The 113,088-nt window shown below is 46.7% G+C and overlaps 9 protein-coding genes and 1 long non-coding RNA gene across 20 annotated transcripts; 4 read left to right on the top strand and 6 right to left on the bottom strand.

Annotated features, from left to right (window-relative positions):
• Positions 1-9,409: 9,409 nt before the first annotated feature.
• LOC113426513 (mucosal pentraxin-like) lies at positions 9,410-24,989 on the top strand. The gene is made up of 2 exons (XM_026688880.2): positions 9,410-9,626; positions 22,553-24,989. The coding sequence occupies exons 1-2, from the start codon at positions 9,563-9,565 to the stop codon at positions 23,131-23,133; spliced, it is 645 nt and encodes a 214-aa protein (XP_026544665.1). The 5' UTR covers positions 9,410-9,562; the 3' UTR covers positions 23,134-24,989.
• Positions 15,647-18,267, bottom strand: LOC148129509 (C-reactive protein-like). Its single transcript, XM_087943577.1, has 2 exons — positions 17,956-18,267; positions 15,647-16,526 (listed from the first exon to the last, which is right to left on the bottom strand). Exons 1-2 carry the CDS (start codon positions 18,020-18,022, stop codon positions 15,871-15,873), a joined length of 723 nt encoding a protein of 240 aa, XP_087799703.1. The 5' UTR covers positions 18,023-18,267; the 3' UTR covers positions 15,647-15,870.
• Positions 24,990-29,218: 4,229 nt separating the features above from the next.
• On the bottom strand, positions 29,219-31,629 carry LOC113426511 (C-reactive protein-like). Of its 2 annotated transcripts, none has more exons than XM_026688879.2 (2): positions 31,434-31,629; positions 29,219-30,018 (listed from the first exon to the last, which is right to left on the bottom strand). In XM_026688879.2, the coding sequence occupies exons 1-2, from the start codon at positions 31,495-31,497 to the stop codon at positions 29,399-29,401; spliced, it is 684 nt and encodes a 227-aa protein (XP_026544664.2). In that variant the 5' UTR covers positions 31,498-31,629; the 3' UTR covers positions 29,219-29,398. The 2 variants fall into 2 exon arrangements, with proteins under 2 accessions (XP_026544664.2, XP_026544663.2); XM_026688878.2 differs by lacking the exon at positions 31,434-31,629 and adding an exon at positions 31,301-31,369.
• A 1,401-nt stretch (positions 31,630-33,030) lies between these two features.
• LOC113426515 (serum amyloid P-component-like) lies at positions 33,031-35,187 on the bottom strand. Its single transcript, XM_087943576.1, has 2 exons — positions 34,979-35,187; positions 33,031-33,707 (listed from the first exon to the last, which is right to left on the bottom strand). Exons 1-2 carry the CDS (start codon positions 35,166-35,168, stop codon positions 33,082-33,084), a joined length of 816 nt encoding a protein of 271 aa, XP_087799702.1. The 5' UTR covers positions 35,169-35,187; the 3' UTR covers positions 33,031-33,081.
• A 1,439-nt stretch (positions 35,188-36,626) lies between these two features.
• On the bottom strand, positions 36,627-39,727 carry LOC113427260 (serum amyloid P-component-like). The gene is made up of 2 exons (XM_026689730.2): positions 39,409-39,727; positions 36,627-37,351 (listed from the first exon to the last, which is right to left on the bottom strand). The coding sequence occupies exons 1-2, from the start codon at positions 39,569-39,571 to the stop codon at positions 36,738-36,740; spliced, it is 777 nt and encodes a 258-aa protein (XP_026545515.2). The 5' UTR covers positions 39,572-39,727; the 3' UTR covers positions 36,627-36,737.
• A 1,936-nt stretch (positions 39,728-41,663) lies between these two features.
• On the bottom strand, positions 41,664-45,126 carry LOC113427266 (C-reactive protein-like). Of its 3 annotated transcripts, none has more exons than XM_087943579.1 (2): positions 43,870-44,109; positions 41,664-42,306 (listed from the first exon to the last, which is right to left on the bottom strand). In XM_087943579.1, exons 1-2 carry the CDS (start codon positions 43,934-43,936, stop codon positions 41,699-41,701), a joined length of 675 nt encoding a protein of 224 aa, XP_087799705.1. In that variant the 5' UTR covers positions 43,937-44,109; the 3' UTR covers positions 41,664-41,698. The 3 variants fall into 3 exon arrangements, 2 of the variants coding, with proteins under 2 accessions (XP_087799705.1, XP_026545521.2); XM_026689736.2 differs by having other exon boundaries at positions 41,664-42,303; positions 43,870-44,094; XR_015745354.1 differs by lacking the exon at positions 43,870-44,109 and adding an exon at positions 45,056-45,126 and having other exon boundaries at positions 42,204-42,306.
• LOC148129508 (uncharacterized) lies at positions 42,303-43,947 on the top strand. The gene is made up of 2 exons (XR_015745357.1): positions 42,303-42,432; positions 43,506-43,947. It is a non-coding gene; the product is annotated as an uncharacterized LOC148129508 (long non-coding RNA).
• Positions 45,127-47,990: 2,864 nt separating the features above from the next.
• LOC113427262 (C-reactive protein-like) lies at positions 47,991-58,453 on the bottom strand. 2 transcript variants are annotated; one of them, XM_087943575.1, is made up of 3 exons: positions 58,276-58,453; positions 50,910-54,345; positions 47,991-48,816 (listed from the first exon to the last, which is right to left on the bottom strand). In XM_087943575.1, the coding sequence occupies exons 2-3, from the start codon at positions 50,971-50,973 to the stop codon at positions 48,209-48,211; spliced, it is 672 nt and encodes a 223-aa protein (XP_087799701.1). In that variant the 5' UTR covers positions 50,974-54,345; positions 58,276-58,453; the 3' UTR covers positions 47,991-48,208. The 2 variants fall into 2 exon arrangements, with proteins under 2 accessions (XP_087799701.1, XP_026545517.2); XM_026689732.2 differs by lacking the exon at positions 47,991-48,816 and having other exon boundaries at positions 52,593-54,345.
• Positions 58,454-58,568: 115 nt separating this feature from the next.
• DUSP23 (dual specificity phosphatase 23) lies at positions 58,569-65,325 on the top strand. 5 transcript variants are annotated; one of them, XM_087943583.1, is made up of 4 exons: positions 58,569-58,643; positions 59,044-59,258; positions 62,816-63,090; positions 63,793-65,325. In XM_087943583.1, exons 3-4 carry the CDS (start codon positions 62,821-62,823, stop codon positions 63,976-63,978), a joined length of 456 nt encoding a protein of 151 aa, XP_087799709.1. In that variant the 5' UTR covers positions 58,569-58,643; positions 59,044-59,258; positions 62,816-62,820; the 3' UTR covers positions 63,979-65,325. The 5 variants fall into 5 exon arrangements, with proteins under 5 accessions (XP_087799709.1, XP_087799711.1, XP_087799708.1 ...); XM_087943585.1 differs by lacking the exon at positions 59,044-59,258 and having other exon boundaries at positions 58,576-58,643; XM_087943582.1 differs by lacking the exons at positions 58,569-58,643; positions 59,044-59,258 and adding an exon at positions 60,365-60,528.
• A 2,319-nt stretch (positions 65,326-67,644) lies between these two features.
• On the top strand, positions 67,645-106,860 carry IGSF9 (immunoglobulin superfamily member 9). 3 transcript variants are annotated; one of them, XM_087943564.1, is made up of 22 exons: positions 67,645-68,199; positions 68,313-68,378; positions 71,916-72,240; positions 73,540-73,734; positions 80,221-80,373; positions 81,968-82,119; positions 82,644-82,761; positions 83,087-83,228; positions 83,859-84,004; positions 86,240-86,382; positions 86,488-86,628; positions 87,910-88,026; positions 89,149-89,299; positions 90,903-91,026; positions 92,220-92,395; positions 94,471-94,721; positions 95,134-95,218; positions 97,903-98,073; positions 100,293-100,338; positions 101,532-102,899; positions 105,694-105,839; positions 106,374-106,860. In XM_087943564.1, the coding sequence occupies exons 3-22, from the start codon at positions 72,183-72,185 to the stop codon at positions 106,604-106,606; spliced, it is 4,116 nt and encodes a 1,371-aa protein (XP_087799690.1). In that variant the 5' UTR covers positions 67,645-68,199; positions 68,313-68,378; positions 71,916-72,182; the 3' UTR covers positions 106,607-106,860. The 3 variants fall into 3 exon arrangements, with proteins under 3 accessions (XP_087799690.1, XP_087799691.1, XP_087799689.1); XM_087943565.1 differs by lacking the exon at positions 68,313-68,378 and having other exon boundaries at positions 73,543-73,734; XM_087943563.1 differs by lacking the exon at positions 68,313-68,378.
• The last annotated feature ends 6,228 nt before the right edge of the window (positions 106,861-113,088 follow it).

The raw sequence follows: 113,088 nt of genomic DNA, 5'->3' as shown, positions 1-113,088 counted from the left end.
CATGAACACATCAACTTCACACACACACACTGCAAAATTGCCTTCCTTCCTAAGTGAGCAGCTCCTTCGAAGGCGTCTGACAAGCGCAATTATTAATCTCATTCTATTAAAACACACACACACACGCACACACACACACACGAGATGCTTTAACCAGGATGGAACCAGAAAGCGGCCTCTCTCCCCGTTCATTCATTCATTCTCCGCAGGCGTTTATTGACTGCCGCTCGATCAACTTAAATGTGCATCAAATTAACGTGCCCTTATAAAAATTGGGGAGGGGGTTGGGGGCGGCAGAGCCTTTCATGAGTCGGCACTGTCCCCTGCCGTCTGGCATGAGCACTGCTGGGGCATTATCCCCCATAAAGACTGGCCCAAAATGATGAAGAGAAGAGGAGAGAAGAGGAGAGGAGAGGAGAGGAGAGGAGAGGAGAGGAGAGGAGGAGAAGAGAAGAGAGAGGAGAGGAGAAGAGAAGAGAAGAGAAGAGAAGAGAAGAGAAGAGAAGAGAAGAGAAGAGAAGAGAAGAGAAGAGAAGAGAAGAGAGAATGGAATGGAATGGAATGGAATGGAATTGAATTGAATTGAATTGAATTGAATTTCTCTTTTGGCCAAGTGTGTTTGAACACACAAGGAATTTGTCTGCGGTGCATAAGCTCTCAGTGTACATAAAAGCTATAAGTGATAAATCGTGATCATAGTCATCATAAAAATACATCCATCATAAGTCCTAAGATACAACCCTTAGTGATCGCCATAGGATATACTAAGTAAGCAATCAACATAAATCATACTAGAAAACTATACACAATACAGAAGTTACATCTATTGTGGCAATGCTAATATAGTGTGTGTGTGTGTGTTGTGTGTGTGTGTGTGCATATATATATATACATACATATACATACATCATACACACACACATATATGTATATGTATGTATATATATATATATATGTGTGTGTATGTATGTATCACGCCTGTGTCTTTCCACCAGCAAAATTCCACTTTCATCCCTCCAAATATTCCTTGTTCTTTTGCAACAGGAAATCCTCGACTTACAACCACAGTCGAGCCCAAACTTTCTGTGGCTAAGCGAGGCCCTTGTTAAGTGAGTTTTGCCCCCATTTTACAGCCTTTCTTGCCGCTGTTGTTAAGTGAAGCACTTGCACTTGTCCAATTAGTAAACCGGGTTGTTAAGTGAACCTGGCTTCCCCGTGGACATTTGGCTTGTCCGAAGGTCGCAAGAGGAGAAAGCTCGTGACCCGACACCACCACCCTGGGGAACGACACTGCAACCATCATAAGTCCATGCCAGTTGCCAAGCGTTGGTCTTTTGATCACGTGACCATGGGGGGGGTGCTGCAACGGTCATAAGCGTGGAAAACGGTCCTAGGTTACTTGTTCAGTGCCATTTGTGCAAATAGTCACTGAATGAACTGTTGTAAGTGGAGGTTTCGTTTCTGCCTCTTTTCCAGGCCAGGTTGAAAAAAAATCCCAGTTCCCTAACCCAGAATAAACAGGGATCTGTCCTCAGATGTCTGATTTAAGCCGCACCATTTTCCCACTAATAGCTCCAAGGTCTCCTCCGATGTTATTAACTTTCTTCTCTAATTTGGAATCCGGAGAAAGCTCCCACTTCCCAGCAATTACTCCCCAGGGGATCTTAATCATTTTAGTGAGAGAACTCGTAAGGCGGATTCTTGGCTTGGCAGCCTAGGGTAGTTGTAGGAAATGCTCGCTGATGGAGTCCCGGCGCCCCAGGGCAAGGAGGAAAAACCCTTGGCGTTGTAGCTTGCACAATAACAATACCCTTTGCATCGTGGACAGACCGTCTCCGGATTACGAATTGCCGAGGACAACGGCTCACGAAATTTCATTGCGATGCGTCTCGGGGGAACGAAAATTGTAGCTCAGGCGGAAAGCAAGAAGGAAAAGGAAACTCTTTGGCCTGAGCGCCAAAACTTGTGGAGAGTAAGGGAGATGGACCTCCAAGGCCCATTGAGGCAAGTTGGGTAGCAAACAGTACAACGGAATAAAGGGTTGGGGAGGAACCTTGGAGGCCATCCAGTCCAACCCACTGCCTAGGCAGAAAACCCTGCCCCACTTCAGACAAAATGGTTATCTAATCTCTTCTTAAAAACTTCCAGCGTTGGAGCATTCACAACTTCTGGAGGCAAATGGTTGCACTGATTAATTGTTCTCACTGCCTGTTCTGACCCAAACCTGGTTCCGAGAGAGCAAAGACAAGACAAAGGCAGCAATACAATCTCTGTTTATGTTTCAGCTAAGAAGTCTGTTTCTTCGCAGATTAAAAGGCTGCTTCCAACTAATTAGCTCCGACAAGAAACAACCTTGCCAAGTTTTTGCAAGTCTGCCAAAACACAACAGATAAGAAATAGTTTACATTACAAGAGTCTTCAAATACCAACTGGAATATCCACGAGGCTGAGTTCAAAACGTCTTTGCCTTCTGCAAAGAAGGTTAGTTTCACAGCTGGCTTTTATCTTCTTGAAGGAGGGGCCATTACCTTGCAGACATACTCCCGAGTCACCCGTGCTGCTGTAACAGCTCTTTCCTACGAGCAGCCCTGCGCGCACTTGGCACAGGCTCCTCAGGAACCTCCTCATCGCTGCTGCCAGCCCCCACAATCTCTGAAGGCAGCAGTCCACTCTCTAATGGTCCTGGCCCCTCATCTGAGTCCTCGTTCTCCTCAGCCGTCCACATCTCCTGTCCTGCCTTCAAAGTGCTTTGGAGAATAGATGAGTCCCCTCTTCTTTGGGGCAACCCCTGAGATGTTGGAAGATACTATCATTGTTTACCTTCAGCTCCTGAAGAACTCAGGAAGCTTCTTGGATGAGAAGTGAAACGTTTTTCAAAGGAGGAAAAGAAGAAACACCCCCCAAGAAAGTCCAGTTGCCTTACGGACAACCGTGACCTGGATGGTTGAGAATCTCCACAGATGTATGATGAATTCTTGAGGGAGCTGGGTAGGTCTAACCTATGGAAGAGAAGAGTTGGCGGCAGGGGTGGGCCTCAAAAATTTTAGCAATGGGTTCTCTGCCCAATTGCTGGGTGGGTGTGGCCTAGTCGGCCTCCTGCACCACGGCAGGGCGGGCAGGGGTGGGATTCTACCAGTTCGCACCTATTTGCTAGAACCGGTTGTTAATATTCTAAGCAGTTGGGAGAACCGGTTGTTAGAAGAAATTACAGGGCTAATCCTATAAGGAAGGCAGGAAGGAAACATTCTGGTGTTGCTTACAGAAACTGCTTCTCCATTAACCCTTATTACATTCTTGGCAGGACTAGACTTCCTGTCTCTGGAACTTCTCTGGAGTTTTTTTCCCCTCCTTTGCTGGTACTTTGCTTGTGTGGAGTGACCATTTAAAGTTACAATGGCACTGAAAAAAGTGACTTATGACCCTTTTTCACACTTATGACTGTTGCAGCATCCCCACAGTCACGAGAGGCCAGGAGAGGAGATGCGTGCCTCGATGTGAGTGATGTTGAGTTGGCCACGCCCAGCCAATAACATGACCACCAAGCCATGTCCACCCAGTCACATGTCCACCCAGTCACATGACCACCTAAGCCACGCCCACAGAACCAGTTGTTAAAAAATTTGCATCCCACCCCTGAGGGCGAGGCGGCATTTTTGCCCTCCCCGGGCTCTGGAGGCTTTCCTTGAGCCTCCGGGTGGGGGGCATGAAAACAGCTTCCCTGGGCTCCGGAGGCTCTCTGGAAGCCAGAAATGGGCCCATTTCCGGCCTTCTCGAACTTCCAGGAGGCCTGTTTTTCACCCTCCTGTGCCCAAAATTGTGTGTGTGCTTGTGCACTTCCGTGCCAGCTCCCAGAAGGCAATGTGCATGGGGGGCATGCCCCCTGCACATGCGCGTGTGATTTCCCTCCCCCCACCCCCTAACCTGCACTGCACCTCCCAGCTTATTTTCGGCCCATTTGAGGCCTTTTCCGGCCTGCCAGAGGCTTGAGGGAAGCCTCCGCAGGCTTTGCAGGCTGAAAAATGGGCCTGTTTCGTCTCTTCCGGTATTTCCAGAAATACAGGAAGTGGTGAAATGGGCCTATTTTTCAGCCTGCAGAGGCTTCCCTCAAGTCTCTGGCAGGCCGGAAAAGGCCCGAAAATCAGGTGGGAGGCGCGCACAGTGAGGTAAGTTGGGCTCGCGTGCGTGCACAAATGGCTCACAGGTGGCACGCGTGCCATAGGTCCTCCATCATGGGTATAAGGTCTCCTGCCGTGGGCTAGAAGTTGGACTAGAAGACCTCTAGGGTCCCTTTCTAGTGCCAAGACTCCACGTTCTATGTGTCCAGAGGGATCAAACTGCTGGACTTGCTGTTTTCTGCCCATGAGAAGATGGCGAAAGGATTAGAGACTCAGCCAAAATGGATCTCCACGTCTGCTTTCAATTCAGGGGAGGAAAATATATCACTTTGACGAGCCGATTTGATTTGCATTACCTTCGACTCTCACCGCCCCTCATCAAAGCTTGCACATCTCTAAGTGATTATTGTCAAACTATATTAAAAGCAGGCCACGGGAACATGACAAATTAGGGAGGCAGTCGAGGCGAAGAGGCGGACAGAAATCCCCGCTGCTAAATGGGGGGTGTCACTTCCACGAGGTAAGAAAAAATCAGGAAATCAACTCTGCGGGAAGGTTAAAATAACGTTTAGGGAGATCGGCTGTATTGTAATGTAGGCAGTCCCTGAGTTACAACCACAATGGAGCCACAAGATATCTGTTGCTAAGCAAGACAAATGAGTTTTGATCACCTGACCATGGGGAAAAATACAACAGTTGCTTGCTTGCCTATCTATCTGTCTGTCTATCAATCCATCTATCCATATCTATCATCTGTCTGTCTGTCTGTCTGTCCATCCATCTATCTTATCTATCTATCTATCTATCTATCTATCTATCTATCTATCTATCTATCTATCTATCTATCTATCATCTATCATCTCTGTCTATCAAACCATCCATCCATATCTATCTATCATCATCTCTCTGTTCGTCTATCTATCTATCTATCTATCTATCTATCATCTATCATTCTTCTATGTATACTGAGAGTATTTACACTAAGACAAATTCCTTGTGTGTCCAATCACACTTGGCCAATAAAGAATTCTATTCTATTCTATTCTATTCTATTCTATTCTATTCTATTCTATTCTATTCTATTCTATTCTATTCTATTCTATTCTATTCTATTCTATTCTAGCCTATCCATCCATCCATCTATCCATCTATCTATCTATCATCTATCATCTCTATCTAATTATCAATCCATCCATCCATATCTATCTATTGATCTATCTATCATCTCTCTCTCTCTCTCTGTCCATATCTATCTATCTATCTGTCCGTCCATCCATCCATCCATCCATCCATCCATCCATCCATCCATCCATCCATCCATCATCTGATTTGTTTGTCCAAAGCACCTGAAGGCAGGACAAGAAACAATGGATGGAAACTGATCAAGGAGAGAAGCAACCTGGAATTAAGGAGAAATTTCCTAACAGGGAGGACAATAAACCAGTGGAACTACCTGCCTCCAGAAGTTGTGGGTGCTCCATCACTGGAGGTTTTTAAGAAGAGTCTAGACAGTCACTTATCTGAAAGGGGTACTATAGGGTCTCCTGCATGAGCAAGGGGTTGGACTAGAAGACCTCCTAGGTCCCTTCCAACTCTGTTATCCTGTATTCCATATTCCATAAATATTGTTTGTTTACTTACTTTACTAGATTTGTGTACAGCCCATCTCTTGTCGAGGCGACTCTAACACAAGTTCAGTCTTCTGCCAACCACACAGCTGTCCTTTGTCTCCTGATGTGATTTCCTTCCATCATCATCATCATCATCATTTTAAAACAGGAATGTCTCACCACCATTTGCTATTTCACAGCTGACAGGGCAATTGACAAGTTATTAAACGAGGTAGTGTGTCAGTCTGTGCTCCATTCAAAATCCAAGAAAGAAATACTCAGACTCCATAGGTTAGAGCAAAGTTTTTTCTTTTACTGAAAATCCGAAGTGGAAGCTACAGGTTGAATTCTGAATCTAAAGAATTTGGCGCGCAGATCACATATACAAAGGGATGGAGTTGTTCCCACCCCCCAAAGTCCAAAAGACTCTTCCAATTAAAAGTTCTGAATATGGTCATGTGGCCATCTTCAGGTGGTGATGAGGCCTCTGTCCGTTGACCTTGGCATATTTTGATAAAACTTCGCAGCTGCTGCGCAAAGGATAGAAAAAGCTAGGCAAGGAAATAGAAACTTAAGAACAGGAATTTATACTCCCCCTCCTCCTTCCCATTTACAGCATAGGAATGTAACACCTCCAGTTTTCTTCCCCTCCAATTCCCCCCCCCCTTACTAATGACAGCCGAAAGATGGAGCAGTAAGAGAGATGCAAAGCAGCACAAAAGATGTAGAAGAGATCATCTTGAAGGCTGATATAGCGCTTCGTCTCCTGCCTTTGGCCCCAGGACTGCCCACACTTGGCACTTCCCTGTCATCCAAGATGGGTTCAACCTGGGAGAAGGAGGGACACCCTCGTCTGTGCTCCGTAATGGTCCCCTGGCAGGGTCGGGGGGATGTGGCATGGACCTCGGCTTGTCAAGAAAGGCCAGGAAAGTGAATCCCCTGTTCTGTTTAAAAAAAAAAAACAACCCTCATTTCTTACTTTAAAAACTACAAAAGGGGAGGGGAGGGGAAGAGGAGAAAGGAGGGAAGGGAAATGGTGTGAAAAAGGAGGGAAGGAAGCAAGGAAGGAAAGAGGAGGAGGGGGAGAAGGAGGAGAAGGAGGGAAGGAAAAGGGAGGGAGGGAAGGAAGGAAGATCAGGAGGAGGAGAGAGGAGGGAGGAAGGAGAACAGCAGGAGGAGGAAGAGAGGGAGGAAGAAGGAAAAAGGACGGAGGGAAAGAAGGAAGAACAGGAGGAGGAGAGAGGAGGAAGGAAGGAGAACAGCAGGAGGAGGAGGAGGAAGGAAGGAAGGAGAACAGGAGAAGGGGAGAAGGAAGGAAAAGGGAGGGAGGGAGGGAAGCAAGAACAGGAGGAGGAGGAAGGAAGAAGAACAGCAGGAGGAGGAAGAGAGGGAGGGAAGGAAGAAGGAAGAACAGGAGGAGGAGGGAGAGGAGGAAGGAAGGAGAACGGCAGGAGGAGGAGGAGAGGGAAGGAAGGAAAAAGGACGGAGGGAAAGAAGGAAGAACAGGAGGAGGAGAGAGGAGGAAGGAAGGAGAACAGCAGGAGGAGGAGGAGGAAGGAAGGAGAACAGGAGAAGGGGAGAAGGAAGGAAAAGGGAGGGAGGGAAGGAAGCAAGAACAGGAGGAGGAGAAGGAAGGAAGGAGGGAAAGGGGAGAAGGGAGGGAGGGAAGGGAGGAAAAGGGAGGGAAGGAAGAAAGGGGGAAGAAATGAGAAGGAGGAGGGAGAAGGAGGGGAAGGAAGGAAAAGGAGGATGGAGGGAGAGGGGAGGGAGGGAGGGAGGGGTGGAAGGAAGGAAGGAAGGAAGGAAGGAAGGAAGGAAGGAAGGAAGGAAGGAAGGAAGGAAGGAAGGGAGGATGGAGGGAGAGATGGAGGGAGGGAGGGGTGGAAGGAAGGAAGGAAGGAAGAAAAGAAGACTTGTCAAACTTTTCAAGTTAAGGCTGATCTCCATGACAATTTTGGAAGATAATAAATGAGTTCCAATGTTGCCTTGAAAAGAGGCCACCAGGTTAAGAAAGAATACGGTTTTCTGCATCGCTCATCGCATGAACACAAGCAGTGTTTGTGTTATTCCAGATGGACTGGTCAGCCAGTTTGGAGAACAAAGCCACCCTGTTAAGGGTAAGGTCAACCCAGCTGAGATGTATTTTTATCCATTGACCATCCAAAACTAGGATCAACATTCATTCTGCTCAAAGCAAAATCCAAATAGCTGACTTTTCGGGAACAACATGTTGTTGAGTCATCCAATTTCACAAAAAGATGTTTCTCCTGGAGCATCTGACAGGCAGCTCCAGCTGTGAATCGCCTGACTCTTCACACTTTGCCAGAATCAACACACAAAGCACTGGTTTTGTTCCTCCAGAAGAAAACAAATCCATCAAAGGCAATTTAAGGGCCTGTCAATCCGGCCCAAACCAGCCGTCCATGGTCCTGGAGAAGATTTCCAGATCCGGGTTTGCAAAGGTCTAAAGAGCCACTAGAGGGCAGGAACAAAAGCTGGGAAGAAAAAATAAATAAACTCTTTGTCTCCACCTAGTGTTAAGTTGTATATTAGCACTCTTTTTTCTTTCTTTTTTTGGCAGAGCTGTTGGTTTGCAAAGCCAGTTTGCAGCCACCCGCCGAGCTCCGCTTCTCACGGACCAAACTCTTGGAAAACTCAAGAGTTATGGAGGTCAGTTCTAGAGATTAACTGAGCCATCTGTGGGGGGGAAAATGGCCTGGAAATGCAGTATGACCCTGAACCCCCTCCCATATAAAGGGAAATGAAACAGAAAATTAGTCCACATGGTTGAGAAACAATTATTTCTGTGTTAAATTCTAGGTGGTCCTCAAGTTATGACAGTAACAGAGCCTGCCCATTATAGTCATAAGTCATAACCATCATAAAATGAATTTGTTCATATGACCGACCTAATTTCATGACCTTTTTTGCAAATATTGAGAGCCCATTGTTCAGCCTGGTGCAATTTTGCCTCAAACCAGAAATAAGTGCCAGTTTTTTTGGCAAAATCATCCTAAAATGCAATCAAGTGACCACCAGACACTGTCAAGTGGCTCTAAAATGTGATTGTGTCACTGAGTGCCCGAAGAGAGTCATGTGATTGGAGTACAATTGTCAGAACGTCAGATCTGGGTTGTAATTCACCTCCTTCAAGTTGGTTATAAGTCAAGGACTAGCCATCTCTTCCACTTCAGGAAGAGTTTTCTGACTGGAAATTGGAAGAATTAAACCAGTGGCCATTTTGTGATGATTTTTTCACATCCTTGAACTCGGCTCCCTAACTCACAGAGGAAGGAGTTTTAAAAAAAAATGTTCTTGAGAAATTAAAAACACAATCCTTTCAGCCGTTCCAAGAAAGTTTCACACCAATTTGCACTACTCAAGTGACCCTGGGGGCATAGACAAACCTCCAAGTGGCCTTAGCGATTCTCAGAGAGAGTACTAATGACCAGAGGATTGCAAAAAAAAACCTTCCATTCTCCTGAAGAAGCTTCTTGAATCAGAAGCAAAACATCTTCAAGGAAAAGCAAAGAAAGTCCAGTTTAATTTTGAAAACAAAAAAAAGCGGGGGGGATCTCTATAGACATTGAGTTAAGGAAGAATCTCTTTGGATGACTTCTACACACCCTGAAGCCCACCCCAAATATTTGTGGTTTGGATTCCACCCCAATCACGCTGCAGGATCCATTTAGACCCAGCCCTGGAGGCTACATATTTGCAGAGCGGCTGGTTTGCAAAGCCAGTTTGCAGCCACCCGCCGAACTCTGTTTCTCGCAGACCAAATTCCCTCTCCAACCTCTTGTCTGTTTCTTTTCCCCCCCGCAAGCACGGTGAAAAATGGCCCCGTGGTGGCTCTGCTTGCTCCTCTTTGCCGGTCTCTCAAAAACGTCTCTCCAGGAAGGTGAGTATCTATCGATTCACCAAAGATAGTCGAGCAGCCCAATTCGACATGCAAGATTTAAAACCAACCATGGAAAAGATCCAGGCCCAGAAGGTTGAGCTGCTTGACTTGACTTTCTATTTGGCTTTTGACTTTACTTCTTACTTTATTTTATTTTTTTACTCTTTGCTTTGTGTTTTACTTTACTTTGTGTCTTCCTTTCCTTTCCTTCTGTTCTAGATCCATTTCCTTCCTTTCCTTCCCTCTCTCTGTTGGTCCTTCCTCCCTCCCTCCCTCCCTCTCATTTTATCTTCCCTTCCCTCTCCTAGTCCTTCCTTCCCCTGTTCTATCTTTCTTTTCCCTTCCTTCCTTCTCTCTGTTCGTCCTGCCTCCCTCCCTCCTCCCATTCTATCTTTCCTTTCTACCTTTCCTGCCCTCCCCTCTCCTTAGTCCTTCCTTCCTCCCAATCTCCCGTTCTTTTCCTTTCTTTTCCTTCCCTTCCCTTCCCTCTCTCCTAATCTTTCCTCCCTCCCTTCCATTCCTTTTCCTTTCCTTCCCTTTCTCTCAGTCTTTCCTCCCTCTCTCCCTCCCATTCTCCCTTTCTTTTCCTTTCTTTTCTTTTTTTCTTCCCTCCCCTCTCCTTAGTCCTTCCTTCCTCCCATTCTCCCATTCTTTTCCTTTCTTTCCTTTCCTTTCTTTTCCTTTCCTTTCTTTTCCTTCCCTTCCCTCTCTCCTAATCTTTCTTCCCTTCCTTCCATTCCCTTTTCCTTTCCTTCCCTTTCTTTCAGTCTTTCCTCCCTCCCTCCCATTCTCCCTTTCTTTTCCTTTCCTTTCTTTTCCTTCCCTTCCCTTCCCTCTTTCCTAATCTTTCCCCCTCCCTTCCATTCTCTTTTCCTTTTCTTCCCTTTCTCTCAGTCTTTCCTCCCTCCCATTCTCCCTTTCTTTTCCTTTCTTTCCTTCCCTTCCCCTCTCTCTCAGTCCTTCCTCTCTCGCCTTCTCCTTCTCCCTTTCTTTTCCTTTCTTTCGTTCCCTTTCCTCTCCTTCCACCCATTCTCCCTTTCTTTTCCTTTCTTTCCCTTTCCTTTCCCTTTCTCTCAGTCCTTCCTCTCTCTCTCTCCCATTCTCCCTTTCTTTCCTTTCCTTTCCTTTCCTTTCTTTTCTTTTCTTTTCTTTTCCTTCCCTTCCCTTCTCTCTCTCTTACTCTTTCATCCCTCCCTTCCATTCTCACTTTTCCTTTCCTTCCCTCCCCTTTCTCTCAGTCCTTCCTCTCTCTCCCTCCCATTCTCCCTTTCTTTTCCGTTCTTTTCCTTCCCTTCCCTTCTCTTTTCTCTCTCTCTTAATCTTTCCTCTTTCCATTCCACTCTCTTTTCCTTCCCTTCCCTTCTCTTTTCTCTCTCTTAATCTTTCCTCTTTCCATTCCTCTCTTTTCCTTCCCTTCCCTTCTCTTTTCTCTCTCTCTTAATCTTTCCTCTTTCCATTCCACTCTCTTTTCCTTCCCTTCCCTTCTCTTTTCTCTCTCTCTTAATCTTTCCTCTTTCCATTCCACTCTCTTTTCCTTCCCTTCCCTTCTCTTTTCTCTCTCTCTTAATCTTTCCTCTTTCCATTCCACTCTCTTTTCCTTCCCTTCCCTTCTCTTTTCTCTCTCTCTTAATCTTTCCTCTTTCCATTCCACTCTCTTTTCCTTCCCTTCCCTTTCCTTCCTCCCTCCCAGTCTCCTTTCTTTTCCTTCCCTTCCCTTCCCTCTTTCTCTTAATCTTTCCTCCCTTTCCTTCCCTTTCCCTCTCTCTCTCTCTCTGACTCTCTCCCATTCTCCCTTTTCTTTTCCTTTCTTTTCCTCTCAAGCCAGCAGAAGCTCAAGTGACTTCAAAAGGGAGTTATTTGGGGAGGGAAAATGGGCCTTCGGTGCAACGACATCGCTAATCAAACGCATATATTGCTGGAATTATGAGCGCTGTCGTGTTTTTTAAGAAACTACGTCAACGCGGGGTATTATATATGCTTGGAATTTGGAGGTGGCTAACGACGGTAGGTAGCTGAAAGGCAGTGGGACATTGCAAATAAGGGATGAAAATGGCATTTCCTCTTAATAGGAGGTTAATGGGAAAGGAAATGATTTATGTGATACAAATTATTTAATTAGTTGGTAGCCATAAAGGAAGCAGGGAAGAGTCAGCTGGTTCGGGCAGATGCTGATAAGGAAATATTTCATTTTTCCACTTGCAACCGGAGGCAGCAGCGACATCCTAACATTAATATTTTAAAAAAACGGTATGTCAAAAATCATTTGTTTTTTCCGACTTCCTTGCTTGTAAGACTTGCGAAGAGCAGGGGGCCAAAACTTGTTGTTTTATCACGTAGGGCGTCCGTAGAAAAGGGAACGGCTCTCTTGTTTGCTGCCTACCTGAATTTTTTTTCATTATTTCTCAGAAATAATCTATTCCAGCACATCAGATATTCACACACGGGGCTGTGTCTCAATGGTGGTATTGAATGTTTTTTTTACTACCCGTTCTGCGGGCGTGGCTTGGCTTGGTGGGCGTGGCAGGAGAAGGATATACTGCAAAATCCCCCTTCCCTCCCCACCCCACTAACCTGCTTTCCAGCTCCATTCTCCTGTGCAGGGCAGTCAAAGAAGAGCCAGCCGATCAGCTGTGGGTGTGGCTTGGTGGGCGTGGTGTTCTGTGGGCGTGGCTTGGCTTGGTGGGCGTGGCAGGGAAGGATATTCTGCAAAATCCCCTTCCTCCCCACCCCACTAACCTGCTTTCCAGCTCCATTCTCCTGTGCAGGGCAGTCAAAGAAGACCCAGCCGATCAGCTGTGGGTGTGGCTTGGTGGGCGTGGTGTTCTGTGGGCGTGGCTTGGCTTGGTGGGTGTGGCAGGGGAAGGATACTGTAAAATCTCCATTCCCTCCCCACCCCACTAACCTGCTTTCCAGCTCCATTCTCCTGTGCAGGGCAGTCAAAGAAGACCCAGCCAATCAGCTGTGGGTGTGGCTTGGTGGGTGTGGTGTTCTGTGGGCGTGGCTTGGCTTGGTGGGTGTGGCAGGGGAAGGATACTGTAAAATCTCCATTCCTTCTTCACCCCACTAACCTGCTTTCCAGCTCCGTTCTCCTGTGCAGGGCAGTCAAAGAAGACCCAGCCGATCAGCTGTGGGTGTGGCTTGGTGGGCGTGGTGTTCTGTGGGCGTGGCTTGGCTTGGTGGGTGTGGCAGGGAAGGATACTGTAAATCTCCATTCCCTCCCCACCTCACTAACCTGCTTTCCAGCTCCATTCTCCTGTGCAGGGCAGTCAAAGAAGAGCCAGCCGATCAGCTGTGGGTGTGGCTTGGTGGGCGTGGTGTTCTGTGGGCGTGGCTTGGCTTGGTGGGTGTGGCAGGGGAAGGATATTCTGCAAAATCCACCCTCCCTCCCCACCCCACTAACCTGCTTTCCAGCTCCATTCTCCTGTGCAGGGCAGTCAAAGAAGCCCCAGCCGATCAGCTGTGGGTGTGGCTTGGTGGGCGTGGTGTTCTGTGGGCGTGGCTTGGCTTGGTGGGCGTGGCAGGGGAAGGATATACTGCAAAATCCCCCTTCCCTCCCCACCCCACTAACCTGCTTTCCAGCTCCATTCTCCTGTGCAGGGCAACCAAAGGAGACCCTGCCAATCATCTGGGACTCGACGGGAGGCAGAGAATAGGTGGGGTTGGTGGGGCCAGTCAGAGGTCGGATTGGCCGGTTCTCCAAACTACTCAATATTTCCTCTATCGGTTCTCCAGAACTGGTCAGAACCGGCTGAATAACCACCTCTGCTGTATCTGCTTCTCCAGCCCCACAGTTCCTTCTTCCCTCCTTCTCCCTCCCTTCTTCCTTTCCATTCTCTCTTCCACTCCCTTCCACTTTTCCTCCTTTCCTCCCTCCCTCCCTCCTTCTCCCTTCCTTCCTTCCCTGCCTCCCTCCCTCCCTGTGGCTTTTTCGGATCATAATCCGATGCTACCACTGAGTTAAAGGGTTGACATAATCAATCAATTAATCAATCAGAATAGACATGGAAGGGACCTGGGAGGTCTTCTAGTCCAACCCCTACTCAACCAGGAGACCCTATATATCATTGCAGACAAACAGCCGTCCAGTATCTTCTTTAAAAAAAAACACGCAGTGATGGAGCACCCACAACTTCTGGTGGCAAGCAGTTCCACTGGTTTATTGTTCTCCCTGTGAGGATTTTTTTTCCTTAGTTCCAGGTTGCTTCTTGTCCTGTCAGTGGTGGGATTCAAAAAAATTTACTACCATTTCTGTGGGCGTGGCTTGGTGGGCGTGGCAGGGGACAGATACTGCAAACTCCCCCTTCCCTCCCCCGCCCCCACTAACCTGCTTTCCAGCTCCGTTCTCCTGTGCAGGGCAACCAAAGAAGACCCAGCCAATCAGCTGGGACTCGGGAGGCGGAGAATAGATATGGGGGCGGGGCCAACCAAAGGTGATATTTACCAGTTCTCCAAACTACTCAAAATTTCCACTACCGGTTCTCAAGAACCGGTCAGAACCGGCGGAATACCACCTCTTCTTCCGGTGCTTTGGAGAATAATTTGGCTCCCTCTTTTTTGGGGCAGCCCCTCAAATATTGGAAGATGCTCTCCTGTCTCCCCTGGTCCTTCTCTTCCCTAGACTAGCCAGGCCCAGTTCCTGCAACGGTTCTTCATATGTTTTAATCTCCAGGCCTTTGATCATCTTGGATAGATCCAGATTAACAGTTGGAAGGGACCTTGTAGGTCATCTAGTCTAACCCCCACCCAAGCACGACACCCTGATTCTTCTCTTCCCTAGACTAGCCAGGCCCAGTTCCTGCAACGGTTCTTCATATGTTTTAATCTCCAGGCCTTTGATCATCTTGGATAGATCCAGATTAACAGTTGGAAGGGACCTTGTAGGTCATCTAGTCTAACCCCCCACCCAAGCACGACACCCTGATTCTTCTCTTCCCTAGACTAGCCAGGCCCAGTTCCTGTAACGGTTCTTCGTATGTTTTAGCCTCCAGTCCCCTAATCCTCCTGGTTGCTCTTCTCTGCACTTTTTCTAGAGTCTCGGTGCCTTTTTTGTAACGTGGAGAGCAGCCTTCCAGGTGTGGCCTTACTAAAGGCTTTACAAAGCGGGGACTAATCCTTCACGTGATGTTGATTCTATGGCCTCTGTTGACACAACCCGTCAGTTGTGTTTGCGGCTTTTCACCGCAGGTCTGAAAGCTCTCCTGCGAGTGGGGCGGGCAAAGGGCTCCCAGCCTGCCAATGGGATCAGATCAGGGAGAAGAAAGAAAGAAAGAGATTCGCACTCGCTGCTCTTCGCTGGGGGGGGCGGGGGTGGAATTGCATCAGGAATTGGAGAGAGCAGCATGCAGGCCGATAATTAGCCTGATCTGGAAGCTTCTCTAGGTAGATAAATCCCACACCTGCTAACGCATGCACAACATGGTGGTGAGATGTTATTCCAACGTATAATTTATGGAGCTGTGAGACTTGGCAAGGGCAGAAAAAGCGAAGGGGAGGAAGGGAAACCGGGGAGGGAAGGCAGAATATCCACAGGGGTGACTGGCTAACATCTGTGGCAGAACTCTGAACATTCCCATAATTCTATTATCCTGCATATTAATACAAAATATTATATCGTTATCCTAGTATATTGCAACGCTATTATTCTATGTTCTATGTTCTGTTCTTCCCATTAGCCAAAAAGGTAACTTCTGATTATTTTCCTTCCTTCTTTCTTTCTTTCTTTCTTTCTTTCTTTCTTTCTTTCTTTCTTTCTTTCTTTCTTTCTTTCTTTCTTTCTTTCTTTCTTTTCTCTCTCTCCCTGTTTTTTCCTCTTTCTTTTTTCTGTGTCTTCCTTCTTTCCCTTCCTCTCTCCCTCCCATCTTCCTTTCTTCTTTCCTCCCTCCCTCCCTCCCATCTTCCTCCCTCCTCCTTCTCTCTCCTCCAGCTTCCTTCCTTTCATCTTCCTCCCTCCCTTCTTCCCTCCTCCCTCCTGTCTTCCTTCCTTCCTTCCCTCCTCTTCCTTCTCTCTCTCTCTCTCTCTCCCTCACACACACACACACACACACCACCTGCACTTCCAAAACGCAACCCAAACATTCTCTAGACCAATTAAGCAAATTGGCAGCCTTTATGTACAGGGGAGAGACTTTTCGTGGGAGAAAGTTGGTCTCTTTCATAACCCAAAGATGGCCGCTCGCTGTCCCCACTCTTGACTGAGTCACTCGGGTGGGATCCAAACTTTTGGCCGTTGGCTATTTTTTTTTTTTCACGCCCGTTGGGGAGCCCAAGCCTTCTCACTTCGGCAGGCGCAGATGTTGGAAGGTGCCACAATCACATCTCCGTGGGTTTCGTAATACAGCTCTCGCCAGTCGATGAGCGGATGGGGCACCACCCGGTTGTGCCAAACCCGGCAGATTTCATCCGGTTGCAGGACCCGGTCCCAGAAATAGACATCTTCGATCTCGCCCACAAAGCACTGGTTGGCATCAAACTGTCCACCGAAGGAGTCCTGTTCTTGGCCCAGGATGATGGAAGCGTTGCCTTGGACAACAAGGTCTTTCATGATGATTTTTCGAGGTAAGGGTTGCCCGTTCCACCACAAACCTGCCAATCCGGTCTTGGACTCCCAGGTGAAACAGAGGTGGTCCTTGCAGGTGGACGACGGGCGTGTGTTGGAGATGTCAAAGTTGACGATGCCTTGTTTCATGAAGACGCTCAAGAGGTTTGGCTTGTTGGTGTGGAGCAAGAATTCGTTGTCGTCCCCCTTGGTAGCGTAAGAGAAGAGGGCAAACGGACGCACCACCTCCGTCTGGAACCTTTCGCACACCGTGAAGCTGGTCAGGGGCTTCTGGAGGTCCATCTTCAACCTCACGAAGACTAAGTTTGTAACCAACGGGAACACAAAGGCTTTTCCTTCAAGATCTGGGATGAAACCAACAGAGGAACCATGAATGGTCCTGTCTCCCTCTAAGGAACATGTCCTAAGCATGCCTTCTGCTTCAATCATTGACAATTTGACGCTCCCCAACCTACATTGAGGTGCTACAGAAAGCTTTCTGACCCGAAGCGTCACTCTGGTCTTCTCATTTTCTGACATCTCAACGTCAAGACCGCTGAGCCTTTTCCTTAAATAGACATTGATCTTTCCCAGAGTGCCATGGGGGAGGAAGGAAACCCCATTTTTTTGTGAAATGTTCTGATGCAGAACAGAAAGTTTTTTTTTTTTAAAAAAAAGATGAAAATTAAAAGTCTGGATGTCCCCATCGCTGTTCTCCAAGAACAGATATGGTCTTTGAAGGGGTTTCTATGATAGGGGATGCTCGCGTTTCATATCAGGCATCAGATCAAAGAATGGAATAGTAACAATTGTGATGATTACAACAATAAAACCTTAACAGCGGGAGGAGGAGGAGGAGGAGGAGGAGGAGGAGGAGGAGGAGGAGGAGGAGGAGGAGGAGGAGGAGGAGGAGGAGGAGGAGGAGGAGGAGGAGAGGGGTCTGTGGGGTCCTTGGTGCTCTCTGAGCTTCCTTGTTTTCTTGCAAATGTTTTATAACCCAAGTAACATCATCAGTGCTGGAAGTGAATGGAGGTTGTGGAGGGGAGGAGGAGATGGAGAAGGAGACAGAGAAGGAGAAGGAGACAGAGAAGGAGACAGAGAAGGAGAAGGAGACAGAGATGGAGAAGGAGACAGAGAAGGAGAAGGAGACAGAGAAGGAGAAGGAGACAGAGAAGGAGAAGGAGGAGACAAGGAGACAGAGAAGGAGACAGAGATGGAGAAGGAGACAGAGAAGGAGAAGGAGACAGAGAAGGAGAAGGAGACAGAGAAGGAGAAGGAGACAGAGAAAGAGAAGGAGACAGAGAAGGAGAAGGAGGAGACAAGGAGAAGAAGGAGAAGGAGATTCTTGGACCTGCTGAAAGGACTGTATTCACACCCATTTGCACTATTCAGGTGAGGGCACAGATAAACCCCCAAATGGCCTCAACAACTTGTAAAGGACGTGCATAAGCGCACAAACATGCCTACCGTCCCTGTCCTTTTGTCCCCAATTGTTAGTTCCAATATCTTATATTTAAACTTATGTTTATTCTTATTTCTATTGTATTATAAGCTTTTGACAATATAAATAAATAAATAATAACTCTCAGAGAGAGTTCTAACGACCAGAGGACCGCAAGGAACATCCATCCTTTCATTCTCCACTATTTACTCAGAACAGAAGAAGCTTCACTGAGGAGGAGAAGGGAAACGTCTTCGAGGAAAAAACCAAGAAAGTCCCATTGCCTTTTGAAAAAAGCTCCTTTGGGACAACCCTGGCTGAGAACCTCCATAAACTTTCGTGCCAATACTCACTTTCCTGGGAGAGCGTCGTGCCCAGCAGGTCCGACAGAAGGAGAAGGAAAGAGAAGGAGGTCTTCATGCTGAAGGCCCCTACCAGAAGGACTAAGAAGAGGAGATCAAATCCAGCTGGAGCCGAGCCTGCTTTGCAGATTTCAGCCTCCAAAGTCCTAGACTTTTATCCTGGGCTTAAAGGGGTGTGTCTAAATTCCCTGCCAGTCCAGATAAAGGAGATCATTTGTATTTTCAGATATGCAGCCCAGGTGTCTTTTCCTGTCCCCTTTCTGCCTTTCCAGCTGATTTTTAACTCCAATTCTCTCTTTCTCTCTCTCTCCCTCCCTCTCTCTGTTTCTCTGTCTCTCACTCTGTCCCTGTCTCTGTCTCTCTCTGTCTCTCTCTCTGCGTGTCTGTCTCTCTCTCTCTCTGTCCCTCCGACTCTGTCTCTGTTCTCTCTCTGTCTCTCTCTCTGCGTGTCTGTCTCTCTCTCTCTGTCCCTCCGACTCTGTCTCTGTTTCTCTCTCTTCTGTCTCTGTCTCTCTCTCTCTCTTCGTCTCTCTCTCTGTCTCTCTCTCTGTCTCTCTGACTCTGTCTCTCTGTCTCTCAGACTCTGTCTCTGTCTCTCTCTCTGTCTCTCTCTCTCTCTTTCTGTCTCTCAGTCTCTCTGTCTGTCTTTCTCTCTCTTTCTGTCTCTCTGTCTCTGTCTCTCTCTGTCCTTCCAACTCTGTCTCTGTCTGTCTCCGTGTGTGTGTGTGTGTCTCTGTCTCTCTCTCTGTCCTTCCAACTCTGTCTCTGTCTGTCTCTGTGTGTGTGTGTCTCTGTCTCTCAGTCTCTCTCTCTGTCTCTCTCTCTCTTTCTGTCTCTCAATCTCTCTGTCTGTCTTTCTCTCTCTTTCTGTCTCTCTGTCTCTGTCTCTCTCTGTCCCTCCAACTCTGTCTCTGTCTGTCTCTCTCTCTGTGTGTGTGTCTCTGTCTCTCAGTCTGTCTCTCTGTCTCTCTGTCTCTCTCTCTCTCTCTCTCACTGTCTCTCCATCTCTCTTTCTCTCTCTGCAAAGCCCAAAGTTTGCTTAGCAGAACAAGGTCAGAAGTCTCTCTTTTACAGGTGTTTATCTACTTATGTCCTGGCTTGGCTGCTTCTAAACCACAATTGTTCCCAAATCCACAATCCAGGATGTTAGGGGGAGGGGGGAGACCTTATTCCCCCCACCCCCCATGCTTTCACAATCTTTCTCCAGGAGATTCGATTCCTGCTGGCCCATATCGAGAAGTGCTGGGAGCGGGGCGGAAATAGAATTTCAGAAGCCCTTCAAAGCTACATTTTTCAGAAGTTCTCTTGGGCTCCCTTCTACACGTACCATGTATTCTTCATGAAACCTGTACAGGTAACTGGCTGGGGAATTCTGGGAGTTGAAGTCCACAAGTCTTAAAATCACCACATTTGGAGACCCTCCCTGGCCTTGGCTCAAATCTGCAAAATAGCACCGTGGGGCCAGGATTTAAGCCTCCTTCCTTTTGTTCAGGTGTAACCATCAGTGGGTGGGGCCTCTGTCTCAAAGCCACGCCCGCAGATTTTGACCCACACCACAAACCTCCCTGCAGAACTCCCCAAATTAATGTAATTGGTGGACCGTGTCCAGTTATGGTCACCACGATACACGCAAAAAAAGACACTGAAACTCAAGAACGAGTGCAGAGAAGAGCAACAACGATGATTAGGGGGCTGGAGGCTAAATTGTATGAAGAACGATTGAAGGAACTAGGTATGTCCAGTCTAAAGAAGAGGAGGATTAGGGGTGAAATGATGTCCCTCTTCCAATATTTGAGGGGCTGCCCCAAAGAAGAGGGAGTCAGTCTATTCTCGAAAGCCCCAGAAGGCAGGACAAGAAGCAACGGATGGAAACTAATCAAGGAGAGAAGCGACCTAGAACTCAGGAGGAATTTCCTAACAGGGAGGACAATTAACCAGTGGAACAGCTTGCCACTAGAAGCTGTAGCTGCTCCATCACTGGAGGTTTTTAAGAGGAGATTGTACGACCCTTTGTCTCAAATGGTATAGGGCCTCCTGCTTGAGCAGGGGTTCGACTAGAAGACCTCTTAAGGTCTCTTCCAAGTTCCAACTCTCAACTCTTACTAAGTGATCCCCACCTGGTGCCACCTTCACCATGTTTTAACCTAAGTCCTAATTACCACCTATGTGTGCCCCAACCCCCTTTAACAATATCATCGCATCAATAAAGAGCCAGTTCCAGCAGCCCCGCTGTTGTTGCAGAATCCATCCTCCTTCCCCGTAGTTGTTGCAGAATCCATCCTCCTTCCCCGTAGTTGTTGCAGAATCCATCCTCCTTCCCCGTAGTTGTTGCAGAATCCATCCTCCTTCCCCGTAGTTGTTGCAGAATCCATCCTCCTTCCCCGTAGTTGTTGCAGAATCCATCCTCAGCTCTGCTGAGTCATTCCAAAGCCATCGGCCAGCGCACAAGCAGAAATACAGATCCGGCTGCAGCAGAGTTAAGGTGACATGGCCAGCTGACTTGCTGCGAGGCATATTCCGAGCTGACGGGCTCTGGGTGAACTCAGACACCAACCCTGTTATTCTGTATTCTCTCCTCTCTCTTGTGGATCACCACGTTGCCTGGTATCCAACAAACATAAAGAAAAGGGATGGACAAAGTAGTAGGAAAATGCCCTGAACGATTGGTCTAATGCCAGGGCTGAGGTTGGCACACAGAGATCCAGCCAGCTGGCAATCTTAGCTGGCCGAGGACAGGATGACCAGTGAAAAGGGAAGGTCACCACTGTTGGTTTGCTGGGTGTGTTGCAAGAACCCATGAATGAACGCTGCAAGAGGGCAGCTCTTCAGAGGTGGGGTTTGGTCAAGAAAGATGGCCGCCATGGCAACGTAATGGAAGCGCCATACTCTCATGGCGTCCATCTTGATTTTTTTAGGCCACACCCCACAGACACTCCTCTGCAGTCCTCAACTTACAACCATAGGTCTTTTAATGATAAATCCCTTGCATCAGGGTAGAGTTGGGGCAACTGAATGAAACTGAGTGTTTAGTGGCCGGATAGCCTTCCTGTCACCGATGCGGAGTTTTGTTCAGCAGATATATTCTCATCGTGCCCAGAGAGAAAAATATCTGCTTCTACCTGGGATCGAACTCTCACAGCCTCCTGATTGTGAGGTGAGAGCTCCACCTTTAGGCCACCGCACCACTCACCGCATCTCCATGGTTAAAATTCAGGCACTTGACAACTGGTATGTATTTATGACAGTTGCAGGACCCTGAAGTCAGGTGATTGTCATTTGTGACCTTCTGACAAACAAAGTCAATGGGTGTGTGTGTGTGTGTGTGTGTGTGGTTCACTTAACAACCTTGTGACTCATTTAACAACTGCAGTGATCCACTTAACAACGGTGGCAAATCAAGGCGGTAAAATGGGACAACACTCCCTGATTGGTGGGAAAACTGCCTCGCTTGTGGTTGGTTGTAGGTCAAGAACTACCAGTAGCAAAACTCCAAATTAATTTATTATTATTAATTTAGTTAGCGCACGGCACTGCAAAGAGATTTGCCAACATGGGGATAAAATAAAAAAGAATGTCACTCTCTCAACCATAAGCACGTACACGCCTACACACTACCCTGGTTTTAGGGGTGGGATTCAACCAGGGTAACAACCGATTCGGTGAGCGCCAAACGCGTGCAGCGTTTGCAAGTCACCTTCCGCTGCAAGCCCTGTGTGTAAAACAGCTGATGCCGCGCAAATCAGATGAGCTGGAAAACCCGGAAATAAAGCACAGACTAGAGCCGGGGTGAATGGGTCGGCTCAGAGCAACCGGTTCTCCCGAACCGTCCCGAACCAGTACAATCCCTCCCGTTTGGTTTGAGTTTTCCAAGGAAATGTGTATGATGGAAATGTACTAAGACCAGAGGTGGGATTCAAATTTCTTAACAACCGGTTCTGTGTCCGTGGCCTAATTTGTGGGTGTGGCTTGCTGGTCATGTGACTGGGTGGGCATGGCTTGCTGACCGGGTGTTGCTTCGTGGGTCACGTGACTGGCTGAGCGTGGCTTGTATGTAAATATTTATGTAATTATTGCATTTTTTTATTTAAAAAAGAGCAACTTTTACCCAAAACCAGGCAAAGCAGGCAGGCAGATTGAGTTGCTCCCAGAAGCACAGATTCACTCAGAGATCCACCTTTCTGCCATCTGCTGCCTGAGTCTACACTGAAAAATAGAAGCTTCAGTCCTAAGGAAGGTTCAGCTCTGCTTTGAGATTAGCTAGACAGCAAGAAATCGAACGATTTCCTGCTTTCTAGCTAATCTAAAAATCTCCCGACACAGCTGATAGTTGGAACAGCTGATGGTCGGGAGGGAAAAGGAAAAATAGCACCTACCAAAAATTGGGCAAAGGCACAACGCAGGCCAGTTGGATGGCACGCATGCCAGATAAGGAATGAGTGGGCGGGGAGGGGTAGAGCCAGCCAGTGGCATGATTTGCCGGTTCTCCAATAACGACTGGTTCTATAGAACCAGTCTGACCAGGTAGAATCCGACCCCTGATTAAGACACAACCCAAATCAACTTGGCTTCTCTCTTTCCATTCCCCCAGATCTGGAGGGCTATTCCTTCGTCTTCTCCCACAAAGGCTACGTCACCTTGGAGATGGAGCAGCCTCATGACCTTCTCCAGAACATCACCATCTGCCTCTGTTCTTTCTCCGACTCGCCGTCCAAACAGGCCCTGTTCTCCTACGCCACCAAAGACCAAGACAAGGAAATCTTGATTTATAAGGTTCATGGCCTGGATGGCTTTTGGTGGTACACCGTCTACATCGGTGGCGTTCCTCAGCGCTTCCGAGTCCCGGATGCCTACCAAGACTGGCAGCGGATCTGCATCAAATGGGCATCGGAGTCAGGTGTCCTCACCTTTGAGTTCAATGGAAGGAAGTTGGCCAGGAAGGTGGTACGTCAAGGTTACTTCATCAGACCCCACGCTTTGGTCCAGCTTGGGCGAGCCCATCATGAGGACATCTTCTTCCAGGGAGAGATCCAGCAAGTATACATGTGGAACTATACTGTGAATGACTTCTCTAGTTACAATCCATCCATGATCGGATGGAACCACCTGAGCTATGAAACTCAAGGCAACGTGGTTCTGGATTCCTTTTACTGGCCATCAGGCACCTGTTAGATGTAAATCTGCACCTCGTCTCTTACTCCGGTCGTCTTTGGTCCTTCAAATCCATCCAGATCACCAGTCAAAACCCAGGAGGTTCATATCACATTTGATTACACCCAGAACTTGGCTCTCTGTACCATTTCCATTGGATCAGTTGTATCATCAGTTCAGACCTTTGAGACGGGGTGGTTTTCCAAAATCGTTGGTGGAGGGAGAAGGAAAGTAGCTTGGCTTGAAGGCCTCCAACTCAACCGTTCAACTGGACCAGTGGTGGGATTCAAATTTTTTTTACTACCGGTTCTCCATTCCCTCCCCACTCGGAGCTATTCAAACTTTCCACCACCGGTTCTTCAGAACTGGTCAGAACCTGCTGAATGCCACCTCTGAACCGGACCTCCTGAATTTCATTTTTCAGAAATTCAGTGGCTGGAGCTTTGAATCAAATGGGCAAATGGAAGAAGCCATAAGGTTCCCCAGTTTTGGGGGGTGGGGTCCGTTGCCCCTCACATTTAGGGTTCAGCCATTTTGTCACTCTTGGTGCTCTTTCAGCTTGCTGGTTTTCTTGTAGACGTTTCATGACCTAACTAGGTAACATCATCAGTGCTAGAAGGAGTGGGATTTGCAGAGAAGGAGGAGGAGGAGAAAGAGGACTGTGGCTTCCTTGGGGCCTTCTGAGCCTGGTCGCTTGCTTGCAGACATTTCACGCCCCAACTAGGTAACATTATCAGTGCTAGAGGAGAAAGGAGTTTGCTTTTACTTTTACATACTAGTGGTTTGCCCTGTCAGTGTTGGTGGGAGATTCCTGGTGGTTCCTGGATTAAGCCATTGTTTGCTGTAAGCTTGTTTGTCTGCATTGCTAGTTCCTTAATTGGGGTATTGTTTACCCAAGGAGACCACCCTCTCACCAGCATTCGACACTCTATGAACAGAGTTTAACACCAAGATTAATACTAGACCAACAATCAAGAAGTAAACAACACCTTCTTGATTGTTTGTCAAGTACCAATGCCAAGCAGCCATTCCTACCAGCACTGACAGGGCAAGCAAACCCCACTAGCACTGATGATATTACCTAGTTGGGTCATGAAACATCTGCAAGAGAACAACCAAGTCTGCGAAAGCACCAAGGACTCCTTATTTTAACCATAAGTTACAACTATTCTGTTCTGTTGGAATCTTGTATTTTCTTCCTCACTCCCCAAATTCTCTTCTGTGCTTTTATATGCATGAATCGCATGGTTAGTACTCCTGGTAGTAAGCATTAAATGAACATATTATGTGCCTGCAGTTTAAGCCAGTATAGACATAGCATTAAAAACAGCAGTAAAATTATACTCATCAATTATAACATCACAATATAAAATTATGACATCTAGATGAAGAGGCTCATAATATCAATCATTATTGATACATTAATACATTTGTTGAAGTTTTTGAAGGAATATAACCCCTTTAGCTTTGTGCAAGAATAATTATGGATAAGTCAACCCCCCCAAAAATCAAAGTCAGGTGAGAAAAGACAGTGAAATCTTCAAATATCCAAAGAACAAGATTTCTTTCCCCAAATGCATAAACCAAGAGGAACAGTTCTCAAATTAGAACTATAACTGAGTCCTGTAACTAGAGTTCTAAGTTGTGACGGTCAAAAATCAGATCCACACATGACCAGGCCTAATTTTATTCACTTTTTTTACAGAAATTGTTAAACAGACACAGCAATCATAAAGCAAAAAGGATGAGTGAACTCTGTGGTTCTTAAGCAAAGAAAAGAAAAGTGTGTGGGGTTTTTTTTTGCAAGAAATTGGAAGTAATTGTTGATTTCTAGCAAAACCACCAGCAGCCTTTAATAAATTCATCTGTGTATAACATCTTCAACTGGCATTGTGATTTTTGTCTGGAATTTCAGGGAGGCGACTTGAAATCCCAAAGGTTTGCACAGCCTCCAAGTCTGGTGTATGAATGATAGTTTATGAAACTAAGGGTATAGTTGTGAGTGTTGCAATTCAGAAAAAGGAGAAAGGGAGGAGTAAAGGAAGAGAGGGAGGGAGGGAAGAGAGAATGAGAAGGAGGGAGGGAGACAGAGCGTGGGTTGAAGGAAGGACAGTGGAAAAGAAGGAGGAAGGAAAGAAAGAAGGAAAGTAGAAAATAAGGCAGTGAGTTGGTGAGAAGGAGAATTAGAGAAAGAAGGGGAGGAGAGAGGAGGAAGAGGAGGGGAAGGAAGAGAGAATGAGAAGAAGGGAGGAAGACGAGGAGGGAGGGATGAAGTAAAGTGGAAAAGAGGAAGGAAGAAGAAGTACAGAAAGAAGGGGAGGAGGGAAGAGGAGAGGAAGGGGGAAAGAAGAGAGAATGAGAGAGGATGGAGGGACAAAGGAAGGAAAGTAAAAAGAGGGAGGAAGGAAGGAAATAAAGAAAGTAGAAAAGAAGGCAGTGAGCTGGTGAGAAGGAAAAGTAGAGAAAGAAGGGGGAGGAGGAGGAGGAGGAGGAGGAGGAGGAGGAGGAGGAGGAGGAGGAGGAGGAGGAGGAGGAGGAGGAGGAGGAGGAGGAGGAAGGGGAAGCCAATTCTCCCCAATTTCAATCCTCAGATATGTGGAGACTGATTTGCGTTTGTGTTGAGGTCACCAGGACTAATGTCCAGCATAAACTCCTACCTACGGTCTTCACTTGAAGGTCTTCAGCCTTCCTAGTTCGAACCCTTTCTACTCAGTCCCAAAAGAAGCTCATCTTGAGACCCTTCCTCAGAAGATGAGCAATTCCTTCAACCTCTGGAGAATCTTAGACGGTATCTGATGGAGAACTGAAGTCCATCTTGATGGCGGACACTCCACTGGCACTTGGAAGTTTGAAACCAACCCAGACCAACCATCAGAATCTAACACAACACCCAATTCGCCTACTTTTTGAACAATTCCATCAATTCTCTTGGGGTTTTTTCCCCTCCCCGAGTCCTATCAGATGACTCTGGTGTTGTTGACAGTTGTTTGGGTTTTTTTGTTGTTGTTGTTAGGTTGACCTTTGATACATGTCACTCCAAATCAACCGAAGAGACAATACAGTACATTCGGTGCAATGTCTGGATACACCAAGTGCTCAGAACAAACAAGGAAAGGTCCATGTTGATCACCACAGATGAGGTGGGAATTAGGGTTCAGATGTTTCTGACATCCCATTTCACTTTGTTGTTTCAACAGTTGAAACTCCGTTTTCTTCTCTTTCTAGATGTTTTCAATTTTGTTCCCTTGAGTCTCCTACTCAAAGGATAGACTGACTAATAAATATCAGAAGAACGGAGTTGGAAGGGCCTTGGATATCTTCAAATCCAGCCCCGTGCTCAAGCAAGAAACCCTACACCATTTCAGACAATTGGTGGTCCAATTTCTTCTGGAAACCCTCCAGTGATGGAGAATCCACAACTTCTGGTGGCAAGTCGTTCCACTGGTTAATTGTCCTCACTGTTAAGACATTTCTCCTTAGTTCTAGGTTGCTCCTCTCCTTGATTAGCTTCCATCAACCTCCCTTTCTCATCTCCTGTTTGTGTAGCTTGCAAACGACCTTCCACTTTAGTGAAATCTTGTGGGAAAGATTCAGGTAGTCCTTGAGTTATGACCATAAAGGAGCCCTGACTTTCTATTATAAGTCATGACGGTCACAAGTCAAGGCCACGCACCATTTTACACCTTTTGTGTGTGTGTGGTTGTTCATTTCTATAGATGATTTTTTGCAAGGGAACCTTGCTGGAAACTGGCAGAAAAGAAATGACACAAATTGTGGTTATGTGATCACCATATGTTGCAACTGGTTGTAAAAGTGAGCTGGTGGCCAAGCTCCCAAAATGTTGTTGGTGTGTTTGTGTGTGTGTGTGTGTGTGTGTGTGTGTGCAGCTGTGGAAACTCTGGAACAGGGTACACTAAGTAACTTCTGGGTGGCCTGTTACAACTTCAAATAATTGATAAGTAGATGGTTAATAAGCGAGGACCATTTGTGTGTTTCAAAAGACTTTTTTTTAGGTGTGTGATCTTCCCACACAAAGATCAGGTCGATAGATGCACCCTTTTAATTTTTAATTTTAAAAGAAGAATTACGCAGGAAACATGGCTGCTGAAAAGGAAGCCACTATTATCTGACATCGATATTATTTTCACAGCCAGCCATGAGCGACCAGCAACACCACTTTGAGGAAAAGATTGATTTTCTTTCTACAGGTGCAATGGGTAAGAAGATCCACCAGAGGGCCGAATTGTTGCTGCTCTGTCCCACCAAACCACCAGAGGGCAAACGTTTACCTCTTTACACACATGTCGATGGAGATTCTCCGTCATTCCAGGTCCTGGTTTGTCTCAAAGGAGGTTTTTTCCTAAGAGGCAACTAGCCTTTTTTGGTTTTTCCTTTGAAGACGTTTTGCTTCTCATCTAAGAAGTTTCTTCAGCTCTGGATGGTGGAGGATGGATGGATTTATACTCCTTGCAGGCAGCTGGTCGTTTGCATCCTTTTATAGACAGTCGTTGAGGCCGCTTGGCCCCTCTCTCAATTGAGTGGGGGGAGGGATATACGACCTCATCTATCTCCAGTGTACAACACGGTCTTTTCAACAGATCCAAGGAGGCTCCACACTCACTTGCACCCCTCAGGTGACCCTGAGGACACCAATAAACCTCCAAGTGGCCTTAATGACCCTCTTAAAAAGATGCAAATAACCAGCTGCCTGCAAGGAGTCTAAATCCTTCCATTCCCCACCATCCAGTCAGAGCTGAAGAAGCTTCTTGGAGGAGAAGTGAAACCTCTTCAAGGGAAAACCAGAAAGTCGAGTGGCCTCTTGGGGGGAAAAAAGCCCCTCGGGGACTCTTTACGACAGTGGCCCCAACCTTTTTGTGCCGCGGCCCGGTACCAGCATCAGCACGCATGACAAGGCAAAGCGAGCGGCGACCGCCAGCCAGCCGTCCCCCGCTTCTCCCGCCACCTTCAACTCCTCCTTTGTACCTTTGTCGATGGGCTTCGCTCGGGACGGCTTCGGGACGGTCGCTCGCTCGCCTTGCCTTGGGTGCTGAAAGAATCCTCGCGCCTTAGTTTCGTTCAAGCCCCCTTCGATGAAACTAAGGCGCGAGGATTCCTTCAGGACCCAAACGCCACTTTCCAACCGGAAAAGCTCACCTGGAAGCACTTTCTCGTCAAACAAGATGGCGGCGCCCAGCAAACCGGCGGCCCGGTAGGGAAATGTTCCACGGACCGGTGCAGTCCGCGGCCCAGTGGTTGGGGACCCCTGCTTTATGACACACATTTTGGGGAGAGAGAAATTCCCTGAGGATGGGCTCCAGCGTAGATGGACTTCAGTTCTCCACTAGATAGGCTACCTTCTAAGATTCTTCTAAGAACTTGGAAGACCAAATCTTTAGTCTTGGTGACTGACACAAACTGGATTCTACACTTCTTTAACTTCCCTTTATTGGAGGGATCGCTGAACTGAGCCAACAGGGGGCGCTCCTATTTCAGACATTGGGTATATCCGCCCTTTTTCTTTTAAGGTGCAAATGCCAAAGTAGGACACCAGGGGGCAGACCTTTCCCATTGTTTGGGAAAGCTGGGAAAGGAAGGGGAGGGAGGGAGGGAAGGAAGGAAGGAAGGAAGGAAGATTGAGGGTAAGGAAGGAAGGAAGGACAGGAAGGAAGAACAGGAAGGAGGAAGAAGGACAGGCAGATAGGAAGGAAGGAAGGAAGGAAGGAAGGAAGGAAGGAAGGAAGGAAGGAAGGAAGGAAGGAAGGAAGGAAGGAAGGAAGAAGGAAGGAAGGAAGGAAGGAAGATTGAGGGTAAGGAAGGAAGGAAGGACAGGCAAAGATAGGGAAGGAAGGAAGGAAGGAAGGAAGGAAGGAAGGAAGGAAGGAAGGAAGGAAGGAAGGAAGGAAGGAAGGAGGGAAAGGAAGGAAGAGCAAGAACAAAAAGAGAAAAGGGGAAGAAGGAAGAAGAAAGAAAAAGACAGAGAGACTCATACCAAGGCTTGCTAGATTCTATCTGTAGGTGCTTTAGGGTGGTATTATGCGCCCCAAGACCTGCATTTAGTATTTTTTTTTTCCAGTAAGAAGAATCCACAAGGAACATTCAACCCAACGTGACACAAAAAAATCTAATTTTATTGATAAAGAAAGTATAATGCTCACATATTCTTTACCAGCATTTGTAAAGAATCAGCAATTTGCATCCCTTTGCAGAAATATAGATTTTTTTTTCCCCAAGCAGAATTTTCTTTTCTTTCTCTTACATTCTTTCTTTCTCTCTCTCTCTCTTTCTTTCACATATGTTGGGGAGCCAGGAAATCCTCCACATAGACCTCTCCCTTGATGCTGTAGCTCAGGGACCTCCAGTATATGAGGGGGTCCACAGGAGAGATGCTGTTCCAGATCAATTTAACCGCCACAGGCGTTAGAACCCGGGCCCACATGTGGACATCCGACATCTCCCCCACGAAGGATTGGTTGAAGTCAAAGCCCCCTCCGAAGCTGTCTTGGTCTTGGCCCAGCACGATGGAGGCCTGGGGGCTGATGCTGTAACCCTTTTGCAGGCCCAGTCGAGGGAGAGGTTCTCCGTTGAGCCACAACTGGACTAGCCCACTGCTGGAGTCCCACGAAACACAGATGTGGTCCCAGCTGGGTTTCTCCTTCAAAGGAACGTTGAAACTTACATCTTCCCCACCAACGTAAATAGAATAGTCAGTGTGGGAGAACCTGATAATCAGAAAATCGTTACTACTTGACCGGGTGGCGTAAGAGAAGAGGCTGTACGGACGGGACAGGAGGGTGTAGTATCTCAAACAGACAGTCAGCTCTTTCAAGGTTTGCTGGTTGGAGACCTGGAGATCCACAACGGCCGTGGCCGATGATGCTGGGAATACAAAGACCTTGTTCCAGAGATCTAGAAGGAGACAAAAGAGAACCTGGTCAGCCGGACACCAGCCTTGTAGAGCAGGGTTGAACATCACAGGGCCCGTTTTGCCCAGCACAGGGGTTGGCAACCTTCAGCACCCAAAGATCCACAAAGGTCCTAACCGGAAGCCCCCCATTCAATTCTGGAGCTGACCGGAAATCCGGTTCCCTCACCATAGAGCCTCCTCCTAGTATGGCACCCTTTTCCCTCTTCCTGTCCTACCCGAAGACCCATCAATTGTGGCGCCGACCAACGATAGGGAACCGCAGCAGAGAGATGAAGGAGCCACATGTGGCTCCAGAGCTGCAGGTTGCTGACCCCGGCCCAGCACAAAGTAAAGCAGAGAAGCCATCAAATTAAGTTCACTGGCCTCAATTTTCTAGGGGGTCTTGAAGAAGATGTTCCTCTCAGTTCAAGTACAGGCAATGGGAGAACTTTCATGCATTGGTAACTCCTAGGGTGTAAGGGCCAAGCATGAAAACAGGCTGAGCTGAGGAAGGAAGGAAGGAAGGAAGGAAGGAAGGAAGGAAGGAAGGAAGGAAGGAAGGAAGGAAGGAAGGAAGGAAGGAAGGAAGGAAGGAAGGAAGGAAAGAGAGGGAGGGTGGGAAGGAAGGAAGGAAGGAAGGAAGGGAAGAGAGGGAGGGTGGGAAGGAAGGGAGGGAGGGAGGGAGGGAGGGAGGGAGGAACGAAGGTGAAGGAAGGGAAGGAAGGAATAGAAAGGAGGGAGGGAGGGAAGGAAGGAAAAGGAGGGAGGGAGGATGGAAGGAAGAGAGGGAGGAAGGAAAGGAAGGGGAGGGGAGGAAGGAAGGGAAGGAAGAAATGGAAGGAAGGGAGGAAAGGAAGGAATGGAAGGAGGGGGAAAGGGAAGGAAGGGAAGGAAGGGAATGGAGGGAGAGAGGAAGGAAGGAAGGAAGGAAGGAAGGAAGGAAGGAAGGAAGGAAGGAAGGAAGGAAGGAAGGAAGGAAGGAAGGAATTGGAAGGGGAAGGAAAGAAAAGGGGGAGGAAGGAGGATGGAAGGGAGGAAAGGAGGAAGGTCAGAAGGAAGGAAGAAGGAAGGAAGGTACAGGAAGGAAGGAAGGAAGGAAGGAAGGAAGGAAGGAAGGAAGGAAGGAAGGAAGGAAGGAAGGGGATGATGAACAGGAGTTCAGATCCCTCCTTACTCATAGAAACGCTACTTGGGCTTTGGCTGAAGCCACCTCAGAAGGATCTTGTGTGGAAACCAACCCCACAGCCTGACCATTTGATGTTCTACATGACCAACAAGCTCTACCATGAACAGAAGATCCAACAGCCCAACTGAGGACCATGCCAATGAAAAGATCAGCAGATTTCACCCAGCTTCTGGAGACCACAGGGGCCTCCACGGACAGGCGGAGCTGCTCCAACATGGTTTTAAGCCCCACCTTCTTGGCTGAAGGATCCTGACAGGCAGGCGAGGATAAGAAGGACAGAAGGAAGGACGACCATCTTGGTGGACAGTGGAGGAACCAGCTGGCCGCAGGAACTCTTGTTCTGATGTCCTTGGGCACGGACACCCAATCCCCTCTTTAAATGGTGAAACTCTGGGAGGTGGCTTGCGTATTTCTGTTGAACTCAGGACAAACGGGAGTATTGACCGCGAGTTTCTTCCTTAGACTTTCCCCGAAAGACTATTTACACTGCAACGTGTTATTCTACTGTACATAAGGTGGTTACTTAACTACTGCATGTGTGTAGAGATATATTTAGGGGCTCGGTTTTTATTTTATTTCGTGTGTTTTTTTAAAAAAACTGATTAGATGCACAATCAAAATAGTTTGGAGGGACCTTCCGTTGAGTTTGGCTTCACCCTCGGACGGGTCTGGGTGGCTGTTCTTGGGGTGTCCAGTCTGGGAAGTTCCTTTGAAGGTCAGAAAGAGAGGAGACCAGGGGTGTCCAGAATTGGAGCCCACAGGTCTGGCCAAGGTTGGACACTCCTGGTCTGGAAGGCGATGGGTGGAGAAAGAAGGGGTGGCTTAGGTCTTTCGAAGGCAGGAAGGAAGGAATTGGAAGGGAAAGGGAAAGAGAGGAGGGAGGGAGGGAAGGAAGGAAGGAATTGGAAGGGAAAGGGAAAGAGGAAGGAAGGAAGGAAGGAAGGAAGGAAGGAAGGAAGGAAGGAAGGAAGGAAGGAAGGAAGGAAGGAAGGAAGGAAGGAAGGGAAGGAGGAGGGAGGAAAGGAAGGAAGGAATTGGAAGGGGAAGGGAAAGGAAAGAGGAAGAAGGAAGGAAGGAAGGAAGGAAGGAAGGAAGGAAGGAAGGAAGGAAGGAAGGAAGGAATTGGAAGGAAGGGAAGGAAGGGAAGAGAGGAGGAGGAAGGAAGGAAGGAAGGAAGGAAGGGAAGGAAGGGAAGGAAGGAAGGAAGGAAGGAAGGAAGGAAGGAAGGAAGGAAGGAAGGAAGGAAGGAAGGAAGGAAGGAAGGAAGGAAGGAATTGGACGGAAGGGGAAGGGGGGAGGGAGGGAGGAAAGAATTAGAAGGGGAAGGGAAAGGAAAGAGGAAGGAAGGAAGGAAGGAAGGAAGGAAGGAAGGAAGGAAGGAAGGAAGGAAGGAAGGAAGGAAGGAATTGGAAGGGGAGGGAGGGAGAGAGGTAGAAAGGAAAGAATTGGAAGGGGAAAGGAAGGGAAAGGGGGAGGGAAGAAGGAAGGAAAGAAGCAGGGAAGCAAGAAGGAAGGAAGGGAGAAAGGGAAGAAGGAAGAAAAATACAAAGAGACTCATGCCAAGGCTTGCAAGATTCTATCTGTCGATACTTTAGGGTGGTACTATGGGCCCCCAGACTTGCATTTAGTTTTTGTTTTTTTACCCAATAAGAAGACTCCCCAAGGAACATTCAACCCAACATGACGCAAAAAGCTACTTTTATTGATAAAGAAAGTATAAAGTTCACACATTCTATACAAGTACGGATTACCTGCCTACAATTTGTTAAATGGCTACTTGAGCCCTTTGCATCCCATTGCAGAAATATAGATTCCCCCCCAAAAGAAATTTTCTTTTCTTTTCCCTTTTCTTTTCCCTTTTCTTTTCTTCTTTTCTTTCTCAGATGCAAGCATTTTGGGGAGCCAGGAATTCCTCCACAAAGACCTCGTTCTTGATGGTGTAGCTCAGGGACTTCCAGCTAACCAGAGGGCCAGAGAGCTCAGCGTTATTGCTGGACAATCTAATCTCCGTGGGGGTCAGCACCCGGGCCCACAGGTAGACCTCCGACATCTCCCCCACGAAGGATTGGTTGACGTCAAAGCCCCCTCCGAAGCTGTCCTGGTCTTGGCCCAGCATGATGGAGGCCTGGGGGCTGATGCTGTAACCCTTTTTCAGGCCCAGTCGAGGGAGGGCTTCTCCGTTGAGCCACAACTGGACTAGCCCATTGCTGGAGTCCCACGAAACACAGACGTGGTCCCAGCTCGGTTTCTCCTTCGGGGGAACCTTGAAATTGACCACTGCACCACCCACGTGAATGGCGTACTCGTTGGGTTGGCTCTTGTAGATCAGGAAATCGTTGTCGCTGGACCGGGTGGCGTAAGAGAAGAGGGCGTACGCACGGGGCAGGAGGGTGTAGTATCTCAAACAAACGGTCAGCTTGGTCAAGGGGAGCTGGTTGGAGACCTGGAGATCCACCACGGCCGTAGCAGTTGGTGCTGGGAACACAAAGGCCTTGTTCCTGAGATCTAGAAGGAGACAAAAGAGAACCTGGTCAGCCGGACACCAGCCTTGTAGAGGAGGGTTGACGTCCCACGGCCGTTTTTTGCCCAGCACGAAGTAAAGCCAAATTAAGTCATCCAGCTTGGAATGGCTGACTCTCTTGAAGAAGAGGTTCTCTTCTCCATTCAAGGACAGGGAATGAGGAGGACACTCCCAGAGATCTGGGCGCCAAGCAGGAGAGCAGGTCTCAAAGTCCTAAGTTTCTTCTGCTTAAGTTGAGGGAGGGAGGGAGGGAGGGAGGGAGGGAGGGAGGGAAGAGAATGGGAGGGAGGAGGGAATGGGAAGGAGGAGAAAAGGAAGGGAGGGAGGGAGGGAGGGAATGGGAGGGAGAAAGGAGAATAACAGATTTACAGAATAACAAAGTTGGAAGGAAGGAGGGACGGAGGGAAGGAAGGAGGGACGGAGGGAAGGGAGGGAGGGAATGGGAGGAAGGGAAGGAATGAAGGAAGGTGTTCAGCCTCAATTTAGTTTGGTGGTGCAATCGTATGAATTCAGTTTGTCAGAACCTGACAGAAGGAAGGAAAGAAGGAAGGAAGGAAGGAAGGAAGGAAGGAAGGAAGGAAGGAAGGAAGGAAGGAAGGAAGGAAGGAAGGAAAGGAAGGAAAGGAAGGAAGGAAAGAAGGAAGAAAGGAAGGAAGGAAGGAAGGAAGGAAAGGAAGGAAAGGAAGGAAGGAAGGAAGGAAGGAAAGAAAGGAAGGAAGGAAGAAAGGAAGGAAGGGGAAGGAAGGAAGGAAGGAAGGAAGGAAGGAGGGAAGGAGAAGAAAGGAAGGAAGGAAGGAAGGAAGGAAAGGAAGGAAGGAAAAGAAGGAAAAAGGAAGGAAAGGAAGGAAGGAAGGAAAAGGAAGGAAGGAAAGGAAGGAAGGAAGGAAGAAAGGAAGGAAAGGAAGGAAGGAAGGAAGGAAGGGGAAGGAAGGAAGGAAGGAAGGAAGGAAGGAAGGAAAAGGAAGGAAGGAAGGAAAGAGATGGTGGACAGGAGGTAGGTCCCTCCTTACTCATGGAGACTCCTTACCTGGGCTTGGGCTGAACCCACCTCCGAAGGATCTTGTGAGTAAATCAGCCCCCAACTTACAAGCTGATATTCTACCTGGACCTACCAGCTCGGCCATAAACAGAAGGTCCAACAGACCCTCTGAGAACAACAGCAATGAAAAGCTCAACAGAAGCTCATGCCGCTTCTGGAGACCACAGGGGCCTCCACGGACAGGTGGAGCTGCTCCAACACGGGTTTAAGCCTCACCTTTTTGGCCGAAGGATCCTGACAGGCAGGCGAGGATAAGAAGGAGGGAAGGAAGGACGACCATCTTGGTGGAGGGTGGAGGAACTGACTGGCAACAGGAACTCCGGGCGCCAAAGTCCGTGGGAGCAGAGCCACCTCCTCCTCTTCTCAAGAGCAAATCAACTCTTCGAATGCTGAAACCCTTGGACATTCCTCAGATATTTCTTTTGTACTCAGAACAAAGAGGAATATTTACCGTCAGTTTCTTCCGGGGACTTTCCCACTAATACATAATATATTAGGTAACCATTACCTGTGCAGAGGTATTTCAGAGGTTCCATTTTGATCTGAACTGATGAGATGCACCATCCCAATAATTCCGTTGAGTTTGGCTTCACCCTCGGACGGGCCTGGGTGGCCGTTCTTGGGGTGTCCTGGGTGGGAAGGTTCCTTGGAAGGTCAGAAAGAGAGGAGACCAGGGGTGTCCAGAATTGGGGCCCACAGGTCTGGCCAAGGTTGGACACTCCTGGTCTGGAAGGCGGTGGGTGGAGAAAGAAGGTCTTTCAAAGGCATTCGACCTTGGGTTTGGGATGCTCGGCCGTTCAAACATGAACAGAGGTCATATTTCCATGTCCTAGCTGGCTGTTTTGGGGCCCAAATCCTTTCCTAAGGAGGGGAAGGTGGCTTTGAGGAAGGGGTTCCTCTCAGTCCAAGGACAGGGAAGGGGGCAAGCTTGAATCCCACACTGGACAGGTGGAGAGGTTGGGGGTCAAGCATGAGAACAGGCCAAACTGTTGGGGTCAAGCATGAGAACAGGCCAAAGGGAGGGGGAAGGAAGGAAGGAAGGGAGGGAGGGAGGGAGGGAGGGAGGGGAATTGGAAGGGAAAGGGAAGGAAAAGGGGAGGGGAGGAGGGAGGGAGGAAGGAAGGAGAATTGGAAGTGGGAGGGAGGAAGGAAGGAAGGAGAATTGGAATTGGAAGAAAAGGGGAGGGAGGGAAGGAGGGGGTACGGGGAAGGGGTTGGAAGGAAGGAGGGAGGGAGGAAGTAGAATTGGAAGGGGAAGGAGGGAGGGAAGGAAGGAGGAAGGGAGGGTGGAAGGGAGGGCGGAGGAAGGAAAATTGCAAGGGGAAGGGAGGGAAGGGGTAGGGGGAAGGGGTGGGAGGGTGGAAGGGGGAGGGAGGGAGGGAGGAAAGGGAAGGGGAAGGGAGGGAGGGACAAAGAGGAGACACTGGGAAGAAGGAAGGAAGGAAGGAAGGAAGGAAGGAAGGAAGGAAGGAAGGAAGGAAGGAAGGAAGAAGGAAGGAAGAAGAAAGAAAGAAAGAAAGAAAGAAAGAAAGAAAGAAAGAAAGAAAGAAAGAAAGAAAGAAAGAAAGAAAGAAAGAAAGAAAGAAAGAAAAGTCCCAGAGAGAAAAACAAGAAAAGGAGAGAAGGAAAGAAGGCAGACAACTTGGTAGGAAAAGGAGAAGGAGGAGAAGGAAGGGGATTACAGTTATGCACACAGTTATGCAAATCATAACATCTTTCCAATTGCTTTATGACTGTTCACCGTACAGAGTCCCTTCCTTGAGCCAGGCAGCTGCAGAACATGAAGGAATGAATGACCTTCATCGACTGTGAACAGCAACGCAACATGTACAAGAAAGCCACAAGGCAAAGGAACTTTGGACGTTTCATTTTTTTATTATTATTGTTTTCAATGCAACATCTCCATTTCTTTTTCTTTTCTTTTTCTTTAAGTTGGGCTGCTCCTCCAGATTAGCTGCCGGCTCTTGGAAGCATTTTACGCAAACCCACCACGGAGGGGCTTAACCACAACGTAACCTTTGATCTGGAAGGACAGAGCTCTCCAGCTAATGAGGGCTTTGGCTGCAAAGACATTCTTTCTCAGTAAAGTCACTTCTTGGGGTGTCAGCACCCGGTCGAAGAAGTACAGATCGGTGAGTTCCCCCACCAGAGACTCTTTGCTGTCAAACCCACCCCCCATGGTATCTTGATCCTGGCCCAGGACGATGGACGCTTTCGGACTCACGGCGTAACCTTTCCCGATTCCCTTCCTGGGTAAAAGGACCCCATTCAGCCACAGCTCCACGATCCCCGTGGAAGACTCCCACTCCACGCAGGCGTGTTCCCACCCGCAGGTGGAGGCCGGGGTTTTAAAGGCCACCTTGGACCTTCCCAAATAAAACTCGTACTCGGTGGGGCTGGCCCTGTGGACGAGGATGTCGTTGTCGCTCGCCGCGGTGGCGTACGAGAACGTGCTGTAGCCCCGCGTCAGGTCTGTGTACACCCTCTCGCAAATGGTGAAGCTGGTCAGGGGCTTCTTCAGGTTGGCTTCCAGCACCACGTGCGCCGTGTTGGAGGCCTCCGGGAACACAAAGACGTGGTTTTTGAGATCTGCAGATGGAAACATAGACAATAAGTTGAACTGCCGGCAAGAGGGGAGAGTTGAGCTGTGCGGGTAACACGCCAGTTTGCCTCTCGCATGGCCCAGTTTCAAATAATAAACCAATGTGGGCCGTAGCTCTCCACCATTCAGATAAACAGTCTTTTCTGAAAAGTGTTGAAGCACTCACAACTTCTGAAGACAGGCTGTTCCACTAATTAATTGTTCTCACTGTCGGGAAATTTCTCCGTAGTTCTAGGTTGCGTCTCTCCTTGGTTACTTTCCATCCGTTGCTTCTTGTCCTGCCTTTTTGGTGTTTTGCAATATAGTCAGGGGTGGGATTCAAATGTCTGAACAACCGATTCTGTGGGTGTGGCCTAATTTGTGGGTGTGGCTTGGTGGTCATGTGACTGGCTAGGCATGGCTTGTATATAAATATTATAAATATTTATGTAAATATTGCATTTTTTAATTTAAAAAAGAGCAACTTTTACCTAAAACCAAGGCCAAGCAGGCAGGCAGATTGAGTTGCTCGCAGAATCATAGATTCACTCAGAGATCTACCTTTCTGCAATCTGCTATCTGAATCTGCACTGAAAAATAGAAGCTTCAGTCCTAAGGAAGGTTCAGCTCTGCTTTTAGATTAGCTAGAAAGCAAGAAATCCAATGATTTCTGGCACAGCAGAAGAGCTGATGCCTGAGGGGGAAAAAATAGCAACTTACCAAACGCAGGCACGTTTGATGGCACACATGCCAGGTAAAGAGTGAGTGGGCAGGGAGGCGGGGGAGGGGCGGGACCAGCCAGTGGCACGATTTGCCAATTCTCCGAACTGGGCAGAATCTTAACCACCGGTTCTATAGAACTGGTCCGATCAGGTAGAATCCCACCCCTGAATATAGTTTGACTGCCTCGTCTTTGTAAAGGTAAAAATTCCCTCGTGCTAGTCGCTCTACGTGCTTTGGCAAAGCCAAAGAGCCACCGCTGTCCAAAGATGTCTCCCTGGTCATGTGACCGGCAGGAGTAAACGCCGAAGGAGCATGGAACGCTGATCCTTCCCACCAAAGGGGTCCCTATTTTTCTACTTGCATTTTTTTTAACGTACTTTTGAACTGCTTAAGTTGGCAGAAGCTGGGACAAGTAATGGGAGCTCATTCCATTCTGTGGCGCTAGGGATTCGAACTGCCAAACGGCTGACTTTTCTGATCGACAAGCTCAGCGTCTTAGCCACTGAGCCACTGCGTCCCTACTCTCGTCTTTGTAGGAGCCCCTCAAATATCGGAACAGTGCTATCCTGTCTCCCCTAGCCCTTCTTTTCATGCTGTAGAAAGTTAGCACCCACCTCCCTCCTAGAAGAATGAAATATTCTAGGAAATATTAAAAAGGGCAGAATATTATATTTCCCTGGATGAGAAAAGGAAGCATGTTTTTAAAGACGAAGAACAGACATTTTGGTGCCTGTCTATCTATGAAACAAAAGAACTTCAGCTCCGGGGTGATTGGATTATCCTTCAGGGCAAAGCCATGCAGACACGACAGGAATTGTTCTTCAATTGCATCAGCCCAAGGTTCAACCAAACATAAATCAGACAGAACTACAAAGTTAGCTATGATCCCTGCAGAGCCCCATGGAGTCTGACAGCAACCGATAGAATATATGTTCTTGCACAGGAACAGGAAGCTCAAGGGCAAGGTCCAAGAGAGGGTATAAATCACCCCCTCTCTCTACTCCATGTGTTCAACTGCATCCATGTTCATCCATAAACCATCTTTCCATCGGCCTCCATGTTTCCAGTGTCTTTCTCCCCACTTGGAACTGAACCCAAATGGATATTTCTTCCAACGACACTACTGGACCTAACCCAATTCCTGCAACCATTCTCCGCATGCTTTTACCTCCAGGCCCTTAATCATTCTCGTTGCACTTCTCTGCACTCTTTCCAAAGTCTCAACATCTTTTTTGTATGTTGTGGTGGCCCAAAACTGGATGCACCACAATGTGCAGCACCCCAAATGCAACTGACCTCTCCGGGAGGGGGGGTAATCTCCTATTGCCAAGATGCCACTCACCTTGTTGAGCCAAAGCTCCCAGCAAAGTGCAGAGAATGAAGAGAAAGGGACGCAGGCTTTCCATGCTGAAAAGCTGGTTAAGCACGGATCTCTTCTGGATCGATCTGTTCCCCAGATGTCTCTCGTCTTCCAACGACCTCTCGCGCTTGTGTGTATCCAACATGCATGTGTGAAATTTATACTTGCTTGGAGGAAAAACACAGCCAGATTATCTTATCTGGCTGGTTCCAGCAGGGTATTTTTAAGAACCTCAGAAGTGAATTTCATGTTAAGCGACATTCCTCATAATTCTATAAAATGCTCATTTTTTTTTTATCCATGGCGCCAACAAAGCCGCTTGCAATATAAAACCACATTTTTTTCTCCTCTACTAACTTGTTTATAATCTGGTTAATCGGTTTAAACTATTTGGCTTTTTTTTTTTTAAAAAAAGAATTCTATTCCTTGTAGATAAAGGGTTTAGCGGCCTGCGTCGTTTTATTTATCTTTGCTGATTTGTGATAAAATGTTTCTTCACTTGAGCCTCCCAACAATTTAATGGGAATTGTATAAAATGCGGGTCAGGGATTGCCATAAAGATAAAACCAGAAGGTAATGCGCACACCCCCCACGCCCTCCACACATGCGTGCGCAATCCCCACCCACTCCTGCTGCCCCCTTACCTCACAACTGATTTTCGGCCAGTTTGAGGCCTTTTTCAGCCTCCAGAGGAAGGTTTCTGCAGGTTTTGCAGGCCGAAAACTAGGCCTGTTTCATCATTTCCGTTATTTTTGGAAAAACAGGAAGTGACGAAATGGGCCTAGTTTTTGGCCTGCAAAGCTTGCAGAAGCCTGCAGAAGCCTTCCTTCCTCAAGCTTTTGGGAGGCTGAAAAAGGCCTCAAACTGGCCAAAAATCAGCCGTGAGGCACGCGCATGCCCAGTGAGGTAAGTTTGCCTGCAGCTCACGTGCCGGCATGAATGGCTTTGCATGCCACCTGTGGTGTGCGTGCCATAGGTTCGCCATCACGGATCTAGTGTATCATTGCACCTCGTTCTTGTCGGTGGTATTGCTATTTCTGTGCTGATCTTTTCCAAAATCCTATATCAGTCATTCTACAGAAGAGGTAGTCCTCGACTTACGACCACAATCGAGCCCAAAATTGACGTGGCTAAGCGAGAAATAGGGTCCAGTGAATTTTGTTCCGTTTTACGGCTTTTCTTGCCACGTCCGTTAAGTGAATCCCCGCCATCGTTAAATGAGCCACAGGGTTGTTAAGTGAATCTGGTTTCTCCGTGGACTTGGCTTGTCCAGAAGGTCGCAAAAGGGGATCATGTGACCCCCCCAGGACTCTGCAACCATCATAAATGCAAGTCTATGGTTAAGCATATTCGAATCTAAATCACGTGACTATGGGGAATGCAATGGTCAAAAGTCCCTTTTTTCAGTGCTGTTGTCATGCCCTTATTGGAGTCTGATGCTGAAGGGGAGATTGAGCAGCTGACAGGGAGTGGGAGTGTGGCTCCGGTGGCTGTGGAGGAAACTGGGGAAAGGCACAGTCCAGGGCCATCCCCTCTTCATCCTAGGGCGCGCAGGGAGGAACAGAGAAGGGAGCAACATGGGTGGCATGGCTTATGGGGGAGGAAAGGGCCCTGATTCCCTTCATTAACTGCAGCTGGAAGAACAGGATATAAGAGGGGCGTTTGCACACAGCTCCCTTGCTGGAAGCAAAGCGTGCATTATCTTTGTCAAGGCTTATCTGGGTTTTGGCGTTCTCCCAACTGTGGGTGTTGCATTATCCTTTGAAAGTCTGCAATTTATCATCCTGGCCTGCCGTGTTAATTACTTCAGTGTGGTTTGTGTTGTTGTTTTTTTATTTCTAATTATCTTTACTTTAGGTTCGGACTGTATCTCTTTCCTTCGTAGACTGTTTTATGGAAGAGTTTGATCTCCAGCCGAGGATAACTGGACATTGGGGCCAAGTTGGAGGCATTAAAGGGAAATTATTCTATTTTTGTGACTTTGTTATTTTTGTGTCATGCCCCGGGTCATCACAGCTAACTTCGAACGGTCACTAAGTGAACCCATTGTAAGTCGAGGTCTACCTGTATTCTTGGGGTACTTTTTCAGCTGGAAGAAATTAAAAGAAACATTCAACGTAGCATGACTAAGCGGCTAATTTTATTGCGAGGAGATAGATATCAATCGTGATCTACTTCAGCTATTTGCAATACATTGCAAAACTACCCACTTTTTTCTCCATTGCTTTCTTTTTCCCCCCTATTTTTCTCCTTTTTCAAACTTTTCAGAAACTCAAGAAACCTGGTGCAGAGCCTCTTCCACGCGGACATCGCCCCAAACCGTATAATTCAGGGCTTTCCAGCTGACCAGAGAATTCGGGACCTCATTATTTTTCTTTACCAAATTAATTTCGTCAGGTTTCAAGACTCGCAGCCACATGTTTACATCTGCCATTTCCCCCACAAAGCTTTCCCTCTTCCCCCAGGAATCTTGGTTGTGCCCCAGAAAGATGGTTCCGTTTTGGCCGATCTTGTAACCCGGTTTCATTACGAAGCGAGGGAGGAGTTCGCCATTGTGCCAAAAATAGACCACTCCACTGGTGGAGTTCCATGCCACGCAGATGTGCTGCCACTCCGAAGTTAACACCTTCCGAGTCACAATAATCTGTGTCATCCCACCTATTTGAAGGTTGATCTGGCTGGGGTTGGGCTTGATGATCTGGAAAGCCTTGCTGTTGGGCTTGGTGGAGTAAGAGAAGAGGATATAGTACTTGGCCTGGAGGGAGCTAAACCTCATGCAGACGGTGAAATTCGTCACGGGATCGGGAATGGAGGCTTTCAACTCCACGGCGGCCTTCTTGTTCGCGGCCGGGAAAACGAAGACCTTCTTCTCGAGGTCTTCTGGAAGGAAACAAAAGGCTTCTCCATTAGCAAGACACCTGCCTAAGATTGGGGAGTGGGAGAAATGAAGGAGAGCTGCCAGCAACACACAGATGGACAGATAAGAGGCGTTTGAGCCCTGAGCAAGTAAGCGGGAAAAGCTATCGGACAAATTCCCCCCTGTTTTGACAAGGGTCAGGGCGTTGATTAGGTGCCCCAGCCATTATTTCTTTGGATCCAGAAAAAATAAGCACACCAGCTTTAAGAATAGAATAGAATAGAATAGAATAGAATAGAATAGAATAGAATAGAATAGAATAGAATAGAATAGAATAGAATAGAATAGAATAGAATATTGGGGAACGAATAGAATAGAATAGAATAGAATAGAATAGAATAGAATAGAATAGAATATTGGAAGGAACAGAATAGAATAGAATAGAATAGAATAGAATAGAATAGAATAGAATAGAATAGAATAGAATAGAATAGAATAGAATACAGTATAAATATAAATACAAATACAATAAAATACAAATACAAATACAATGCAATGCAATACAATACAAATACAAATAGAGAAATAGAATAGAATAAGAAATAGAAATTAACAGAATATAATAGAAACAGAAATTGAGGAATAGAATAGAAATAGAATAGGAATTAAGAATAAAATAGGATAGAATAGAATACTAGAATAGAATAGAAATAGAGAAATAGAATAGAATAGAATAAGAAATAGAAATAGAAATTTGAAAGTATAACAAATTTTAAGATAAAATGTGGAACATCTCATATAAAATGATGGAATAAATAGTTTAGTCGTGGATGATTAATAACTGATAAATATATAAACATATGTTAGTTTGACAATGTGAAGAAATTGTGAGTAAATGACTACAAAAGTATAGCACAAAAGACACGTAACCAACTGACACACTGTATGTATATAAAATGGAAGAGGATTTTATGTTTTTGTATGTGTATGTTTGTGTTTAAAAATTAAAAAAACTTTATCTACAAAAAAGAATAGAAATGAACAGAATAGAAATAGAGGAATAGAAGAGAACAGAACAGAATTGTTTATTGGCAAAGCATGATTTGGACACACAAGGAATTTGTCTCCTGTACAAAAGCTCACAGTGCACATACCTTACAAGCCACAAGTGATAAATTATGAACAGGACCATAATCTGATTATTGGTTATTATTGGTTTCAGAACACCTGCCCAAGATCTGGTGAAGGAGAGCTGCCAACAACACAGTGGACAGGTAAAAAGGAACTTGAGCCTTGAGCAAGAAAGGAATGTGGGACAACCTGCCTGACAAACCTTAACTGTTTTGCCAAGGGTCGGGGAAAGGATCCGGTGCCCTGGCCGTGGGTTCTTTTCGATCCAGAAAGAATAAGCCAATAAAGGGATTTATAGCTCTATTATCAGCTCAAGCAAACAGAATTAAAAGCAGAAGGTAAAAAGCAAGCAGGATGGGCCAATGAAAAGTTCAGCAGACTTCAACCAGCTTCTGGAGAGCACCGGACCTTCCACGGACAGGTGGACCTGCTCCATACATGGGCTTAAGCCTTACCTTCATGGCCGAAGGATCCTGACAGGCAGGCGAGGATAAGAAGGAGGGAAGGAAGGAGGACCATCATGGTGGATGTGGGAGGAACCGGCTGGTCGCAGGAACTCTTGTTCCGATGTCCTTGGGCACGGAGTTGTGTCCTCCTTGCAGGACCAAATCACCTTCTAGAATGATGACACCCTCTTGAAGTTAAATTAGAAGAAGAGGCAGGCTGAGCTGCCCCTTCTGTTTTCCCAGTTGCCCCATGAATGAAAGGATAACATTTTTAATCAGGACTCAATCAACCATCCGAATAACTCAATTGATCGATCCACAGATAAATGAACAAACGCCTCATAATCACACCAACTCAATGACATTGATCTGATGTTTTTCTTAACTCTAAAACAAAGGCAGTTATTATGCATAATTGCCATTCTGGATCCCTGCCCAGGATATTCTTATCTTTCCCATGGTTTTTTTCCACGTCAAAACATCACCCTTCCCTTAACTGGACCCATGTCAGATATGTGGGTTCCACGTGTCTACTCTGAAGCATTGATGATGTTGAACAGCTTTCCCTCGGAAGTTGTGGGAGCGCCATCGCTTGAGACTTTCAAGAAGAGATTGGGCTGCCATTTGTCAGAAATAGTGTAGGGTCTCCCGCTTGGGCAGGGGGTTGGACTAGATGACCTACAAGGTCCCTTCCAACTCTGATTATCTGTTATCTGTTATCTTCACCAGCTAGGGAATTCAGGGTGATGGTGTCCAGAACGTGGTCTTCAAGATCCAAGATTCTCAGCTGTGGTCATGTTGACTGAGAATTCTTGGAGTTGAAAGCTACTCAGGTGGAGTTAGCCACTTTGGTGAAGGTTGAACTAAAAAGAGAAGCTGTAACCCTACAAGGTAGAAGGTAAAGGTATAATTAAGTAAAATATGGCTTCCAGAGCTGACAACAGCTCCGTTAGCAGGACCCCTGCCAAAGATTGGGTAGTGGGAGAGACCAAGGAGAGCTGCTAACAACACAATGGACAGATAAGCGGCGTTTGAGCCCTGAGCAAGTCAGGTGGGAAAAGCTTTTTGACAAGTCCCACCTGTTTGACAAGTGACAGGGGGGAATTATAAGGTGCCCTGGCCATTATTTCTTTTGGATCCAGAAAAGTTCAGCAGATTTCACCCAGCTTCTGGACAGGTGGGTTTTAAGCCTCACCTTTTTGGCCAAAGGATCCTGACAGGCAGGCAAGGATAAGAAGGAAGGAAGGAAGGAAGGAAGGAAGGAAGGAAGGAAGGAAGGAAGGAAGGAAGGAAGGAAGGAAGGAAGGAAGGAGGAACCGGCTGTTTGCAGGAACTCTTTGGCTGATGTCTTTGGGTGATGAGCCGTGTTCTCCTTGCAGGGTCAAATCAACTCCTCAAATGAATGACGCTGATGTTTCTTTTGAACTTAGAACAAGGGGCAGGTTGAGCTGACATTTCTGTTTCCCCAGTTGAATGGGTTTCATTTAATCAGGACTTAATCAACCACCCTAATAGTCTGTCAGTCTGATTGATGGATCCATAGATAAATAAACAAACATCTCAAGTCACTTGTTGACATTGCTCTGATATTCCTCTTTAACCTCAAACAAAGGCAGTTATTATTCAGAAGCTCCGTTTCTGGATCCTTGGCCAGGATATTCAAGTCACGTCAACTTTTTGACCGTATCCAATTGTACGCTGGCTTTTATTTTAATTCATTTTGACGCTCACTTTTATTTTAATTCAAGGGAGTTCACATGTCTCTCTCTTCTGGCGGAGCTGCAACTTAGGACGACAGTGGAGGCCAGAATTTACGTGGCTAAGTGATGCAATTCACACCCAATTTTTAATTTTTCTTTTTTTGGCTGTCATTGGTACGCAAATTAGGCAAGAAAAACCAAAAGTACGCCTATAGACTGGGTGAAACCAGGCTTAATAGCAGTACCTGGGAGAGGGACCTTGGAGTCTTAGTGGACAACCAGTTAAATATGAGCCAGCCGTGTGTGGCGGCAACCAAAACAGGTGGAACTCTGAGGAGGCTGTGAGTTCGATCCTTGGTAGAGCCAGATATTTCTCTCTTTGGGCACACTGAGAATTTATCTGCTGTACAAAACTCCTCATTGGCAACAGGAAAGGCATCCGGCCAGTAAAACACTCTGCTAGCTCCATTCAGTTGCCTGGACTCCACCCTCGCAAGGGATTATGGGATCGTTACAAGATGATGATGATGTAACAGAAGAAAAGTTGAAGAAGATAAAAGAAAAAGACGACCCAGGCTATTTCCAAACTTGGGGCTTGTTTTATCAATGGTTGCATAAAAGAGGTAGAAATTAGGAACTCAATAAGTATGTAAACTATGTAAATGAATTGACTCAGGCAGTATGCTGTTCGTTAAGCACATGTTGTATGCAAAGAGAAAATAAATAAAAAATATACACTGCTCAAAAAAAATAAAGGGAAAACAAAAATAAGACACCCTAGATCTGAATGAATGAAATATTCTTATTAAATACTTTGTCCATTACATAGTTGAATGTGCTGACAACAAAATCACACAAAAAATATCAATGGAAATCAAATTGAGCAACCCATGGAGGTCTGGATTTGGAGTTACACTCAAAATTAAAGTGGAAAAAACACTACAGGCTGATCCAACTTTGATGTAATGTCCTTAAAACAAGTCAAAATGAGGCTCAGTAGTGTGTGTGGCCTCCACATGCCTGTATGACCTCCCTACAATGCCTGGGCATGCTCCTGATGAGGTGGCGGATGGTCTCCTGAGGGATCTCCTCCCACACCTGGACTAAAGCATCCCCCAGCTCCTGGACAGTCTGTGGTGCAATGTGGCGTTGGTGGATGGAACAAGACATGATGTCCCAGATGTGCTCAATTGGATTCAGGCCTGGGGAACGGGTGGGCCAGTCCATAGCATCAATGCCTTCGTCTTGCAGGAATTGCTGACACGCTCCAGCCACATGAGGTCTAGCATTGTCATGCATTAGGAGGAACCCAGGGCCAACCGCACCAGCATATGGTCTCACAAAGGGTCTGAGGATCTCATCTCAGTACCTCATGGCAGTCAGGCTACCTCTGGTGAGCACATGGAGGGCTGTGCGGCCCCCTAAAGAAATGCCACCCCACACCATTACTGACCCACTGCCAAACTGGTCATGTTGGAGGATGTTGCAGGCAGCAGAATGTTCTCCACGGCATCTCCAGACCCTGTCACGTCTGTCACATGTGCTCAGTGTGCACCTGGTTTCATCTGTGAAGAGCACAGGGCGCCAGTGGCGAATTTGCCAATCTTGGTGTTCTCTGGCAAATGCCAAACGTCCTGCACGGTGTTGGGCTGTAAGCACAACCCCCACCTGTGGACGTCAGGCCCTCATACCACCCTCATGGAGTTTGTTTCTGACCGTTTGAGCAGCCACATGCACATTTGTGGCCTGCTGGAGGTCATTTTGCAGGGTTCTGGCAGTGCTCCTCCTGTCCCTCCTTGCACAAAGGCGGAGATAGCGGTCCTGATGCTGGGTTGTTGCCCTCCTACAGCCTCCTCCACGTCTCCTGATGTACTGGCCTGTCTCCTGGTAGCGCCTCCATGCTCTGGACACTACGCTGACAGACACAGCAAACCTTCTTGCCACAGCTCGCATTGATGTGCCAACCTGGATGAGCTGTACTACCTGAGCCACTTGTGTGGGTTGTAGACTCATGCTACCACTAGAGTGAAAGCACCGCCACCATTCAAAAGTGACCAAACCATCAGCCAGAAAGCATAGGAACTGAGAAGTGGTCTGTGGTCACCACCTGCAGAGCCACTCCTTTATTGGGGATGTCTTGCTTGTCCTCTGCTTTCCACCTGTTGTCTATTCCATTTGCACAACAGCATGTGAAATTGATTGTCAATCAGTGTTGCTACCTAAGTGGACAGTTTGATTTCACAGAAGTGTGATTGACTTGGAGTTCCATTGTGTTGTTTAAGTGTTCCCTTTATTTTATTTTTTGAGCAGTGTATTTAAAAAAACAAAGAAAGAAAGAAAAGTTGAAATCACCTCCCGCAAGGAAAGAAGCCCTTGTTCCTTGGATCCACAATTGCACGATTAAAATAAAGAGAAGAGAAAAATCCGACGTTATCATGAACAAGCGGTTTATTTTATTACAAGCAGATTAGAATAATGGCCGCTAGTGATTTTCGGGCGTGGATCGTCTACATATCAATCACGATCTACTTCAAACATGCAAGAGACTAAAACTACGCTTTCTTCTTTCTTTCTTTTTTCCAAAGAGAATTCCTTTCCTTTCTTTCTTTCCTTTCTTTTCAAACGCAGGTCTTCCGTTGGGGAAAAGCCTAAGGCGCTTCCTCCGTAAGGACCACATAACCCTGAATCGTGTAATTAAAAGAGTTCCAGCTGGCCAGAGGATTGGGCACGGTGTCGTCTTTCATGAGCAACCTAACGTCCTCGGTGGTCAACACCTGGGGCCACATGTGGACGTCTGACATGTCCCCCATGAAGGATTGGTTGATGTCAAAGCCTCCCCCAAAAGTATCCTGGTCCTGCCCCAGAATGATAGAAGCCTGGTGGTTGATCTTGTGGCCCTTTTTGGTTCCCAAACGGGGGAGAAGAACTCCGTTGAGCCAAAAGTTGATCAGCCCATTTTTGGAGTCCCAGGAGACGCAGATGTGCTCCCAACGGGGAATCTCTTGCTTAGGAATCTTGAAACGGACATCCGAGCCGCCGACGCTAATGGAATAGACATCGGGCTTGTCCTTAAAAATCAGGAAATCATTGTCACTGGACCGGGTGGCGTAAGAGAAGAGGGAATAAGGGCGCACGAGTGGGCAGTGGTGCCTCAGGCAGACGGAGAGGCTGGTCAAAGGCTCCTGAAGGGGGACATTCAGGCGCACGAAGGCATTGCGGGAAGCTGCAGGAAAAATGAAGGCCTTCTTCTGGAGATCTGGAAGAATAGAATAAAAGAATAGAATTCTTTATTGGCCAAGCGTGATTGGACACACAAGGAATTTGTCTTCGGTGCACAAGCTCTAGGTGTACATAAAAAGAAAAGATACATTCATCAAGAATCATAAGATACAACTAATCTAAAGTAAACTAATACATCTAATCTTTCGTCTAATCTATCATCTAATCTACCTGTCTGTCTGTCTGCCTGCCTGCCTACCAATCTACCTATCATAGAATAGAATAGATAGAATAGAATTCTTCATTGGACAGGTGTGATTGGACACACAAGGAATTTCTCTTGGTGCAAATGCTCTCAGTGTACGTAAAAGAAAAGATACATTCACCAAGAGTCAAGAATCATCAGGTACAACACTTAATAATAGTCACAGGGTACAAGAAGAATAGAATAGAATAGAATAGAATAGAATAGAATAGAATAGAATAGAATTAGAATTAGAATTAGAATTAGAATTAGAATTAGAATTAGAATTAGAATTAGAATTAGAATTAGAATTAGAAATAGAATAGAATAGAATAGAATAGGAATAATTTATTGGCCAAGTTTCATTAGACACACAAGGAATTTGTCTTGGTGCAAATGCTCTCAGTGTACATAAAAGAAAAGATACATTCATCAAGAATCATAAGGTACAACACTTAATAATAGTCATAGGGTACAATAAGCAATCAAATTACATGCTTGAGTAGGGAGAGGTGGACTAGAAGACCTCCAAAGTCCCTTCTAGTTCTATTCTGATTGATTGATTGTTAATTGATTGAACCCTGAATCTTGGTTCTGCCCAAGACAAGCTGAGTGGGAGCTTCCTTCAATGGCGGTTATAAGACATATAATCCTTTTAAATTGTTTTGGGGGCCTACAGCAATTGGGGCAGAGCCTCTACAGGTGGGGCTTCGACTTACTTATGAGTTCAGTGAATTTTGCCACATTTTACGACTTTTCGTTTTTAGATAGATAGAATTCTTCATTGACCAAGTGTGATGGGACACAGAAGGAATTTGTCTTTGGTGCATAAACTCTCAGTGTGCATAAAATAAAAGAGACATTCGTCAAGAATCATCAGGTGCAACACTTAATAATAGTCAAAGGGTATAATAAGCAATCAAATCATACTAGGAAATCGTTAGGATACATGCAACAAGGTTACAGTCATACAGTCACAAGTGGGAGGGGATGGGTGATAAGGAGTGATGAGAAGAGTAATAGTAATAGTAGTTCAGACTTTGTAAATAGTTAAACAGTATTGAGGGAATTAATTGTTTAGCAGTGATGGTGTTCGGGAAAAAACTCCCTTGTGTCTGGTTGTTCTGGTGTGCAGGGCTCTATAGCGTCATTTTGAGGGAAGGAGTTGAAACAGTTTACGTCCGGGATGTGAGGGGTCTGTATAAATATTTTCACAGCCCTCTTTTTGACTCATGCAGGATACAGATCCTCCATGGAAGGCAGGTTGGTAGCCATTGTTTTTTCTGCACTCCCAATTACTCTCCGAAGTCTGTGTCTGTCTTGTTGGGTTGCAGAACCAAACCAGACAGAGATAGAGGTGCAGATGACAGACTCAAAAAAAAACCAAAAAAAAGAAGAGCAAGAGAAGTCTATTAGCAAGATACCTATTTAGGATCAGGTAGTGGAAGGGGAAGGAAAGGTGCTAGCAACACGATGGGTAGATCAAAGGACCTTGAGCCCTGAGCAAGAAAGTTGCATGGGAAAATCTGTCCAACAAAAGCTGGCTGTTTTGACAAGGGTCGAGGCAGGTTCCCACTTGAGCCCTGGATTTTTTTGGGGGTGGGTGGGGGGGGGAGATACAAGGACAGCTTCTCCTTCTCAACCAAGACCAGGCATTTGGGATTCATGAAGACTCTACCTGGCTGAAGCCACCTCAGAAGGATCTTCTGGGGAAATCAACCCATGGGCTTACAACTTGACCAACAAGCTCTACCATGAAAAGGAGATTCAACTGCCCCATTGAGGACAACGTGGATGAAAAGCTCAACTGATTTCACCCAGTTTCTGGAGATCACAGGAGCTTCTGTGGACAGGTGGAACTGCTTCTACGTGGGGTTAAGACTCACCTTCTTGGCCGAAGGATCCTGACAGACAGGCGAGGATAAGAAGGAAGGAAAGAAGGGCAGCCATCTTGGTGGACGATGCAGAAACCCTCTGGTTCCGATGTCCTTGGGCGCGGAGAAGTGTCCTCCTTGAATGACCAAATCCTCGAAGAAGTGTCCCCCTTGAAGGACTTACGTGTCTTTGAACGAAGGGGCAGGCTTAGCTGTCATTTTTGGTTTTTCCCCATGAATGAACTGATGAATGAATTCATGATGTCATTTAATCAGGACTAAATCAACACAAGAAGTGTTAGTACTGCTTTTTTTTTTTTGAAAACAATTGTATTAGTTTTTAAAAACAAACAAACAAACAAAACATAAAAACATCCAGCTTTCTTTCATAAATATACAAACAGTGTGTCGGTTGGTTTACCAGTTTTTGTACATTCATTTCGTAGTCACAATTACAGTTACATTACATAATAACTCATATTATCAATCAAAAATTATATACCCTAGTATCACTATCAAACAATCATTTGACTATGATTTTATTCATTCAGACTTTACGAGATAACTATAATTTACTTAATTTATTTTATAACAAATCATATAATCATACCAAATCTATCCTAAAGACACTTTATAAATGTGATATTAAATAAGAAAGAAAAAAATATATCTCTTTATATATTCATTATTATCTAAAATTCTAAATATTCTATTATTGTATTTTATCATCCAACCATTGATAGAAAAGGTCCCAAATTTTATAAAATTGTTTATCCTCTTGTTCTCTAATTTCAAATGTCAAATGTTTTTATTGCCTCCAGTTCTGCTCACCACAACACAAAAAAGATGTTGAGACTCTAGAAAGGGTGCAAGGAGCAACAAAGATAATCTCGTGTGTGTGTGTGTGTGTGTGTGTGTGTGTGTGTGTGTGTAGAGGCCAAATCATAGGATGAATGGTCGCAGGAACTGCCTACTCTACCAAAGAGGAGAACTAGGGGTGACATGATAGCGGTCTTCCAATTTGAGGGGCTGCCACAGAGAAGAGGGGGTCCAGTCCACCTATTTTGCAAGCCACAGGAAGGCAGGACAAGAAGCTAACCAAGGAGAGAAGCAACCTAGAGAATTTTTTTCTGATCGTGAGAACGATTAACCCATGGAACTCCTTGCCACCAGAAGTTGTGAATGCTCCGTCACTGGAGGTTTTTAAGAAGAGATTGAATAGCCATTGGTCTGAAATGGTGTAGGGTCTCCTTGCTTGAGCAGGGGGTTGGACTAGAAGACCTCCAAGGTCCCTCCCAACTCTTCTCTCCTTTTCTATTCTATGTTCCGTACAATAAGTCACCTTCAAACTTTCTGATGTTTGGTCTTGCAACAGAATTGCCTTTCTTCTCAGAATCAGATAAAGGATCTGTGCATATTCGGAAGATACGTCTAACCTTCTTTTAAAAGTCAACACCTGTCAAATTCATACGCTCCAAAAACCACGTCCATTATATTTTTGGGTACGTTTCCAGGAATATAATCTTCAATTTCTGATTGGAATCTAATCCAAATATTTTCCCAGAGCTGGTGTTTGGCTAAGTTATTCACTCGATTGTTATTCCTTCCCCGAAGTGTTTGCAGAAGATTACAGAACAGATTTAAAAAAAATAAACTACTAAAGGGAACCCAGAACCAAAAAGAACACGCCGTGGGGAAAGTTATAAACTTGAAATTTATTTTTAAAGCGCTGGTTAATGTTGGCATGGTGCTCTCTTTAGAAAAGCTTCCTTCCCTTTGGTCGCCATTGTCCACGCCATCATCCAGCCGTGCTGGCTGGGGAATTATGGGAGTTGAAACTCCACAAGTTTTAAAATTGCCAAGTTTGGGGAGCCCTGATATAGATGGATGGAAGATAGATAGATAGATAGATAGATAGATAGATAGATAGATAGATAGATAGATAGATAGATAGAGAGATAGAGAGAGAGAGATAGATGTAGATAGATAGAGATGATAGTGATAGAGAAGATAGGGGATAGAAGAGTAGATAGATAGATGATGATAGATGATGATGGATGGATGATAGATGATAATGATAGATAGGGGGAAATAGATAGATAGATGGATAGATAGATAGATAGATAGATAGATAGATAGATAGATAGATAGATAGATAGATAGATAGATAGATATGATAGGTAGATAGATGATAGATAGAGATGATAGATAGATGAGAGAGAGAGAGAGAGAAGAGGGACAGGCAGATAGGTAGAGAGAAAAAGAGATAAGAAAGATGATAGATTAGATTAGATTAGATTAGATTAGATTAGATTAGATTAGATAGATAGATAGATAGATAGATAGATAGATAGATAGATAGATATGATAGGTAGATAGGTAGATGAAAGATACAGATGATAGATAGATGACAGAGAGAGAGAGAAAGAGGGAGAGAAGAGGGACAGGCAGATAGGTAGAGAGAAAAGAGATAAGAAAGATGATGATTAGATTAGATTAGATTAGATAGATAGATGGATGGGTGGATGGATGGATAGATAGATAGATAAGATAGATAAGATAGATAAGATAGATAGATAGATAGATAGATAGATAGATAGATAGATAGATAGATAGGATGGGATGGATGGATATGCAAGGATAGAGATAGAGAGATAGGTGGATGGATGGATAGATGGATGAAGGGAGGGAGGGAGGGAGGGGTTGGATGGATGGACATATGATAAATAGATCGATTGATCGATCGATAGATAGATATAGAGGGAGGGAGGGAGGGAGGGATGATGGGTGAACGGACAGACAGATAGAGAAATTAAACATGCCAGGGGAAAAAAAGGGCCTCAAAAGAGGGAAGGAACCACCATCACTTCCCCCTTGATCTCATAACTCAGATCCAACCAATCCAGCAAAGGGGTGGAGTCTTCCTGCCTCTGGAAGCCCTTCATTTGATCTGCAGACAAGACCGTCTCCCACAGGTAGACGTTGCCGAGTTCTCCTTCAAAAGCTTGATTAAGGTCCAACGAGCCCCCGTAGGAATCCTGATCCTGTCCCAGCAGGATGACCAGATCCCCTTGGATCCTGTACCCCTTGGCGACGACTTTACGGGGCAGGGGGACCCTGTTCAACCAGAGCTGGAGGATGCCGGTGGCCGAATCCCACGCCATGCACACATCTTCCCATGCTTGGTTGGTCTTTTCCTTGGGCACCTTGAAAACGACCGGTTGGTTGCGCAGGCTGACTTCATAGCCGTCGGCTTGTTTGAAGATGAGGATCTCGTTGTCGTGAGCTCGGGAAGAGGCGGAGAAAAGCCCAAAATGTGGGTTCGGAAGATCGGAGTAAAAACTCAGGCAGACGGTGAAGCGCTCCATCTCTCGGTTCTGGCTGGGTTTCAGGAGGACATAGGAGCCGGTGGAACGCTTCGGGAAGAGGAAAACCTGGTCCTGCAGATCTGAAGGGGGAGAAGGGCGAGAAGAGAGAGGTCAGCAGGTGGAGAGAGGCGACGCGCACACAAGCCCACCCATGCGTGATCCGGGGATGGGAGATCTGAAGCGGGAAGCCCGTAACAGTTTGGAAGCAGCCGCAGGGGTGGGATTCAAATTTTTAACAACCGGTTCTGTGGGCGTGGCTTAGGTGGTGGGCGTGGCTTAGGTGGTCATGTGACTGGGTGGGCGTGGCTTGGTGGTCATGTTATTCGCTGGGCGTGGCTAACTCAACATCACTCACATCGAGGCACGCATCTCCTCGCCCGGCCTCTCATGTCTGTGGGGATGCTGCAACAGTCGTAAGTGTGAAAAATGGTCATAAGTCACTTTTTTCAGTGCCATTGTAACTTTGAATGGTCACTCCACACAAGCAAAGTACCAGCAAAGGAGGGGGGGAAAAACTCCAGAGAAGTTCCTGAGACAGGAAGTTTAGTCCTGCCAAGAATGTAATAAGGGTTAACAGAGAGGCAGTTTCTGTAAGCAACACCAGAATGTTTCCTTCCTGCCTTCCTTACAGGATTAGCCCAGTAATTTCTTCTAACAACCGGTTCTAATGTTAACAACCGGTTCTAGCAAATAGGTGCAAACTGGTAGAATCCCACTCCTGGAATTAGGGCTGTTATTCTGTCATTCTGGTGGGAGGGTCTCCTGTTTGGACTAGATCAAGGGTAGCCAACCGGTGGTCTGCGGACCACTGGTGGTTCGTGAGAAGATTTTGGTGATCTGCAGCACGCCCATGTCTGTAACCGGGTGATACCGGTAGCAGATGGACTGACGCATGTGGAGAGGGAGGATAGTGCACGAGAGATCGCGGCATTGGAGCCCTACCTGGGTGTTCCCTGGCCTGCGAGGGGGGGTGAGGGGGGGAAAGGAACCTGATGAGAATCTGATGTCCGGAGGCCAACGAGCCATGTGCTGAAGACCAGATGGCTGGCGAGGAGGTGGTGCAATCCTGCAGTCTCCCTAGCAAACCCGTGTTGTGGCTGCCTGTCTCCTGCCTCCGCGTATCAAGGAGGCCGAGCATCAAGGAGGAAGCGGCTGCAAGCAATGCCCTCAGGTGAAGATGTTGTGTGGGGGAGGCCCGACCCCTCCCCTCAGGAGCCTCAAAGCACTCGCCGCCCCTCCGGCACCCGCCAAGCCTCCTCCCACCGTCCTTCTCTTCCTCCTCGCCGGAAGCACTCACACACCCAGTGGGAAGGCTTGGTGGGTCAGGCAGTGCATTCTAGGCATTGACCATTCCGTGGCTGAATTTTGGACCTAGACAACTTAGAACTACGCCGCCTGTGGTGTGTCCTAAGCTTAGTACACAAAGTTGTCTGCTACAACGTCCTACCTGTCAATGTCTACTTCACCTTCCACCGCAATAACGCATGGGCAAACAATAGATACAAACTCAAGGTAAACCGCTCCAAACTCGATTGCGGAAAACACGACTTCAGCAACAAAGCGGTCCATGCCTGGAGCTCACTACCTGTGACGACCCGGTGTGTAACACAAACTTAACAAAACCCAAAATGTAAATAAATGTCCTTTAACGCCTCCAACTTGGCCCCACCATTCAATAATTATCCAGTTGGAGATAAAACGTATTCTAGAAAAGTCTTCGAAAGAAAGCAATACAGTCCGAACTTAATGAGCAGATGGAGGTGAAATAAAAAACCCAAAACAAGCTACAATGAAGGAATTTCCACAACGGACACTGATAAGTAATTACCAAATTCAAGGAGATAACAAGGCACAGTCTGCCAACCAAGATAACTTCAGCTCAAAATAAAACACGCTTTGCTTCTGGCAACGCTGTGTTTTAACCGTCTCTCTTATATACTATTCTCCCCAGCTGCAACCAATGAGGGGGATCATGGCCGCTTCCTCTCTCATAAGCCAAGTTGTTTCCTTCTCTGTTCCTCCCTGCATGTCCTAGGATGAAGAGGGGACGGGCCTGGTTCTTCCTCTGACTGCCCAGCCGGCCTCTGCCCTTCCCCAGCCTCCTCCACAACCTCCGGAGCCACACCTCCACTCCCTGTCAGCTGTTCCTCCTCTCCCTCGGAGTCTGACTCTAACAAGGGCATGACACTACCTGACTCTGTTGTTACATCCTCAACCCCCCCCCCCAAACTTTAACCTTAAACTGTCCACTGTGGACCTCACCCCATTCCTAAGAGGTCTGTAAGGGGGCGTGCTTAAGCGCACCAGCGTGCCTACCGTCCCTGTCCTATATACTTATACCTGTTTATACTTATATGTTTATGCTTATATGTTCATACTTTTACTTGTTTTCTCATACATGCTTGACAAACAAACAAAAAAATAAAATAAATAAACCTGGAATGAATGAGGGATTTCCTAACAGTGACAAGAATTAACCTGCGGAACGGCTTGCCACTGGAAATTTTGGGTGCTTCATCACTAGAGGTCTTTCAGAAGAGACTGGACAGTCACTTGTCTGAGATGGTTCAAAGGAGCAGGGGTCACCAACCTTTTGGACCTCAGGGACCACCAAACTCATAATTTTAAATCCCAGGGACCACTAACTGGTTCTGTGGGCGTGGCCTAATTTGTGGGTGTGGCTTGGTGGTCATGTGACTGGCTGGGTATTGCTTGTATGTAAATATTATAAATATTTATATAAATATTGATTTATTTATTTTTTTAAAAGACCAACTTTTACCCAAAATCAGGCAAAGCAGGCAGGTAGATTGAATTGCTCACAGAATCATTCAGTGATCTATCTATCTGCCATCAGCTAGCTCAGTCTGTCCCATAAAATTTACTTGCCGTGAGTCTGCACTGAATAACAGAACCTTCAGTCCTAAGGGAGGTTCGGCTGTGCTTAAAAGCAGAGCCGAAGATCTAAAGACTAGCTAGAAAGCAGGAAATCCAACCGCTTCCTCCTTCCTAGCTAATCTAAATCTCCTGGCACAGCAGAACAGATGATGGTCGGAAAAAGGAAAAATAGCAATTTTTTGCAGGCAAGTTTACCAGGTAAGGAGTAAGTGCGCGGGGAGGCTTCCCGCGGGCCATGTGGGCAGCGCAGCCTTGTGTTCCTGCGCAGCCTGGATTAATTGCTTTGGGGGGGGTGCTCTGGGGGTGAGATTTCTCTGCGGCCCACCAAAATTTTCTCACGGCCCACCGGTTGGAGACTGCTGGACTAAGTGACCTCCAAGGTCCCTTCCAACTCTATTCCGATTGATGGATTGATTGTTAATAGATTGAACCCTGAATCTTGGTCCCTGCCCGAGACGAGCTGAGTGGGAGCTTCCTTCCATGGTGGTTATAAGACATATAATCCTTTTAAATTGTTTTTTTTTTTGGGGGGCTACAGCAAGTGCGGCAGAGCCTCTTCCAGTGGGGCTTCGACTGACTTATGAGTTTGGTGAGTTTTTGCCTCCATTTTACCATTTTTCTTGCCGTGCTTGTTTAAGAGAATCTCTGCAGTCGTTAAGTTAATCACAGCGTCATTAAGCGAATCAGGCTCCCCTTGTCAGAAGGGTCGCAAAAGGGGATCACGTTATCCCCTGGCACACTGCAACTGTCATAAATATGAGTCAGTTGGCAAGCATCCGAATTTTGACCAGATGACCATGGGGATGCTACAACGGTCGTAAGGGTGAAAAAAATGGTCCTTTTTTTTTCCAGGGCTGTTGTTACTTCGAACGGTCGCTAAGCAAGTTGTTCCTAAGTTGAGAACTACCTGTAATATTTCTCTGCCCACGTTCCCAAACTGGCTCCCGGCATCCTGGCTCCCTTGCCAGGAAAATCCGTGCCGCCAAGCCTTACCCTTCCCTTTTTCTCCACTGCAAAGTTGGAAAAGGGTCGCCTGGTCAGCTCAACGACCACCCCTAACCCTGCCAAAATTCCCACTACAAATCCCATCACTTATTTAATGCCTCACTTACTTTTCCGCGGCGCAGCTTGTGTGAAGCAGGCGAGAAGGAACAGCAAAAATATCTCCATTTTCTTCTCAGGTAAGGAAGAGCCAGCCAGAGGAATCTGTGTGTGCGTGTGTGTGTTTGTGTGCTTGTGTGTGTATATCCTGGTGTGCAACAAGGGAAAATCCCAATCCTCAGTCTTCCTTGTTCTGGAAATAAACAGACCCAAAGTCCTGCGGTTAATACTTTTCATGCTGGGTTAATAAGTAAGCGATGTGCCACAGGTTGGGAAATTAAACCCCTGCTTTTTTGCTTTTTCTTTTTTTTAACCAAGCCCAGGATTAGAGGCTTGGAGGTCTTTCAAGGGCTGGGTGGGAAAACTGCAAGCAAACCAGGTAGGCCAGAATCAATATTGGCTTCCCGTCTTTTGAAGTCAATTATTTTTCTGAGCAGGGAGGGAATTAAGTAAGAGGGGATTTCTGCCAACTGCGTTGGGTAACTTGAGTTTCAACATAAAGGATCCATAAGGGAGTTGAAACGTGCAGATCCGTCGTCAGGCAAAAATTACAAATAGAAACAGAAATAAAATAAAATGAATAAAATATGAAAATAATAATTACACATTATAAATATGTTAATGAAAAATAAAACAAGAAACGAACTCTGAAGGAAGGCTCCAAGGGTATGTTTCTAGTCCTCTTGGAGGTCGCTCGTAGTATTTTTCTAGTCCTTCTGAACCTTTTCGTCCCCTTGAAGGTGGCTCCTGGCATGATTCTAGTCCAAGTATGTTTCTAGTCCACAGGTCGCTCTCTGTGGCAGCTTGTGCAAAAGAAGAGACGATTTACGACCAGAAAGCCGCATTCTCACAACACACACTCTACCCGGAGGAGTTGCTTTCTCTCCAAGAGGCCAAACTCGGTTAGTCTGATGTAGCTTTTCCGTGGCTTAGCCCGGATCGCTGACTTCTTGAACCGAATCATGGGCTGGATACCCATATTCGGCAAGTTGTGGTATGTGTTCTGAGCTAGACTTCCCAAAAATCATGAAGCCTTTTTCTCCATTTCTCCCTTTTGGGGAAATATAATATTCTGCCTTTTAAAAAAAATATTTCCCAAAATATTTCACTCTTCTGGAGGTCGGGGCAGGGGGGGCTTCCCACACAGCCAAGATTATTTCTCCATGATGAGCATCCAAAACCTGGAGGCGTCTGGGCTGCGGATGTCACCATTTGAAAGGTTTAGCCTAAGCAGGGGGTTGGACTAGAAGACCTCCAAGGTCCCTTCCAACTCTGTTATTCTATTCTATATTCTATTCTATTCTCTCCTATATTTTCTCTTATTGTATATTCTATTCTATTCTCTCCTATTTTATTTTATTCTATTCTACTCTCTCCTATACTCTCTCCTATTCCTTATTCTATTCTAATTTTAATTCTAATTCCATTCCATTCTATATTCTAGTCTATTCTCTCCTATACTCTAGTCTATTCTATTCCTTATTCTATTATTTCTATAAAATTGACTGTTTCCTAGTATGATATGATTGCTTGTTGTACCCTATGACTAACATTAAGTGTTGTACCTTATGATTCTCAACTCCTGACGTATGTCTCTTTTCTTTTATGTATACTGAGAGTATTTGCACCAAGACAAATTCCTTCTGTGTCCAATCACATTTGGCCAATAAAGAATCCTATTCTATTCTATTCTATTCTATTCTATTCTATTCTATTCTATTCTATTCCTTATTCTATTCTAATTCTAATTTTATTCCATTCCATTCTATATTCTATTCTATTGTCTCCTATTCTCTCCTATATTCTATTTATTCTATTCTATTCTACCGTATTCCATTCCATTCTATTCTCTCCCACTCTCTCCTATTCTATATTCTATTCTGTATTCTATTCTATTCTCTCCTATATTCTATTCTATTCTATTCTATTCTATTCTATTCTATTCCATTCTATTCTATTCTATTCTATTCTATTCCATTCCATTCCATTCCACTCCATTCCATTCCATTCCATTCCATTCCATTCTATTCCGAGCATTTCCGCGGGTGGGAAAGTTGAGAGTTTGACGACGGTCCCTCCCTCCCTCGTTTTTTCCGCTTTTCGGGAGAGGGAGAGCGGCGTTTAGAGACGCTCCCCTCGGGGTTGTCTGCCCGCTGCTGGAGGAGCCGCGTTCGACACGTGGGAATTCCCGGCCGGCTGGTTCCGGGGCAAAGCTAAGCACGTGGGAACGGGGCGCTGGCACCTCCTCCCTGGCTTTATCGCAGGTAGATGGAGGGTGGGTTAAGTGGAGTCCAGAGGGCAACGGTCGCTGTTTGTGTGCATGCTTGGAAAGCCCGAGAGGGGAGCAACGAGTGGGGGGCTCAAAAGGGTGTGTGTAAATCTTGCAAATGGGGGCGAAGGGTGGGACCCACGGCCCTTCCCGGGTCAGCGAGGGTCGTTTGGAGGAGGTGCGTTCCCAGAACAGCCCCCAGGTCAGCCGGGGACGGACACACACCCTCCTCCTCCTCCTCCTCCTCCCCCCGCTGGCGTTTATTTTTAGGCAGTTTTGCAAGGCCGAAGCTGCAAAAAAAAAGAAAAGAAAAAGAGGTTATATTTTGCTTTCGTCTCGCCTTGCCTGCAATTGCTGGGGTCGGCCATAAGGGGGCGGAACAATGCCAAAAATGCAATCTTTCTTTCTTTCTTTCTTTCTTTCTTTCTTTCTTTCTTTCTTTCTTTCTTTCTTTCTTTCTTTCTCTTTTTTCTTTCTTTCTTTCTTTCTTTCTTTCTTTCTTTCTTTCTTTTCTTTTCTTTTCTTTTCTTTTCTTTTCTTTTCTTTTTTCCTTTTCTTGTTCTTTCCTTCCTTCCTTCTCTCCCTTCCTTTTCCTTCCTTCCCTCCCTCCCTCCTTCCTTTCTTTTTCATTCTAACATTTATATCACTTCGTTCTTCAGGTGAGGAGTACCGGCAGAACCTAGGTATCCATCTATGCAGGATACTTTAGTTTAAATTATTGCACCGAGCAGAGGTTAGACTTGATGGCCTCATGGATTCCTTATTGCTTCCTACTTTCTTTCATCATCTCTGTCTCTCCTCCATCTCTCTCTCCCCCTCCCTCCCTCTCTCTTTCATTCTGTTCCATTCCTCTTCTTCTGTTCTCTCTGTGGACTTCAACTCCCAGAATTCCCCAGACAGCATCCTTTAAGATGGGTGGACTTCAGCTTCCAGAGTATGCTGGCTGGGAGATTCTGGGAGTTGGAGTCCACCTTTCTTAAAGTTGCCAAGGTTTAGAAACACTCTCATACAATATCTTTCTTTCTTTCTTTCTTTTTCTTTCTTTCTCCCTTTCTTTCTTTTTCTTTCTTTCTTTCTTTCTTTCTGTCTGTCTGTCTGTCTGTCTGTCTGTCTGTCTGTCTCCCTATCTCTCTTTCTCTCTCTCTCTCTCCCTTTCTCTCTTTCTTTCTTTCTTTCTTTCTGTCTCCCTCCTCTTTCTTTCTTTCTGTCTGTCTGTCTGTCTCCCTATCTCTCTCTCTCTCCCTTTCTTTCTCCCTTTCTTTCTTTCTGTCTTTCTTTCTGTCTGTCTGTCTGTCTGTCTCCCTATCTCTCTTTCTCTCTCTCCCTTTCTCTTTCTCTTTCTTTCTTTCTTTCTTTCTTTCTTTCTTTCTTTCTTTCTTTCTTTCTTCTTTCTGTCTCCTCTTTCTTTCTGTCTGTCTGTCTGCCTGTCTGTCTCCCTATCTCTCTTTTTTTTTTCTTTCTTTCTTTCTTTCTTTCTTTCTTTCTTTCTTTCTTTCTTTCTTTCTTCTTTCTTTCTGTCTCCCTCTCTCTCTTTCTTTCTTTCTTTCTCTCTCTCCCTATCTCTCTCTCTCTTCTCTCTCCTCCCTTTCTCTCTCTCTCTCTCTTCCTTCCTTCCTTCCTTCCTTTCTTTCTTTCTCTCTTTCTTTCTTTCTTTCTGTCTGTCTGTCTGTCTGTCTGTCTGTCTCCCTATCTCTTTCTCTCTCTCTCCCTTTCTCTCCCTCTTTCTTTCTTTCTTTCTTTCTTTCTTTCTTTCTTTCTTTCTTTCTTTCTTTCTTTCTTTCTTTCTTTCTTTCTTTCTTTCTTTCTGTCTCCCTCTCTTTCTTTCTGTCTGTCTGTCTGCCTGTCTGTCTCCCTATCTCTCTCTCTCTCCCTCCCTTTCTTTCTTTCTTTCTTTCTTTCTTTCTTTCTTTCTTTCTTTCTTTCTTTCTTTCTGTCTGTCTGTCTGTCTGTCTGTCTATCTCTCTTTCTCTCTCTCCCTTTCTCTCTCTTTCTTTCTTTCTTTCTGTCTCCCTCTCTCTTTCTTTCTCTCTGTCTGTCTGTCTGTCTCCCTATCTCTCTTTCACTCTCTCTCTCTCTCTCTCTCCCTATCTCTCTCTCTCTTTTCTTTCTGTCTGTCTGTCTGTCTGTCTGTCTGTCTCCCTCCCTATCTCTCTTTCTCTCTCTCTCTCTCTCTCTTCTCTCTCTCTCTCTCTCCCTCTCTCTCTTCCTTCCTTCCTTCCTTCCTTTCTTTCTTTTCCAGTGCACCCCAGCCATAATTCCATTCTTCTTCTCTGCCCTGGCAGGAGCCATGGCGTCAGCGCTGCCCCCCAATTTCTCTTGGGTGGTCTCAGGCCTATTGGCTGGCCTGGCCATGCCCCGCCTCCCGGCTCACTACCAATACATGCACGACCACGGGATCCGGCACCTGGTATCGCTAACCGAGCGAAGCCCGCCTTACCACGACAGCTGCCCGGGCATCCAAGTGCACCGTCTGCGCATTGCTGATTTCTGCTCCCCCTCGACCGAACAGATCCAGCGGTTTCTGCAGATTGTGGAAGACGCCAACGCCAAGGGGGAGGTAAGGGGGTTTCCGTTGTCGCGGGGATGCCCACTCATTATGGGTGGGTCACCCCCTCTCTGCGAGGTAGGCCAGTCCAAGAAACGGACAGGGCAAAGATTTCTAAGAATGTTATAGTGTTTCTCAGCTTGTTAATTTTAAGAGGGGTGGACCCCAACTCCCAGAATCCCCCAGCCAGCATGTTTTAAGATGGATGGACTCCAACTCCCAGAATCCCCCAGCCAGCATGCTTTAAAATGGGTGGACTCCAACTCCCAGAATCCCCCAGCCAGCATGCTTTAAAATGGGTGGACTCCAACTCCCAGAATCCCCCAGCCAGCATGCTTTAAGATGGATGGACTCCAACTCCCAGAATCCCCTAGCCAGCATGTTTTAAGATGGGTAGACTCCAATTCCCAGACTAAGAGCCACACTGACTAGGGAATACTGGGAATTGAAGTCTACACCTTTAGGGTTAAAAAACATCACAGTACAGGTAGTCCCCGACTTACGACGATTCATTTAGTGACCGGATTTATATTCATTTTTATTTTTTTGCACCGTTTTTGCCTTTCCCTTTGCTTTCTTTTCCTCTTGATATCTGTTTGCCTTCATTTTTATCTTCTTTTTTTTTTTAAAAAAAGTTTTTAATGACAATAACCCTGAAAAACCAACCGAAGGAAATAACCCCTGGTGTGTGCTTTTTTTTTCTCCTTCCGCCAGGCGGTGGCCGTTCACTGTTTGCTGGGCTTCGGACGGACGGGAACCATGTTGGCGTGTTACCTTGCCAAGACCCACAAAATCACCGGGGTGGACGCCATCCAAAAAATCCGTCAGCTGCGGCCGGGCTCCATCGAGACTTACGACCAGGAGAAAGCCGTTGTCCAGTTCTACCAGCGTACAAAGTAGCCCCAGGAAAGGACGAGACTCGCCCGTGAGAAAAAAAGAACACAACGATTGTGTCTCTTTCGGCTCCTTTCTGGGGAGGAGGGAGGGGGCAAAAAAAATAAACAGGCTGGGTTTAGAGAGTGGATCAGCAGGGATCCAGTCCGACTGGAGTCCCAGACACACCAACATATACAATGCAAAATCCCTTTATCGCAGAAGTCTCCAAACTTGGCCACTTTAAGACTTCCAGAATTCTCCAGCCAGCTATGCAGATATTGTGGACCTGTTTTGAGGGAGAGGACATTAGTTGTTTTAAGGCCCATGTCCTCAAACTAGGCAACTGTGATGACCCAAAGGGGCGTGGCACAAAAACAACAAAGTCACAAAAATAGGAAAAGTCCCTTTAATTCTTCCAACTTGGCCCCCAATGTCCAGTTATCGGCTGGAGAAAAAAAATCTCTCCCAAGAACAGTTTTCAAAGGGAAGAAATTCCTTCCGAACTCAAAGTACATCTAAATTACAAATAAAAACCAACACCAACCACACTGCAGCAATTTACGAGACAGGGCAGGATAAGGGGTTTAAGACGTTCAGAACTCAGATAAGACTTGACAAACCAGAATAATTTCATGCTTTGCTTCCAGCAACTTTGCCGTGCGCAGTTTGTCCTTTTAAACAATCTTCCCAGCTGCAGTCAATGAAGGGGACTGGGGCCCTTTCCTCCCCCGTAAACCATGCAACTCACGTTGCTCCCTTATCTGTTCCTCCCTGTGTGCCCTAGGATGAAGATGGGGTGGGCCTGGGTCTTCCTCTGAATGCCCAGCCAGACTTTGCCCTTCCCCAATTTCCTCCACAGCCACCGGAGCCACACTCCCACTCCCTGTCAGCTGTTCCACGTCTGCCTCGGAATCAGACTCCAACAGGGGCATGGCAGCAACTTTAAGACTCATGGATTTTAACTCCCAGAATGCTGGCTGGAGAATTCTGGGAGTTGAAGTCCACAAGTCTTAAAGTTGCCAAGTTTGGAGACCTCTGCTTTATTCAATCTGTTGGTTCTTTCCGAGTTAGTTGAAGTTAAACTTTTTCAAGAGCGAAGCATTCGGATCTCTGGTGCCGTTTTGCAAAAAAAATTACAAACTCCATCCCACAGTTGAAAAAAAAGAGCCATCTTCTTCGTGAACCAGTTGTGTCTTTGGATGGAGGAAAAAGGCAAATATTAGTGGAGGAATTATTCAAGACCGTTCACACCGAGAAAATCCTGGATTTTAAGGTTTGGAATCTCAAGTTTCAGGGAGGAGGAAGTTTCTGGTTAAGGACAGCCTTGACAATAAAGAAGCCATCCTAATAAAAAAAAATAAAAAAACACCAGATGGTACTTCTGCCTGCCAGCTTATTTTGTTTATTTGCAGGTTGTGATGACCCAGGGTGGGATACAAAACAAATACAGTTACAAAAAACCTGTGAAGCCCCTTTTATTCCTTCACTTTGCTTCCAAGCTCCAAATATCCTTGACGGAAGACAAAAAAACTCCCACACAAACAGTTATAAGAAGAAGGAACACAAACCAGGCAAGATAAGGGCTGGAGGACGTCTACAGATAACAGAACACACACTGGGAAGGATGATGGTCGCAGCATTCCGGGGGTCCTGTGATCCCCCTTTTGTGACCTGACAAGCAATGTGGGAAGCCAGGTTCACTTAACGACCGTGTGGCTAACTTAACACCGGCAGGGATTCACTTCGCAACCGTAGCAAAGAAGGTTGTAAAACGGGGCAGAAAAGAGAGAGAATTGGAAGGGGAAGAAGAAAGGAGGGAAGGAAGGAAGCAGAATTGGATAAGGGGAGGGAGAAAGGGTGGGTGGCTGGGAGATTGGAGGGAGGGAGAGAAAAAGGGAAGGAAGACAAGGAAAAGAAAAAAAGGAAGGAAGGAGAATTGGAGAAGGGGAGAGGGAGAGAAAGAAGGGAGAGAATTGGAAGGAAGGAAGGAAGGAGAATTGGATAAGGGGAGGGAGAGAAGGAAGGAAGAATTGGAAGGGGAACGGAGGGAGGGTGGAGGGATGGGAAATTGGGGAGGGAGAGAGAAAAACAAGGAAGGAAAAGAAAAAAAGGAAGGAAGGAGAATTGGAGAAGGAAGGAAGGAGAATTGGAGATGGGGGAGGGAGAAGGAAGGAAGGAGGAAGAGGGAGGAAAGGAAGGAAGGGAAAATAGAGAAGGGAAGAAGGAAGAGAGAGGGTGGATGGATAGATTGGGGAGGGAGGGAGAGAAGGAAGGAAGGGAAGGGAAGACAAAAGAAGGAAGAAGGGAAGAAAGGAAACAAAAGGGAAAGAAAGAAGGAAAGAAAGACAATTCATTTTTTTTAAAAGTGTGAATCATCTTAGGGAAAAACAAATTAACAAGATTGCTTGAATTCTCCGACTGAAGCAATAGCTGTTGTGGACCAAGAAGGCAGATTTGGCTCAAGGGCTGCCTGGGGCCAACCCTGCATTATAGCCTTTCTTTTTTCCTGCATCCTTCCCCTGTTTGGGCCCAGCGGGGATCAAGTACCAGCAGGTTCCCCCCCAGTGCAGCCTCTCCGGGGAGGGATCCGGGATTATCTTAAAAGCCCCCTTCAAGCCGTATCTTGTTTCCGCCCCTCCAAGGTGGTGATTATAAAAGGAGGAAGGAGGGATAATCTCCTCTTTTGGGATACGCACAGCCCATGAATGTTGGCTTCCTGCCTCGGGAGGTTGGGGAGCCCCCCCCCCCAAATGCAGGAAACAGGTCTGGGTGGGATTTAGAAAGCAACAGGTGTGGTATTAAATGACTTCATTGTATGGCTCCTGGCATTCGGTCACGGTGCATCGGAGCATTATCGCGGCCTGTCTCTAGGAAGGAAGAGAAAAGAGAGAGGGAGAGAAGGAAGAAAAGGAAAGGAGACAGACAGACAGACAGAAAGGAAAGAAAGAAAGGAAGAAGGGAGGGAGGGAGAAAGAAAGAAAGAAAAGAAAAAAAGAAAGAAAGAAAGAAAAAGAGAAAGAAAGAAAGAAAGAAAGAAAAAGAAAAGGAAGGAATGATGGAAGGAAGGAGAAGGGAGGGAGGAAAAGAGGAAGGGGAAGGAAGGAAAAGAAGGAAGGAAGGGGAAGGGAGGAAGAGTGGGGGAAAAGGAGGGGTGGAAGGAAGGAAAAAAGGAAGGAAGGAAAGAGAAAAAGAAAAAAAGGAAGGAAGAAGGAAGGAACGATGGAAGAAGTGAGGGAGGAAAAAAGGAGGGGAGGAAGGAAGGAAAAGAAGGAAGGAAGGAAGGAAGGAAGGAAGAGGAGAAAAGGGGGAAGGAAAGAACTGCAACATCAAGAAAATTGTGTAGTTTTGCCCACAAATGAAAGGGTTCAACCCCCAGAATAACCCAAGCTGCTGATGATACATTTTCATTTATGTATTGATTTATTTGTTTCATTTATACTTTGTGCATTTTACAAAACACACCCCACTTCATTTAGCGCAGAGTTTTGCAACCGTAGCCATTTCCAAGTTTGGGGGAATCCTGGGAATTCCTGTCATTAAAGTTGAGAAAAACTCTGATTTAACGGAACCACCCCAGAGTTTCTGCCCCAACCACACCTGTGTGGGGAAGACAAAACTACATATCCCAGACACCTTTGCGACATAAATCCCTTTCCCCCTCCCCCCTTACCAAGTCACGCCCCCTCCCTTTCCATCTCCCCTTTTAAAGCACCCAGGTTCTACCTTTGCCTCCCGGCCATTGGTCCATTTGGAAGGCGCAGGAAGCGCTTTCGGGCAGGCGATTGGCCGTTGCCCCGGGCAACCAAGAGGCGGTGGTGGGTGGGAGGGAGGGGAGGGAGGGGCGCAGAGCAAAGCCCCCGCCCCTCCATTGTGTAGGAAGTTTCCTCGGACAGGCGCTCCGGGACGGAGTTTCCACGTAGGGCGCCCACTTGGGTTTCTGGAACCGGAGAAAGCGAAGTCGCTCCGAATCCGGGACTCGCGGATCAGATGCAAAAAAAGTGGGGGAAAGAGGGGTTGGATTTGCGCTTCGGGGCAGCCGCGGAGTAAATTGCCCGGGGCGAAGGGGATAAGAGCTCAGCGGCCGGTCGCCCGCGGGCGCCGCGTTGCAAAGCTCACGGGCGCGCCAAGTTAGCCCACCGGCGCTGCAGAGCTTGTGGATGGCGACGGGAGCTGCGGGCAGGTGGCTGGCCGGACCGGACCGAGAGCCCTGGCCGGGAGTGGGCATCTCCCGGCGAAGGCAAACAGGTAAGAATCCCGGACGGTCCGGTTCTTACCCACCCACCAGCAGCCTTACGATCCTGATCCCGGGCGCGTCGTGGGAACCAGACCCGTGCAAAAACCGTGCGCTTTCTTTGCAGCGGGTGGACGGGAGCTTCGTGGGAACCAGACCCGTGCAAAACCCGGTTATGCAAGGAAACTCGCGGGTTAGCGTGACCTTCGTGTGTGTGTGTGTGTGTGTGGCATAACGTGGGTTTTGAACCCGTGCGGGGTTAAACCCGGGTTTAAGCGGCGCGTCTCACCGAGGATTAGTGGGGGAGGGAGAGAGAGAGACGGAAAGAAAGCAGCTCCGAGGTTTTTCCGGCGGCTTGAAGAAGAATCCGCCTCACTGAGGACCAGTCTCTTGAAATGCATCCCTGGGTCCAGGAAGCGCGCTGGCCGCTTAAGCTTTCCCACTGAGCGCTATCGAGAAGAGAGGCGGGGAGGGTAGCCACGAGAGACTATCGGGAATATCCAATAACTCCGTTCACACAAACACACGGAACCCGGTTTCTCCATTCCCTTACGTTCTGCAGCCTGTTTGTTTGCTTCTTGTTAACTTTTATGTTTGTTACTAAACGTATCCGCCGCCCGTCTCGTTAGACAGAGAGACTTTGAACTGCTGACTGGGCTGTAAAATCATCATAAATAGAAAAGCATTTAGCCTCCGAGGGGCTGCCTTTACAGAAGCCCTGCAAACAGATCCGATTTGTTATTACGTGATGCCCAATTTGGCACATCTTGTGCCAATGCACCCCCCTTGGGCCTTTTGCTTCTCTTAAACAGGTCGTGTGAATTGGCCCCTCCAGAATCCTCCTATTTTCCTCCTCCTGAGGTCTCCCAGAAACCCTAAACTACCATTCCCGTTCTTCCTTCCAGCTCCAGCCAGTCTGACTTGCTAGGTTTAAAAACTCCCAGAAAAGGGACTTAAGAGAGGAATGGAGAGGGGGAAAAAATCCTGATTTTGGGGGGCTATTGTTTTGCAAAACAAAACTTAATACTCCCTCCCCCCCCCCCCCATTTGGAAATTGACCCAAGGAAGCTGAAGTTGGCACACCTTTTGTTCTTTTAATTTGAAAAGAAAAAGTGAAATTATACCCTCCCCGAAAGGATGGCTTGGCAAGGGGCCAAGGAGGAACAGAATTATATTGTATTTTGTGGGCAAGGGGGTGAGATCTTCCCTTGTCAGGGCCTGTTGGAGATCCCCTTTAAAAGTGGGGTGAATTTTGTAGAGAATAAAATCACTTCATTGAATCACTTTGTTGAGTTTGGGCAGCTGTAGAAATTGGATAAACAAAACAAGTGTTTTCAAAAAGACCCCTCTTCTTTGCACCTAAGTCTTATTTTCCCTTTTTGTCCTTTTAACCAAGTTAACTGGTTAAAAAAGATGAAGAGGCAGAGAAGGGGGGAAAAATGACTAAATAAAGTTTTTAGTTGGACGCTGCGTTTTTACTAAATCAAGTTGGATTTAATGGATGTCGGTGGGTTTATTTTACAGCCGCGGGAGTAAATTCTCTTCTGAAAAAGAAGTCCTTTTTTTTTTTCTTTTGAAAAATTGCCCATATCTTTTCCTTGTAAGCCTGCTCTGGAATAACTAAAATATCAGACTCATCTTCCAAAAGGGAATTCGCTTTAATGGCTAGAAAATTGCATGGGAAAATTGACCCATCAGCAGCAGCAAATAATGCAAATTTAATATACAAAATTTGCAAATATTATTAATTTAATATACAAATATTTGCAAATATTATTAATTTAATATACAAAACCCAAAGGCACCTTTTTTTTTTAGCAGGTTGTGAAATTAGCACATTAAAAGTTTAAATTTTTGCTCGTTCTAGTTGTAAAGGCTGCTGGGAGGATGGTCCTTGAGAATAAGTTAAAAAAAAAAAGTGCGTGAGAAAACACTGGCAAAATTTGCAAATTTATTTACCTGCTAAGTTTGCACCTGAAGCCTGTCACTCATAGCTCAGCCTATCCTACCTTGCAGGGTTCTTATGAGGATAAAAAGGAGACATCTAGGACCGTTTCCCAGGTTAAGCTGCTTACAGAGAGGCCTGTCCAGTTTTACAGAAGGATTTATTTACGCTAATTTTCAAGCTGGGAGCAAGCCTATTATTGGATACTCAGCTCTGCAGTTTAATCTGAATGTTCCTGCCTTTTCTCTTAAAGGAATATCTTTTTTTAAAAAAAATGGGAATAAAATCTCTCTTTCCCAGCCGCTGCTGAAGTTTTGCATTTTTCCTACTGGGCAAAATGCAGAGAGGGCCAAATCCTTTGATGTGTGTGTGTGTGTGTGTGTATGCAGAGGTCAAAGAAGTGGAATTATCTCCTGTTTTTAATGGAGCTGAATTGCAGGCAAGAGGAGAGCATTAGGGAGAAAATAGCCCTGTGACTGGCTTGTTTTTCTAAACTTTAATGCAGCCAGTGATGGAGGCTGGACCAGTTTTGCAGAAAGAAGGAAATTCACGGGGTTGACGATGGGTTGTTGTTGTTTTTTTTAAAAAAAAAAACAGAAATGGAGCTGGAAGTAAAATTTAATTCAAACTGCCGTACCCAAAAGCAAAAAAAAAAAAAAGGTTTCTAAGACAGGAAAAAAGGTAGGTAAAAAATCACATGGGAACGAAATAAAATGAAATGGGGGGCATTAAATCTCTGTTTATGCTCAAGCACGCAACGTTGGGTCCTGTTAACCAGGTTAGTTCCAAACTCGTGGCTGCCATTCCACACGGTGCCCAAGTTTTGCTAGATTTGATCTGGGGTTTTGTGTCTGGTGAATTGGCGCGTTGATTGAGATCAATTTGAGTGCATTTAGTTTTCAATCAAATTTGTATGGCTGCCTCTTTTACAAAAAGCAACTCTCTGACTGGCATTTTTAAAAAAACAAAACATCAAAAATCACAACATCGACTACGTTAAAATACAAATATAACTGTCAAATGGAGCCTGTCTTCTATGGTCATAAATTGGGAGAGTTGTAAACCAGCCTGATTTTATGACTTTTTTTCTTTCTTTTTGCAGTGGTTGTTAAATGAAACTATTGATTGCTATGGGATGTTTTTGTCAGAAAACAAAAGTAAATTTTCCGGTCAAAAAGCTGTAAATTGTGGTCACTGTTGTCGTACGTCAAACACCATAAATGTGGTTACAGGATCGCAGGGTAGGCCCAACCTTCAGAACTGAGTTGTAAATGCTTTTTTTTTTTTGGAGAGTGGGGGTCATAAGCTCAAATAGTCATAAGTTAAGGACTAGTAGATTTAACAAGTCTGTAATTCAGTGTACGGTGCAGAAAACAGTTTTGGAATACAGTTAATCCAAGGTTGTCCAACCTTGGCAACTTTTAAGACTTGTGGACATCGATTCCCAGAATTCTCCATGCTGGCTGGGGAATTCTGGGAGTTGAAGTCCCCAGGTCTTAAAAGTTGCCAAGGTTGGGCATCCTTGGGGTTTAAGCCATGGTAGGAATATGGCCCAAGGATAGAAGCCTTTTTGAACAGTGAAAATAGTTTAAATTTTAAAGCGTCTTTCCAAAACAAGGCGAAATAGCTATTTTAGTTTGCATGTACTGGGTTTTCCTTTGGAACTAAAATCAGTGGACGAAAGTTTTAAAAAGAGAGACGCCAACCTCCAGAGAAAGCCCTTTTTTGGAGAAGGCTCTCAATTTATTCCCCTTTTCTTTCCTTTCGCAAACTTTGCTCCACCAGGTCAATGCTGAAGGAGGCATTTCCCACCGAAAATGCTCCAGGATTTCCACGGACAGATTGGCGGGAGATGAAAAACGGGGCTCGGGTGCGAGGAGACGCCCCAGCCCGCATTTTGCAGGCATCTCTGGAAGGCTGCGTTGAAAACCCAGCGGCCTGGCGCACAAGGACGGTGTGATTGTGGGTCACTCCCCAAATACTCAGTGCTGGGTGGGGGAAGTCTTGGTACAGCGGTCGTCCTGCGCAGCGTTTGGCCTGGGTAGCTGTGCTATGAATTGGTGGCTGAGGCTTGCTTGCCTTACCCTGGTCTGCAGCAGCCTTGCTGAAGGTAAGCTGGTTTCCTAGACAGGAGCGGGCTGGGGATTCGCACAGGGACCCCGGCCAAAATGGAGGAACAAAGTTGGGGTCAAACCAGGGGTGGGGTTCAAAAATCCCAGCAACCGGTTGGCTGCCTGGCGGCTGGGTGGGCGTGGCCTACCGGAACTTCCGGGAGGGCCGTTTTTCTCCTTCCCCGGAGTCCGGAGGCTTCCCTCAGGCCTCTGGGAGGATGAAAACGGCCTCCTCCCGAGCTCCGGAAGCCGGAAATGGACCCGTTTCTTGACCTCTGGAAAGTCCGTTTTTCCCCCTCCCAGATCCTCCGCGCAGACCCTGTACTTACCTGCATCTTACCTGCATTGAAAATGGGAGACTCCTGAGAGTTGGTTCAAATACCGGTTCTGTGAACCAGATGCAAATTTAACATCCGGTTCACCCGAAACGGTCCGAAACGGTCGAATCCCACCCCTGGGTCAACCCACAGTCCCCTTGTATCCTCTCAGCTATGTGCTTTGCCAGTAACATGCAGGTAATTCTTAAAAACAGAAGCCTCCTCTTCCCCTTGGAGGAATTTCCAGGCCACTTTGATCTAAAAGGATGGCCTCCAAAAAACGAAGCAGAGAAACGGAAACCTTTTTCTCCCCTTCGAGAGGAATTTTCATACTGCTTTGGTTCAAAAAAGCCAGCTCAGGGAGGCCTCCCAAAACTGAGGTTGGGAAATGGAAGCCTTTTTTTCCCCCCCTTGGAGGAATTTTTGACATCCCCTTAACCCAAGGGACGCTGTGGCTCAGGGGCTAAGACGCTGAGCTTGTCGATCAGAAAGGTCGGCAGTTCGGCGGTTCGAATCCCTAGCGCCGCGTCACGGAGGGAGCTCCCGTTCCTTGTCCCAGCTTCTGCCAACCTAGGAGTTCGAAAGCACGTTCAAAAAATGCAAGTAGAAAAATAGGGACCCCTTTGGTGGGAAGGGAGCAGCGTTCCGTGCGCCTTTGGCGTTTAGTCCTGCCAGCCACATGACCATGGAGACGTCTTCGGACAGCGCTGGCTCTTCGGCTTTGCAACGGAGATGAGCACCGCCCGCTAGAGCCGTAAACGATTAGCGTGGATGCGCAAGGGGAACCTTTACCTTCAACCCAAAGGGTTGGCCCCCACAAAAGAGGGTAGAAAAATGGGAGCCTCTTTCTCCTCTTGGAGGAATTTCCCGATCCCTTTGATCTAAAAGGGAGCCCTCCAAAAATGAGGTAGAAAAACAGTAGCCTCAAAAAGGCTGGGCTTTCAGAGCGGCTGATGATCATCCTTTCCATGTGACTCCCAGCAGGTAACAGCAAAGCAGAAACCCGCACGGTGGTCGGCCGCAAAGGAGAGAGCGCCCTTCTGCGCTGCGACCTGCTGAAGCCGGACGAGGCGAGCCCCCCTCTCTACGTCATTGAGTGGGTGCGATTCGGTTTCTTGCTCCCCATCTTCATCAAATTCGGGCTGTATTCCCCCCGGGTGGATCCAGACTACGTGGGTGAGTGAGTGGTGGCGGAGGTTCCAACGGGGAAAGCTGGCCTGGGATCGGTGGCGCAGCACGGGAGGATGCCCGAGTCCTTTGGCAAAATAATCACGTTTTAATAACCCTGTTTCCCAGAAAATAGGACCTACCCTGAAAGTTAGTCCTAGCTTGAGTTTTACACGTGCGCCCAATATAAGCCCTAATTAAAATTCCGCCTACTCCAGAGTATAAAAATTAAGCTAGGGTGGGGATGGAGGGTGGAGCTGCCCTACTACTTACCTTTGGACAGTTGTAGCCAGGCCTCGCACACCCCGACACCTGCCATGCCAGCCCATTTCTTCTGCGGCCGGCAAGGCTTTCCTGAAGGCCTCTATGGCTCTGGATCGATCCTATCGTCTGCAGAGGCCTTCAGGAAAGCCTTGCCAGCTGCAGAAGAAGTTTTGGAAGGCCTCTGACCGGGAAAAGGAGGCCGGGGGCGACGTACGCAAGTGAGATTAGTCAGTGGATGATATCCCCCCAAAATAAGACCTGGTGCCTTTTTGGTGGAAAAAAAATTATAAGACAGGGTCTTATTTTCGGGGAAACATGGTGTTATTTTAATAATATCCGTTTAGATAGGACAGCTACTTGTCTGGAATTTTATAGGGTCTCCTATTTGAGTGGGTGGGTTGGTCTAGAAGGCTTCTGAGGTCCCTTCCGAATCCTGTTAAAGGTAGTCCCCCCAACCAAAATTTCTGTTGCTAAGCAAGGCTTAGAGTTAAGTGAGTTTTGCCCCTTTTTTTTTAACGACCTTTCTTGCCACCGTTGTTAAGTGAATCACTGCTCTTATTACGTTACACATAGGGTTGTTAAAGCGAATCTGGCTTCCCCATTGACGTAGCTGGTCGCAAAAGGGGAACACGTGACCCCCGGGACACTGCGACCATCGTAAATATGAGTCAGTGGCCAAGTGTCTGAACTTTGATTACGTGACTACCACAGGGGATGCTGGAACAGTCATTAAGTGTGAAAAACGGTCTTAGGTCACTTTTTTTTCCAGTGCCATTGTAACTTTGAATGGTCACTAAACGAACCATTGTAAGTCGAGGACTACCTGTATCTAAACTTTTGACGCCTTGTGGAAATGAAACCACAAGTTTGGAACTAACCTGGTTAATAGTATTTTGGGACTATAGTTGGCAGGAGGTTTAATTCCCCCCATTTCATTTCATTTTCCAAAATAATTGCTCAATGAACTGTTTGTGTTCTGTTCTATTGGACAGTATTACTTGGTGTGTTGTGTGGATGCTTGTGTGTGCTTTACGGTGGGTGGGGAACATTGGCGGGTGGGGTGTGTTTGGAGATTGTCGTATGTGTGCGTATTGGATCTGCTCTCTGGGTGTTACGTGAATTTCGTTATATGTGTATAATGTGTATATTTGTACAATGATAATAAACTATTATTATTATTATTTGACACAAAAAATGACAGTGTACACAGCAAACAAGCTAACTATGCTGGGTTCGTATCACAAATCACTAGTCAAACCCTTCCCAAGCGTTGAGGACTGTGTGATGTATCAGCGGATTATGCGAGCAGATCCCAGTAAGGTGGCCTTCTGCAGCTGACCAGTGGTGATCTTGTCAGCGCCAATTGTTTTTAATTGCTTGCCTAGGTCTTTAGGCACAGCACCCAGTGTGCCCAGTACCACTGGAACCACCTGCACTGGTTTATGCCAGAGTCTCTGCAGTTCGATTTTCAAGTCTTGATATTAAAGTCTGGTGATTTTTTTCAAGTTGTTTCTGCTGTCACCAGGTATGACAATGTCGACAATCCACACTTTCTTCTTCTCCACAATCGTGATGTTTAGGGTATCGTGTTCCAAAACTTTGTCAGTCTGTATTCGGAAGTCCCACAGTAGTTTCGCATGCTCATTTTCGACCACTTTTTCAGGCTTATGATCCCACCAGTTCTTTGCTACAGGCAGATGGTAGTTACGACACAACTTCCAATGGACCACCTAAGCGACTGTGTTGTGATGTTGTTTGTAAGTCAGTCTGAGCGAGTCTTGCAACAGCTTGCAACTGAGTCTTGCAACAAGCTCAGTATGTGACCGATGGTTTCGTCCACTTCTTTGCAGAGGCTGCATTTGGCTTTGATTACAGTCGTTCTGATGGCTTGTTCTTGGGCTGCAAAAATCAGGCCTTTTGTCTCTTCCTTTGGTGTTCCATTGGTTAGCCATAACCAGGCCTTTTCCTTATCTACTTTTCCTTGGATCTTTTCAAGGAATTGTCCATGCAGTGCTTTCATAATAATAACAATAACAACAACAACAACAACAACAATAATTATTGCATTATTATTATTATTATTATTATTATTATTATTATTATTATTATTATTATTATTATTATTATTATTATTATTATATGTCTTTTAATTCTAATGAAATGGTTACAGTGATCCTAGCAACAACAACATGTCTTCCCTTTTGATTTTAGAAACGAAAAGAACTTTGCTTCTGGATTTCTTCTGAAGCTCCATTGTTAAACTTATTTAGCCATAAAGCAATTTAGTCCGTTCATTCAGAGGGCAAGAAGCAAAGTTCAGCCAGGCTGGGCGTGTTGTTTCGAATTGCAGAACCCCTAGGATAGTTTCAGAAACAAGATAGCGCCGTTCAAATGGTTCAAATAGAACCTTTAGGGTCTTGCCCAGCCCTATGAATGAATAAAAGTCACACATTTTAATTTCATTGGATTGCAGATTCGATTGATATCTCTCTCTCTTTTTTAAGAGCTGCGGTAACCCAGATATTTGACAATCGTGGCCCTTTTTGCAAAGAGAAACGGCCTTTTAATCTGTAGACATTGGACTGGGCTTGCCCAGGAGGGTGTGTTTGTGTTTGCGTTTGCAGACAGGTGTTGGCAATTTGGCTCTTATTTATCGATAGCGATGGCAAGATTGATTTAGGGGCAATGGAGCCTAAATCACCCAAGCAGAGAAGCATAAAATATTTTTAAAGTCAGGCCTGGGAGACAAGAATCCCAGGGAGAAGGTTCTAAGTGTTCATGTGGCACTACCACAAAATTGTACACACAATGTTCAGTATAATGTTCAGTGTAAAGTTTCTCCACTTCACCATCTTTAAGATGGGTGGACTTTAACTCCCAGGATCCCCCATCGAGCAAGGCTGGCTTTGCAACTTTAAGATAGGTAGACGTCGCTTCCCGGAATTCCCCAGCCAGCATGGATTCTGGGAGTTGAAGTCCACTGAACTTAAAAGTTGCTGAATTGGATTGTGATGGACACTCAGAACAAGTTCTTGCATCCTTCTTTTTTTCACCCTTGGGGGCCAAAAAGAAGCAGGGTGGTAGTGGACTTGTGGGAAATTCCAATCCCAGAACATGTCAGAATGTTCCATCTTTTTTCCCCCCCGGTTATATCGATTTCACCATTGTTGGTTGCTTTCAGAAATAAACCCTTTCCTATTCCGAAATAAACCTTTTGAGAAAGCCTCAAAGTGATTCTCAAATGAGTTGGGGAATTTCATAGGTTCGGCAACGAAAAGGGGGGGGGAAAGGATTTTCCAGCATTCTCCTGAACATTCTGGCATTCTCCAGAATGTTCCGGCATTCTCCGGAAGGTTCTGTTTTCAGGTCCTAGAATTTAGTGCCTTGTCTGACTTGGTGTCATTTCTGGGGAAGCTTCTTGGGCGTCGTTGTGTAGTGATGATGACCAAAAGTGACACAAAATCTGCTTCAGAAAAACACTTTGGGTGGCGATGGTGGCCCCAAATGGCCGCCATTTGGTCTTTTTTTTCTCTCTCCTTCTTTATCCCCTTGTGCTCTTTTCTTTTCTTCGCTTCCTTTTTTCTGGGTCAGGGATTTTTAAGAGGCGTCTCTGCTCCGATTGTCTGGCCAACCTTTTGAACCCTTTTCTTCTCTTTAAACAACCGAGGGTGGGAAATCCTGCTCGGGATTGTGAGCTCCTGCGGACTTGCTGAGGCTGGCTGCCTATGAATATCGGGAAATTGTCCTGCTTTAATTGCTGCCTGCTTTTCCTTTGCATTCTCAAATACCTGCCAATTTGGTTTGGCAAACCTGAAATCTAGGCTGCAAAGAGGGGGTTTATTAAGCCAGACACTAGGTAGGTCGTGGTTTGCAAGGAAAGGAAGCAGGCGGGGAAATCAGAAAATTCAGATTATAGTTTATAGAGCTGGTTTCTCTTCAGAGAGTTTTGTCAGGAGTCCCTTGAAAATCTTAAACTAAGTTAGTTGGAGATTCAGTCTTTAGTGAAATCTTCCTTCCTTCCTTCCTTCCTTCCTTCCTTCCTTCCTTCCTTCCTTCCTTCCTTCCTTCCTTCCTTCCTTCCTTCCTTCCTCCTATGCAAACTACCTCCCTCCCTTCCTTCCTTTTCTCATCCATTCCTTCCTTCCTCCTTCTCCATTTTTCTTCCTTCTTCCATTCCTTTCCCTTTCTTTCTCTCTCTCTCTTTTTTCTTCCCCTTTTCTTTCTTTCTCCTGTCTGTTTCTTTCTTTCTGTCTTTCTCCCACTCAGTAAAATTCTTTATTGGCCAAGTGTGATTGGACACAACAAGGAATTTGTCTGGGTGCAAATGCTCTTGGTGTACATAAAAGAAAAGATACATTCGTCAAGAATCATCAGGTGCAACGCTTAATGATAGTCATAGGGTACAATAAGCAATCAAATCATACTAGGAAATAGTAAATAAAAATTGTTAGGATTCAAGCGACAAAGTTACAGACATACAGTCACAAGTGGGAGGGGATTGGTGATAAGGAGTGATGAGAAGATTAACAGTAATAGTAGTGCAAACTTTGTAGATAGTTGAACAGTGTTGAGGGAATTATTTGTTTAGCAGAGTGATGGCTTTTGGGAAAAATCAAACCATGTGATTATGGATGGTCCAGATGGCATTAAAAAGGGTGGGGGGGGGGAGAAACCCACCATATAACCAGAAACAAATACAGCATAAAAATCAAATTAAAAAAGGAACAAAATTGCTACATAACAAGAAACAAATACAATATAAGAAAAATAAATTTAAAAAGGAACAAACTTGCCACATAACAAGAAACAAATGCAATGTAAGGAAACAAAAAAGCAAAAAAAATCCACTATATAACTAGAAACAAATACAATACATAATTACCCATCAATAACAACATGGAGATAAGTAATATAGACAACTGATCTGCTTTCATGCTGCTAATATTTTCTAATATGTAGACCCCTGAATAGCTGGACTGGAAATAAATCAGTCGGCTAACTTTCTTTGTCCAAATTGTTTCCTAGGAATAAGCATGCAAAGATACGATAATATTTAATCTTGGCTTGCAAGTAAGTCAGGCTACTGTATAAACAGAGGTTTTGTGTTTGATAAGCTGGGTGGCAGCAAGCAGATAGAATAAAATTAAAAATGAATTGGCTTCGGTTTGTTTGTTCTTGATTGCCTGTATACACACAAACGTGAATACACCCTCAGAATCAGGCCACAATTAATCAGGATAGCTGAAGCTGAATATTCATACCATATTCATAACATATTCAACTTCATTGCTCCCTCGCCCTGCCTCCAAATTTACTTCTTTAATTTTGAATTCTTTTAAAGCAGCGTTTTTGGAACCTTGGATCGCTTGAAGATGAGTGGACTTCAACTCCCAGAATTCCCCACTCAGTTTGGCATTTAAGAATTCTGGGAGTTGAAGTCCATGCATTTTAAAGCCCACACTGAAAAAAAAACTGCTTTAAAGAAAGAAACATATTCTGTGTATTCTGCCTTGCAATACCACCATCTCTCTCATGGTTTACGTCGGGGCAAGGGGAAATCTGCAGGCTCCGTAGCAGGAAGCTTTCCTGGCAACGGGGACTGAGGATTCGAATCCAGGATTGATTGGCCATAGCTGCACCCGCTAGGCTTTCAAAATTTCCACTAGGGAGACCCAGTCTCCCCCCCAAAAAAAGTGGGGGGTAAGCTTTGCTAGCGGATTGCTTTAGCTGTAGAGGGGGTCTGCATAAATTGTATTCGTTGATTATGCCGCCCATCTCAATGATTCTGGGCGGCCATTTTGTTACCTGCAGGAAGGGTGTAGCCATCATACTTTCAAAATCAGGTTGTTAGTCGCTCTTGGGGGAGTCCGTTGTCACTGTAAATAGTTGCTAAACGTTTAGTTGTAAGTCAAGGACTAGCTAACCTGTAAAGACGCTGCTTGGAGGCTGAGAGGCAACGGGAGCTTTGAATTAACGGAATCGTTCTGTTTCCTCGTTTTGTGGTGCGGTGGCCTAGAGGAGGCTGTGAGTTTGATCCTTGGTAGAGGGGCAGATATTTCTCTCTCTGGGCTCGATGAGAAAAATATCTGCCGAACAAAACTCCGTATTGGCCACAGGAAACGCATCCGGCCACTCAGCTCCGTTCAGTTGCCCAGACTCCACCCCGCAGGGGGGTTATGGAGTTGGAAGAAGAAGAGGATGATTCTGTTTCCTCGTTTTACAACAATGCAGGTCGCGTACGAATCCAAGCTGGGGCTTCCCTGCAGATTGACCGTCTGCGTGCCGAAGACCAGGGCTGGTACGAATGCCGGGTGTTGTTCCTCAACCGCCCCAACAATGATGACGAATTCCAGAATGGCACCTGGATTCACCTCATTGTCAATTGTAAGTCTTGAATGTCCCCCCCCCCTTTTTTCCCACTCCCCTGACTGGGGTCAGACAGTAAGTGGGGGGGGGAAATTCAATAGAACCGTGATCAGGCTTCTCCTTTGGAAGTCCTCAGTTTACAACCACAATTAGAACCGAAACTTCCATTGTTAAGTGAGTCATTTCTGATTTTGCATCCTTTTTTTTTTGCTGAGGTCACTAAGCGAATCACATTGTTTTTAAGCAAATCTCTCTCTCCCCCAATTGCCTTTTCTTGTTGGAAGCCAGATGGTAAAGTTGCAAAAGGTGTGATTACAGGACCTTGGAACAGTGCCAGTTGCCAAGCAGCCAAATTTTGATCCTGTGACCACGGGCAACGGTTGTAAGTGCGAGAACCAGTTGTTAAGTCCCTTCTTTGGGGGCCGTTGTAACTTCGAACGGTCACAAGTTGAATCAATCAGTCGATAACTACCTGTATTATTTTTTTTAAAAAAAGAAAAGGACATTGCCCCGTGGAACTCACTGACACAAGATGGAGAGTCCTCTGTGCGTTTCCCTGACGCTTTTTTCCTAAAAGGATGGGATAAATGGGCAGAGATTAATAGATTTTTACATCTCGCCAGATCAGGAGTCAATTCCTTGGGCAATCTGCTTTGTTGGGGGCTGGTTATCAGAATTCCACCCGATCCGATTCAGTTTCTTGGGTTGCAAAATGGTTCGTCCCTTGGAAAGGGAAGTTTATCTTATTTTGAGCGGGTGGGTGGGTGGACTTAGAAAGGTCTTCACATTTTATCTTGATGCTCTTTATGGATGGATGGATGGATGGATGGATGGATGGATAGATAGATAGAGATAGATAGACAGACAGACAGACAGACAGACAGACAGACAGACAGACAGACAGACAGACAGCAGAGGGGAGCTGGCACATAATACTTCCTTCCATAAGTTTCCTACTTTGGAAAAACTTTACCCATTTTATTTTGTTCTTTCCTTTGCAAAAAATAAAATAAAATAAAAAGCAACTGTTTTCTTCTTTCAAAGCAGACCAGAAAAGGGACTTAGCAAAGACTGTGACCATTTCACACCCACACACAGGCACTCGCATGTTGATCCAAGGATTTCTTGCCCTATAAACGTCGCTCTTGATTATTGACCTCACCTGCCATCTGCCGTCTTGCTTTGAACATAATCCTTTTTGGTGCTGTTTTGCTAAACCTCCCTTGTAATCTCCTCCCTGGTTAATTGTTGCTTTGTGGATGGACAGCCTTGAACAGGGGGAGGCGGGGGGGAGACCCCTCTCAGTGGGTGGGCAGCAGCCTTGGATTTAAAATCTTCCACAAAGCAGAAGAATTTCATCTCGGCGGTTGACGGTGACCAGCAGGAAGTGTACCCAGTCATGCTATAAGGTTCTAATATCCACGACAAAGTCTGTTCCAAAGGGATGTTAAACCCCCCAAATTTGGGATTTTGAACAGCGCAGAGTAGAGACGAGAGAGAGAGAGAGAGAGAGAGAGAGAGAGAGAGAGAGAGAGAGAGATATGGATGAAAGAATGGAGCGTGGGAATCTTAAAACCGTAGTTTCTATGCTTTCCTCAATCTTGTCTTGCAGCCCCCCCTGTCTTCCAGAAGACCCCACCAGTTTTGGTAGAGATCCAGGACCAAAAATCTGTCACCCTCTCCTGTTCGGCCACCGGCAACCCACCGCCTCTCGTCTCTTGGAAGAGAGACAGCCAAACCATTGACAATGGCAATGAAATGCAGGTAGGTTGTTTCCGGCGTGTCTGTTATAGCAGGGGTCCCTAAGCAACTGGGCCACGCAAACAGCGGGCAAGCGTGCACACAACTGTACTTGTGCAAGTGGTGGGACCCTCCCCCCCTCCCCCACTGGTGCTCCAAGCTGGAAAGGTTGGGGATCACTCTGTTTGCAGTAAAACCTGGATTGAACCGCCTGATTGAAAGGAAGGGTCTGTTATTCCCAATGGTCCGTTAAATACAAAAGTACATCCTTGGCATCCGTTTAGAAAATGGCACACGTTTAGAAAATGGCACAAAATGACTTAACGACTACAATGGTGACCAGAATTTCCAGTGCTAAACAAGGAAGTTGTTAAGTGAGTCTGTGTGGATACCTGACCTGCTGCATCCAAAATCCATTAAATGGAGATCCGTTAAATCAGAACGTTGTGTTAAATCAGAGCGTTGTTCTGCCCAGTGGCCTGAAGACCCGAGTTGTCTTCAGCAGGATACAGGTCAGCCTAAACCCGTATGTTTGGTTTTTTTTCCAGGTGAAAAATGGGACTCTCTTTATCTCTAGAGTCGAACGGACGTCGGCTGGCCTGTATTCCTGCCACGCCACCAATCAAGAGGGCGCTCTCATTCACACGACCCGCCTCCTCGTCCAAGGTAAGTCCTTTCCGACCTGGAGAGGTTAATGAACCAAAAGAAGAACCATACAATCAGTCGGAAGGGACTGATAATGATTGTGGTGATTTGCGGTCGTAAGTCATTTTTTTTTGCAGCGCCCTTGCAACTTTGAACAGTCACTAAACGAACTGTTGTTAAGTCCAGGGTTACCTGTATCCAAGAAACATCTGGACCATTCCTTTAAATGGCTAGCATTCCGGTTAGATCGAGAGGCTGTCTTCAACTTGCAACCACTCATTTAATGACCTCTGTTCTGCTCAGTTTCTGCAGAAATTACGAGTTTTCCGTCCTCTGTTTCTGCCAGGGCCACCGGTGATTGTAGTCCCTCCCAAGGACGTCACGGTCAACCTCAGCCAAGATGCCTTTTTTGCTTGCCGAGCTGAAGCTTATCCTGCCAACCTCACCTACAGCTGGTTTCAGGGCGGCACCAACGTCTTCCATCTCAGGTAAGTGTTCTGACCCAGCTCCCCAAACACGACAAACCTTTAAATCCACGATTCTTTTATTAGGAGCGCCGGCGGTTCCGGCAAAAAGTTTCTCTCTCGCCACAGGCTGACAGGTCCGTCTGGCAGGGAGATGAATAGTTGTCTACCACACCTATTTATCTCCGCCTTTGATCCCGAGAGCTAGGGTGGGGCTTTGCTAGCAGCGGTAGCTTTTCCATCCCAAGGGCCGGCTCATAGATTTCCACTGCTCTCCTCTCCTCTGCCTTCTGCACATCCGTGTATCAGGCACTGGACCCGGCTGTTCCTCTTCTTCTTCATCAGCCCCCTCCAGACCTGGGGGCTGTTGACTTTCCACCTGAGGGCTGACGGATGGCTCAGGCTCCGCTTCTGTTTCTCTACCGGCTCCATTCTCCCTCTGAGCTCTCAGGTTGTCTTGATACTGACCCTGACTTGGAGGGTCTGGTGGCCAACAGGCCACAACAGTAAGAAAAGGGGAAGGGAAAACAAAAAAAAAAAAGAGAATTCTCTCTTCAAGTGGCCGAGTTTGGAGATCCCCTGATCTAGAATGACAATACATCTGTCTCTTGATGCTTCTTCCGTTTGACTTCCTTTTTCCTTCCTGGCCTCCAGCCATCTCCGGTCACGGATTCAAATCCTGGTGGACGGAAGCCTTTTGGTCCAGAAATCGACCCCGGAGGATTCGGGAAAATATACTTGCATTCCCAGCAACGGGCTTTGGAAATCGCCATCCGCTTCTGCCTTCCTTACGGTTCTGTGTAAGTGCCTGCCTAATTACGATCGCATCTTCTTCGTTACCTCGGATCATTCGCTGGTAGAAAAGGACCTGAATGGGGTTTGAGGTGAAGAGATATCCTTTCCTTATTTTGCAGTTTGTGGGGTATCCGTTGGATTCATTCACACACACACACACACACCCCAAAGGAATCTCACCATTTAATAGTGGCAAGATTACACCCAAACAATGATATCAGCTGTCAGCCTTTAAGATCTTCCTCCTTTCCTTTGCTTCTTTCTGGCTGCCATGAGTAACGGGGTGGTGGAAGGGGAGATGTATGGGATGTAAGCTGCAAGTGTTGCTAACTAATATTGTGTAAACTGGGAGGGTTTCTCACTCCGGCTTAGCTTTCTCTTCTCTGCGCAAGCTGCAACCCTTTATCTGAGTAAGCCAAGGTCAACTAATCATCACCACCTGGAGATGTCAGCATGATGTAGTTCACAACTTTTAATTGGAAGAACCTGTTTGAACTGTTGGGGGTGGAACATTTCACTCCCTTGATATATGTGATGTGCGTGCCTATTTACCCAGATTCAGAATTTTCTTGTTGCTACCACTTAACTTCCAGTAAAAGATATCTTTTCTCTAATTACAAGAGTCTAAGTATTTCTTTCCTGGATTTAGAACGGAGCACCAGCTGACATCAGCACTTTGCCAATGGCCTAATTCAAGTCTTTAACAGGATAACGGACGGGACTTTGAAGGTCTTCTAGTCCACCCCCCTTGCTCAAGCAGGAGACCTACACCGTTACAGTCAAATGGCTTTCTAGTTTCTTCTTAAAAACCTCCAGGGATGGAGCCACCCACAAGGGGAGGAACAAGTGTAGAACATTGAAGGGAGGAACAAGAAAAAAACGGATGGAAAACTAAGCAAGGAGAGAAGCAACCAGGAACTTAGGAGAAATTTCCTAGCAGTGAAGGACAATTAACCCATGGGACAATTTGCTTCCAGAAGTTGTGGGCACTTCATCACTGGAGGTTTTTAAGAAGAGATTGGATAACCATTTGTCTGGAATGGGATAGGGTCTTCTCTCTTTCACACTTCTTGACCTCACACTTCCTATTGTTGACATCATGTCCCCTTCACTAGGTGTAGTTCCTTTCTTGCTTCTTGGTCCCCCTCTTGACTTCACAATCTACCACATCTCCTTACCTAAACCTAGTTCTTTTCTGGCTTCTTGGCAGCTCACAATCCTAGTCACAGGGACCTCCTTACCTAAACCTAGTTCCGTTTCTAGCTTCGTGGTCCACCCCTTGACCTGGTGGTTCTAGTCCCAGGGACCTCAGCATCCTTGTCCTCCTGTTCTGCCACCTACTTTCTTCCTGTCCACCTCTTCGTCTCATAATCCCACCTCTGCCATCAACTCTTCTTCACTAGATCTACTTTCTTTCTATCTTCTTGGTCCACCCCTTGAGCTCACAATCCTAGTCCCAGGGATCTCCCAATCCCAAACCCCTCTGTGATGACCCAAAGGGGCGTGGCACAAAGGAAACACAGTCAGATAAGCAAGAAGAGTCCCTTTATTAGCTCCCAACTTTGCCCCCAATGTCCTGGTTACCTTCTGGGCTGGAGAAAAACTCTCCCAGGAACAGCCTTTGGCTGCAGAGAATCAAGTCCAAAACAGGGTCAACACAAACTAACTATAAGTCCAATCAAGATGAGGTAATTAGTCCAGCAGGGCAGGAGAAGGAATTCCAGGTGTGAAGGAACAGCAGTAATTCAACACAGTTGGGAGGATGCCAGGAACATAGATAACCAAAGTCAACACAAGATAAATTCACGTTTGTTCCCCGCAGATGCCACACTCAGCATGCATCTCTTTTAAACTCTCTTCCCAGCTGCGGCTAATGAAGGGAATCAGGGCCCTTTCCTCCCCCGTAAGCCACGCAACCCACGTTGCTCCCTTCTCTGTTCCTTCCTGCGTGCCCTAGGATGAAGAGTGGGGTGGGCCTGGGTCTTCCTATGAACTCCTTCTCCCCTTGTTCTTCCCCCTGCTCTGCCCAGCCGGACTTTGCCCTTCTACAGCCACCTCCACAGCCAACGGAGCCACACTCCCACTCCCTGTGTCAGCTGTTCGTCTTCCTCCTCGGATTCAGACTCCGACAGGGACATGACACCCTCCTTTGTTACCCCCTAGTCCTTCTAGCTTCCCTCCCTAATATCCCTGATCTCGCCATCCCACCGTTGACCCCAAGCTGTCCTCCACCTCAACAGACCCAGCTCAAGTCGCTAAGATGCCTCCAGAGACCTTTCTGCCAATTGGTATGCAAGGCGTAATCCGGTGCCCCAGCAGAGCTAACCCTCCCCTGCTCTCGGTCAGCTGGATCAAAGACGGGCAGCCGCTGGAGATTGGCAAGGTACGTTTTGGGAGGCTGAGGCACCCTCTGTGCCCCCCCCCCCAAGCATTTTTGGTGTTTTCTCCCATTCTTTTTCTGAGCCCCTGCATTCTCCCTCTCTTGCAGTTCCCAGGTTGGTCCCTGAAAACCGACGGGACGATAATCATCGCCACAAGCAACGATGACGCCCTGGGCGTGTACGCCTGTACCCCGTACAACAGTTTTGGAACAGCTGGTATTTCGGCACCCACGCGGGCTCTCCTCAAAGTGAGTAAGAAATTGGGAGACAAAAATACGAATATGGATAAGAGAAATTACGAAAATTCAATCAGAATTTAGGGCAGAAATGTTTTTATTGGGAATAATAAAAGGTGAATACGCAAAAGAAATAAAATGTAGTGCTTGCACAACGCTGGAAGGGTGGTCAAATGCCAGTAGAAAATTTGGTAATCCAGAAAGTCTTCGATTGCACTGAAATGGACAAACTTACCCTAAAACTAAAAGAAAAGGAAGACTCAAAATATTATACAGTCTGGGAAAACTTGTATAATTGGATAAATAATAGAAACCAAGCGAGTAAATAGATAAAAAAGGGAAAATATAAAGAGGTTATAATAAGAGTATTAACCAGATATACGAAATAAGTATTGGAATATTGTTTGATAAGGAGGTACCGTCTAAGAAATTTGAAATTTATATGTCCTATGTTTTTGGTTTTGTTTTTAACGAAATGTTTTGTATTTTGTATATATCTTTTTAACGTTTAATAAAGTTTATTTAAAAATTTAAAAAAAGAATGAAAGAAAGAAAAGCGGGGGGGTGGGGGCGGGACAAAATGAACTCTCCATAAAACATTCCAGGCGTCTCCGTCTCTCGTAGTGCCGGCAGAGATATGGGGGTTCTAGGTCACCCAACTTTGGCAAATTTTGAGACGCGTGGATTTCAACTCCCGTTTAAGCCATTTATCGGCAGTTTTAGGCGGTTTTTCTAGGAAATGTTCTGCTGCCCTGGTTAGACCACACTTGGAATACCATGTCCAGTTTTGATCACCGCGATATTAAAAAAAAGGTTGTTGAGGTTCTAGAAAGAGTGCCGAGAGGAGCAAGGCAACCGAAAAAGGATTTGGAGGCTAAATCGTATACTCAGCGGTTGTGGGAAATGGGAACTTGGGGTGTCCAGCCATCTTCCAATATTTGAGGGGTTGCCCCAGAGAAGAGGGGGGTTCAACCTACTTTCCAAAGCATCTGAAGGCAGGACAAGAAGAAATGGATGGAAACTTAACAAAGATAGAAGCAACATAGAACTATGGTGGGATTTCCTGACAGTTAGAACAATTAGTGGAATGGCTTGTCTCCAGAAATTGTAGGTGCTCTATTACTGGAGATTTAAGAAGAGACAGGACAGAAGTCTGAACCAGTATAGGGTCTCCTGCCAGAGCAGGGGGGTGGACTAGAAGACCTCCAAGGTCCCTTCCAACTAAGTTAAGAACGACTTCTGTATTCTCTTCTTAACGGTGGTGTATGTTTTCTGTGGAATACCATTTTTCAGGACCCTCCCACGTTCACCCTTCGGCCCAAAGAGGAATATTTCCAGGAAGTGGGTCGGGAGCTGCTAATTCCATGCGTGGCTCAAGGAGACCCCCGACCCATCACTTCTTGGACAAAAGTGAGTCGCACAAACTGGACCATTCCTGATAGTTTACTTTACTTTACTTTATTGTCATTGCACCTTGTACAATGAAATTAAATAACACCTTCGGTGTACAATTTATGACTACGAAAATAAACACAAACAAACATCCTTCACATTCTGTACAATTGAATTGAAAACCTCTGATATTGCATTCCTATTGCACTATACGGTAGAATTCAATAGAGCTACTGCTATACTATACTACTGGGATAGAAGCTGTTTTTCAGCCTATTTGTCCCTCTTTTTATTATCCTGTACCGTCTGCCAGATGGTAATAGTTCAAAAAAAAAAAAGGATCCCAGGATGAGATGGATCTTGGAGGATGTTTTGAACTTTCTTAAGGCAGCAGGAGCTATAAAGCTCTTTCAAAGAGGGGAGAGGACAACCACTGAACAAATGTCTCGCTTAAGAACCGAAATTTTTTAGTTTTATTGTCATTGCCTCTCGTACAATGAAATTAAGTACCATTTTCAGTGTACATTGTGACTATGAAAATAAAACACAAACACACATTCTTCACATGCTATACACTGAATTGAAATCCCCCGATATTGCATTAATATTGTACTATGCAGTACAATTCAATAGAGTTACTGGGATAGAAGCTGTTTTCAGCCTATTTCTCCTTGTTTTTTTATTATCCTGTACCGTCTGCCAGATGGGTAATAATTAAAAAAAAGGGGGGGTGCCCAGGATGAGATGGATCTTTAAGGATTCTTTGAACTTTCTTAAGGCAGAAGGAGCTATGAAGCTCTTCCAAAGAGGGCAGAGGGCAACCCGTGATCCTCTGGGCAATATCGTTCACCCTCTGGAGCTCTGCCCTATATCTGCCCTGGTGCAATTGGCAAACCATATAGAGGTGCATAGATTTGGTAGTTTAAAAAAGTTGATCTTTTAAGACTGCCTGCTGCATGCTGAACCTACCCAGCTTTCACCTCTCAAAACAGAATATAAAAACTTGGAGGCGGGGGGGGGGGGAATATCACTTAAATGACTGCTTTGCAGAGCGACAGAGATGCCGGTCCCGATGCAGGGCCGTTAAGGGAGGACTTTCTTTCTATGTAACACAATTGGGTTGCTTTGTTTGTTTGGCAGGTGGGCAGCAAGACCCTGGCCAACGCGCAGGTGGGCACGAACGGCAGCCTGATCCTGCAGCCACTGACGAAGGAACAGCATGGCTTGTGGGAATGTGCTGCCAACAACGGCGTGGCCAGGGTTAGTGCCGCCACCACTGTCTACGTCTTGGGTGAGTTCTCAACGCAGAGGGCAGGGCAGCTGAGGTCCCTAACCGCCTGGGACCCTGTTGAGAAATGTTTCGGTTTCAAGACAATTTTTGCGAGGAACCGTCGTGTTTGAACAGGTGCATCCAATTTGCTCTTGATGTCCTCCGTGGTCACTAAACGGGGCAAGACGCTCGTTGTGATTGGGAAGTACGCCTGAGCCTTGACTTAACAACCACAGTTGAGGCCCAAATTTCCGTGGCTAAGGGAGGCGGTGCTTAAGTGAGTTCTGCCCCATTTTACTCCCTTTCTCCCCGCAGTTCTTAAGTGAATCACTGCAGTTGTTAAGTTAGACATAGTGGGCAGGCTCCGTTACGGTCATTAAGTGGAGGTCTTGCCCATTCATCGGAGTCAACAATGGAAGGAAAACTCCAGATTAGTTATACCCTAAAATAGGGGGTTGCCAACCTTGTGGACTTCAGGGACCACCAAACTCATAATTTTAAATCCCGCGGACCAGAGACCCTGGAAAAATCCCCAAAAAAGTCTGCAAGAAAATTCCCCGCCCTGTTTTCCTACCGATCGATCGTTCTTTATTTGGGATCGCTGGATATCGTCTCCAGCTCCGTTCTCGGGGTGGAGGGGAGAGAGAAAGAGAGACTTTTGGCTTCATGCAAGGAAAACAGCAGATGCAGCAGAAATCTTTCTTTCTCTCCCTCAGACTCCATCAGAAATGAGTCTTTGTGAGACTTGTCATGCCACCACAGCCTCTTGGAGCAGGAGGCCTTGCAGGGTCCCAAAGACTCATTTCTGGTGGGGTTTGGGGGAGAGAAAGAAAGACTTTGGCTGCTTTCCTTGCGTGCAGCCAAAAGCAGAAGGAGAAAGAAGCGGAAAGAAGCAGCCCGGTGGCCAGGCCAGGCGAGTGGGGCGAGTTCCCCTCCACCATCCTTTCCCCCCTCCGCTCACTACCTCGTGTTGTTCACAATGCAAGCGATGCAAGCCTTGTGTTCCCACAGACCATGGATTAATTGCTTTGGGGGTGACATTTCTCTGTGGACCACCAACATTTTCGCGTGGACCACCAGTGGTTCCCAGCCCATTAGTTGGCGACCACCGCCCTAAAAGACAGCTCTATTCATACTTTATCATGCCGGATGCTGTGATTTTTATTTTTATTTTTTAAATGCCAGTCAGGGAGGTAATAAGAGAGTCACCTTTTTGGATGGATACTTTTCGGATAGATTTGATTCACTAAAAACCTTCCCTAAATTCACCCTACAGTTTCCCAATTGATCCCAACCAATGCACAACATCACAAGCCCCAAATCAAAAGGGGACCCCAGGACGCTGCAAGCGTCATAAATACGAGTCAGCTGCCAAGCCTCTGGATTTTGATCACGTGACCAGAGGGATGCAGCAAAGATCATAATGTGAATAAACAGGCATCAGTCACTTTTTCCCCATTGTAACTTCAAACAGTCCCTAAACGAATGGTTGTAAGTCAAGAACTACCTGTTGTTATACCCCCAAATTCTGTCGGGCAAAATCACACCCTTAAATCTCTTTATTGATGTCCTTCCACTGAATTGAGTTAAACTGATGCAGCTCCTTTCTCCCCCCCCCCGTCAGGTACCAGTCCCCACGCCGTGGTCAACGTGTCCGTGTGGCCCCTACGACAAGCAGTCAATGTAACCTGGGAGCCAGGGTTTGATGGGGGTTATTTCCAGAGATTCAGCATCTGGTACACGCCAATGTAAGTCTTTGGGGCCATTCTCGGTCTCCGTCTCAGCTGTCCTATTTCCCCCCTTTCCCCCCCTCTCTCTTTCTGTCAATATTAAAAATACTTTCCAGAGGTTTCATCCCAAAATCCCATCTGTATTTCTGTTGTATGAAATTCGTCCCTCTGTTTTAAGCTGGCATTGGGGTGGGTGGGTGGGGGCTCCATGTTTTTCTCTTTTTTTTTAAACACACTTTTGTTTCAAAAAATTTGTATTAAGTTATAGAGTTACTATAAAATACAAAAGTAAATAGAAGAACAGTGGGAGGGGAAAAGGGGAAGTGAAGGGAGGAAAGATAGGTAAAAGGTAACGGTTCCCCTTGCACGCACGTGCTACTCGTTTCTGGCTCTAGGGGGCGCTGCTCATCTCCGTTTCAAAGCCCGAGAGCCAGCGCTGTCCAAAGACGTCTCCGTGGTCATGTGGCCGGCAGGACTAAACACCGAAGGCGCATGGAGCGCTGCTCCCTTCCCACCAAAGGGGTCCCTATTTTTCTACTTGCATTTTTTTGTTACGTGCTTTCGAACTGCTAGGTTGGCAGAAGCTGCTGGGACAAGGAACGGGAGCTCACTCCGTGATGAGGCGCTAGGGATTCGAACCACCGAACTGCTGACCTTTCTGATCAACAAGCTCAGCGTCTTAGCCACTGAGCCACCGTGTCCCTTAGGAAAGATGGCGGGGGGTGGCAGGGAAGAGAAAAAGAAGCATTGACTTCTGACTCTGTTACAGTGAAACGAGGCATTAACATCAAATCACAGCTTTTTGCTTTTCCATCATGGTGCGAACGAGTCGATTCTATAAAGATCTATCGATCTAATCCAGGGGTGTCCAACCTTGGCAACTTTAAGACTTGTGGACTTCAACTCCCAGAATTCCTCAGCCAGCTTTGCTGGCTGAGGAATTCTGGGAGTTGAAGTCCACAAGTCTTAAAGTTGCCAAGGTTGGACACCCCTGATCTAATCTGTAAAACCCAAAGTCGGAGTTACATTCTTGTCCACATGGAAGAGAACGTGGAAAAGAAGCGGCTTCCCCGTGGAAGCGAAAAGTACTTACGTTGGTTTTTTTTTGTCAAAGCGGGTCCATTTTTTTGCCATTTCCGCCAACTTGGCCAACCCTTGTAGAAATCAAACTGTCCTTCCGTGTGACATCACGCTGTTTGTTTGAATGGTAGATTGAGACGCCTGAACCGGCCCCACCACGACTGGGCCTCGTTGCCGGTGCCTGTGGGGGCTTCCCACATCCTGGTGGAGAACCTCCGGCCAGATATGAGCTACCAGTTCAGCGTCTTGGCTCAGAACAAACTCGGCAGCGGTCCGTTCAGTGAAATCCTCTCCATCGCGCCTCTGGGTGAGAAGCTGTAACCGCTATATGCTCGGGGGCGGGAGGCTGGTTTCTTCCAATTCTAATAACCAGGGTTCTGGTTAGCCTAGACAAAGGAGATAGGTAGGATAGCCAGGCCTTCTAGGCCTGTGATGGCGAACCTATGGCACGCTTGCCACGAGTGGCACACAGGCCATTTGTACCAACATGCGAGCCGTAGCAAAGTTACCTCATTGCGTGTGTGCGTGTCTCACAGCTGATGTTTCCAGTTGGTTTGAGGCCTTTTTTCAGCCTTCCAGAGGCTTGGAAAAAGCTTTTGCAAGGCTTTTCAGGACGAATTATAGGCCCATTTCGTCACTTCCTGTAATACCGGAAGTGATGAAATGGGCCTATAATTCACCCTGAAAAGCCTCTGGAAAGCTGAAAAAGGCCTCAAACCAGCCGAAAAATGAGCTGTGAGGCGCAGTGCAGGTAAAGGGGTGGTGGTTGGGGATTACGTGCATATGGGCAGGGGGCATGGGGGGCGCATTGCATACTGGGTGCTGCAAACGAATGCATGTGCGTTGGTATGTGCACAATTTTTGGCACAGGAGCCCAAAAAGGTTAGCCACCACTGTTCTAGGCTGTTGACCAGGTCAAGAAAGAGTCCCAAGGGGGATCCCGAAATACAACAAGTCCTCAACACAAAGTTGACCACAATGGAGTCCAAAAGTTCTGTTTGCTAATAAGCGAGACGGTTGCTAAGTTGAGTTTTGCTCCACCTTTCTTGCCACCGCAGCTAAGTGAATCGCCGCATTTGATAAGTTAGTCATCTAGTTGTTAAGTGAATCTGGCTTCCCCATTAAATTTGTTGGTCAATAGGTCGTAAAAGGGGACCGCGTGACCCTGGCACAATGCAGCCATCATAAATATGAGTCAGTTGGCCAAGCGTCCGAATTTTTTATTGCGTGATCACGGATCGTAAGTATGAAAAACGGTCATCAGTCACTTTTTTTCAGTGAGTGTTTTTTCCGGCGAGACCGGTCTTACCAGGGCAACCTGGTCTACCCAATTAGGGGACGGAGCATACCGCTTCCGCTTTCTCCTTTCAGCCCCAATCCAGGAGCCAGAAGGGAGGCAGGGAGGCGCTTTCGCGACAAATTATTTCCCTTTATTTGTCTGTCGATAACGCAAATTCAACCCTTTTTCTCAGTGCCATTGTAACTGGCAATTTAGTTTCACAAAACAAACTGTTGTAAATCGAGGAACTGCCTGTAGTAAACACAGAATTTTGGGCTGGCTTTGTCCCAGAAGAAAATCAAGGCAGAATTTGCTTTGAGTTTCTTTCTCACCCGTCCCTCTTTCCCGGGACTGTGGAATCTTTTTCTGCAGCTCCTTCAGGAATGCGTCACTCATTTATCACCAAAATCAGGTCTACGTTCCTTTATTCTAACCTTTATAAATAAGATGGATATGGATTCATCGGGCCAGGGGGTGCCCTCATAATGTTTCTGACTTCCCTCTTGGGGTGCATGGTTGAAAAGGCAAACGTACTGCATCATGCCAGCGTGGCTTAACTCCACATCCAAGTGACGTGGAAAGCCAATCCGTCAGTACACTGGTAGTCCTCAGCTTATTGATCACAGTGGAAACCAGAATTTCCATTGTTAATCAGGGTGCTTTTAAATGAGCTGCGCCCAATTTTTTGACCCTTTTTTAGCCACGGTTGTTAAGCGAATTGCTGCAGTTGTTAAGTGAATCACAGCCATTAAGCGAATCCAGCTTCCCCCGTTGACTTCGCTCGCCGGAAGCCGGCTAGGAAGGGTTGCAAACGGTGATCGTTTGGGATGCTGCAGGTATTGTAAATATATGCCGGTTGCTAAGCACCCAGATCTTGATCAGGTGACTGTAGGGATGCTGCAACGGTCATAAGTGCGCAGACTGGTCATAAATCATTCTTTTTTTTTTTTCAGTGGTATTGTAACAAACGGTCACTAAACGAATGGTTGTTAAGTCAAGGATTACCTGTATTTTGCAAGAGTCAGCCAAGGAGGAAGACCTCGAAAGATCAAAGCAATCGGCGTCCTTCCTCAAAGCAACCCTCTTGTTCTTCCTTTTTTCAGGGGTCCCCACTCAGGCTGCGCCCCCCATCCTTCCAACCACGGCCTCCCTGGTCTTCCTTCCCCCACCCCAGTTCCTGAGATCCAACGAGACCACACGTGGGGTCCTTCTCCTGTGGGAACCTCCGCTCCACGATCCTACAGCCTTAACGGGATATTCCCTGGAACTGCGGCAGAATCGGGGGAAGTGGGAGGTGCTGAGTGGCTCCATTCCCAGCTCCGAGACCCAATTCCTGGTGCCTGGACTCATCAAGGTGAGTCTGATCCCAGTTCTACCTTTGCAAGCCCCTGTTTTTTTTCCTCAGCCCCCAGAGGGATGTGGGTTCGCATGAGGAAAAGTGTATTTATTTAGCACAGTGTTTCTTAGTGTTGGCTACTTGAAACTGGGTGGACTTCAACTCCCAGCATTCCTATGTCTGACTAGGGAATTCTGGGAGTTGAAGTCCACCCATTTTAAAGTTGCTAAGGTTGAGAACATTAATAAAAACTCAAAACGAGAGCGTTTTATCCAGTTCAGCGTTATCTGCTGGCCCTATTCCTCCACCGTTTATTTTTATTTGCGCACATAATGCCTTGGTCTGTTGCTTGCTCGTCACGGTGAGATAGCATCCACTTTGGCGGGCGGACCTAATGTCCATCGGCTAATTCTTCCCCTTTCCAACGCAGGATACCTTCTATGAGTTCCGCCTGATGGCCTTTGCCGGCAGCTACATCAGTTACCCCAGTAACGTGGTCAATGTTTCAACCACGGGTAAGTCCGGCGACACCTGGCATATGATGGGCTAGTCAATCTTGATGGCTAGCCAAGGATGCGGTTCAACTTGATTGAATTGTCTGATTGAATCTAAAACTCTGTTTCTCAATGCTGGCAACTTTCAGAAGAGTGGATTACAACTCCCAGAATTCCCCAACCAGCCACCATGCTGGCTGGGGGATTCTGGGAGTTGAAGTCCACCCATCTTAAAGCATGCTGGCTGGGGGATTCTGGGAGTTGAAGTCCACCCATCTCAAAGCATGCTGGCTGGGGGATTCTGGGAGTTGAAGTCCACCTATCTTAAAGCATGCTGGCTGGGGGATTCTGGGAGTTGAAGTCCACGCATCTTAAAGCATGCTGGCTGGGGGATTCTGGGAGTTGAAGTCCACCCATCTCAAAGCATGCTGGCTGGGGGATTCTGAGAGTTGAAGTCCACGCATCTTAAAGCATGCTGGCTGGGGGATTCTGGGAGTTGAAGTCCACCCATCTCAAAGCATGCTGGCTGGGGGATTCTGGGAGTTGAAGTCCACCCATCTCAAAGCATGCTGGCTGGGGGATTCTGGGAGTTGAAGTCCACCCATCTCAAAGCATGCTGGCTGGGAGATTCTGGGAGTTGAAGTCCACGCATCTTAAAGCATGCTGGCTGGGGGATTCTGGGAGTTGAAGTCCACCCATCTCAAAGCATGCCTGGATGGGGGATTCTGGGAGTTGAAGTCCACCCATCTCAAAGCATGCCTGGATGGGGGATTCTGGGAGTTGAACATTTCCGGAGTTAAGAAACCTTATACTAAAAGAACCTCGTCTGTTGCCTGTTGACATAGAAGTAATTCTTCATTTTTCTAAAATTCCGAATTATATTAACAGTTTCAGGAAAATTTATCCCTCTCTTTATTTTTTATCCCTACTGCTACCTTGTTTGTAATAATCAACCTCTTTTTTGATTTAGCTTTGCCTCTGCTCCTAACTTTTGTCATAGGACATATCACTTCAGTAATGCTTTAGTTATTTAATATTTTATACAATTGATAATACTTTAGTTACCAATTTATTAAATAGGCTGAGCCTTGGGCAAGAAATGGCCTGAATGAGTGTCAAACAAGCTTGGTGTGTTGTATATGAATGGTACATATTTAATTCAGATGCTGAAGCTCAAATACTTTGGACACCTAATCAGAAGTGTGTAAACGAAGACTAAATCATCCAGGCCAAAAGTATTGACAACGATTAAATCGTGGCAATTGGACCAAAGCTTGTTAATCTGAGACGTTTCGTTACTCATCCAAATAACTTCATCAGTCAAAATAGAATTAAAAAAAAAAACTAGGCAGGGAGTTAGAGAGTCGTTGGAATGTACTAACTATAGCCAACTACTTTCTGACTAATTTTTCTTATTTTGACTGAAGTTAGTTGGATAAGTAACAACATTTGGTCCCGTTGCCGTAATTGAACCTTTTTAGATGCCTAATCAGAAAACTTTGGAAAAGACCCTGAAGTTGGGAAAAATGGAAGGCGAAAGGGCAGAGGATGAGATAGTTAGATGGTGTACAGGTAGTCCTTGACTTACGACCACAATTGAGTCCAATATTTCTGTTGCTAAGTGAGACAATTGTTCTGTGAGTTTTGCCCCATTCTACGATTTTTCTTGCCAGTAGTTGTTAACTGCCATTGATAAATTAATCACACAATTGTTTAATAGCAATAGCACCTAGACTTGCTTTACAGCCCTCTCAAAGCAGTTTACAGAGTCAGCCTTTTGTTCCCAACAATCTGGGTCCTCATTTTACCCACCTCGGAAGGACGGAAGGCTGAGTCAACCTTGAGCCTGGTGGGATTCGATCTGCCAAATTGCAGTAGCAGCTTGCAGTATTGCACTCTAACCACTGTGCCACCGAGGCTCCTTAAGTGTCAACTCATAAAATGTTTCTCTGGTCTTTTTAGAGTTGCCAACAGAAAGGGAGGGGGGAGCAGTGCGGCAGCTTGCAAACCGAAATTGCATTCCATAAATGTTTTCAAAGATAGTAACTAGGTGACTGAAGTTTCTGCCGTGCAAAATTCTAACTGGAGAGCTTGATTGTTGACTCTTGGCTATGGAGGTGTCCTGTTGGAGAATATGAATTATGATACACCCAGGGGGTGGGGGGGAAACCAGGGTCAAGGGAGACAATGAATTATATGTCTCAGAGTCAGCTACACCCAGGCAGTGCCGGCATGATAACTCCCAATAAATCCTTTCGAAGCTTTGGAAGTTTGGCTCGAGACTCATGATGCTGGAATCCGGACATTAAGTGAATCTGGCTTCCCCCTTGACTTTGCTTGTCAGAAGGTCACAAAAGGGGATCGGCCTGACCCCCGGGACACAATGACCGTCATAAACATGAGTCGGTTGCCAAGCGTCTTGAGTGTGGATCACACCCGATCATGGGGATGCCGCGAAGGTCATAACCGAAAAACGGTCTTAAGTCACTTTTTTCAGGGCTGTTGTAACTTTAGATGGTCACTAAACAAACCGCCGTAAGGCCGAGGACCACTTGTAATTGACACAAGGAACATGGATGTGGGCAAACTCCGGAGATGATGGATGACCGAGGAGCCTGGAGGGCTGTGGGTCCATGGGATCGCGAAGATAAAGTGGCCAAACGACAACATATTTGATTGCTCTCGCTTTGCTTTGGCGTCCGCAGGGATGGAAGTGTACCCGTCTCGCACCCAGCTCCCTGAGATGCTACCCCAACCTGTGCTGGCCGGCGTGATTGGGGGCGTCTGCTTCCTGAGCACGGCAGTCATCTTCAGCACCATGGCCGCCTGTGTCATGAACCGGAGGAGACAAGCCCGTCTCCGCAAACGCAGGCAAGGTAAGAGCCGCCCCCAAAAGTGGACCAAAGCAACTGGACCAAAGTTTATTAAAATTGGGGCTTTTTTTTTTTTTTTTTTACTCATCCAGGTAACGTCTTCAGTCAAAATGAAAATTTTGGATAGGCAGAAAGTCGTCGGAATAGACTTAACTCTTGCCATATTGACTGCGAGGGTGGGGGAGGAGTTTATTGAGGTATTAAGATTTAAGAGCTGACCAGCAGCAGTAATAGCTGCCAGCTGCTATAAGTCTGATGCAGTTATAAGACTGATGAATCCGCATAGTATGGTTTTTTTTTTCCCTTTAAGACTAGGGATGGGTTCTACCCCTTTAAGAGGTGTTTATATAAAGAAGCCATTAGAGGGCGTGTTCTCTCTCCTTGTGTCGGTATTCATTGCAGAGTTCTCCGTGTAGAGTTAAGAAGAAGATTGATTGCTTGTCAGGTATTTTGCCTATCACATATATTTCTGGATAGGTCTTGTGTATAAACTACTGTTAAATGTCTAAGTCTCTTGTGCGCTATGTTTTTGCTCCTGGGTTTGTCTCATAATGGTAGTCACGCTGCAAACACTCTGATAGGTTTCTCCCCAAAATGGAAATCAATATGTAAACGCTCAATCATCCAGGCTGAAAGTATCTGAAAAGTTTATTTTCTGACTTTTAGGGAGGAAGCCCCTACAGTCTGTTTGGCAACAGTTAGTACATTCCCATGATTTTCATTTTGATTGGATGAGTGACAAAACATCTCTGTTTTAATAAACTTTGGTCCAGTTGCCATGATTTCAACTTTTGTGATACTTTTGGCCTTGGATGACTGAGTCTTCAATTGACGTACAGGAGAAGGAGGAGGTATGGTGGACAGCCGTTTGCTAAACTGCCTATTCTGAAATCGGATTAACTGAGGAAAGGATGTTTGGGCATAATGTGGATTTTTGAGCTTCAGAGAATCTTTGTCATATTTATTTCCTTCCTAAGAAAGCAAGAGGGAATTAGGAGCTGTTGTTTTTCAATTGGGAAAAAAACACAGCTAGCAATATTACTGTCGCTTTTTCCGCTGCGGAACGCTGGATAGGCGGCATCTTCTTCGTGCCTTGGTTTTCCTTGGGGGGAAAAGAGCCATCAGTGGAAAGCCAGCATGTTCCAAGACAGTCACAAACATGGGTGTGAAGTCTAGCCTTGTGGGGGGATGCCAACAAAGCCAAATCGGGATGTTGGGTGAACCCAAGACTTTCCATTAGAAATAATAACAAGCTTTGCGTGCAGAAATGACTTCCCAGAATGTCACTGCACTGGGGATGTTTGACCTCCAAATGTGGAGTCCACAGTCATTCCCAGGCCAAGTCAGATTTTAGGCTGGCTGCTTCAGGACCATGGAAAGCTCCGAGGAAGTGAGTTGTAGCCTTCTCCCCTTGAATCGCTAGAGCATTCTGGGAGTTGAAGTCCATCCCTCTTAAAGCATGCTAGCTGGGGAATTCTTGGAGTCAAATTCCAGACATTAAAGCATGCTGGCTGGGGAATTCTGGGAGTTGAAGTCCAGACATTAAAACACACTGACTGGGGAATTCTGGGAGGTGAAGTCCAGACATTAAAACACACTGACTGGGGAATTCTGGGAGGTGAAGTCCATCCATCTTAAAGCATGCTGGCTGGGGAATTCTGGGAGTTATGTTAAAGTTGCCACAGTAGAAAAACACTGACCCCAAACACTCAACTCACTATGCCACACTTCACACTGGCAGGTCAACCCTTCCCTGTGGCTGTTATGAAAGCCTCTTGGGAGAAATCTCACCTTGGACTTTGCAAACACACACACGCGCGCACACACTCACATTTATATTTACTAGGCATTATCTTATTTTTTTTTCCTGCACTTTATACCTAATATAAATTTGATTATTTTAAAAAAATGGAATGCAATGGTTTTTCTTGTTCATTTCCGCTTTTTAAAATCCTGCCATTATTTTTATAAATAAATCAACACGGCAAACATGCACACAACCATCCTTCCTCCTCCTATTTTCCCCACAACCACCACCCCTGCAAGGTGGGCTGGGCTGGGTCTTGAGGGATCTGGGAACTCTGGTCAAAAGCTGTGTGTGTGTGTGTGTGGGCCTGCAGGTTGCGGTGTGGCAATTGTCCATCCCACTGCCAGATTATTGATTGCCTCGTTTTGTGTTCCTCCCTGTGTAATTCCCCTTTTGTGTTCTCATGACCTTCCAGATCTACCCATTGTGTTTTCCTCCACCAAGAAGCTTCTCTCTACGCAGTAAGTTGCACCGTTGCGTTACTTACCCTTCCTTTCCCCGGTTGCTTCTGCAGAGCCGTTCCCTCTTATCTGCTGTCTTTTTTTCCTGATAGAAGAGAATATTTGTAGCTCAGGCGTCAGCACTGATGACGTTACCTAGTTGGGTCATGAAACGTCTGCAAGAAAATAAGAGAAATTAGAGAGCATCAAGGAGCCCAGTCCTCCTCCTCCTCCTCCTCCTCCTCCTCCTCCTCCTCCTCCTCCTCCTCCTCCTCCTCCTCCTCCTCCTCCTCCTCCTCCTCTCCTCCTCCTCCTCCTTTTAGCAAACTCCACACTCTTCTAGTACTGATGTTATTACCTAGTTGGGTAATGAAACGTCTGCAAGAAAATAACTAAGCTCAGAGAGCACCAAGGATCCCATAGTTATCCTCCTCTTCTTCCTCCTCCTTCTCCATTCAGCAAACCCCACACCCTTCTAATACTGATGTTGTTACCTAGCTGGGTAATGAAACGTCTGCAAGAAAATAATCAAGCTCAGAGAGCACTAAGGACCTCACAGCATTTTTTTTTTCTTTATTAAACAGGGGGCTATCATGCGATGGTGGGGGGGGTATTCTTTTCCTCTGTAATAAACCTTTACAGGTAGTTCTTGATTATTGCAGTTCCCATGTGCTCACCTTTCGCGACTTTCTGACAAGGAACATCAATGAGGAATCCAGATTCATTTAACAACCGTGTTTACTGACTTAAGACAGCAGTTTTCCGATATTTGGGGGGGCTGCTACAGGAAGGGGGTGGGTGGGTCAAGCTCTTTTCCAAAGCACCAGGCAAGGAATCATGGATGGAAACTGAACAAGGAGAGATTCAACCTGGAAATGAGGAGACATTTTATGACAGGGAGAACAATCAACCCATGGAAGGAAAGTTGCCTTCAGAAGTTGTGGGAGCTTCATCCCTGGAGGCTTTCAAGAAGAGACTGGACTGTCCTCGGTCAGAAATGGTGTGGGGTCTCCTGCTTGGGCAGGGGGTTGGGCCAGATGACCTACAAGGTCCCTTCCAACTCTTAACTGCAGCAATTTATTTAAGAACTATGGCTCCGGTTAGGGAAAGTTGTGATTGGGTGGAAGAACCACTTGCTACAGTTAGTAAAAGAAGCCATGTCTCTCTCTCTCTCGCTCTCCCTCTCCCTCCCTCTCTCTTTTTTCTACCTACAGGCATTCAACAGGTACAGCTAGCCCGGACAGCATTATGAAGCTGAAATTTCAGGGGTCTCCCTATCAGAGTCTTCGCCGAACCCTCTTGTGGGGCGAAAAAGTCGGCCGCAACCTCAGCCTCGATCTCTCCGGCGGCCAGGCCATGAACAGCCCCAATTATGTCCTCTACGAGAGCCACGTGGAGCAGCCGCTTCCTCTCGAACGCATTTCCCGTGGTCCCGATGGCCGCTTCGTGGTGCAGAGCGAGGAGGCGTCCCGAGAACACCAGAGCCCCTTCTCCCACCTGGAGAACGGCGAAAGCCCACCGGAGCCCTATCTCCAGGTCTTCTCCTCTCCCGAGGATGCTGGATGGCACCATGGTGTCCACCTGAGAGCCAAGAACACCAGCCAGGCCCAGCAGGAAGCCAAGGCCTCCGGCCATCGCCAGGGCCGTTATTTCGACTACAGCAGCAGCAGCCTGGCGGAGGAAGGCGAGCCCTTGCATATCGTCAACATCAGCCCGGTGGCCGCCACGTCATACGGCGCTGTCCCGGAAACCCTGTGGCTCCGGGACAATGTGGTGGCCTCTTCTCCATCGTCCTCGCCTCACCGTACATCCCAAGTGACTTCTCCGTCCCCGAGAGTCCAGGCCGGCGCGAGTAATTCGGCTCAGAGTGGGATCCTCCAGTATCTGAGCTTGCCCTTCTTCAAAGAAATGAATGTGGACGGCGATTGGCCGCCGGAGGAGAACGAGGAGGAAGACGGACTCTCGGGGGAGACCGTCGACCACGAGCCCGGTCTGCTGGGCAGCCCCCGGAGGTCTTTGGTTCCAGACCAGGAGAGGCCAGCTAGTCCGATCTACATGGACATGGAGGCCGATTGGAGCTCCGTTCAGGATCAGCTCGCGGAAACGTGCTTCCTCCGACTTCCGGATCCCGATACGGGCCCACCGAAGACGCCTTTGCCGGGGTCCCTGGCTTGCCCGCCGTACCTCTGTTCCAGGACGGAGAGCCCACCGCCGAAGGATCAAGGATGGTTATGCACGCTCCCGTCATCCTCACCCTCCTCCCAGCTCCTTCCGGATTGCCCCCAGGCTGAGCTCTCCTGCCTGGACTTCCCCTTGCCCGAGCTGCCCCCCGAGAAACACAAGTCGCCCGCCGCCAATTTCCCACAATCCCTCCCCTTGGAGAAATTCCTGAGGGGCAGCCTGACCAGCCAAAGCAGCGGGCGGGGCAGTGGTTCTTTCCTAAGACCGCCGTCGTTGGCCACCTCCGTGGCGGGCAGCTACCTCAGCTCCCCCTTCGGAGAAGCGCCCAGTTGCCGAAGCAGCTCCGTGGGAGAAGAGAACAGATCCAAAAAGGAGAATTTAGCAGCTGTGTTGGAGAAAAGGTGAGGTCGAATCCTGGGAGGGTCGCGAGGCTGAGCCTTTTGTTAGGTATCCATTTTGTTTCGGATGGTCCTAAGGAGGAGGAGTGCGAGGTTCAAGAAACAAAAATGTTAACAAGTTTCTAGTCCTTAAGACTGAGCCTCCCTCTTTAGGAACTCAGAGGCGACCTCTAAGTGGAATTGCAACCTCCCCTCTGTAAATTCAAGGCATTTTTTCCAGAGCTAGGTTGGGCCCGGAGAGGGAATTATTCGTTTAAGCTTTAATTAACTGGGTGTTGGCTGGCTTTGAACAAATCTTGGTTTAATCACAGAAGACGGGAATCTGTCTGGTACTCGGCTGTTATGATCCAGGCCAGAAGAGGAAGCAAATTCTCTTACGTTCTAAAATTGGAAGGCACAGCTACAGAAAACGTAGATTTTTTCCCCCTTCTTTTGTTATTATTTAGCTCCAGCCCTGAATTTTGGAAAGCGTTTTTGAGGAATTTCAGTCTGCTAAGTCGAAGTAGCAACATCCCTCAAATAATAGGCCTTGAAAAGAGGTTTGCGATTTTGCAATTTAACTCAGACACACACACCCCAATGACTGACTGGATCCAGCCAGGATGTGCAAAACACACACCTGTTCAGATTCCAGACAGCAGTTCACCCCTTACACTGCGTTGCCTCAGAACTTTCCTTGTTTATTTCCGCCTCGTCTGGCGTGGTTGTGTGAACGCAACTTGCTTCAGTTTCCTTTTGAGTTTGGCTCAGATGCTAAACATTGATCCGGTTGTGTTTTGGGAGGTGTTGAGGGTCTTTGGAACGGGGAGAAGGGAAAAAAAAGTTATGCTTATCCCAAATTTTGGCTCTGACAGATGGAAAAGAAGCTGCTATTCCCAATGTATCCACGAGGTGGGGATGTTCCTTGCAAAGCATCTTTTCATTGAAAATTTGAGGGCCCCCAGATTCCATTCTGCAGTAGGACCTCAACTTATGACAGTTTGTTTGAAGTTATGACGACACTGAGAAAAGTGTGACTTAGACGGCTCCTTGCATTCCAAGCAGCGTAATGTCATCCACCCACCACCCACCCCAATTGCAATCTGGGTACTTAGCAGCCAGCTCACATTTACGATGAGTCACCCATCCGGCTTTCTTACCTAAGGCAGGACTAGAACTCACCGTCTCCTGGTGATTGGCCCAAAGTCACCCAGCTGCCTTTCATGGCTAAGGCGGGACTAGAACTCACCATCTCCTGGTGATTGGCCCAAAGTCACCCAGCTGCCTTTCATGGCTAAGGCGGAACTAGAACTCACCATCTCCTGGTGATTGGCCCAAAGTCACCCAGCTGCCTTTCATGGCTAAGGCGGAACTAGAACTCACCGTCTCCTGGTGATTGGCCCAAAGTCACCCAGCTACCTTTCATGGCTAAGGCGGAACTAGAACTCACCATCTCCTGGTGATTGGCCCAAAGTCACCCAGCTACCTTTCATGGCTAAGGCGGAACTAGAACTCACCATCTCCTGGTGATTGGCCCAAAGTCACCCAGCTGCCTTTCATGGCTAAGGCGGAACTAGAACTCACCGTCTCCTGGTGATTGGCCCAAAGTCACCCAGCTGCCTTTCATGGCTAAGGCGGAACTAGAACTCACCGTCTCCTGGTGATTGGCCCAAAGTCACCCAGCTGCCTTTCATGACTAAGGCGGGACTAGAACTCACCATCTCCTGGTGATTGGCCCAAAGTCACCCAGCTACTTTAATGGCTAAGGCGGACTAGAACTCACCGTCTCCTGGTGATTGGCCCAAAGGCACCCAGCTACTTTAATGGCTAAGGCGGGACTAGAACTCACCGTCTCCTGGTGATTGGCCCAAAGGCACCCAGCTACTTTCATGCCTAAGGCGGAACTAGAACTCACCATCTCCTGGTGATTGGCCCAAAGGCACCCAGCTGCCTTTCATGCCTCAGGCAGGACTAGAACTCACCATCTCCTGGTGATTGGCCCAAAGGCACCCAGCTACTTTCATGCCTAAGGCGAACTAGAACTCACCATCTCCTGGTGATTGGCCCAAAGGCACCCAGCTGCCTTTCATGCCTCAGGCAGGACTAGAACTCACCGTCTCCTGGTGATTGGCCCAAAGTCACCCAGCTGCCTTTCATGGCTAAGGCGGAACTAGAACTCACCATCTCCTGGTGATTGGCCCAAAGTCACCCAGCTACTTTAATGGCTAAGGCGGGACTAGAACTCACCGTCTCCTGGTGATTGGCCCAAAGGCACCCAGCTACTTTAATGGCTAAGGTGGGACTAGAACTCACCGTCTCCTGGTGATTGGCCCAAAGGCACCCAGCTACTTTCATGCCTAAGGCGGAACTAGAACTCACCATCTCCTGGTGATTGGCCCAAAGGCACCCAGCTGCCTTTCATGCCTCAGGCAGGACTAGAACTCACCGTCTCCTGGTGATTGGCCCAAAGTCACCCAGCTGCCTTTCATGGCTAAGGCGGAACTAGAACTCACCATCTCCTGGTGATTGGCCCAAAGTCACCCAGCTGCCTTTCATGGCTAAGGCGGGACTAGAACTCACCGTCTCCTGGTGATTGGCCCAAAGGCACCCAGCCAGCTTTCATGCCTCAGGCAGGACTAGAACTCACCGTCGCCTGGCACAAAGGCACCCTAGCTAGCTTGGTATCCAAACAGGACTGGGATTCGGGGTCTGCTGCCTTCAATTGTTCCACCACATTGGCTGTCTGAGTGATAACCCATTTCTAGATTTTCATTTTCCTCGCCTGTCTGGCTTACACTTCCCTGGTCTCTTCTACTAGGAGGAACACCTCCGTGGATGAAAACTATGAGTGGGATTCGGAGTTCGCTCTGGAGTCGGAATTACTGGACGCCTTACAACTCTATCGGAGCGGAGACCCCAAAAGGCCCATTTCCACCATCGCGGCCCACGACTTGGAGAAGCAGAGTAAGCTGATCTCCCCAGCGTGTAGGAAAGAACGCGTTCCGAAAAGGGATTTTATTCATGAAATTTTATGCATTAAATTAAATTTGCCCCCTAAAATTAAGGGAGGTCTTAAGATTATGAACGTCCCTTGGGACAGTGCTGAACACGATACAAACAATCGAAAACAATTGGAAAACAATCTTTTAACGACCCCATAATCCCTTGCAGGGTGGACATCTGAGCAACCAAATGGAGCTAGCAGAGTGCTTGAATGGCCGGATGCCCTTCCTGTCACCAGTGCGGAGTTTTGTCCAGCAGATAATATTCTCAGTGTGCCCAGAGAGAGAAATAGCTGCCTCTACCTAGGATCGAACTTACTGCCTCCTGATTAGGAGGCGAGAGCCTCTAGGGCACCGTACCACTCCCTGCACAGGACCTAATGATAATGATTAAATTAATTAATTAATTAATTATTTTATTAAATAAGCTATCTGACCTCATTCCCCCAAAGGATGGGTTTAACGTGACTTGAACCTGTGTCTTCCTCTTTTGCAGGCTTCAGAGATTCAACCGAATCCAGCAGAACGTCTCCTACCAATTCACAGTCGGTCGGCGCCTTGGACGGGTCCAGCTCTCCGTTGCCCTTGGCTAGTCCCGAGGAGCGTTGCGCCGCCCTGCGCAAGGAATTCCTCGCTTACCGCCGGCGGCGAGAAATGATTCAGCAACGGCGGCAGAAGAGGGACCCCGGCGGGAAGGAGGAGCGGTTTGAACAAGCCACTTTATTCTGAAATCCCCTCCTCGGGATTTTTTTCGGCGGGACAATTTGCCCTCCGTCCACAAGAGGGCAGCTTTGGGACAATCTGAATGCTAACTCTGGCCTCTAGAGGCCTGCAGGAGAACTTTTTCTAACTTCAAAGTTCCAAAGATACCAGGCAATTTTTTTCAAAAAAAAACAATTTTTTCCCCAAATCTCTGGAGTAATTTATCCAGGCAGGAAGAAAAATACATTGGCGCCACCCTTGCGGATGTCTTTGTGCGTAAACCTACGTGTGATTTATTTTCAGCCGGATTCTAGATCAGAAGCAGCAGGTGATGGGATGTTTGGTAAATGGAGGCTTTGCTGGGGAACAGGAAAAAAAAAAAAGAGAACATTTTACCAAATCTTGGCGTCTTGTAAATTCTTAACACACAAAATAGCACGTAATTTAAGAGCTCAAATGTTGAGTTTGCCATTGAAGGTGTTAAAAGTAATTTGAGAATTGATCTAGGGCAGGGGTGTCCAACCTTGGCAACTTTAAGACTTGTGGACTTCAACTCCCAGAATTCCTCAGCCAGCAAAGCTGAGTTGAAGTCCACAAGTCTTAAAGTTGCCAAGGTTGGACACCCCTGATCTAGGGGCTTGTTTGAAGGCAGGCGAGGGAAAGAGGGAAATTAAATTGAGTGGAGGAGATTGGATCTCCTCCCCCAGCCCCAAAAATCCCAGCAACCGGTTTGGGCATAGCCATGGTGGGAGGGCTGGTTTTTTGTTTTTTGTTTTGCCTTCCCAAGGGTCCAGAGGCTTTTCCTTGCGCCTTTGGGAGGGCGAAAACGGCCTGCCCCGAGCTCCGGAAGCTGGAAACAGGCCCATTCTGGACTTCCGGAAGACCTGTTTTTTCACCCTCCCAGAGCCTCCGCGCAGACCCTATACTCACCTGCATCCAAAGTGGACCACGTGAAAACTCAGGGGAGGAGAGGAGAAGGGTGGGTGGGGCCAGCCGGTCAGTTCAACTACCGGTTTGGTGAACCAGGTGCAAATTTGGTTCGTCCAAACCGGTCCAAGCCAGAAGAATCCCACCACCCCTGCCCAGTCCCGATTCACTGGCTCTAGTGGTCAGCGATGATGGGAGATATAGTCCCACAGCATCCGGAAAGCCACAGGTTCCCAGTCCCCAAGGACTTAGGACCATGGGGCAAATATCCAAATTTCGGCAGCAAATAGAAATGCTCCTTTCATCTTCCCGTTTCCCCATTCTTAAAATCCCAGATTGAGAATTATTAAGTTATGGCTGGAGCAGATAGGCAGCCTCTATAGGCGATAACAGTTTTGAAGAAAGAATTTTAAAAATTAGGAATAGAGAGTAAAAAATATTAAAGCCCGAAGGTTAAAAAAAAACAACAGAGAGCCTAAACTTCAAAGAGTTGCTCACCCGCTGCCTTCTTTTGAAGCTGCACCCCGAATTTCAGGCTTGTGACGGAATCGGGCCGCTGCTCTTGAAATGGAGCCTCCAGCTGAAGGTGCAGTCTCAAAAGAGGCTCCCCCCCCCCAAAGCTTTTGAAATCTTTGTGCCTTCTCAGTCAATCATGGGGAGTCCTCCACTTACGACAACAATTGTGAGCTTTGCCCCCGTTTTACGACCTTTCTTGCCACAGTCGTTAAGTGAACCACTTGCAGCTGATTCATTGGGAACCCGGTTGTTCAGCGAGTCCCCATTGACTTGGCTTGTTTGGAAAGTGATCGCCGTCTCACACACACACACACACACACACACACACACACACACACAGAGGGACACTGCAACCATCATAAACGCGAGTCGGTTGCCAAGCCTCTGAATTTTGATCGGGTGACCACGGGGCTGCTTACAACGGTCCAAAGTGTGAAAACTGGCCATAAGTCACTTTTTTTTTCCAGTGCTGTCGTAACTTTGAATAGTCCCTAAGAGAGCTAGTGTAAGTCCAGGTAGACCTGTATGGGTAGACTTTAACCAGGGGTGGAATTCTACCGGTTCGGACCGGTTCTATAGAACCGGTTGTTATGATTCTACACAGTTCGGAGAACCGGCAAATCGTGTCCCTGGCTGGCCTCGCCCCTCTCAGTCCTCCCCTCCCCTCCCTGTCCAGTCAGTCCTTGTTGTGCGTGCGCAACATTGCGCACATGCCCAACATCGCTGACTGTGTTCTTCCCCGCCCAGTCACTTCTTAAGGTATTTCTTTTTATATTTTTCCTCCCGACGATCAGCTATTCCTATGATCAGCTGTTCCAGGATTCCCCTCACTTACTTACTGCTTCACCCAGGAGTCCCAGGAAGGCAAGAAATGGAGGGGGGGGCACAGCAAAAAAAACAACAACCCACCCCCTCCATTTTTTGCCTTCCTGGTCCCCAGGGGGTAAAACACCCCCAAGGAGGCTTCCCTGAGGCCCAGAAGGCCCCAAAAATGGCCGGGGAGGGGGGTACTGCAAAAAAAGAAAAAGAAAAAACCACGCCTACCCAAAAGTAAAGTGAGTTTTGCAACACTCCACGCCTTTCTGGCCACAGTTGTGAAGTAAAAGGCTGGAGCTTGTTAACCTAACAACCGCAGCTGGTCGAGGATTTACCTGTAACAGAGAGTCAGAACTCTGGACCCCCCCGAGATGCAGAAAAGTTGGGTGGTTGCAAAGGAATAGAAATAGAGCTGGAAGGGACCTTGGAGGTCTTCTAGTCCAGCCTCCTACTCAAGCAGGAGAAGCTATACTATGGCGACTCACAAGGGTGTCCTGCGTTGCGTTGGAGGCTGTCAGAAGTGCTCCAGAGTTCATGGGGAATCCTCAGCTTGCGCAGGATCTGGTCGCCAGCTGCAGGCCAGATGTGAATCAGGGGTGATGATACTCTTTAAAAAAAAAAAAAAACAAGGAACCTGCCATTTTCAGTTGTCGGTCAGGGGAAGTGTGACTTATTTCTGACTCACAAAAGCTGCTTCAGGGTGTGTTGCTTCGGGAGCTTCATCCCTGGAGGCTTTCAAGAAGAGACTAGACTGCCCTCTGTCAGAAATGGGGTAGGGTCTCCTGCTTGGGCAGGGGTTGGACTAGATGACCTGCAAGGTCCCTTCCAACTCTTCATCTGTATCCGTACAAGACCATCCTTGGCTTAACGACTACCATCGAACCCCAATTTTTGGCAGGCAAGCCTTTTTCGGCGAAGCCGTGCTTCGTTCTGCTTCATTATTTTATTTTTTTGCCATCGTCGTTAGGCAGATCGGTGCCGTTGCTAAGTGAACCTTGCAGCGGTCCTTCCCTCCTTGACTGTGCTTGCCGGAAGCTGGCTGGAAAGATTAAACAAACGGGGATCACTCGATCCCAGGATAGCGCGACGGTCCCAAATAGGTGCCTGTTGCCAAGTGGATCCTTAATGGGTAGACAAAATTGACCTGGGGGATCTATTTATTTATTTATTTTGCAAAGGCTCCACGGATTTGATAACCCAAAGCAGGAGTGGGGGGATGTCTCCAAACTTTAAGGCTTGTGGACTTTCCAACTACCCAGAATTCCCCAGCCAGCCATGCCAAGGACGGTTGCCAAGCTAGGGAATTCTGGGAGTTGAATCCCACAAATCTGAACATCGCCAAGTTTGGAGGCTCCTAGCCCAGAGCAACGATAATCGTGCTTTTTCCTTTGTTCCCAGCCAGCATTTTACGATTTGGGGAGGGGGGGGTTGCACCAGAGAGGACCTAATCCCCAGAGCTGCCCCCCCCCTGGCATCTGGGAAAGGAGGGTAGGGGCTACAATGATGTCATTGGGAACTGCATAGCTGAAAGCTGACGTCTGCCTCAAGGAATGCGGCGAGCGAAGGGGGGTGGTCCTTTCTGTTGTGTTTTTAGCTTAATTCTTAGTTTTTAGCTCCATGCTTCTTCCCTTCAACTCCCCTCCCCGTCTGCCTTCAGCCAGGAAAAGAAAACAAACAAAATCCAGTTTTAGCAAACTTTTAAAGCTGCCCCAAACTTTTAGAAAAGCGGGATTTTTACGGGGCTAATTTTTGGCTGGGAAAGTTGCTCAGGGCTGAATCCTGTTCCTTCACCGCTCAGTTAGAGACAGGATTGAGGTTGGATGACCCGGGCGGTTGGGGAGGAGGCGGGGTGGATTTTGGAATTCGTTTCCTGTCTTCCCAAATTTGGTTTTGTCTGGCAAGTGACGTGCATCCCGAAGGGATGGAGGAAGGCCGGAGCTGCCCGGAGGGGAAAAGGAGGGAGGGAGGCTTCCTTGTGAGGAGGATTCAGTTCCCTCCGTGTCCTTGTTTGCAAAACGCAATTTCTTTTCCTTTTATATATATTATCAAAACGTCAGATACAAAGGGGGGGGGAATGAAAAAAATGTAGGGGAGGAAAAAGGGGAAGAGAAAAAAGGGTAGGTTAAAAGAGGAAAGGAAAAAAAATGACTTTCAATTATTTTTAGCGCAGTAAAATAAGATCATAACTTGCCACCTTGACTTTTTTACTTTTGCGTAGTAAAATGTACTGGCCGTTTCTATACTGACAAACCTTATCTGATCTGCGGAACCCAAAATCGGAAGTTTCATATTTTGTTCTCTACCTCACGCACCAAGTCCAGAAGTGGTTTCCAAGGAGAAACAAAATTAATTGTATTCTTTCGTAAAAGCAAACAATTTAGCTGCTTCGGAGAGCTCCCATCAGCTTTGCCAACTGGTCATCCATTGTGGGAATTAAAGTTATCTCTATTTTTTTGTGCAGAGAGGATTTCTCGCCGTTGTGCGAGGCACTTCAATCGGCTCAGGAGAAAGATCGAATAAATTGCATTTATTAAATTGCATTTTTAAATTGCCTGGCCTTCGGGTTTTCCGTTGTGGTTTTGTATATGGTCACACACTCAGGAAATGGGTTATCCAACGATTCCACAGTCCAGCCAAAAACTGAAGAGTTTCTTTTGTCCGACCTATGAAAGGCCTCCAAATTGGTAAAACTGGTAAAACTATGGCCATTTGAGAGCTGGCGGCTAATTTATGGATTGGAAAGGACACCACCAAGAATTCCTTCTGGGAAGTGAATCGTTTTATTCTGGCAAATAAGCACAGAAGCCAAGCACACACTATTCAGATAGGCCCATGGGATTTGAGCTTGAGTCAAAAAAAGACTTTTTTAAAAAAAGATCCGAATTAAAAATAGAATTAGAACAAAATGAGAGAAATTGGAAGGCAGAGGGGGGTGGGTAAGGGAGAGGTTTGTGCGCGAGATGAAAAAGACCAACCTCTCTAGAAGTTATCTTGTGTGTGTGTGTGTGTGAAATACCACTCACACATCATCACAAAATTTCCAGTAAAGCCTACAAACTTGACATTTGGCACGTATCTTCCTCTTGGCTTCTAGGTGCTCACTAAGAAAGGGTTTTTCAAAATGGCCATCAGAGCATTAGTATTTCCTATATTATTATTATTATTATTATTATTATTATTATTATTATTATTATTATTATTATTAACACACTCTGATGCTAAGGAGTCCCCCTCCTCACCCTGAAAAGAAATGTTCCAAATGCAAAACACAAGCAGAGGAGTTTCAGTTTTAGTTTCACAGCGCTAAGCAGCTTTAGTACAGAACAGTTGAGCTAAGCCACGCCCAGGATCCTTGCTGTCCCCTTCTTGCTCAGACAGCAAATACTCTTTCAGTTTCCAAACAGCCTTCAACTCACACACTGACAGGAGGACGCTAGCCAGATGAATACTGATGGGTGCTGGGAGGCAGAGGCAGAATCCCCCCCCCTTATTTTCCTCTCCAAAAACTAAGCCCGAACACATAGTTTCGTAGCGAAACACAGGTATCCAGCTAGTTCGATATAAATAAAATGTCCCTTTAACGGGCATCGAGCTAGTAGAACATACAATACATGTAGTCCCTGACTTACAACCATTTGTTTGGGGACTGAAGTTAGGTCACTGAAAAAAAATGACCTGTGATAACTTCACATTTATGGCTGTTGCAGCATCCCCATGGTTACGTAATCAAAATTCTGATATCTGGCAACCGACTCGCGTTTACGACGGTTGCAGTGTCCCGTGGTGGTGTGATTCCCCTTCTAACAAGCAAAGTCAGTGGGGAAGCCAAAGTCATATTACAACCCTGCTACTAAGTTAACAAGAGCGATTCACTTAACAACAGTGGCAAGTAAAGTTCTATAAAATGGGGCAAAACACATTAACTCGCGGAGCCACCAAAACGTTGGGGCTCAATAGGGCTGGAAGGGACCTTGGAGGTCTTCTAGTCCAACCCCCACACTGTTCAAGCAGCAGACTCCGTAACCATTCTGGGCAAATGCCTGATGGTGGAATTGACCTGATCCGTGGCCGGAGAGTCGAGCCACATCGAGGGTTTCCCTGTGGTAAGAATGTCGTAAAATAGGGCACTTAACAAATGTCTCGCTTAGCGACAGGCTTTCGAGGAAAAACCGGACTGCCCTCTGTCAGAAATGGTGTAGGGTCTCCTGCTTGGGCGGGGAGGGTTGGACTAGATGACCTGCAAGGTCCCT

This window comes from Notechis scutatus, chromosome 14 (assembly GCF_049901735.1).
Source record: "Notechis scutatus isolate UNSWTSFEM ecotype Mainland chromosome 14, rNotScu1.2, whole genome shotgun sequence".
NCBI classification, from domain to species: Eukaryota; Metazoa; Chordata; class Lepidosauria; order Squamata; family Elapidae; genus Notechis; species Notechis scutatus.
The sequence above is the reverse complement of the archived record's forward strand: the minus strand, read 5'-3'. Positions and strand labels throughout refer to the sequence as shown.

Bases quoted from the DNA above. Each gene is read 5' to 3' on its own strand.
- LOC148129509 (XM_087943577.1), bottom strand. From the start codon at position 18,022: ATGAAGACCTCCTTCTCTTTCCTTCTCCTTCTGTCGGACCTGCTGGGC. The intron at 16,527-17,955 runs GTGAGTATTGGC...GTTTCATCCCAG, and splicing joins CACGACGCTCTCCCAGGAAA to ATCTTGAAGGAAAAGCCTTT.
- LOC113427266 (XM_087943579.1), bottom strand. From the start codon at position 43,936: ATGATGGTCCTCCTTCCTTCCCTCCTTCTTATCCTCGCCTGCCTGTCA. The intron at 42,307-43,869 runs GTAAGGCTTAAG...GTTTCCTTCCAG, and splicing joins AGGATCCTTCGGCCATGAAG to AAGACCTCGAGAAGAAGGTC.
- DUSP23 (XM_087943583.1), top strand. From the start codon at position 62,821: ATGGCGTCAGCGCTGCCCCCCAATTTCTCTTGGGTGGTCTCAGGCCTA. The intron at 63,091-63,792 runs GTAAGGGGGTTT...TCCTTCCGCCAG, and splicing joins ACGCCAACGCCAAGGGGGAG to GCGGTGGCCGTTCACTGTTT.
- LOC113427260 (XM_026689730.2), bottom strand. From the start codon at position 39,571: ATGTTGGATACACACAAGCGCGAGAGGTCGTTGGAAGACGAGAGACAT. The intron at 37,352-39,408 runs GTGAGTGGCATC...TTCCATCTGCAG, and splicing joins GGGAGCTTTGGCTCAACAAG to ATCTCAAAAACCACGTCTTT.
- LOC113426515 (XM_087943576.1), bottom strand. From the start codon at position 35,168: ATGTCCAAGGGTTTCAGCATTCGAAGAGTTGATTTGCTCTTGAGAAGA. The intron at 33,708-34,978 runs GTGAGGCTTAAA...GTCTCCTTCTAG, and splicing joins AGGATCCTTCGGCCAAAAAG to ATCTCAGGAACAAGGCCTTT.
- LOC113426511 (XM_026688879.2), bottom strand. From the start codon at position 31,497: ATGGTCGTCCTTCCTTCTGTCCTTCTTATCCTCGCCTGCCTGTCAGGA. The intron at 30,019-31,433 runs GTGGGGCTTAAA...GTCTCCTTCTAG, and splicing joins AGGATCCTTCAGCCAAGAAG to ATCTCTGGAACAAGGTCTTT.
- LOC113427262 (XM_087943575.1), bottom strand. From the start codon at position 50,973: ATGGCTGCCCTTCTTTCCTTCCTTCTTATCCTCGCCTGTCTGTCAGGA. The intron at 48,817-50,909 runs GTGAGTCTTAAC...CTATTCTTCCAG, and splicing joins AGGATCCTTCGGCCAAGAAG to ATCTCCAGAAGAAGGCCTTC.
- IGSF9 (XM_087943563.1), top strand. From the start codon at position 72,183: ATGAATTGGTGGCTGAGGCTTGCTTGCCTTACCCTGGTCTGCAGCAGC. The intron at 95,219-97,902 runs GTAAGTCCGGCG...TGGCGTCCGCAG, and splicing joins GGTCAATGTTTCAACCACGG to GGATGGAAGTGTACCCGTCT. The intron at 102,900-105,693 runs GTGAGGTCGAAT...CTCTTCTACTAG, and splicing joins GCAGCTGTGTTGGAGAAAAG to GAGGAACACCTCCGTGGATG.
- LOC113426513 (XM_026688880.2), top strand. From the start codon at position 9,563: ATGGCCCCGTGGTGGCTCTGCTTGCTCCTCTTTGCCGGTCTCTCAAAA. The intron at 9,627-22,552 runs GTGAGTATCTAT...CCATTCCCCCAG, and splicing joins AAAAACGTCTCTCCAGGAAG to ATCTGGAGGGCTATTCCTTC.